This window comes from Grampus griseus (assembly GCF_964374135.1).
Source record: "Grampus griseus genome assembly, chromosome: 3".
Classification (NCBI taxonomy): domain Eukaryota; kingdom Metazoa; phylum Chordata; class Mammalia; order Artiodactyla; family Delphinidae; genus Grampus; species Grampus griseus.
This window is the reverse complement of record NC_139019.1, coordinates 92,280,403-92,424,581: the sequence shown is the minus strand read 5'-3', so window position 1 is coordinate 92,424,581 and position 144,179 is coordinate 92,280,403. Positions and strand designations below refer to the sequence as shown.

At 36.6% G+C, this 144,179-nt stretch overlaps 1 protein-coding gene across 3 annotated transcripts; it reads right to left on the bottom strand.

Moving 5' to 3' along the window:
- Nucleotides 1-51,384: 51,384 nt before the first annotated feature.
- Nucleotides 51,385-117,578, bottom strand: YTHDC2 (YTH N6-methyladenosine RNA binding protein C2). Of its 3 annotated transcripts, XM_082649861.1 has the most exons (30): nucleotides 117,226-117,578; nucleotides 115,599-115,689; nucleotides 108,767-108,963; nucleotides 107,232-107,431; nucleotides 101,986-102,152; nucleotides 101,115-101,217; nucleotides 99,731-99,887; nucleotides 96,658-96,765; nucleotides 95,387-95,535; nucleotides 93,496-93,631; nucleotides 89,581-89,707; nucleotides 89,303-89,368; nucleotides 84,125-84,303; nucleotides 83,774-83,870; nucleotides 83,608-83,695; nucleotides 83,441-83,521; nucleotides 81,664-81,746; nucleotides 76,091-76,196; nucleotides 74,510-74,629; nucleotides 73,929-74,201; nucleotides 71,317-71,443; nucleotides 70,065-70,270; nucleotides 69,515-69,710; nucleotides 67,373-67,482; nucleotides 65,711-66,003; nucleotides 61,437-61,611; nucleotides 55,504-55,707; nucleotides 54,568-54,750; nucleotides 53,256-53,343; nucleotides 51,385-53,127 (listed from the first exon to the last, which is right to left on the bottom strand). In XM_082649861.1, exons 1-29 carry the CDS (start codon nucleotides 117,410-117,412, stop codon nucleotides 53,263-53,265), a joined length of 4,290 nt encoding a protein of 1,429 aa, XP_082505987.1. In that variant the 5' UTR covers nucleotides 117,413-117,578; the 3' UTR covers nucleotides 51,385-53,127; nucleotides 53,256-53,262. The 3 variants fall into 3 exon arrangements, with proteins under 3 accessions (XP_082505987.1, XP_082505986.1, XP_082505988.1); XM_082649860.1 differs by having other exon boundaries at nucleotides 51,385-53,343; XM_082649862.1 differs by having other exon boundaries at nucleotides 51,385-53,343; nucleotides 67,373-67,479.
- Nucleotides 117,579-144,179: the final 26,601 nt, after the last annotated feature.

Here is a 144,179-nt window from a genome sequence, read left to right as displayed (position 1 = left end):
GCCTCTCAGCCTCAGCCAAACACGGGGGTCAAGACCATCAGATAATTTACTGCGATTCAGCCCGTGCCCAGCGGGCGGCCTCGAGCAGAACCCCAGTCCCTCCCCCACCCTGCCCTACAAACGGGGAGCTGGGCCCTGCTCGTCTCGGGCCCCAGGGCCACTCCGTTGGGAGGCCTGTCCTCAGCAGCTCCCCCACGGCCCACTGACACCTGCGGGGTGTTCTGGGGGCACAGGGGCTGCGGCTCCAGGGTCACTGCTCCGGCCTGGCTCAGGGCAGCTCTCTCAGGGGACCTCCACCTCCCCCAGGAGCTGTGTCGGCCCAGACCCAGGCCCTGGCCTCCCTCGCTGCCCTGCCATCCAGGGAGACTTACAGCACGAGGGGCTGCTAGGTCACGGGGGTCCCAGAGAGTCCCAGATAGTCCCAGAGCTGGAGCCAGAGCGTCTGCCCTGCATCGAGGGAGAGGGGGCAGTGAGCCCTCTGCTCACTCAGCATGGCCAGACCAGGCAGGGCACCCCCGCTGAGCGCCCTGGGCCAGCCTGCTCTCTGGGCCCAGATACCCAGGTAATAGGGGTGGCAGGCAGAATGGTGGCCCAGCCGCCCACCTGTGGCACCTCCAGCCCAGAGGTGGGAGGGGGGTCCTGCCTCCAGCTGCACTTAATGACTGCATGAGAGAAGCAGGGAGCCGGCCCCCCAAAGGCAGGGCTGACAGCTGAGAGCATCTCCCAAGCACGGACCTGAATTAGAAGCTGCTGGGTAGGCAAAAAGGCTGAACAGGAGGCACCGTGGGCTGAGGTTACTAGCACCCCCATGAGAAAAGGGGGTGCCACAGTGGCAGGCACAGCAGCGTGCTGGCACAGGCCAGTGGCAGCCAACAACCAGGTCCAGGCCCCCGCCCACTGGCCATGCTGGTGCACTTGACAAGTATTCACTGAGCACCTATTGCATGCCAGGTGCTACTCCAGGCACAGGGTGACAGGCAGACAGAAAGAACCCCTGCCCTGGCAGGCTCAGGCTATGCTTCAAGGAAAAAGTCCACATAAAGGGAAAATAAAGAGAAACCCACGGGGCCCCAATACCAGAAGAACTTTGGAGACCATAAGACAGGTGAGGAGGTGGGCAGGTAGGGGACCAAGGCTCCAGGAAGCAGAAGCTCATCACAGGAAAAGACCCAAAGGATGTGTGGGAACAAGGCGACAGGCGAGAAAGGAAAAGGGCCTCGGGCCAAGGACCCTAGTAGGGGTATCCCCAATTTGTGATGCTTAAAGAAGGCGTTCCCTTGCAGGGACAGTGGGCAGTGACTTCCTAAACCCCAGAGTCACCTGGTGTGTGTGATGGGGGTTCCTTGGAGCTCTGGAGGGTGGGACCCCGCCTAGCGCCATGGTCACGGGCGGGTCTCCGCTCCGGGGCACACAGCCTACTTGTGGGGCCCCGGAAGACAGGGCCCGGGAGACGGAGCCGAGGGGCTGACCTGGGCAAGGTAGAGCGGACCAGCCGCTGCCCGCGGTCCCCGCCGCCGCGCCCCGCCCACTGCTCTTGAGGACAAACTAGAGGCCAACTCCTGGACTGGCCTGGAAATCTGAAGGGATTCAAGCTAATTAAGAATAAATCTTAACAACTGGAAAATGTTCCTTTACAGCCAGGTGCCTTTTGGCTCTGAGAGACCAGCACAAGCACGCCCAGGCTCGAGGCTCTGTACTCCTCCATTTACTGAGCACTTCCAGAGGCGGCCCTGCAGGGTTGCAGGTGAGGTTGGGGAGGTGTGGTCCCTTCCCAGGCCAGCAGGCAGGGTGTGGATTCGGAGCCACGATCCTCCCCACTCAGCCCCACTGCATACCGCGAGGGCCTACTAGGTACCAGGTGCTTTCTGGTGCTTTCTGATTTTGCTAACAACCCTGAGCAGATGGTGCTCCTGTTTACAGAGAAGGAAACTGAGGTGTGGAGAAGGCACTTCACCTGTTCCAGGTCAGTCCCAAAGCTACTGAGTGTGAAAGCTGAGATTGAAACACTTCTTTATCATTAACTATAGTCACCATGCTGTACATTACATTCCCGTGACTGCTTTTATAACAGGAAGTTTGTACCTTTTGGCCCACTTCACCCATTTTTACCCAACCTCCAATGCCTGGCCCCTGGCAACCACTACTTTGTTCTCTATACCTATGAGCTAGACTTTTTTCCTTTATTTTTTAAGATTCCACATATAAATGAGATTGTATGCTATTTGTCTTTCTCTGACTTATTTCCTTAGCATAATACCCCCAAGGTCCACCCATGTTGTCACAAATGGCAAGATTTCCTTCTTTTTAAATGGCTGAATTATATTCCATTATATATATGAGTGTGTATATATATATATATATATATATGTATATATATGTATGTGTGTATATATGTATGTGTATATATATATGTATGTGTGTATATATATGTATGTGTAACATCTTCTTTATCCATTCTTCTATCAGTGAGCACTTAGTTTGCTTCCATATCTTGGCTCTTGTAAATAATGCTGCGATGAACATAAGGGTACATGTATCTTTTCAAATTAGTGTTTTCCTTTTCTTCATATAAATACCCAGAAGTGAACTGGTAGTAGTAATCCACCCAGTAGTTTTAATTAGACCTTTTTACCAAATTTTCAGTTTTTCAGACTTTGCTCCCTCACTTCCAACTTCCCTGAGATGGCCACTGTATAGATAAAAGGGACTTACTATGCCCTCCTGGCAGCAGCAAGGAGGGGTCCCCAGACCACCATGGCATCCTCTGAATCCAGTGATCCTTGCTGCTGAGTGGCTAGATTGCCTGACCCCAAAGGTGCAACTGTAACCATCACAGACCAGTTCAAACTGGCCCTATCATATCAATAACAGAATGTCAAAGTTATCTTGCAGGGGCACTGAGTCTAAACTGTGAGTCCTGTAACTGGAACATGTGCAGAAGAGGATATTTTGACCTGAAATAACACCTGGCACCAAAGTTTTTCCCCACCGTGCAATCAAAGGACTGGGACACGGCCAGAACTTGAAAGCCAGAACTTCTTCACCAGAAGGGTCCATTGTTCAGGAAGATCTGGTGTTAAAGCCCTTTTTCAGACCTTACCATAAATGGTCTTGTTTAAAGGCGTTGCGATCAAAATCTGTCCTGCCAGTGCTTCGTCATACCAACCCATCCTTCCCTAACTCATAAAAGTTTGACCAAACCCCAGATCATGGAGACGGATTTGCCCTTGCCTCCTGTCTCCTTGCTGGTGGACCTCACCATAAAGCTTTTTCTCTTCTCAAAGGCCAGTGCCATGGTATTGGCTTCTATGTGCATCAGAAAAGTCCTTGCTTCCTAACACAACTGGCCATGTCTGGCTGTTTGGAGGTGATGTGAGAACATCCATCTCTAGGCCTGCGGTCCCAACTGTTTGTCCCCAGTCTAGATGGCCCCACAGATGGTAACCTCGATGTTCTTACTCTGGGCCTCTACCAGGTCCCATCACAGATGGCACCTCCATATCTCCTCCTTGGGGCAAAAAGGAATTCCTGCATCCCTTGCTCATGACTCCAAGTCCATAGGAAACCAGAAGGGCTACTACAGGCCTGTTCATTTCCACCACTGCTTCTGGGACACCATCTGCACTTTCCATGTTAGTAGTGGCCAGCTGCAAGATTGCTTTTAAATCTTGCAGTGTCCCATAGCATAACTGAGAAGGTTTATTAGTAGAACTAGTATCTTGGGCTCCCACATACCTGTCTGGATAGTTCTGTAATCCTTGATGCCTGACCTCCTTGGTTTCCCTTCTCCCCTAAGCCTTATAGAGGGGACAGAGGGACCTCAGACTTTCTTCCTCTTTGTCAATACTTCTAGTCCTTTTTCACAACAAACATAAAAGTTCACAATATTTGTTCAGTAAACTGGAGGAGATTTGGGGACATCTATATGTGGTCTGCTGAAAAAAAAATCATTACATTGTAATTATGATAAATAAAAAGACAAAAATCAAGAAAGTTATTAAATCTTGAATTTGTATAAAATACACAAATATTTTCCAGTCTTTTAAGAGAAACCTGAACGTGACTCTAAATGCATAAATTTGATGTCAGCTTGTATCCCTAAAATAGGCACAAGTAATTTCTGAGCAAGTTTTTCATGATGAGCTCTTCAAATTCAGAAAGTCGACACTGATGAGAAAATTTAATCTCACAAAGGTGTGATAAATTTAAAACCAGTTTTTGCATCAAATATTTTGCAACCATTCAAAATTTGGGGATTGTATAAAAGTTCAAAAACTTACAATAGTAGAAATAATGACATTTAAAGAATCTACTAGGGCTTCCCTGGTGGCGCAGTGGTTGAGAGTCCGCCTGCCGATGCAGGGGACACGGGTTCGTGCCCCGGTCCGGGAAGATCCCACATGCCGCGGAGCGGCTGGGCCCGTGAGCCATGGCCGCTGAGCCTGTGCATCCGGAGCCTGTGCTCCGCAACAGGAGAGGCCACAACAGTGAGAGGCCCATGTACCGCAGGAAGAAAAAAAAAAAAAAGAATCTACTAGCTGTTTCTTTCCTTTCATGGATAAATGTAATATTGAAATCTTGGGTGATTATGGAAAAGCACCTCAAGTGCAATCCAACTTTTTCCCACGTCAAGTATTTAAACTAATGGTAAAGTTAATTTGCAGACGGCACATGCGTTGTTAGAGCAGTCACTCCACCTACAGCTTGGGCACCATAAAAGGGTACATCTGCTGTACCTGGCAAAAATATATCATATATGGAAAAACAGCCATAACTGGGTCTACCAGGAGCCTGCACCAGGCCTCCCAACCTCTGAACTCTGACCACAGGCCCTCAGGTGATACCCACGCTCCCCAGCACCTAGAAGATGAGGTCCCCCACACCCCTGCAATCCCCTGCAGCATCAGAGGCCATGTATCCACAATGGGCAGCAACGCATCTGCCTGATCCACTGGCTGAGGAAGTCCACGCTCAAGTGCAGGGCATCTCCTAAGCCAAGCATAGGGAGAGTGCCTGATTCCATTTTGCTCAAGCCACAGACAAAATTGTTCATGTCTAGAAGCCACGAGCCAGGAGCCACAGCTACTAGCCAAGGGGAATGGCTACCTCAGATCATGTCAAGCTTTCCTGAAAACTAAGAGTCAGGAGGCACCTCTAACCCACTGGCAGTACACAGGTTGGGAAGCCCAGTTCTGCCTTATTCTTGATTCCTACTTGGACATCAAGCCTCCAGGCCTAGACAACAAAAGGGACAGGGGAATCCTTTAAACACTTTAGCAGAATCCTATCATCTGAAGCCTCTGGGTTCTTTTCTCAGCCTGATAAAGGAATTCAAAAAGCAGTCCTACTTTTAAGAAAAAGCTTGGCTTCCAAGCTTATTGTCTTGCTGCTAAATCCTATTTTGAATTTCATAGGCTAAATAGTAACACTTGCTTTTCATCTGCATTTCAACTTTAAGAATTCTAGTGTCTTTGCTCCCAGGGAAGTTGTATGCTTTGGCTGATGATGGAGCAAATCAAGTACATAGAAATAAAAAAGGGAAAAGCTCGTTACTATTTTTCGATACACTGACCCTAATACATGGACATTCGATGCCTCCTAATAAGGAGCCTCAGCCTAACTCTCCAGCTTCACCTCTCCCTACTCTGCTCCACGCAGGAATGCTGCAATCTAGACAACACAGAATTTCTTGAACAGATACCATGCATTCCCCTTTGCTCATGCTATTCATTCTGCTTGGAAAGTCTTCCCTTCCTGTCTCCAGCATTTAAAAAATCTATTCTTTTCCTTCAAGATCCATCTTTTGCTGAGTCTCTCACCACATTTGCTCGTTGATAAACTTGATGCATCTTTCTCCTCTGAACCCCTACAGCATTCTGCAATCTTTTCTGCACCTCTCCTACTTTACCTTGTGCCAGAGTGAGTTGTACAGGTTTCTGCCCCTCATGCCAACTTATGAGCTCCCTGAGAATAGTGATGGTGTCCTGTTACTTTTGTGTCTACTCAACACTCACAGACTCAGGTTTGAAATGATTAGGGTAGCAGTATTGATTAGAAGTAGGTTTAGCTATGTATAAAGAAAAAATAATAGTAGCTTCAACACAGTGGGTGTGTTCTCTCACCTAAGAGCTTCCAGGTATAGGACTGTTTGACTGGGGTTAGGCAATCTAGGGCTGGGATCAGGCTCCTCTTAGTTTCCTGCTCTGCCATCCTCAGAATGTGACTTACATGCTCAAGGACACCTTGTGGCTCCTCCAGGTGTCATACACGAATTATAGGCAGCCAAAGGGAGAAAACAGAAAAAAGAACACAAAGGGTACACTGATGTCTCAAAAAATAAAATCTTTTTAAAAATAAGGAAAACAAGCCTCCCCACCACTACCACACACACCCACACCCCCCTACACACACACACACACACACACACACACACACACACACACACACACAGAATACCTGACAGAAAGAGAAGTCACAATTTGTGCCCAGTTTTTCAGGGGGTGAAGAGACACAAGAGGGACTGCCACAGGCAACCCAGGGGAACAAAGTATTCAAATCCTTTGGTACTTCTAAGTCAGGATAGGAAACACGTAGAAGACTATTTGCAGCACAATTTTCCACACACAGAGGAGGCTCCCTCGGCTGCCTGAGCAGTCAGAAGGGAGGCAAGAGAGTCAGAGACTAGTGAGCATGCCCAGTAACTGCCCCTGCCCTCTCTCAGTTGAAAGAACCCACCATAATTTGAGGGATGTGACAATAGATAAAATCTGAACCTTGCTTCCTAAATGAAGTCCTAGAAATTACCAACATGCTGCAGTGGTGGAGTAGAAATAGTGACCAGACAGAGGGTGCTTCAGACAACCCCACTGAGTTCTCATGGCCCAGTGTGGCTTGGAAGAGCATCAAAAATTTTCCTTCTACCAAACTCTACAGAGGTTCAGTGTAGCAGAGAAAGCCCAAGGACCTGAAGAAGCTTGGAACTGAGTCAGATTGAGGGAACACAGAATAGAATGAAAAGAAATGAGAACAGTCTAAGGGACCTATGCAACAACATCAAGCATACCAACATTCACATTATAGGGATTCCAGAAGGAGGAAAGAGAGAAAAAGTGGTGAAAATGTATTTGATGAAAGTATGGTTAAAAACTTCCCAAACCTGAAGAAGGAAACAGATATTCAGGTACAGAAAGTACAGAGGGTCTCAAACAAGATGAACCCAGAAAGACCCACGTCAAGATATATTATAATTAAAATGGCAAAATACAAAGATAAGAAGAGATTTCTAAAAGCAGCAAGAGTTTAAAAAAAAAAAAAAGACTCATATACAAGGGAACCCCCATAAGGCTATCAGCTGATTTTTCTACAAAAACTTTGCAGGGCAGAAAGGAGTAGCGTGATATGTTTACAGTGCGGAAAGGGAAAAGCCTGAAACCTAAGACACTCTACCCAGCAAGATTATCATTTAGAATTAAAGGAGAGATACAGAATTGCTCAGGCAAGCAAAATCTAAAAGAGTTCCTCAAAACTAAACTGACCCTAAAAGAAATGTTGAAAGGCCTTCTCTAAGTGGAAAAGAAAAGGCTGTAGGGCTTCCCTGGTGGCACAGTGGTTGAGAGTCCACCTGCCGATGCAGGGGACACGGGTTCGTGCCCCGGTCCAGGAAGATCCCACATGCCGCAGAGCAGCTGGGCCCGTGAGCCATGGCCGCTGAGCCTGCGTGTCCGGAGCCTGTGCTCCGCAACGGGAGAGGCCACAACAGTTAGAGGCCTGCGTACCACAAAAAAAAAAAAAAGAAAAAAAGAAAACAAAAAGGCTGTAACAAGAAGAACCTACAGGAAAGGAAAAATCCCACTAGTAAAGGCAAATATATAGTAAAGGCTGTGGATCAACCACTTAAATCAGTGAGTATGAAGATTAAAAGACAAAAAAGTATAAAATCAACTGTAACTACAATAAACAGTAAAAGGATAAATATGAAGATGTAAATTATGATATCAAAAACACAGAATGTCATAGAGGGGAATAAATCATGTAGATCTTTTAGAATGTGTTTGAACTTAAGTGACTATCAGTTTTTTAAAAAGTAGACATAGTTATAGGTCAATATATATGAACCCCAAGGTAACCACAAATCAAAAACCTACAACAGATACACAAAAACTAGAGAGAAAGTAACACAAGCACATCACTAAAGAAAATCATCAAACCACAAGGGAAGAAACTAAAAGAAGAAGGAAAGAACAGAGAAGAACTACAAAAACAACCAGAAAACAAGTAGTAAAATGGCAATAAGTACATACCTAGCAATAATTACTTTAAATGCCAATGGACTAAATGCTCCAATCAAAAGATATGGGGTGATTGATTGGATTTTTTAAAAAAAGACCTGTCTATATGCTGCTTACAAGAGACTAACTTCAAAGCTAAGGACACAAAAAGACTGAAAGTGAGGAGGTAGAAAAAGATATTTCATGCAAATGGAAATGACAAGAAAGCATGGGTAGTGACACTCATATCAGGCAAAGTAGATTTTAAAACAAAGTCTATAGCAAACAATAAAGAAGGACATTTTATAATGATAAGGGGATCAATATAACAGGAGGATATAACATACATTAACATATATACACCCAATATAGGAGCACCTAAATATATAAAGCAAGTATTTACAGACATAAAGGGAGAAATTGAGAATAACACAATAATAGTAGGAGATTTTAGCACCCCACTTACATCATTGGACCAATCACCCGGTAGAAAATCAATAAGGAAACAGTGGTCTTAAATGATACAATAGACCAGTTGGACTTAATTGATATTTAGAGGACATTCCATCCAACAGAATACACATTCTTTTCAAGTGCACGTGGAATGTTCTCCAGGATAGATCACTTGCTAGGCCACAAAACAAGTCTCAACAAATTTAAGAGACTAGAAATTATAGGGGGCTTCCCTGGTGGTTCAGTGGTTAAGAATCCACCTGCCAATGCAGGGGACATGGGTTTGAGCCCTGGTCCAGGAAGATCCCACATGCCACGGAGCAACTAAGCCCGTGCCCCACAACTACTGAAGTCCACACATCTAGAGCCCGGGCTCCACAACAAGAGAAGGCACCACAATGAGAAGCCTGTGCACTGTAACAAAGAGTAGCCCCCCCTCGCCGCAACTAGAGAAAGCCCGCATGTAGCAACAAAGACCCAATGCAGCCAAAATTAATTAATTAATTAATTAATAATAAATAAAATTATTTTAAAAAAAGAAATTATATCAAGCATTTTTTCTGACCATATCAGTATGAAACCAGAAATCAATTATAGGAAGAAAAATGGGAAAAACACGACACAAACACGTGGAGAGTAAACAACATGCTACTAAAAGACCCATGGGTCAAAAATAAATCAAAAAGGAAATCAGAAAATACTTCGAAACAGATAAAAATGGAAACACAACTTTCTAAAACCTATGCAGTGCAGCAAAACCAGATTTATGAGGGAACTTCATAGCCATATAGGCCTACCTGTACACTAGTACACAGCTGGAGGCAATGTAAATTGGTACAGCCACTATGGCAAATAGTATGGTGGTTCCTCAAAAAACTAAAAATAGAAATACCACATGATCCAGCAGCTCCACTACTGGGTATACATCTGAAGAAAACAAAAACACTAATGCAAAAAGATACATGCACCACAATGTTCATAGCAGCATTACTTACAACAGCCAAGATATGGAAGTAATCTAAGTGTCCATTAACAGATGAATGGATAAAGAAGAAGCGGTTTGTACACACACACACACACACACACACACACACACACACACACACACACACAATGGAATATTACTCAGCCATAAAAAATGAAATTCTGCCATTTGCAAACATGGAGGGGTTAGAGGATATTATGCTTTGCAAAATAAATCAGACAGAGAAAGACAAATACTCTATGTTTTCACTTATAGGAGGAATCTAAAAAATAAAACAAATGAATGAAAATAATAAAAATAGAAAGAGATTCACAGATATAGAAAACAAAAACAAACTAGTGGTTACCAGTGGGGATAGGGTAGAAGGAAGGGACAAGGTTAGGATAGGGAATTAAGAGATACAAACATCTACGTATGAAATAAACAAGCAACAAGGATATATTGTGCACCACAGGAAAATATAGTCATTCTGTAATAATTTTAAATGGAACATAATCTATAAAAATATTATATCACTATATTGTACACCTAAAACATTTATTATTATAAATTAGTTATACTTCAATCAATCAATCAATAAAAAATGATTTGTAAAAATATTTTAAAATGCTACTCTTCTCACTAAACTGTTTGCTTTGGAAAGTTTAGCTATTATTCATAAATATGTGTTGTTTATATTTAAATGCAATGAGTTTGTTATTGTTTTAAAAAATTTCTAACATGGTAAATATCAATTGATATAACCAACATAAACAAAAGCTCTTCGGAAGTTTCAATAATGTTTAAGGTCCTGTAGAGAGTTTTTGAAACCAAAGAGTTTGAGAATCAGTGCACTGGAGAATTGAACCTGAAAGACTCCAGATTTGGGGATATCTTGAACAGCAGAAGGCAAAGATAAGGCATGAAACAAGGAAAGGATTAAGAGTCTACGTACTGATCTATAAAACCTTTCTAACCCTTACTCCCATTGAGCACCCAGGAATCTAGGAACAAGGATTATACCACCTCACCCCAGGCAAAAGATAGGAGAATTCTATTCTGGAGAAACTAACCGACTAAGGGGAAAGTCTAATAAATGACTCCATACTCCCAGTATCATCCTACAGTGAAGTCACCAAACGACAGGCCCTGGCCATGCACACAGCCAAACCAGCTGGTTAATGTCTCATTTAAAGATGAATTTACAGCCCAGGATCACCAACCATTTGGGGGAAACTTCTAATGTGAAAGATAAGACCAAAACAAGCAAACAAGACAAGAGAAAGGCCATGAAGCAAAAGAAAACTTCAAAAGAAAATTATCATTGCCATCCTAAGTAATTGACATTACTTTAGGAAACAATGAAGGAGTACCTAAAGTAACAGAAGACTTGGAAATTAAAAACAAGATAGCCAAAATTAAAAAGATCAGTGGAGGTTTGGAAAACCTAGTTGAGGAAATGTCCTAGAAAACAGAGCAAAAATATAAAAAGACGGGAACTAGGAGAGAAAAGGCAATTAAAGGACTGGTGAAACCAAGTCCAGTCCATTAACTAATATTAACTTTTGATTTTAAAGCTTTTTTTTTTCCTCTTCATTTTCTTCTTACCCCTCTGACTTCTCTCACACTTGAGCAGTAATAATTAACCAGTACAGGATGCCTTAAGAATGTAACCTGTGATAATATCACTGACGCACAAATCTAAGTTGTTTTCCAGGGCAAGATGACCTTTGCAGATCATGTTAACTCAGACCACCAGGTCACGGCCCACCGGACCAGAGACACATAAACCACAGACATCCTGCCTCCTTGTAACTATGACTAAGAACTGTCACAAGATGATTAACCACAAGCTTCCGTTTCTTTCCCCTTTAAAAATCCCTAGCTTGAAGACCAAGCTGGAGTGGATCCCAGACTTGCCTCCCACTTCCTTGCTTGGTGCCCTGCAATAAAATCCTTACTTTGTTGCAAACTCTCACTGTCAGTTGGGCTTTCTGCGCTGCAGGCACATGAACCCTTTGCTTGGTTTCACTGGTTTAGAATGTGTAGCATCTGACTTAAAGTAGTTTCACTAAAAAAGGAGAAGAAAACTAAAACACAAGAGAGGAAATTATTAAAGAAATAATTCAAAAAATTTTCCCAGAGCTAAATGATATGAATTTCCATATAGAATGGGCTCACACAAGTATAAGCCTCCAGAGAGGAAAAATGTCATATTCAAATAATGGGGAATCAAATCTTTGTCATAACTTCACAGGAACACTGGAAGCTCGATGACAAATGACACTTCAAAATATTAAGGAGACTATTATTCAGCCATAAAAAAGAAGGAAATCCTGCCATTTTCAAGAACATGGGTGGACTCTGAGGGCATTATGCTAAGGGAAATAAGTCAGGCAGAGAAAGGCAAATCTCACTTGTATGTGGAATCTTTAAAATCAAACAAAAACAAACAAAACTCATGTCCAAAAACCAGTTTTTGAATACTATTTGATGAAGACCAGCAAGACTAAAATACAAGTATTCTACTTATAAGAATAAATTACAATGAATCAGAACCCCTAATCATTAACAGTTAGCTTTGAGATGGAATCATACATTCAGGAACATCAGCACATATCTATATACATGTATTCTTCACACTAGCCTAAGCCAATCAGGGATTAGCATCTCACCCGATAACTGCAATGAAGCACCAGGAGAGGTTTGCTAATACTTCTGAGACAGAGGCAGTTGCAGCTGTGAGGACATAAATCTTCAGCTACTCCTATCTGCCCCCAAAGGACTGAGTTTGTCTGAGAATGGAGCCCAAGTGGAAGGGACAGAGCTGGCGGATATAAAGAAATTCTGTCCCATTTTCATTATTTAATCCCCTAAGTAAACCACTGAGCATTCCACTGGCACCTCTCAGTCAATCATCTATTTACCAGTTTGGAGGAGGCCAGTTGGACTTTCTGTCCCAAATGAAAAATTCCTAAATGATAAAAATATAAAAGATATTTGAGGCAGAGGAGGTTTTTCTTTAGCTAACGATGGTCTGACAAGCTGTAACTCCAGCCCAGCTGCACACAATGGGGACATTTGAACCTGAATTACAAAGCTGCCCTGTGGCTATGATTCATGTGCAGCAACAAGCTAGCATTCATCAACTGCGTCCCTCATTTTAGCATCTGTTCTCCTACTACAGCACCATTAGGTAATGTATTTGTTTCCTAGAGCTGTCATAACAAATCACCGAAAACTTAGTGTCTTAAAACAATGTAAATTTATCCTCTCATAGTTCTGGACTCCAGAAATCCAAAATCAAAATGTTGGCAGCCCACACTCCATCCAGAGGCTCTAGGGGAACTTCCTTTCCTTGCCTCTCCCAGCTTCTGGTGACCACTGGCATTCCTGGGATTGTTGGCACATCATTGCAATCTCTGCCTCCATGGTCACATGGCCTTCTCCCCTTCTCTCTGTCTATTCTCCCTCTGTCTACCTCTCATAAGGTTACTTGTCATTGAATTTAGGGGCCACCCAGAAAATCCAAGACGATCTCCTCACTCAAGATCCTTAATTTAATTTCACTTGCAAAGACCCTTTTTTCCAAATAAGGTAACATAGGACATGAACATATGTTTTGGGGCACCATCACTGAGCACACTACAGGTCACTAATGTCTTTAAAACATGTCACAGATCATGAAGCATCTTCTTGAGGAAATACTCTTTGACATGGTGGTTCCCAGACTCTGCTTACACACTAGAATCACATGGGAAACTCCTAATGCCCTGCTGACACTCCATGCCAACTAAATTGCAATATTGAAGAACGAGAACCAGGCATCAGTAGTTTTTAAAGATGCCCCAGGTCATTCCAGTGAGCAACAAAATTTGGGAACCATTACTTTCATAGCAGTTCTTTGTTTCTATATATTTTCAGTAATCTTCAAGTTCAAAACTCTCCAGTTTACTTTTTCTGTTTGTTTATTAAAACTCTTAAACTTTTCCCTTGTGGTATCTGTTATTAAAATGAAGTCATTTTATAAAAATAAGACAAAAGAATATCTTACCAGATATATGGTTATGTTTTCCCATTGATTGTGCTCTGAGATCTTAGGACCTGCTCTCACCCCAGAGATCCACAAATTTGCCAGTCTTTGCCTCAGTATACATATCTCTGCCAAACGCAAAGGCAAATTGCTTTGGATGTAATTCCTTTGAGTAGATCTTGTACCCACTGGAATTACATATCATTTTCAAAGAACTGCTCTAAAATGAATGATTAAACATTTAGAGCTTTTAGGTCTATGAAGTATTAACATCAGAGAAGAAATGAAGAGATCGAGTTTTGAAGGAATCTTGATATGGGTATGGAAAAGAGATGCTCATACTTCTTATATTTCAAGAGAAATTGTTTGTAATATTTTCAAATGAGATCCATGATCTTAGAATCTTAGGGCATGGCATTAGTCCTGAGACATAGTGCTTTCAGGAAGATGCTAAGTTTATTTTTACAAAGAGAAGTTCAACTTGAGCCACATATGTAGTTAAAATAGCTCTTAGATATTGAAACCATGAGCCATCTTTCCATTTTTCTTATTAACTTTTTATCAAATTTGCCAACATTCCACTGAAATATTTTAGGTAAAAATATTTCCCAGTATATATCTCTCCTCACACTAAATCTTAAAGCTCTCCACAAGGATACAGCCAAAAGTTATTAAATAATCCAAAAGCCCAGAACAGATGAGAACATAGCTTATACTTACTAAAAGAAGTTTATACCTATTTAATATCCATTTCATATTACTGCGAGTGATTTTTTTCCCATAATATAAGTTTGACCTCTGGAATAAGCTATTTATCAACATGGCTAATTTTAATACGTATTTACTACATTAATAAGACGCTTTTTACTTTATACACTAATATTTGCTAAAGATTTTAGTAAATCCAAGATACTATACTCTCTGTCTTCCAAGATCTTTTAGCCAGAAGACACAGGAGGATGCAGATTAAAATCTTCCAAGATCTTATAGCCTGAAGACTCAGGAGGACACAGATCAAAATCATCAAGAGCAAATATTTATCAAATGCCTACTTTATGAAATGTGTTTTTCTAAGAATGAGATACCAAGAGGTTTGATGCCATTCCTGGGCTGGAGAGATTTGCTTGGCCTTAGTTGAAGACTAGGACTTGGACAAGGAGAGCTGCTAAGCAAGATAATCAGTTGGAGGAAAGGACCACTGATACGAAAGTACTTGTTGTGGTAGTAGGTATCTGGTCATTGTTTGCCCAGCATCCTTTTCTTCCTTTTCAGGTAATTGCACCCCAACTTTCTTTCGGACATCTATTCTTCTTTCATTCTCAGTCAGCCACAGTTTACAGATCCTGACAGAAGACACAAAACTCCTGGATCAGAGTCAAAACACATGGTTACTCACAGCAATAGCAGTTGCCAGAGTATTTGCATTTTCTTGTGTCAGTTACCTGAGCCCTGGTTCCCAGAAGGCAATGCAAAGAGAGTGGAGGGACATCTGTACACACAGAGGGGTGTGTTTCAAGAACCCAAGCTTTCACAAGGATGGTAAGCATGCCTCCCATTTGTTCCAGAGGGAAACACCATCTCTGTCTTCCAAGGCTGTTTGCTATATAAATGTGAACAAAGAAGAACAAAGAGTGTTGCTCACCACCTGGTTTTGCTAGGGTTAAGTCGTAACCCACTGCTGATCCACAGTGCACTCTAACAGGAAACTGAGACAATAACGGGATGAGGCCCTCTGCTTTGGACAAGCAGTCCCCTTAGACAGTTAGATGTATATCTCAGGCAGAATTTTAATGACCCCAGATTCTTGCATCTTCCCATACACAGAAAAGCACTAAAATCATTCACTTGAGATATCTGTTCTTTGTGATTAGCAGTAATCTTTTGCCAAGATGTATGCTTGACTGTATGTATTCCCTAGCCAAAAATCAGATATAAACTGGTTTCTCCCCTATTTTTTCAGAGCAGTTTCCTCAGAGCTGAGTGATTATCTGTTGGGCTATAGCCTTCAGCAAGACCCTGAATAAAACTTAAACTCGCAACTCTTAAACTGTGTGTTTTCCTTTAGGTTGACACAAACATCATTGAAAACAAAACAGTCACTCAGTGCCTCTGCTCACAAGACATGCAGAAACACATGAGACACAAGGAGAATTGTCTGCCAATGGGTACAGTTTTTGTTTTTCAGTCCATTCTTCCCAGGAAGTATACTGAGTATGCAACCACTCAATTAAAAACCGCTAGTCATCTGGCAGTTTGTTTCCTTAATTCCCCAGTGAAAAGTAAGGACGAGAATATCCACCTTGGATGCTGTACTTAACCATGCCTCAGAAATGCATAGAAGCCTTGCTGAGAAATTTTGTCCAATACAACAATCCCCAAACTTTAACTCTTGGGAGAGGGCTTTGGATGTCACAGTGATAGACAGTACACAACAATTTTAAGAAATCATCTGTTTTTTACTCGAGTGTAAAGAACAGTCTTCTGCATTTTGGTGAATAATCTAGTTCATTTGCCAGGTCACTTTCAAACTATCTCATTTTAAAGATTAGTATGCAACATGAAAGTAAAAATAGCATTTTCCTCATTCCTTTTTTTCTGAAAAACTAACAAAGAAAAACATTTGTGTCTGAGAATGGTGGTTTTATTACAAATAAAAGGAATTTCTGCACAGTGTGGGCAAAAACTGAAGGAACCCATCCTCTTTAAGAAATTATGCCAGTGAAATTTTTCAAAGATTTAGAAAAGTTCATGAGTAAGAAATGCAAAATAAGTTATAGGGATCACTTAAATATTAAAGGAAATAATACCTAACCATGAAGTGAGCTCTAATGTGACATTAAAAATATACATACTTAATAAGATAGATAACTAGTGAGAACAGACTGTATAAGCAAGGTGCTCACTCAGCGCTCTGTGGTGACCTAAATGGGAAGGAAATCCAAGGAAGAGGGGATATATGTCTATGTATAGCTGATTCACTTTGCTGTACAGCAGAAACTAACACAACATTGTAAATCAACTATACTCCAATAAAAATACATAAATAAATAAAATATACATACTAAGCTAATTCATAACTGGTATATTGTCTTATGATCTTATTCTGATCTCTGAAAGTGGCATTTAATATGATGAAACACAATGGAATTCCTGTTAATGAGCTATCCATATCATAGTCTTTCTCTGCTCTTTTCTAACCAGGTGAAATGATGATTCACCATTTCAACTAAAGAATCTGAAGATATAGTTTCTAGCCTTACAGTTAGGTCTTTAATCCATTTTGAGCTTATTTTTGTGTATGGTGTTAGGGAGTGATCTAATCTCATACTTTTACATGTACCTGTCCAGTTTTCCCAGCACCACTTATTGAAGAGGCTGTCCTTTCTCCACTGTACATTCCTGCCTCCTTTATCAAAGATAAGGTGACCATACGTGTGTCGGTTTATCTCCGGGCTTTCTATCCTGTTCCATTGATCTATCTTTCTGTTTTTGTGCCAGTACCATACTGTATTGATTACTGTAGCTTTGTAGTATAGTCTGAAGTCAGGGAGCCTGATACCTCCAGCTCCATTTTTCGTTCTCAAGATTGTTTTGGCTATTCGGGGTCTTTTGTTTTTCCATACAAATTGTGAAATTTTTTGTTCTAGTTCTATGAAAAATGCCAGTGATAGGGATTGCATTGAATCTGTAGATTGCTTTGGGTAGTAGAGTCATTTTCACAATGTTGATTCTTCGACTCCAAGAACATGGTATATCTCTCCATCTATTTGTATCATCTTTAATTTCTTTCATCAGTGTCTTATACTTTTCTGCATACAGGTCTTTTGTCTCCTTACGTAGGTTTATTCCTAGATATTTTATTCTTTTTGTTGCAATGGTAAATGGAAGTGTTTTCTTGATTTCACGTTCAGATTTTTCATCATTACTGTACAGGAATGCCAGAGATTTCTGTGCATTAATTTTGTATCCTGCTATTTTACCAAATTCATTGATTAGCTCTAGTAGTTTTCTGGTAGCATCTTTAGGATTCTCTATGTATAGTATCATGTCACCTGCAAACAGTGAAAGCTTTACTTCTTCTTTTCCGATTTGGATTCCTTTTATTTCCTTTTCTTCTCTGACTGCTGTGGCTAAAACGTCCAAAACTATGTTGAATAAGAGTGGTGAGAGTGGGCAACCTTGTCTTGTTCCTGATCTTAGTGGAAATGCTTTCAGTTTTTCACCACTGAGGACGATGTTGGCTGTGGGTTTGTCATATATGGCCTTCATTATGTTGAGGAAAGTTCCCTCTATGCCTACTTTCTGCAGGGTTTTTATCATAAATGGGTGTTGAATTTTGTCGAAAGCTTTCCTCTTAGAGGAAAACATAGGCACAACACTCTATGACATCAATCACATAAAGATCCTTTTTGACCCACCTCCTAGAGAAATGGAAATAAAAACAAAAATAAACAAATGGGACCTAATGAAACTTCAAAGCTTTTGCACAGCAAAGGAAACCATAAACAAGACAAAAAGAAAACCCTCAGAGTGGGAGAAAATATTTGCAAATGAAGCAACTGACAAAGAATTAATCTCCAAAATTTACAAGCAGCTAAATAACAACAAAAAAAAAAACAACCCAATCCAAAAATGGGCAGAAGACCTAAATAGACATTTCTCCAAAGAAGATAGACAGACTGCCAACAAACACATGAAAGAATGCTCAACATCATTAATCATTAGAGAAATGCAAATCAAAACTACAATGAGATATCATCTCACACCAGTCAGAATGGCCATCATCAAAAAATCTAGAAACAATAAATGCTGCAGAGGGTGTGGAGAAAAGGGAACACTCTTGCACTGCTGGTGGGAATGTGAATTGGTACAGCCACTATGGAGAACAGTATGGAGGTTCCTTAGGAAACTAAAAACAGAACTACCATATGACCCAACAATCCCACTACTGGGCATATACCCTGAGAAAACCAAAATTCGGAAAGAGTCATGTAACAAAACGTTCATTGCAGCTCTATTTACAATAGCCCGGAGATGGAAACAACCTAAGTGTCCATCATTGGATGAATGGATAAAGAAGATGTGGCACATATATGCAATGGAATATTACTGAGCCATAAAAAGAAACGAAATTGAGCTATTTGTAATGAGGTGGATAGACCTAGAGTCTATCATACAGAGTGAAGTAAGTCAGAAAGAGAAAGACAAATACCGTATGCTAACACATATATATGGAATGTAAGAAAAAAAGATGTCATCAAGGACCTAGGGGTAAGACAGGAATAAAGACACAGACCTGCTAGAGAATGGACTTGAGGATATGGGGAGGGGGAAGGGTAAGCTGTGACAAAGCGAGAGAGTGTCATGGACATATATACACTACCAAACGTAAAATAAATCACTAGTGGGAAGCAGCCGCATAGCACAGGGAGATCAGCTCGGTGCTTTGTGACCACCTAGAGGGGTGGGATAGGGAGGGTGGGAGGGAGGGAGACGCAAGAGGGAGGAGATATGGGAACATATGTATATGTATGACTGATTCACTTTGTTATAAAGCAGAAACTAACACACCATTGTAAAGCAATTATACTCCAATAAAGATGTAAAAAAAAAAAAAAGAATTTGTAGATTTAGAATAAAGCTGCTGCCAAATATATAGACTCAGGACACTCAAAATGCATCCCTAATAAGACCCCTTTGATTTATTTACTCTCAAGTTTGTTTTCACACAAGGCAATAGATAGTCCACATTTTTAATGAAAGTGAATGTTTATGAGCACTTATTAAATATTACACATATTAACCCATGTGTCTGAAAGCCACTCTCTGAAGACATTTGATTCTTCCCATATTCAGACAAGGCCACTGATGCAACTTGGCCAAGCTCCAGTGCAGGGAATGGTGGAGCCTGGATTCGAGCCCAGAGCTTGTGCTCTCACCTCTACACCCACTGGCCTTAGGAACAGTAGCTAGTTTTCCCTACTTACTGGATAGCAGTCAGAATCAACCCCCAAGGTATATAGCATTTCCTCACTGAATTTCTAGAATTTAAAATATCACAAGGGTTTTCTCATCTTAATTTGTTGTGGCTGTCATTTTTCATACTATGTAGTTTGTTTAAAGAGTTTTATTGATTTATTAGAACTGTAAATTTCTCACCCTTTGCTCAGATGGGCAGAGGAAATGTACATTTTTAAAATCTTGCCTATAACTCTTCTGATAAGTGCTCACAAGCACCCACCAGCTAGTAGCAGGAGGAAGACATTTACATTTCAGTCCAATCTAGTAATCTGTCTGTCTGAGAACATTCTTTGAAGTAACTCATTGATCCCTCCTGGGATCATACAGGAGATACAGCCAGACTTCCACTGGGGATGCCCAGGCTGGGACCAAGGCCAGGCTTTCAGAAATTCTCCCTTCTACCACCCCTGCCCTCAGATGGGGTGCATGCTCATGGCAGTGGACAAAGGGATCTAATGATCTGAGTGGTAACTTCTTGCTTCTCTGACCTCTGCATCAACCACCCTAGTCAGACTGGTCACTTATCCCTCTGACAGCATTTACAGCACAAATCCGTGCCTGGTGTAATTTGTGGTTTGGTCTCTTTGGCTTGTTCTGGGCCTAGCATTACTCATTGGCTTACTTGGCTTACTTGGAAGTATGTGTGTCTCTTGTATGATCCCAGCCACAGGCTCTGCCTTGCAGCCTTCAGCCAAATGGTAACTTCCCCCCACATTCCCCCACTCCAACCTAGAGCAAATTCCTCATCTAAACCCTTAGCAGGGACTTCCCTGGCTGTCAAGTGGTTAGGACCCTGCGCTTCCACTGCAGGGGGCGTGGGTTCGATCCCTGGTCAGGGTACTAAGATCCTGCATGCCGTGCAGCGTGGCCAAAAAATAAAAAATACTTTTTTAAACTAAAAACATTTTTTTAATTAAAAAAATCCTTAGGCAAATGTTGTGTCATTCCTAAAGAATATCAGAAGTTTCTGGACTTGTCTAGGCCATGAACCAAAGGTGAGTGGGAAAACTAAGCTTAGCCCCCTTTTACGCCTAAAACCACTGTCAACGAGTTTAATTTGATGTGGTTTCTCCCACAAATTAGGGTGTAACTTACAAAAATAACCCCCTACCCCCAACACCAAAATGCCAATCAAGGACACAGCTCCCTGACCTTGGCATTCCCTTCAGATTATTTAACATATTTTAGCCCAGAGAGGAGTGGTTGGGATGCCTCTCACCCCCTACCTACTCTGCCTCTCTCTTCCCTCTTTATCCCACAATCCCTCATGACAAGAGGATTTCATTTCATGCTTAGGGCAGTATGCCTCATGGAATAACTGTCATAGATAGATGGGAATTTACTTTTGTTTACCTTTATCAAAGAAACCCTGATACTCTGATTCAAGTTCTCCCTGTTTGGTTCTTGATGTGCTAAGTTTCAGAAACTTGCCTCTTCCTCATAAAGTTTATCATGCAAGCCTATTGCCTTAATGCAAAATCCTGTTTGATATGGCAGAAATTGAATGTTAATTCTTTCTTTCTCTTTATATTCCTACTGTAATAATCCTATAACCTCATCCCCACGCTCAGCCATATGAATCCCTCAGGCTGTGGAAGAAAAACACATGGAAGGAGACGAAAAAGAAAAACACAACATATTTTTAAGAATATTATCCTAGTTGCACTCATATTTAACATCTATAAGTATGTGCATATTTTCATGATTCTTGTATGGAAATATTGCTTCTACTTTTTTTTCTTTAAAATGTTTTCTGATTCAACCTTGGAGACGTCCTTTTATCACATATGCCACTTATGAGCTATTAATTTGATCTAATTTGAGCTAATTAATTTGATTAATAATAGGTATATATAAATCTTTACTACTGATATAAAATTACAAGAAATAATTACATTAATGCCAGAAAGTGCTCTTCATCTTATTTTCATCATTTAGCAACAGTTTGCATTAGGTATCATTTCATTTCTGAGGCATTTTTATAATGGTTACTGTCTATATTTTACAGTGTATTCAGTTGGTGTGCATATCCATGGATGAGAAGTTATCTCCACAGTTTCTCCCAGTATCAGCAACAACAACAGCAAGCCAGAAGTAAATGCCTAAGATCTTAACTCTTCTGAAGACAGAAAAATGAATACAAGGCACCAAAGAGAAGCAGCATGATCAACAGTCACTAACCATCAGGGAAATGCAAACCAAAACTACAATGGGATATCACCTCATGCTGTCAGAATGGCTAGTGTCAGAAAGACAACAAACAACAAATGTTGGCAAGGATGTGGAGAAAAGGGAGCCATAGTACACTGCTGTTGGGAATGCAATTGGTGCAACCATTATGGAAAACAGTATGGAGATTCCTCAAAAAATTAAAAACAGAACTATCTTATGATCCAGCAATTCCACTTCTGGGTATTTATCCAAAGAAAATGAAAACACTAATTCAAAAAGATACACACACCCCTATATTCATTGTGGCATTATTCACAAAAGCCAAGGTATGGAAGAAACCAAAGTGCCCATCAATAGATGAATGGATAAAGAAGATGTGCTCCTGCAACTATAGGTAGAAAATGTACAAAAATCCTTAAATTTATGTAAGTTCCCTGTCACATGTTAGCCCATAGCCCAAAGAAAATCTCTGTAGGGAAGTATTGATAGATGTAGCCTTTCCCCTTCCACTTTCCTGCTGGGCTCTTACTCAGAATTAGCACTTTCCTATGTTTCAGCTTCACTCTCCTAACCACACAGAGAAGTCGCCATAATTGTTCCCTTCCATCACTGCTGCCTCATTCTCTCAGCAAAGTGTGGGGGAGTAAAATAAACAGAGTTCTCAGGACTTCCCTGGTGGTGCAGTGGTTAAGAATCCACCTGCCAATGCAGGGGACACGGGTTTGATCCCTGGTCCGGGAAGATCCCACATGCCGTGGAGCAACTAAGCCTGTGTGCCACAACTACTGAGCCTGCGCTCTATAGCCCGCGAGCCACAACTACTGAAGCCCGCACGCCTAGAGCCCATGCTCCGCAACAAGAGAAGCCACCGCAATGAGAAGCCTGCGCACCACAATGAAGAGTAGTCCCCGCTCGCCGCAACTAGAGAAAGCTTGCGCACAGCAACGAAGACCCAACGCAGCCAAAAATAAATAAATTAAAAAAAAAAATAAGGCCACATCTCGATATAATTTAACAAGTGTTTTAAGAAAAAAAATACTGAAGTAAACGGAGTTCTCACTTCCTAACAAAGCCTGGAGGCAGGCCCACGTCAGGGACTGTTGGGCACTTGAACCTAAGCTACCTCCTGAAACACTGAAAACTAAGTCAAGAAGATGAGTTAGGAAAGTCAAACCAAGCAACTCTTTCAAAAGCTGATTGGAAAAACACTAATCTGAGAAAGATTTTGTCATCAGAAAAAAAATTTTAACTAGCATTAATTTACAGGTTCTGTGCTTCAGACTACCAGGTTGTGCCCAGTTTTTCTACTCAAACACTTAAGAATATCCTCCTTTCTCTCATGTTGGGACACTCTTCAAGGAAGGAAAGGTTAACCCAAATACGAATACACAATGCTCCAACCACAAATTGTAGATGTGTAGTTTTTCACGGTAAAAACATTAAGCTCCCAAACAGACATTTGTGCTCTCACATTCATAGCAGCATTATTCACAATAGCCAAAAGTTGGAAGGAAACCAAGCATCCACTGATGGATGGATTAACAAATTATGGTATGTATGTATGTATGTGTGTATATATATATAAAATGAAATATTATTCAACCTTAAAAATGAAGGAAATTGTGACATGCTACAACATGGATGCACCTTAAAGACATGAAATAGGCCATCCACAAAAAGGCAATTATTGGTATGATTCCACTTCTATGAAGTATCCAGAATAGTCAAATTCATAGAGACAGAAAGCAGAATGGTGGTTGCCAGGGACTGAGGAAAAGAAAGAATGGGGACTCATTATTTAATGGGTACAGAGTTTCAATTTGGGATGAGGAAAAGTTCTGGAGATGCATAGTGGTGATAGTTGCACAGTACTGTGAATGTACCTAGTGCCACTGAACTGTACACTGAAAAACTGTTAAAATGGAAAATTTCATGTGGGATATACATTTTACCACAACATAAACACACATGCGCGTGTGCATGCATGCGTACGCCCGTGCATGCGTGCACGCGCGCGCGCACACACGCACACACACAGCTGTGTCCTTGCTCTGAATATAAAAAGTTCCTCAGCCATACTCCTATACTTGCTGTGTACTACTTAGGAACTGATTTTCTTTTTAGAAAAATTGAGGCATACTTTCACCAGCTGCAAACCCCCTTCCTCTGTCTCGAGGTCATGCTTTATGACCATGCGCATTGGCAGCCTGATCTTCATCCTGGATTGGAGGAGGCAGAGGAGGACCCCAGGACCTCAGCTTGTCCAGCTAAAGCATCTCATTCCACTTGTGCTACCTCCCTGTTTTCCCCAGATGACGGATTCCATTCTTGGTGCCAGCTGAACTTGGTGAACTCCTTGCCTGCTCAGAAAACATCCTGACTGTGAGATGGTATCACGTGGACACGCATAAAAGATTCTGAACAAGTTGAAACTTTACAGTGTGAAGCAGGGAGGGAGGAGAGCCAAGATCTCCCAATGCTCATCCCAGCTCCTGACTGAGGAAGGGAAGTAAAGGGTCCTGATCATGAAGTTAGAGACTCCTCTAGGTCTCCCTTCAACACCTGTCCTTGCACCAGACCACATGAATGCCTTCAGGCTTGGACTCTGACCTGTCCTGGAAGTATTATATCACCTCTGGGCTCAAATGCCTTTCCACATGAGTTGGAGTAAGGGTTAAAAACTGAGCAGTAAGTCCTCTTACCTGCAGCCTTGAGAAAGGGCTTTCTATCTGGAATTAGAACAGAAATATATGTTGAGGTCCAGTCATCCAGAAAGCCCCACATACCTGATCTTCATTCTGGCCCCTCTGTCAACATATCATCTGAATGAAGGACTCAGAGTTAAGTTTCAGAGACGCACTTCTCCACTGTCATAAAATATTATTACATGCATCCTCATATCTGATTATTCTTTCTTAAGGGTTTTATGCACTCCTCCACTGTCATAAAATATTATTGCATGCATCCTCATATCTGGTTATTCTTTCTTAAGGGTTTTTATAAGCAGCTTGTAAATTTCAAAAGAAGTTATGGGATGCAAATTTCTTAGCTAAATCAATGTAACAAATGGACTTCTTGACAAGGGTAGGTCAGTCGTGGTGTCTTTGTAGAGTTTGTACGTTTCAAATATGTCTTCATTGTTCGAGTGCTCACAGTGACAAGGTCTCAGACCTGAGACCTGTTGTAGGAGATTCAAGGAAAGAGGTAAAAACAACACAATCTGAACTGGAATAGGAAAGCATATGAGATTGATTCAGCTCAGTCTTGAATTAAACCTCTGAATTAAAGCTCTGAATTTCCTCTAAGCATTTGGCAGCAATTTCACCCACAAATGGCTTGCAGTATCACTTAATTTCCTATTGGAACTTTGGGGGAAATAATGATGCTAACAATAAAGTGAAATAATACATGTGCAAGAACCTAACTCAGTGCCTAGTAACATGTCAGTGCTTGGATGAATTTGAAAAACAATAATAACTTCTTTTATTAAACCAGCTGTAAAACATTTTTCTATACTTTATAGCAGTGTTGAATGGGGATGATCATTTGTCTGTTGGTTGCTTCATCTGCTTCAAAGTGTTCAGCCTGTAAGAGTGGATCAGTCTCAAATAGATATGACTCCTGGATGTGGGAGGGAAGGCATGCGCAGGGCTCCTACACCCGACCAGCAGAAAGTAAACTTAGAGGATTCGATTCAACTCTCTTTCCTCAACTCCAAAAATGGTAATGCTTCAGAAATGGGACAAGTCTAAGTCTGGGCAACAGGATTAAAAAAATAATATGAATCCACTCTCCCTCCTCCCCAGTCCGATCCAAAATAGAATTAAAAATGCTAAAAAGTACTGTAGACCCCATGGAATCACAACCAACTTGTATTACTGACTTAGGGAGAGAGCTTCGGCCTCCTTTCACATCATTTGCACTCTGAGTGCCATCCCAAGTGAAAGAAAATTGACAGAGCAAGGCACCTTCGTTGATAAAGGCTTGTTTTTTCAAAAGATTAAACCTTAAATGACAGAGCTTGGTTTATGAGTCCTAAATGGAAAAAGATTCACAAACAGGTGCTGAATTCCTCCCTATTCACAACTTGCTCAGCTTTATGACATGCTTCTTGTGTTCCCTGAACTGCTTGAAAGTTTTTATTTTTAATTTAGTCTTTTTGCTTTGAAACAGGCTTCATTTACTGTGTGCTTTTGGCATTATTTATTTTTCTAAATTTTATTTTCTAAGACACTGTGGTCCTAAGATTCTACTCTACCCTGGAGCCTATTTTTATGTTTTAAAACTGATTAGGTGGTTTATTTCATTTGTTTGCTTCTGTTTCCTGATTTTATGTTTAGTAGAAATAAAGCATCATGTTAGGGTATGTCTGATGAGATAAGCTGGTGTCCTCTTATTATTCACATTCTTACTTCAGAAGCCTCTAGAACTACTCTAGAGAATGTGCAAGCAGAGAAGAGAGAAACTGCAATGAAGTCATCACTTGTGCAGGATCTGCAGAGGAGACAGAGATGTCTGAATATGTTCAGAACTTCTCTCCTGATCACGAGAAGCACACTTATTTTCTAGGGTAAGACATCTTTCTTTATCCCATAACTGTGTTCTCACCTTCTTGAGAAGGTAAGAAGTTTGCATCCCATAACATCTTTTGAAATTTACAAGCTGTTTATAAAGCCCTTAAGAAAGAACCATTTTAAGAAGAGATTGGAGCCTGGACTGGAGCCTGGACGAATGGCTCTGAGTTTGTGTGGGAGCATACCTTCAACACTCAAGAAGTTACAACTCTACCTTAGCCTTCACTTTCTGTTTGCACATGGCCTCAAAGGCAGCCAGAGGGGAGAAAATGAGGCCCTCTCAGGCCTTTCCTGGATATGCTCACAGTCCCACACATGCACATGGCATTCTAGATTACCAGAAATAAATTAGAGTTTTTCAAAACCCCCTATACATATTTTGTTTCCCAGATTTTCCTCTAAAGTTTCTGGCCAGGCTTGTTTGCCCCAACTGGCATTGTAGCTTCAGGCAGCTGAGATGTTAAAGACTTGCTGCTTATTGTTTTTGACAAATGCCTTGGGGACAGAGCATTTCCCAACAGATCAAGTTCCTGAGTCAGGTCAAGTCATAACAATGCCAGTCATCTCACTAATTGTATTTTGTTTGAAATATACATAAGTATGCTATTTATGTTAAAATGTAACTAGTAATTTTTCAATGAAGTAATACAATTATTTTTAAATCTTTTTTTCAGTTTTAATATCAATTGCATTAAATATTGATAGACATAATCCACAAAAACAGCATCTCTTTAGAGTCCTCAATGATTTTTAAGAATGCAAAGGAGTTCTGAGATCAAAAAGTTTTAGAACGAACAGTTTAGCTAAAAATAAAATTCTAAGTCTAAAGCATTTTTCCTTTAACATTTTGAAGACACTACTTCATTATGTTCTTGCATTCCATGTCATTGAAGAGAAGTTCAGCATTAAATTTACTCTCACCCTTGTACTGACTTATCTGTTCTTTCTTTCTAGAAGCTTTTAGAATTTTCTCTGGTTCTTATTTGTTCTTAAAGTTTATGATAGTATGTCTAGGTATAGGTATCTTCTTATCTATCCTTTTTTATACCCAGTGAATTCTTTCCACTTTCTCTCACTCTGGAAAATTCTCAGTCATTATTTCTTAAAATATTTACTTCTCTGCTTATTTTTTTCTCTCCTTTGGGGCCTCCTATTTTTATACAGATGTTAACACAGTTTCTTCTACTATTCATATCTCTCGGCTTTCTGTTTATATTTCTTACCTTTTTATCTTTTCCTAACCAGTGTGAGCTCCTCAAAGTAATCATATTGAGTTTTAATTCATTCTTTGTTATTTTTGAGTTCCCATTTTATTCAGTTATTTTATTTATTATGAAACATAGCAAACAGAAGAAAGTGCATAAAACATAAACACCTAGCTTAACAAATCATTATAGAGTGAATACTCATCCAATCACCACCAAGGCTGACTCATGTGCAATTACACAGAGACCCATACTAAGGTCCCCATGGTTGATCTAATGTCACTGTCTTGAGATTTTTAATAATCTTTAAAACAAGGGACTCCACGTTTTCATTTTGCAATGGCTCTGCAAATTATGTAGCCCATCCTGATCACCATCCATGTCAAGAAACAAAAAGATTGCCACACTTCAGAAGCCCCCAACTTGTCCCTTCCCAATTACAATCCCTTCCCTCCCCACAAAGATAATATCTATCCTGACTGTTATGGTAACCACTTCATTGCTTTTCTTATAGTTTCATCACCTACATATGATCCTGAATACTGTAGTTTAGTTTTCCCTGCCTTATGAATGTCTCACGTTGTTGCTCATCAATAAGATGGAGTACACAGAAGCTACTAAAATTTAATTATGAAAGTCACAGGGAATGGAAATAGGGAATTCCTTGTTCCTGACAAGATGGCTAATTATCATAGGCTCTTACTTCCTCCTCCAACTCAACTCTGAAGATAACACATAGAAAAGAGCAGTGAATGAAGCCAAGGCATTAATGTAAAAAGAAGGGGGGAAAAGGCTACAATGTCCCAGGTGGCATGCTGCAATAGTGCACCTAGTAGATAGGGTTCCTGCACAAACACTGAAAAAACAATCACACAAGGTATACGTCTGATAAATGTTCAAAGAAAAATACCTCGTGCAATAAAAGCACATAGTGGGGATTTGACCAAGCCTGAAAATCTGAGAAGGCTCCAGGAGTAACTTTTGCTCTGAAACCTGAAGATGTGGACTGCGGTGAGCCCTGCTGTGGGAAGGAGCACATCTCAGATGAAGGATTTTAAGACAGTGTGCAGCAAGTGAAGAGCAGGTGTCAGAAAAATCTGGACAGGCAAGCAGGGGCCAGATCAAACAGACTTTTATGCCAACAGCAAAGATTTGAAATAGGTCAGGGATGTAATCCAACTTGCTTTTAAAGGGTCACCTGAGTTGCAGAAAGTGGATTGGAATGGAAAAATGGAAATGAAGAGACCAATTAGATGGCTACTGAAGTACTCCAGGTAAAATGTGAGGATGGCTTTTCCAGGGCAGTGACAATGGAGATGGAGAGAAACAGATGGATTTGAAAGATATTAAGAAGTAAAATGGTCAGTTGTGGCTGTAGAAGGTGAGGCAGAGGGATGCATCCAGATTAAGAATAACCACTAGCTCCTGGCACATGCATCCGAATGAACTGGGGTGCCATTTGCTGAGTTAGTAAATCAAAAATGAGGAACACCTGGAGGGGGTTGTGGAGTGGGGGAAGGGGGCATCCAAATAGCGAACTTGGTAGCTTTAGACATGGTGGTTTGTTTCCTTGGAGACATCTAGTGAAAATAGTGAGTAGGAGGCAGTGTGGACCTTAAGCCTTTCATATGGCCTCTGATCACACTTGGAAGTTTACCAAAGAAAAAAAGAAAGAAAGAAAAAGGCACCCAAACAATATTCTTTTCATGTACCTATCTTACTCCTTTCTCCATTTTCCAAGGAAATTAATGAAGCCAGAGGTATGATTCTTACTAGGACAGCCTCATTCTAAAGCCATGACTCTATCTGAAGAGCACTACAACCTATAATCTCTGATAAACAAAGATTCCTGATCCCTGGACATTAAATAATAATAATTATTATAATAAAATATTTAATGCAAAACAACTTGAGGAAGCTCTTTAAAAAGCATTGTATACATTATGAACTCTTATTACTGGGTGCCTACAATTGTACTGAACATTGGGTAACTTATTGAGAATGATTCCTTACTAAAGGAGAGGGATTATGTAGAAGAATATGACTTTGTACAGCAACAATTTTTCAGAGACAATATAAGCATCACTTTTCCTTAAAAGGCTGCAGATGTATTCTGTATGAATTTAATACTTAAGCACTAATCATTAACAATAATTCAGGAGTTCCCATAATATCATTATTCTAATAAAGCAAGATAACTTCCAAGGCATCAGTGATCAGTGTTTAAATGAACAAGACTTATTTTATCATCACAAATGGTGGGAGGTAATCAATCTAATATGCCAGTATGTTAGCCAAGGTCCAATCACCCTTCAAACTTTTCTTTTGTTCTAATTGCATGTCCCTTATAGACGCATGTGTTTCTGACTTGATGCTTCTGATTTTCCTTTCATGATACATTAAACTTCCTTAGCACCAATTATTAATTTATTAATTATCATCAAGTAAAAATTTGTTAAAAATGCCCAGAGGATATGTACTGTAGGTTCACAGCTGTAGATCCAGCAGAGCTTATGAACTCATTTTCAGTGAATTAGGAGACTTCTATATGCTCAGAGGCCATTATTTGAACCAAAAATAAAATTTCTAATTATTTCCATCCATAAAATGTCCAGCAGAATGCTATGCTATGCTAATTTTAAGAATATAGAGTAATGTAACAGGTGTCATGAGTGGGCTACCACCTAGGAGAGACAAAATCCTTCAGTGAAGGAAGCTTTCTTTTTGGCATTATCATATTTCATTACTTATGAGCTCTTACCACTGAATTAGCAACAATAGTATATTACTAGGATGCCCTCTCTGTCCCAGACTCTGAACCAGTTGTTTTCCGTGAAATACTGTTTAATCCTTACAACAAGCTTATGAGGTATATATTATCTGCATTTTACAAAGGCAAAACCTGAACACATTGGGAAACTTGCCCCAAGTCACACAGATAAGTAAAGGCAGAGCCATAAATTAATACCTTGCCTTTGGACTACAGAATCTCTATAGGAAACGATGGTAAGGAACAACTGGTAACCTGTGTACACCAGAAATCCTAGAAGCAGAAAAAGAAAACACCCAATAACAAAGATTTTCAATATGATTTTCACCTCCAGTCAACTCTTGATCATCTCAGGATACAGAAAACAGAAATTACCTAAACGATGGGAGTTATAGGAAAAGCTTCAAATTTGCTTCACCAGTTCCTTTTCTTACTTAGTGTAAAAATGTGTTTAGGTTGCAGAGAACTAATGCCACAAAGATCTAATATTAATTATAGGGAAACAATAATCAAACAGAATTAAACTATGTGTGTTAGAAAATGACTTCAGAAATTTTTCATTTTTCCTCTTTCTCCATGTCCAAACCAGGAATCAGACATTTCCTCAAGATATAATAGCACTGACTAGTACCACATTTTCACCATTAATTTATTTCTTGATCATTTTATTGTCAAATCTACTTGCTTTAGAATATCTCTGCCACAACCTCCATTTTCCCTTTTTGGAATTTTGGGGTTTTATTTTTCTGCCTTTCCATAGAAACCTAGGCTTAATATAAAACTTAATATAAAACTCATTAACTCTCTATTGTATAAACATTGTTTCTGTAAGGTAATCTCTTAGGATCCTGGTCATTCTGAAAATTATCCTAGTCTGGGAGCAGATCTTAAACAATAAAGACTGTGTAGGTACATGGTCCCTTTTAACATCATCTCCCTTGTTTTTGGGAATAGAAACATGCTGCAGTCAAGGTCCTCCCTACTTCTCCTTGATCCACCCATAGGATTAATCCTTACTGCATCAAGTTAAAGGTTACTAGTGGGGCTCTTTTTAATCCACTAATTTACATTTTGAAATCTGCCAATTTCCCAATATCAGAGGATATAGGAGTCAGCTCTGAGCATCCTTTTTCAATTTAGTTCAAATGATGTTATATCTAGAAGATATTCCTTCATCTGCGATGTGGAATTTAGCTGTTTCCTAGTTTCCTCTATATTTGATTCTTTTTGTTCATTTTGTGTTTTCAGGGAGAGGAATAAGGCAAACCTACTTTTATTTTACTATCCTTCCAGAAACTTATCTAATTTGAATATTTAAATACCTTATCAAATATTCATCAAAATATTGATTAAATAATGCATATTTAAATTGTAGAGGTATATTCTATGGAATTAAAAAAAATTCAAACATCTAAAGCCTCTTCTGATATTCATTGTTAATAGTACTTACCCAAGCTTTGTTCAAAATGTGAACCTTTGACACAGATATGAGAAATCACATCACTCACTCCCTTACTAACCACTGGTTAATAGGAGTCTTGGTCTTCTCTACATTACACTAGGACCCTATAAGAACACGGAGATAACAGGGGGGTAACTACTTAACCTGTACATACTATACATATCGACTGGCATGGTGAGTAGGTAGGTAAATTTGTTTGAACTATGAGCAGGAACCACAAATGATGGTTTGCACATGATTTAGGAAGAAATAACTTAAAGAGCAGCAGCAATACTTTTTTTTTTTTTTTTTTTTGGTGGTACGCGGGCTTCTCACTGTTGTGGCCTCTCCCATTGCAGAGCACAGGCTCCGGATGCGCAGGCTCAGCGGCAATGGCTCATGGGCCCATCCACTCCGCGGCATGTGGGATCTTCCCGGACCGGGGCACGAACCCGTGTCCCCTGCATCGGCAGGTGGACTCTCAACCACCGCACCACCAGGGAAGCCCAACAATACTTTTTAAGAGTATGAATTCCATGGTTAGGCACTACTTATTAACATTGCCTGGACCACAATATGAATTAGCCCCAAGACCACTTGGTCTGGGTCACCAGACTACCCCATAACTCTTGTCACAATGGACTACTCATTCCTTTATATGTTGCACAAAAGTGCCTTTCCCCACAAAAGTCTACCTGAACATTTCTGATTCTGCCTGCCAGTTTTACCCATTGCAATGTCCAATGTAAATGCTTTCTCTTCCATGAAGCCTTTATCATTGTTTTCTCCAGTCAAAATTAACCTTTCCCTACTTTGCATTTCTATTTTTCCATCTGCCCTTTGTCCTCATTCATTAATTATTATTCAGCATCTATTATATGCCAAGCACTATTCTAAGGCTTACGGATACAGTACTTTAAAGGGTACAATTATTGCTCTATTAGCTCGTATTCAAGTGGATGATACAAAGTAACAAACAAAAATAATTGAATTTCAAGTACAGTTTGGTGCTATAAAGAAAAATTAAACTAGTTAAAGAGTTAGGTGAATAGAATGACCTTATGGAAAGGGTTGGGGAAGACCCCTCTGACTAAGTGACATTTGAGCAGAGACCCACGTAGCGAGGGAGTGATCATGGTAAAATGAGGGAAGAGCCTCCCAAGCAAAGAGAACAGGTGCAAAGGCCCCACGGCAGGAATTAAATGCTTAGCATACTTAAGGAACAGCAGGAAGGCTAGCGTGGCCTAGAATGTTGGGGAGGGGGACAGTGGAAGGAGATGAAGTTTAGAAAGATAGAGGCCAGGTCAAGTACAGCCTTGTCGGCAATAATAAGTACTTTAGTAACAAGGACTGCATCTCCAACTGCACCAGACATCTCATCATCCCTTTCTTTGGTGAACTCTCACCCTCCCCCATAGGGTTCTGTTAAATCTCCATCACAACACCTTGCCAGTTCCCCTGCTGCAAAGTACATGACCCAGGTCAGGTCCAGCACTATCCCCTCCCATCCAGTCCCCAGAGAGTAGATGGTCATGTGACTCAAGCAAGGTCAAAGTTTTAACAACTGCATTGCTACCTTGTGCCAGGGGCTATCTGCATTCCATTTACCACCAGTGATGAGAGTCCTTATTGTCAACCAAATGGTGCATAATCCAGATCCAACATCTTCTGCCAGCATCTACATTTTTGGATCACTCCTGGCACCAAATGTCACAGGTTGGACCCAACTCTGAGAAGGATTATGGCATGCAGCAGTGTTCTTGTGATAAATACCTGAAGAGGGGAAGCAAAGAAGCAGAGTTGGGCAGAGGGAGAAGATGAGCCACAATGCAATCTCAGTGGAGGTCTCAGCCCTCTCTACAGAAAGTCTTGAAGCTGGAATGACCCTTCAGAGTTGGGACAAGAGGCCTAAACATTTATACCCCAAACGTCAATCAGTCACTGGAGATGGGCCACCCTGGAAAGCAGGCATGGCTTGGGCAAGGCAGTTCTCTTCAACTGAGGCAGTACCCACAAGGGGCTGACATCTGAGGGCTTTCTGCCAGCAGCCCAGGCAGAAAGGGGACCTGTTTCCTTCCTCAACAGGTATCTGGGTAACGTACCAGAGTGCCTACATAGAAACTATGACTAGCAGTAAATAATGGATTTTTAAGATAGTGTTTTAAAACACACATACAAATACATACACAGTAAAAAATGTCAATGTTCAACTATTATGTTAATGCCTAAAAAGTTTCAGCTATAAAGCCCTCAGTTCAACCTAGAGGGTGGTGATGAGGATAATACATAATGAGAAATTGAAGTGCCTCATTTTGTCAGGGAGGGGAAACTTTACCCTTACCCCTCTTGTTTCTTTTGGCTGGTCTAATAATTAAACTGACACAAGGCAGATTAACAGGAGGAAAAAAAAAAAACAAATTTAATTTTATATTTAGGGTGGTCCCATGGATATAGGATCCATAAAAGTGACAAAAGCAGGCAGCTTTTACACCTTTTAGACAAAGAAACAGTAAATTCGTGAAGAAATGACAAGACAAAGGGGTTTGGGCTTGGAGTAGTAAATTAGTAAAGAAGTAACAAGGTTTGTTTATACAGCCTTCTTGGCCCTGAATTCCCTGTCTCTAGTGATCAGGATGTCTCTCTCCCTCCTGGTACAGTGATGGTACCTTTCACATGGGAGATTTATTTCCTGCTTTCAGGGGGACAAATGGAAATCAAAGTGTCCTTCTTGCACCAGCTGTGTCTTAAATAACTTTAATTCAAAATGATTAATATGCCAAAGGGCATATTTTGAGGCAGCATGGCCTAAGCCTCATCAATGCCATACCTGGCACTCAGTAAATGTTTTCAAACTAAATCTAATAAAACTTGACCATTAATGCTCCAATTTGAAAATTCACATATAAATCCATCATCACAGATGTTAATAAGGAATCTCATACTACAGAAATTCAATAAAGTTTCATTGAACAGGTCAGGGTTTTGACTGAAAACAGATGGAAAGATTGAAGAGATTTTTATGAAGTGCCTATTTACAAAGGACTCAAGGTTAAGGAAAAACAACAAGGGGGAATGAAGTACCCAATGACTGGCAAGAGCAGGAGGCTACTACCACCCCTAGACCAGATGGAGCAAAGGAAGGAACAAGAAGTCGCTGGAAACCAGAAAGTCCCAGCTGTAGGATAGAGCTATCTGACAGGAGCTGTGGCTTTTAGAAGATCAAGGACACAGAGAACCTGCCCAATGACCTAGCAGACGGATGTAGGGAAATAAATTCGCAGCTCTCTATCTTCTCACCTTCCCATTTCTCACTGTTGCCTTCCATTGGCCAAGCCCAACAAGAAGTCAGAGGACATAAAAGCCAGTATCCTGGGCACAAAGGAGAGTGATCTGTAGAGTCAAGGTCTAGCCATCATAGCAACCTTCACAATTGCTCACTATAATTTAAGACACAACATTGAGTTTTAGATATAGTTAGGTATGTTTATCAGTGCAAATGAAAAGAGTATTCTTTTAAAGGACACTTTATTGACTCAATATTATTAGCTTCAGTGGAAAGAGGTGTGAACAGTGAGCACTTTAGTTCCTGTCTTGGCTGGAGTGTGGCTGAGGATATTACCAAAGTCAGAAAGGACTGGAGAAAAAAGAGAACAAGGAAGTAGAGGGGAAAATAGCACATCTTTTGGAGATTTAGGCACTTCAAGAATTTGGGGGGGAAAAGGGGAATTCCCTGGCTGTCTAGTGGTTAGGACTTGGTGCTTTCACTGCCCTGAGCCCAGGTTCCATCCCTGGCCAGGGAATTATTTAGATCCTGCAAGCCACGCAGTCTTGGCAAAAAAAAGAATTTTGGGGAAAGAAATATGGAAGGGTTATACTCTAGAGAGGTGGGTCCTGAGCACACGCCACGGCTCTTCTTCATGCCTTTGTTTAGTGGTCTGTACACAAGGGATGCTGCAGAGAATCTGTATAGCCACTTTGCCCAAGTGGTCTCCCCATTTGACTTGGGTTTTGTCTCTCTTCGTGTCTGAGGACTCCAAACACCAGTATTTACAATATGTTCCTTATGTGTCATCAATCCTCCGTATCCACACATTTATAGTGTTACCTTTGGCTGTGGAGAGAACATAAAGTACATAACTATAAGGTACATGAAGGGGGTAGGGAAGGTTAGTTACAAGGAAGGCTCTGGGCAAGCTCTCTCCTTAACTAAAGCCTCTCAGCATTACTAGGACACCTTCTGCCTCAGGGGAGAAGGACCGGCTTTTAAGTCATGATTGTAACTGAAATACAGACATGTCTCAGAGCCAAAGAATCCAAGTCCACAACCAGTATCACCCTGGTCCCTCAGCAGCCAGAGGCATATCCTTAAAGTATGTTACGACTGAAGAAGAGCCCCAGTTCCAAGTGTTCCTCCCCATCAGGGCATCCTTTTGACTTTTCCAAAGTCCTGTTTTCCGTCAAAGCTCTCCCTTAACCTTTGGGCATTAGGTTCTTCATCTGTTAAAAAAAAAATCATGCACTTTGTGATTTCTTAAGTTCCTTCCAACCCTAAAATGTTCTTGAGAACGTGTCATTTAAATCACTGCACTTTTTCATTCACGTCTATAAAGCTTACGATTGAAGTATGAAAGCACCATGCAATACCACCATCTAGTGGAAAAAAGGAAATAATACTAGGGATAATTAATACAAACAAAATGAAATTTCACAAGGAGAAAGTAATTATGTAGAACATTCCAGGCAGTTTTTTTTTTTTAATTATTTATTTGTTTTTGGTTGAATTGGGTCTTCGTTGCTGTGCACGGGCTTTAGTTGCAGAGAGCGGGGGCTACTCTTCAATGCAGTTGGGCGGGCTTCTCATTGCCGTGGCTTCTCTTGTTGCGGAGCACAGGCTCTAGAGCGCAGGCTCAGTAGTTGTGGCACACGGGCTTAGTTGCTCTGCGGCATGTGGGATCTTCCTGGACCAAGGGCTCTAACCTGTGTCCCCTGCATGGGTAGGCGGATTCTTAACCACTGTGCTACCAGGGAAGCGCCTGTATTTCTTAACTTTTTATACATTGTGGGCCTCTTGGAGATTCCCCCAAAAATGATAAAGTCATATATACCTAAATTCTGCATACAATTTCAGGGAACATATGGCCCTGTCGAGGCCTCTCCAATCATGCATGGGCCACAGGTTAAGAACCTCCACTGTTTACATTATTTCAACCATTGGGAAAATTAAAAATGATACTATAATCATCAGGAATCAGTAGATGCTATAACAGATCTATGTCTCCCTTAAAAAAAAAAATCTAATCATAATTCAAACCTCCTTGTTCTTGGGAGGGATACTTCATTGTATTTGGGTGGTTGGGAGGCAGGGTCCCACTGTCCATGGCAGAAGAGGCCGGATGCTTCTGCTTCCTACTCTTTGACAGGAAGGTTACCCACTTGGCCAGTCATTTGCTCCCACCAATTTTGATTCTTGAGAGGGTGGGGAAAAGATACAGGGGAGACTGGGAAATTCATTGAAGAAAGAAGTGGGAATCTAGCATTGTCAGTGTCCAGTGGCAGCAAAGCCAGTGGTAAGATCCTGGACTGACTTTTCCTTGGCTCTAACTCCATCTACACACTCCCCTGCCCATTTCCATAAATTTAATCCTATCAGTTCTCTAAACTGTTTTGACATCCTTCAAATAAATTCCTTTACGGCTTAAGTCAGAATGTGTTGCTTTCAATTAAGTTACACCAAACGTTTTGATTGATACACACACCAAATTCTTAGGGGTGACCCAAAAGTTAACTTTCATTCAATATAACATATTTTATCATTTACTTACCAGCACTTCTACTTAAAACAAAAGACTGAAAACTAAAATTTCCAGAAGTCACATCTCTAAAGATGATCAAGTATTGACAGTGCATTACAGCAGTATAAGTCAGTCTTATATGCACACTTCTCTTAACTGATGACCCTATGTTTTGCTGTTTATACAATAAGTCGTTTCTTATTTTGTTATTTTCCCCTATGTTTCACACCAGAATTTGTTTAGTACAATCTCAAATACACTTTGGAACAAGATAAAGGATTCTATATATTTACATACTCACATAAGTGTTTCTGATGGTTAACTAGGATGAATTAAGGGTAGATGAAACATGTTCTGAGAAAAATTAATTGTAACTATAGAATCATTTTTTAAGAAACTGCCACACGAAAGGGAAAGAACCACCAACAGGTTTGTGTGTGTTTTTCAAACCCAAACAGAATAGGCCTAATTTTTAAAAAGATTATTTCCCTGATTTAAAAATAAAATTTTTTGTTCACTAAACTTATTGTGATAATCACTTCAAGATGTATGTAAGTCAAATCATTATGCTGTACGCCTTAAACTTATACAGTGCTATATGTCGATTACATCTCAATAAAACTAGAACAAAAAATAAAGAAATTTAAAAAAAATTATCCAGGTATAGCTAAGACCATTTCCATACCCAAATCATTCTGTTTAAGGAACTATATCCTCCATTTGTAGCTAAGTATACCTTGAAATACATAGTAGAATTGTTCATACCCTCTCATCTAGTAATACTACTCCTGGGTATCTGTCCTAATGAAATTATTTAAAATAAGAAAATATTTGCAATAATACTATTCATAATAGGGAAAAATAAATGAAATAATTTTATTCTAAAAAAATGAAATGTATTCAATATTATATAGCCATTACTATGAATGAATCAGAAGTCTGCAATACCATGGGGGAACATCATCATATAATTTTAAGTGAAAATAAATAAAATATTATACTGTACTATAAAAACGACTAGGTAAAATTCATATTCAATAATGACTTTTTCTCATTGCTATTTTCATTATTGCTCTTAGTAATTTCTTAGCAAATATTTATTAAATGCTTACTAAACACGGGGCAAGAAACTCAGCATATAAAATTGAAAGATTCCTCACCTCCAAGGAATGTCTGTGGACAGAGAAGAAGGCAGACATGAAAACAGTGAATCATAAAGCAATTAAAGTATCTGATAATAACTATAATTAAAATATGCAAAACAGTGAGGAAAAATTATGTCAATACCTAGGACTGGAATGTGGTAAGTGTATGTTTAAATTTTTAAGAAAATGCCAAACTGTTTTCTAAAGTGGTTGTATCATTTTACATTGGACTGAGAAATCCAATTTCTCCCTGTCCTTGCCAACATTTGCATGGCCAGTCTTTATCATTTTAGCTATTCTACTAGATACATAATCGTATCTCATTGCAGCTTTAACTTCCTAATGACTAATGGTATTGGGCATCTTTTTCATGTGCTTATTTGTCTTCTCTGTATCTTCTTTGGTGAACTACCTGTTGAAATGGCCCAATTTTTAAATTGGGTTGTTTTTCCTATTATAGATTTTGGAGAATTTAAGTGTTCTGGATACCAGTCCTTTATTAAATGTATGTCTTCCAAATGTTTTCTCACGGTCTACAGCTTGTGTTTTCATTCTCTTAATAGTGTCTTTTAAAGAAGAGAAGTTTTAAATTTTGATGAAGCCAAATTTATCCTTTTGTTCTTTTAGAGATAGTGGATCTAAAAATTCTGGAAAACGAAGGAAGATTTTCTCCTATTTTCTTCTACAAGTTCTACAGTTTTAGCTCTTATATTTTAATCTTATGTTACATTAGGAGTTAATTTTTATATATTATGTGAAGTATGGATCTAAGCTCATTATTTTGTATATGGATACCCAATTGTTCCATCACATTTATTGAAAGGGGTACACTTTCTCCACAATATTGCCTTTGTGCCCTTGATTTTATTTATTTATTTTAACATCTTTATTGGAGTATAATTGCTTCACAATGGTGTGTTAATTTCTGCTTTATTACAAAGTGATTCAACTATACATATACATACATCTCCATATCTCTTCCATCTTGTGCCCTATCCCACCTCTCTAGGTGGTCGCAAAGCACTGAGCTGATCTCTCTGTGCTATGAAGCTGCTTCCCACTACCTCTCTATTTTACATTTGGTAGTATATATAAGTCCATGCCACTCTCTCACTTCGTCCCAGCTTACCTTTCCCCCTCCTGGCATCCTCAAGTCCATTCTCTACATCTGTGTATTTATTCCTGTCCTGCCCCTAGGTTCTTCAGAAACTTATTATTTTTTTGTTTTACATTCCATATATATGTGTCAGCATACAGTATTTGTTTCTCTCTTTCTGACTTACTTCACTCTGTATGACGGACTCTAGGTCCATCCACCTCATTACAAATAACTCAATTTTGTTTCTTTTTATGGCGCAGTAATATTCCATGGTGTATATGTGCCACATCTTCTTTATCCATTCATCTGTCGATGGACACTTAGGTTGCTTCCATGTCCTGGCTATTGTAAATAGAGCTGCAATGAACATTGTGGTACATGACTCTTTCTGAATTATGGTTTTTTCAGGGTATATGCCCAGTAGTGGGATTGCTGGGTTGTATGGTAGTTCTATTTTTAATTTTTAAGGAACCTCCATTCTGTTCTCCATAGTGGTTGTATCAATTTACATTCCCACCAACAGTGCAAGAGAGTCCCCTTTTCTCCACACCCTCTCCAGCATTTATTGTTTGTAGATTTTTTGATGATGGCTATTCTGACTGGTGTGAGGTGGTATCTCATTGTAGTATGGATTTGCATTTCTCTAATGATTAGTGATGTTGAGCATCTTTCATCTGTTTGTGGGCAATCTGTATATCTTCTTTGGAGAAATGTCTGTTTAGATCATCTGCCCATTTTTGGATTGGGTTGTTTGGTTTTTCGATATTGAGCTGCCTGTAAATTTTGGAGATTAATCCTTTGTCAGTTGCTTCATTTGCAAAGATTTTCTCCCATTCTGAGGGTTGTCTCTTTGTCTTGTTTATGGTTTCCTTTGCTGTGCAAAAGCTCTTAACTTTCATTAGGTCCCATTTGTTTATTTTTTTAATTTCCATTTCTCTGGGAGGTGGGTCAGAAAGGATCTTGCTGTGATTTATGTCAGAGAATGTTCTGCCTATGTTTTCCTCTAAGAGTTTTATAGTGTCTGGCCTTACGTTTAGGCCTTTAATCCATTTTGAGTTTATTTTTCTGTATGGTGTTAGGGAATGTTCTAAGTCCATTCTTGACATGCAGCTGTCCAGTTTTCCCAGCACCACTTATTGAAGAGGCTGTCTTTTCTCCATTGTATAATCTTGCCTCCTTTATCAAAAATAAGGTGACCATATGTGCATGGGTTTAATTCTGGGCTTTGTATCCTGTTCCATTGATCTATATTTCTGTTTTTGTGCCAGTACCATACTGTCTTCATTACTGTAGCTTTGTAGTATAGTCTGAAATCAGGGAGCCTGATTCCTCCAGCTCTGTTTTTCTTTCTCAAGACTGCTTTGGCTATTCAGGGTCTTTTGTGTTTCCATACAAATTGTGAAATTTTTTGTTCTCGTTCTTTGAAAAATGCCATTGGTAGTTTGATAGGGATTGCATTGAATTTGTAGATTGCTTTGTGTAGTATAGTCATTTTCACAATGTTGATTCCTCCAGTCCAAGGACATGGTATATTGTCATCTGTTTGTATCATCTTTAATTTCTTTCATCAGTGTGTTATAGTTTTCTGCATACAGGTATTTTGTCTCCTTAGGTAGGTTTATTCCTAGGTATTTTATTCTTTTTGTTGCAATGGTAGATCAGAGTGTTTCCTTAATTTATGTTTCAGATTTTTCATCATTAGTGTATAGAAATACAACAGATTTCTGTGCATTAATTTTGTATCTTGCTACTATACCAAATTCATTGATTAGTTCTAGTAATTTTCTGGTAGAGTCTTTAGGATTCTCTATGTATAGTATCATGTCATCTGCAAACAGTGACAGCTTTACTTCTTCTTTTCTGATTTGATTTCCTTTTATTTCTTTTTCTTTTGTGATTGATGTGGCTAAAACTTCCAAAACTATGTTGAATAATAGTGGTAAGAGTGGACAACCTTGTTTTGTTCCTGATCTTAGAGGAAATGGTTTCAGTTTTTCACCCTTGAGAACGAGGTTAGCTGTAGGTTTGTCATATATGGCCTTTATTATATTGATGTAAGTTTCCTGTATGCCTACTTTCTGGATGGTTTTTATCATAAACAGGTGTTGAATTTTGTCGAAAGCTTTTCCTGCATCTATTGAGATGATCATATGGTTTTTCTCCTTTAATTTGTTAATATGGTGTATCACATTGATTGATTTGCATATATTGAGAAATCCTTCCATTCCTGGGATAAACCCCACTTGATCATGGCATGTGATCCTTTTAATGTGCTGTTGGATTCTGTTTGCTAGTATTTTGTTGAGGATTTTGCATCTATGTTCATCAGTGATATCGGCCTGTAGTTTTCTTTCTTTGTGACATCTTTGTCTGGTTTTGGTATCAGGGTGATGGTGGTCTCATAGAAGGAGTTTGGGAGTGTTCCTCCCTCTGCTATATTTTGGAAGAGTTTGAGAAGTATAGGTGTTAGCCCTTCTCTAAATGTTTGATAGAATTCACCTGTGATACCACCTGGTCCTGGGCTTTTGTTTTTGGGAAGATTTTAAATCACAGTCTCAATTTCAGTGCTTGTGATTGGTGTGTTTATATTTTCTATTTCTTCCTGGTTCAGCCTCAGAAGGTTGTGCTTTTCTAAGAATTTGTCTATTTCTTCCAAGTTGTCCATTTTTGGCATAGAGTTGCTTGTAGTAATCTCTCCTGATCCTTTGTATTTCTGCAGTATCCATTGTTACTTCTCTTTCATTTCTAATTCTATTGATTTGTCTTCTCCCTTTTATTCTTGATTAGTCTGGCTAATGGTTTATCAATTTTGTTTATCTTCTCAAAGAACCATCTTTTAGTTTTACTGATCTTTGCGATTGTTTCCTTCATTTCTTCTTCATTTATTTCTGATCTGATCTTTATGGTTTCTTCTGCTAACTTTGGGGATTTTTGTTCATCTTTCTCTAATTGCTTTAGGTGTAGGCTTAGGTTGTTTATTTGAGATGTTTCTTGTTTCTTGAGGTAGGATTGTATTGCTATAAACTTCCCTCTTAGAACTGCATTTGCTACATCCATAGGTTTTCGGGCGTCATATTTTTATTGTCATTTGTTTCTAGGTATTTTTTGATTTCCTCTTCGACATCTTCAGTGATCTCTTGGTTATTAAGTAGTGTATTGTTTAGCCTCCATGTGTTTGTATTTTTTCACAGATTTTTTCCTGTAATTGATATCTAGTCTCATAGCATTATGGTCAGAAAATATACTTGATATGATTTCAATTTTCTTAAATTTACCAGGCTTGATTTGTGACCCAAGATATGATCTATCCTGGAGAATGTTCCATGAGCACTTGAGAAGAAACTGTATTCTGTTGTTTTTGGATGGAATGTCCTGTAAATATCAATTAAGTCCATCTTGCTTAATGTATCATTTAAAGCTTGTGTTTCCTTATTTTCATTTTGGATGATCTGTCCATTGGTGAAAGTGGGGTGTTAAAGTCCCCTACTATGATGGTGTTACTGTTGATTTCCCCTTTTATGGCTGTTAGCATTTGCCTTATGTATTGAGGTGCTCCTATGCTGGGTGCATAAATATTTACAATTGTTATATCTTCTTAGATTGACCCCTTGATCATTATGTAGTGTCCTTTCTTGTCTCTTGTGATAGTCTTTATTTTAAAGTCTATTTTGTTTGATATGAGAATTACTACTCCAGCTTTCTTTTGACTTCCATTTGCATGGAATATCTTTTTCCACCCCCTCACTTTCAGTCTGTATGTGTTCCTAGGTCTGAAGTGGGTCTCTTGTAGACAGCAAATATATCTCTTGTTTTTGTATCCATTCAGCCAGTCTGTGTCTTTTGGTTGGAGCATTTAATCCATTTACTTTTAAGATAATTATCGATATGTATGTTCCTATTACCATTTTCTTAATTGTTTTCAGTTTGTTATTGTAGATCTTTTCCTTCTCTTGTGTTTCCCGCCTAGAGAAGTTCCTTTAGCATTTGTTGTAAAGCTGGTTTGGGGCTGATGAATTCTCTTAGGTTTTGCTTGTCTGTAAAGGTTTTAATTTCTCTGTCAAATCTGAATGATATCCTTGCTGGGTAGAGTAATCTTGGTTATAGGTTTTTCCCTTTCATCACTTTAAATATGTCTTGCCACTCCCTTCTGGCTTCCAGAGTTTCTGCTGAAAGATCAGCTGTTAACCTTATGGGGTTCCCTTGTATGTTATTTGGGTTTTTTCCCTTGCTGCTTTTAATATTTTTTGTGTTTAATTTTTGATAGTTTGATTAATATGTGTCTTGGCGTGTTTCTCCTTGGATTTATCCTGTATGGGACTCTCTGTGCTTCCTGGACTTGATTGATCATTTCCTTTCCCATATTAGGGAAGTTTCCAACTATAATCTCATCAAATATTTTCTCAGTCCCTTTCTTTTTCTCTTCTTTTCTGGGACCCCTATAATTCGAATGTTGGTGCCTTTAATGTTGTCCCAGAAGCCTCTGAGACTGTCCTCAGTTCCTTTCATTCTTTTTTCTTTATTCTGCCCTGCAGTAGTTATTTCCACTATTTTATCTTCTAGGTCACTTATCTGTTCTTCTGCCTCAGTTATTCTGCTATTGATTCCTTCTAGAGAATTTTTAATTTCATTTATTGTGTTGTTCATCACTGTTTGTTTGTTCTGTAGTTCTTCTAGGTCCTTGTTAAATGTTTCTTGTATTTTCTTCATTCTATTTCCAAGATTTTGGATCTTCTTTATTATCATTACTCTGAATTGTTTTTCAGGTAGACTGCATATTTCTTCTTCATTTCTTTGGTCTGGTGAGTTTTTGCCTTGCTCCTTCATCTGCTGTGTGTTTCTCTGTCTTGTCATTTTACCTAACTTACTGTATTTGGGGTCTCCTTTTCACAGGCTGCACATTCGTAGTTACTGTTGTTTTTGGTGTCTGCCCCAGTGGCTTAGGTTGATTCAGTGGGTTGCATAGGCTTCCTGGTGGAGGGGACTCTTGACTGTGTTCTGGTGGATGAAGCTGGATCTTGTCTTTCTGGTGGGCAGGACTGTGTCCAGTGGTGTGTTTTGGGGTGTCTGTGACCTTATGATTTTAGGCAGCCTCTCTGTTAATGGGTGGGGCTGTGTTCTCATCTTGCTAGTTGTTTGGCATAGGGTGTCCAGCACTGTAGCTTGCTGGTCATTGATTGGAGCTGGGTCTTAGCATTGAGGTGGAGATCTCTGGGAGAGCTTTTGCCATTTGGTATTACGTGGCGCCAGAAGGTCTTTGGTTGACCAATGTCCTGAACTCAGCTCTCCCACCTCAGAGGCACAAGCCTGACACCCAGCTGAAGCACCAAGACCCTGTCAGTCCCACGGCTTCATTTCTATAGATTAGGGCTTTCCAGATGGTAGAATTATAGATGTCCCTCAATATATTCGGTCTTCTTATCCTTTGGGAAGTCCAGGCAAGTAGCTTGATCCTGAGCTTCTCAAATTTGGGCCTGGTTTAAAGTCAGGCAGGCTGGAGATGTTGGGCTGCAATGTGTCTCCTCTGGATAGTGGTTCTCCAAGTGTGATCCCCAGACCCTCAGCCTCAGCCTCCCCTGCGCATTTCTGTGCCCTTGTTTTTTTTTAAAAAAATCAGTTATCCCTAGATGTTGGGTTTACCTCTGGACTCTCTATTATGTTCAATTGATCTACCTGTCTATCCGTATGCCAATATCAAGCTGTTTTATGTACTATAGTTTTTTTATGAATCTTGAAATCAGGTACTGTGAGTCCTCTGAAGTTGTTCCTTTTCAGAGTTGTTTTGGCTACTCTAGATCCTTTGCAATCCACATGAATTTTGTCAATATCTACAAAAAAGGCTTATGGAATTTTGATTGAGATTTTGTTAAATAAAGAGTTTGAAGAGATCTGACATCTTAACGATACTGAGTCTTCCAACCCATGAACAAGTTTAAGTCACAAGTTGCTTTTTAGGTCTTCTTTCTCTCAGCAATATTTTGTACTTTTCACAAGTACAAAAACTTTCACAAGTTTTTCCACATCTTTTGTCAGTTATTCCTAGGTATTTGATATTTTTAATGTTACTATAAATGTTATTTCTTTTAATCTACAATTGTATATAAATACACTTTTTAAAAACTGACCCTGTATCCTGCAACCTCGTTAAACACACTAATTAGTTCTAGTAGCTTTTGGTAGTGGATAGCTAATAATTTTGCCTTCCCCAGAATGCTTATTCTGGTAATATTACTTTGATATCCCTTTAGAGGATCATTTCTCTTCTATTCTTGTTCCATGTGTTTGGGGTAAATATTTGACACAGATTTGGCCAATTAGCATAGTGATTGGTATAGAGATAAGCACATGACCAATTGATCCAATGAGAGTCAATCCTGGAGCTTATGAGGAAACTAGCGAGAAAACGTTGCTTTTTCTAGCTGGTTTAAAGTAGGATGTTACTCATTTCTAATTTAAGTCCATTGTGGTTAGAGAACATACTTTGTATGACCGGAAACATTTTTAAATTTATTGAGATTTCTCAAAAATAGAATTATCATATGATCCAGCAATGCCACTTCTGGATATATTCAAGAGAACTGAAATCAGGATCTCAAAGAGACATGTGCACTCTGTGTTTACTGTATTATTATTCACAATAGCCAAGATACAGAAACAACCTAAATGTCTATCAAAAGATGAATGGATAAAGAAAATGTGGTACATACCTACAATGAAATATTATCCAGCCTTGAAAACGAAGGAAATCCTGCCAAACACAACACCATGAATGAACCTGGAGAACATTATGCTAACTAAAATAAACCAGTTACAGGAGGACAAATACTGCATCATTCACTTTATGAGGTATTTAAAGTAGTCAAAATCATAGAGACAGAGAATACAATAATGGTTGCCAGGGAACAGGGGGAGTGGGAAATGGAGATGAATAAGTTCTAGAAATCTGCTGTACAACACCATGCCTATAGTTAACATTATTGTATTGTACACTTAAAAATTTGGTGAGCGTAGACCTCATGTTAAATGCTCTTACCACAAGAAAAAATAAATTAATAAATAAATGTATTGAGATTTGTGTCATGGTCCACAAAGTGGTCTATCATGATATTCTGTGTGTACTTGAAAAGAGTGTATATCCTGCTGCTGTTGGTTGGTAAGTTCTATAAATGTTAATTAGGTCAATTTGGTTGATAGTGTTCTTCAAGTCTACAATATATTTGCTGATTTTTTGCTTACTTTTTCTATCAACTATTGAGAGAGAGGTATTGAAATCTGACAATATTGTGAACTTATCCTTTCAGTTCTATCAACTTTCACTTAAGTATTTTGAAGCTCTTTTAATTAGGTGCCTACATATTTAGGATTATGTCAATTGATCCTTGTATTATTACTAACTGCCTGTCTTCAACCCTGTCTTTATAGTCATTGCTCTGAATTCTACTGCCATTCTAGGTTTTTGTTTGTTTGTTTACTAATAGTAGCATGGTATAACTTCTCCCATTTTTTAAAACTTTTAACCTATTTGTTTTCATATTTAAAGTATATTTCTTGTAGGCATCATGTAATTGAGTCTTGATTTTTTTTTTATCCAGTCTGACAAGCTCTCCCTTTTAACTGGGATTTTTAGACGTTAATATGATTATTGCTTTTGTTATATTTGAGTCTATCATCTCATTATTTGTTTTCTATTTATTTTGTTTCCATTTGTTATTTCCATTTGTTCTTTCTTTTTTCCTCTTTTCTGCCTTTTTTTGAATTTTTACAAGTCTGGCTAGTGAGAAGAGTTACTATTACTAGCCTTTTATAAGCACCAGGCACTATTCCCTTTAATCCTTTCAGATGGTTCTTTTCCTGACCTCAGGCAGTTTCTGTGCATGCATGACCTGACCGGCACTCTGATGAGTATTCCACGGAGATCGACAGATCTCTGGGGTTCACCTGCTATGCAGTTCTACCCTCTCTGGTCTTCTCTTCTATGAACTCTAGCTGCTCTGGTTTCCCCACTCTAACCTCTGTCTCCTCAACTCAGAAACTTTCAAGTTCTGCTTCAGTTCCCCTCCCTATGCCACAGTCTGGAAACCCTCTGAGGCAGTAAGCTTGGGCAATTGTAGGACTCACCTTGTTTGTTTCGTATGTCTCAGGAATTACTGTCCTTCACCTGATGTCCAGTGTCTTGAAAACTGCAGCTTCATGTATTTTGTCTTATTTTTTTAATGTTGTTTAAGGAAAGAAAGTAAATATGGTCCATGTTACTCCCCATCTTGGTTAGAAGTGCAAGTCCTCACTGCCCAATTTTTAAAAATTACTCTAAAACACCAATAATCAAGACTTCAGTATTGGTGAAGGACAAATATATAAATCAATGGGACATAATAGAGAGTCCAGAAATAGAGCCAAAGAAATAGGCAAATTGATTTTTGTCAAAGGTGCAAAGACAATTCAATAAAGGTAAAGTTTTCAACAATGGTGTTGAAACCACTGGACATTCATATGCATTAAAAATAAACCTCAACCTAAATATCACAACCTGTACAAATATTAACCCAAAATGGATCATGAATCTAAATATAAGACATATAACTACAGAACTTTTAGAAGGAAACATAGGAGAAAATCTTCATGACTAAGGATTAGGCAAAAGACTTCTCAGATGACACCTAAATCATGATTCATAAAAGAAAAAAACTGATTTTTTAAAAAAAAATTAAAAATACAAAAAATACTGTTATGAGAATTAAAAGCTACAGAGAGAAAAATAAATTTTTAATCACATATCTGACAAAGAACTTGTATTCCAAAAATATAATGAAATCCCCAAACTCAACAGTAAGAAAACAAATGATTTAATTTTTAAATGGTCAAAACACTTAGACAGGCACTTCACCAAAGATGGAGGGTGATTGCTAGAGGCTGAATGTTTGTGTGCCCTCAAAATTCTTATGTTGAAATTCTAATGCCCAATGTGATGATATTAGGAATCTTTCAGGGACCTTTGGCAGGTGATTAGACGATGAGGGCTGAGCCCTTATGAATGAGATTAGTGCCTTTAAAATCCCCTTCTACCATGTGAAGACACAGTAAGAAGTCAGCAATCTGCAAGCAGGAAGAGGGCTTGCACCCAAACTCAACCATGTTGGCACCTTGATTTTGGCCTTCCAGGCTCCAGAACTATGAGAAATAAATTTTGGTTGTTTACAAGCCACACAATTTGTAGTATTTTGTTATAGCATCCTAAAGAGACTAAGAGAGCACATGAAAAGATGGTCAATATTAATAGCCATTAGAGACATACAACTTAAAACAATGATCAGATGCTATCACACACCTAATAGAATGATGAAAATAAAATATACTAGCAATAGTACGTACTGTCAAGTATGTGGAGCAACCAGGAACTCTAAGACATCGCTGGTAGGAATGAAAAATGGTATAGCCACTCTGGAAAACAGTTTGTCAGTTTCTTATAAAATAAAACATACACTTACCATATGATCCAGCAATCCCAGTCCTAGGTATTTACTCAAGAAATGGAAACATATTTCCACACAAAATACTGTACACAAATGTTTAGCTGTTTTACTTATAATCACACACACACACACAAAATGGAAAACAATCTAAATACCATTTGACAAGTAAATGGTTAAAAACAAAATGTGGCACATTCTATACAATGGAATACTACTCACGATAAAAAGAAATGAACTTCGATATACACAACTTGGATCACTCTTAAAGGCATTATGATGAGTGAAAGAAACCAGACCCAAAAGGTTACATACTGTATGATTTATTTAAATGATATTCTCAAAAGGAGAAAGCTAGAAATGTCAGAGAACAGACCAATGGCTGGCAGGTGTTAAGGGTATATAACTACAAAGGGGTAGCATGAGGGAGTTTTGGAGGTGATGGAACTGTATCTTGATTGTGGTGGAAGTTACATAAATCTGTACATGTGTTAAAATTCATAGAGCTATACGTCTAAGAAAAATTTGATTTTACTGTTTGTTAATTCTAGAAGTTAAATAAATTTTTAAAAAAATTTACAGTAAACCTAACACTGAATGATGACACAACTAATTGGCCAAACAGATATTCTGAGAAGAGTAGGCAGAGTGAATAGCTAAAACTAGTCTCTGATGCTGGAAGGTGCCTGGTATATTCAAGGAATAGTGAGGAGGTCAATGTGGCTAAAGTGGAATGAGCAGAGGAGGAGAGTAGAGTAGAGAAGTTCAGAGATGTAATGGGGGACCAGATCATAAAAGGTGCTTATACCATTATAAGGACTTTGGCTTTGAGCGAAATGGGGAGCCGCTGAAGGGTTTTGAGCAACAGAGTAATATGAACTGATTTAATGTTTTTAAAGGACTACTGATTTCTGTGTTGAAAACAGATTGGTGGCATGAGGAACAGGAGAAAAGGGAAGACATCTTAGGAATGATGGTGGCTCAGTCCAGAGTAGTTATGACACATGTGGTGAGAAACAGCTGGAGTCTAGATATATTTTGAAGGTGAAGCCAAGAAAATTTTCTGATGGATTAGTTTGAGAGAAATAAAGGAATCATGGATGACTCCAAGTTTTCTGGCCTGAACAACCAAAAGAATGAAACTGGCATCAATTGAAAATAGGACAGCTTTAAGTGGAATAGATTGTGGGGAAAGAACTGTAGTTCAATTTTGAATATACAGAATTTGACATTTTATTAGACAGCCAAGTAGAAATTCATTTTTGGCTAGAAAGACCATGATGCATCCAGTGGCCCTGGCTATACTGACTGCACTGTATGGTCCTCTGGGTAGAGAGGAATCATGGAGAATTCAGGAGCATAGTGAGGATCTGTGCTGCGGGAAGCTCATTCAGACTGAGAGGTGTGGCCACTTGTGAATTATGTGTCCAGTTTTTCACCCTGGTGTTGATTCAGGGGTTAAGTTCATTTGACTTATTCCTTAACACTTTCTCTGTCTCAGGATATAAGGTTTTAAATGGTGAAGAATGAGTCTCTGAGCATAAATTCTTAAATGAACATGCCTTTTCTTGAAGTACTCATTTGAGATTATTCTTTCCTTATTGTCTATCTTTGCTGTAATTGGTAGAGTGAAGCTGGGTTGTTCAGTGGATGCAATAATGCAGTACCATCATGCAGTGTCCTGAGAACAAAAGGTCCACGGCTACATATTCTATTAATAAGCAAAGGATTTTATATAAAAACACGTCTTGGGATTTCCCCCATTCCCCTATCGTAATAGGCAATTTTTTTTTGAGGGGGAGGTATTGATATGAGGCCATCACCTTCTATTGCAATTTAGTATTCTTCAAAGTGTATGAAATTCATTAATATCTCAAGGGGTATTGTTGATCATTGTTACCTTAGTCCTACTATATAGTGTCAGAAATAACAAAATTTTAATGATTTAACAGAACTTCATTTAATAAGTATGTTTAAAGTGCATCTCTTCCAAAAAACAGCATTTTAATTACATTCAAATTGTGTTCATCTTAAATATCAACAAACTCATCATTTACATACAGGGATATATATTAGAAAACAGATGGAAATTAAAACAACTTCTATTTTTTAGAAGTTCTTACTTCCAAATTAGGACACTGTGAACTGCTAAATATGTACCTAAACAAAATGTATCCATTATCAGAAAACCACAACTTGCTCTAATAGGAAAAGAAGTGTAATACGCATATAGTGGAACATAATTCACATAGGCTTAATTTACAGTTATGTTTCAAAGTATAAAACAAACAAAAATCCTGTACCTACAAATACAGGCAAAAGTCACAGCCGACATTTTAAACTAATGCACCAACATATAATGCTCTCCCAGAGAAAGTAGAAGAGTTCCCAAGATTTTATGTTGACCCATGATTTTTCACTTCTTTGTTGTCAAATACAGAAGCAGAGGACTTAGAGTTTTTTTTTTTTGTCTTTAAATCATATTCATGTTGGTTTTTTGTTACATGGCAATGACCCAACTGCATCATGAGAAGTGCTATCAAACCTGTTCTATTTAGAACTCAGTAACCAAGACATTTCTTTGATTTCTCCCTGTACCTCTATTTCCCTTCAGAAAGCGTCTAAGGAAACTTCATAGACAATTGTGGTAAAGAGAGCAAACCAAATAATTCTGAGATGGCAAAGAAATACATGAGAGTTGGCACTAACATGGGTTTACAAAAAGTTATCCACCATTTATTAAACCACAAATGCAAAAAAAGAGAAATCTTACCTGGAAACATAAGTAGAATAAAAAGTACTAGAAAACAAATAGAAGGCATTTAGAATTGTGGCGTTTGGAGGCTTCAGTTTGGAAGACATAGAGAAACCAAGCTACCAGTAACTGTTAAGAGCATTTCTTTTCAACTTGTATAATTTACTTAAATTTTTAACCTGTCTAAATCAACTTTCTCTAGCCAAAACAAAGAGATCATAATCACTGTTTTTATATCAGAGATGTGTGACGACTGTAATGTAGGAGAAAAGAATGTTTGGGACACATCAGGTTAAAAGAGGTAGCACCAGGAATAAAACTAAGCACTTAATCTGATCTGATCAAAGTCAGGGAGGAATTCTGCCTTTCTTCAATTTTTACTGCATTTCATAGTTGCAAAAAAAGAACATCCTTTCTTTTTTTTTCTTGCTTAATGTGCCTCAGGTTAAAAATGGCACAATGAATAGTCCCTAATCAGCACACATTATTTTTGAAAGGGACATTTTTAGATTTTGGTCATTTGCTTTTCTTTGCTTGTTTTTTAATGATAAATCTTTAGAGTTGACTCTTCTAAAATGTTGCTCAGATGGACAGATATAGTCAGACCTTTCTTAAAAGTAAACAATTTACTCTGCGTTAAAAAAAATCACCAATAAGAGTTCTAAGTCAGTGTTTCAAACAAATGAAATGTTTAACTTCAAATTAAGTATGTTTAACTGCTATTGTGTTAAATAATGAAACTAACTCTATTTCATTCAATTATAAACATATTAACAAACATATAATCATTCCCTATGATCACTATAAAAATTAAATTATCCTTTTCTCTTTTATATGAAGATGGTGGTTCTAAAGCAACACTTTCAACCAGAAAAGCCCATTCAGAATAACACACAACCCCATTTCAGTTTTTGGAAGTCAGTGCATTCAGTGGTTATGAGCAGGCATGATGTTCTTCTGAAGCTAAGAAGTCTGGAAGGGTTAAAAAAAAAGAAGAAGAAGAGGAAGAAAAAGAAGAAAAAAAGAAAAGATAAATAACCTGAAAGATATCCTTAATGATCACAAATACTGCCAGTACTCAAAGTCAAGTATGGTATAACCTGAATGTCAATCAGTTGTGGTTTTTTCTCCCAATGAAAGGCGTTCCCATAACTGGAGCAACTGTTCACCAACCTGAGGTTCTAGTTCCTAGATAAACCAAAAGTCAGAATGAACATAAAAAGGACTAGACTGAATTTTTTATCATCAAAACCTATACTGATAAAAATGTAAGAAAACCAAATCAAATTCCATGTTTCTACAAGAACATGCTAAACTCCTATGTTATGCATTGCTCTAATTCTTTTCGTTAAGATTCAGAATTGACTTCCAGATTTCCAAGATTGTAGTTAACCTGCAAATATTGCAACTCTCTGTGACAAAATGGTGAGAAATTTCCAGGGAGTTCTTCTGCAATTTTTTCTATCTGGAAATAATGAATTTTGTTTTCATGGAGATTTAGCAAAAGCACTCAGCTTAAACTTCCAAACGTTTATGGTGATACTTAGCACATTAGATGTTTGGGGTATTTTTCTCAAGAAACTATCTTGGATGACTATAAGGAATGTGACTTATTTCAAAATCATTATTATAGAATAAAAATGAAAATATTTTTATATATTTGAAAAGAGCATTTATAGTCTCCTTGTGACGTCATGTGCACTTAAAAGGAACCCTAACACTTTTCATATGGTGATTTGAACTGAGTCACACTTGTTCAAATAAAGTATTAGATGTGACCTTAGGCAAGACTAGATAGATTCTCTGAATCTATTTTCTCCTATAAAATATTTGGCTAATAACTCATTTTAGGCCTAAGAATTGAACTACCTCATATAAAGAAGCTAGCCCAGTAGTCAATATATCAATATATGTTAATTCCCATCACCTTAACTAGTTTAAAATACATAGCAGCATCATGAAGGCAAAGCAAAGCATAATAAAAATAAAACAAGCCACAAAAATATTAAAAGGTTATTATTTATGTTATATCGTTAGTTAAAGCCATAAAGAACTTAGATACTGTTGTTATCCTTAGACTTTAGTGAAATTACTTCAGAATTACACTAGGTTTTGATCATATCTTTAGTTAAACAGGAACCTCCAAGAATTGACTTATGAAAGATTTTATATATGCAATGACAGAGCAAAGTCAAATTTACAAAATGTTAAAAAAAACCAGTGAGCTCTGTCAGGCACATTTGAAAGTAGGCTTTTAACTAGCACTTTTACAAATCTGAACCATTATCTCCCCATGTGCACATAGAATATACAATTTGTATTCTTGCATTTGCTCCTCAAACAAATCACTGAATAACAGCCAAACAAAACAAAAAGAAGAGTGGAAGAAAAATATTAAATGCCATTGCATACCTGCCCATCTCTGCTTATCTGGACTTTCTTGTTGTCATTCCAAGGATTGAGTAAATGGTGTGCAAACTGAAAGGGAAGACTTTCTTTTCGTATCCACTCCACCTTAAACACTCCTCCTAGTCCAGCTGAACCCCAGTCCTGACTCTTCTCCCTTCCTATCTCAGAAGACATTCTAGAAAATCCCTGTGGGTAAAATGAGGGGAAATGGTGAAGGTGAGGATGACATTAAGACTCTGAATTCAATTTATCTGAGAAACTCTGAGTTGTTTTTTTTTTATTTTAAGGTAAAAATGTAATATAAAAATAATATATAACAAAAATCCAGAAAGCCACCCATTGTTTTTTATAAAAAGATGAATTAGCAAATTTTAGAGGAGAGACCAATTCCAGCCTTCTAATATAATTTCAAATACAAACAGATATTTTCTAAATAATATATCATAGTTCTAAACCCACATTTATCCATTACAAATGGATACAATCTAACTTCTGGGTTTTTAATTCCAAAAATGATAATAATATCAAATAATAATTCATTATTTTATAAATTCAGATATACATCAAATAAAGATGAGTTAAGAAACACACTCAGTTTCCTGACAGTCAAAACTAATCTCTTTGGCCTATTTAAAATAAACATTTTATCAAAAAGTCACGCTTCTCATTACTTTTAATCTACCTGAGAAATAGTAAATCTAAAGTTGTCTCAAAAGGAAAAATTGTTTATCTGGAAAAGCTCTGGTAAAACAAGGCAAAAGTAAAGGGATTCCTATACATCATTCCTTTGAAGAGGTGCAATATATTCCTCATCCAAGCACAATGCATTCTTGCATTCCAATGCAATAAAAAGCCAGCTTCTTTTTAACCTCTATGATTTAAATGATCTAATCTGCAAACAGAAGAACAATGCCCTTTTACTGCTTCAGGATGGCTCACCTGGAAATGTCCAGATCCTTGAACAGAAAATATCAAGTAAACCATGCTGCTTTCCCAAAAGGCTCGGTTTAGCTTCCTCTCATTACTAGAGGTTGTAGACCAGATACCCTTCTGTTGAGAAATTTCAAGGTTTCTCAGATTGCTACTCTTCATTATGAAGTATCGAATAGGCATGTTTGGTCTTGGTGAAGGAGATTTTGAGCCCTAAAAAAGGAAGTATAAATTCTTGAAAGGTAATTTGACCTTTCAAAATCAATAGGCTCCATTAAACATCTTCATAAATATATAAACCAAAATATTTTACCAAACAGTCAACAAATGCAAATAGCTCTATCATGCCTGAAAACCTACACAAGGCTCAATCAAAATGAGGTTAAAGAGCCAAAACCAAGCACTCATTTTCAGAGTATTCAAAATCCCTTATCAAGAAAGGATCCTGGGCTTCCCTGGTGGCGCAGTGGTTGAGAGTCCGCCTGCTGATGCAGGGGACACGGGTTTGTGCCCTGGTCCGAGAAGATCTCACATGCCACGGAGCGGCTGGGCCCGTGAGCCATGGCCGCTGAGCCTGCGCATCCAGAGCCTGTGCTCCACAACGGGAGAGGCCACAACAGTGAGAGGCCCACACACCACAAAAAAAGAAAGACAGAAAGAAAGAAAGGATCCTGGTTTGCCAACTTTGATTTACACTCCAAATGTACTTTCAGAAAATATTTTAATAAACTTGCGAAGTCTGAAAACAAAACAAAAATTGCTCCAGCTTACCGCCTCGATACAGTTTCCAGGCAATGTGGGAAGGGAAACACAAACAGAATCCAATGGTCTTACTGAATTGCAGACATAGACCTTAGAGTTTAAAGGCCAAGGTAACTAGATTTTCCATGGCAGTGTACTATATAGAAGGAAGCTTCATGGGAAGAGAACTCCCAGGGAACTGCAGAAGGGGTTCCCAGAAGTTTTTGGCTAAGTAGTGACCTGCACATAGGTAAGAAAAAATGACCTGAGGCCAGGAAAGATCCAAAGGAAAAGAGTTCTTAGAGCTCACACACGGTTGGGAATACTTCATCTTATTCCAGACAGAAGAGAAAGAACTTGTAATACATAGTGCATTAGCCCACAGAAGGAGCATACCTTAGTACTGGAACTAAATTAGTATCAGAATAAAAACTGCCCTGGATCCACCCTAACACTGCCTAAAAGCAAATCCCGGAAGGATTACACTGATTGCAACTAACTTAACTGTGTATCAGAAAAATGTCTAACACTATTTAAAGAAATACAACAAAAATATAGCAGCCAAACAAAATTTTAAGGAATGCAAACAACAGGAGAATACGACACACAACCAGAAAAAGATTAATCAACAGGAACAGAGTGAGATCTGACAGATGATGATATTAGGAGATAAGAATTTAAAGCAGCTATCCTAAATCTATGTGCTATGTTCAAGAAGGTGGAGGAAACATAAATGTGATGAGTGGGGAAATAGAAGGTATTTTTTTAAAGACCCAAAGGAAGTTCTGGAGATTAAAATATAATATATGAAGTAAAAATACACTAAAAAGAATGCACATCAGATTAAACATTACAAATAAAAATATCAGTGAATTTAAAGATGTAGCAATAGAAATGATCTCAAATGAAGGAAAGAGACAAAAACAACTGAAAAAAATGAAGAGAATATCAGTGACCCGTGGAACAATATCAAGTAGTCTTACATTTGTATACCTAGAGTTCCAGAGAAGAAGGGGGAGAGATGAGATATAAAAAAAATATGAAAAATAATGGTGTTAAATTTCCCAAAATTGATGGAAACTATAAATATACAGATTAAAGAGGAAATATAAAGAGAACCAGACCGAGTCATATCAAAATCAAATTGCTGAAAACCAGTGGAAAAAGAAAATCTTAAAAGCAGCTAAGGAAAAAAAGACAAATTATATATGGAGAAAGAAAGATAAGAATGATAGTAGACATCTCATGAGAAACTATGTAAACTACTAATATGATAGTATTATAATAATGAAAGAAAATCACTGTCAACCTAGAATTATATACACAGTAAAAATATCTTTCAAAAATAAAAGTGAAAAAGAATTTTCACACAAAAGCTAAAAGAATTCATTTCCTGCAGATCTGTACTTAAAGAAATGTTAAAAGAAGGTTTTCAGCCAGAAGAATATGATCCAAGACAGAAATTCGTGTCAATACAAAAGAATAAAAAGCACAGGAAACTGTAAATATTGAGTAAATATACAGGACATTTTCCTAACTTTTGATAAAAAGATAATTGACCATGTAAATAAAAAGCAATACATTGTGGCATTTATAACATGCTGAAAAAAAATGTATGAAACCAATAACATAATGGATTGAAGGGTAAAATAAAAGTACATTATTGCAAGGTTCTCAAACTGTAACTGAAAGGGCATAATACTGATTCAGGATACATTAGGGTAAAGTAAAAATGACTTAACTAGTGAATTCTATCAAACATTTAAGGAAGAAACAATACCAAATCTATACATCTCTTCCAAAAAATTGAAGTGGAAGGAACACTTCCCAACTAATCTTTAAGAGTACAGCATTATTCTGATACCAAAACCATCCAAAGATAACATAAGAAAAGATAACTAGAGAATAATATCTCTCATAAACAAAGATCCCTCATTTAACAAAATTTTTGATTGAACAAAATCAAATCTAGCAATATTTTAAAAGGATAATAGATTATGACCAAGAGAGGTATAAACATTAGAAAATCAATGAAATCCATTATATTAACAGACCAAAAAAAAAAAAAGAATTGTATTATCATTTCAATAGATGTAAAAAAAACAAAACACTGAGTATAATTCAATGCTTATTCCTAACAAACCTTCTTATCAAACTAGATCCAAAAGAAAACATCCCACTAAATGGTGGAAGACTTAAGATTTACCCTCTAAGGTCAAGACAAAGAGGAGGGCTCTCAGCATCTTTATTAAATATTTTATTGCAGGTTCTAGCCATAGATATAAGGCAAGAAAAGAAATAAACGGCGTTCACTTTGGAAAGGAAAGAAGTAAAACTACCTTTATTAACAGCATGATTGTCCATGTAGAAAATCCTGAGAAATCTACATAAAAAGCTAATAGAATTAATAAGTGAAGTAAGGTCATAGGATATAGGATAAATATACAAAAATCAAATGTATTTCTATATGATACCAATGAACTGAAACTTAAAATTTAAAAAGAACAACAGCATCAAAAATATAAACTATTTAGGAATAAATGTAACAAAAAAACTGTAATATTTGAACTCTGAAATTCACAAAACACTGTTGAGAGAAATTAAAGACTATCTAAATAAATGCAGCTATGCTTATGGATTGGAAGACTAAAAATTGTTAATTGTAGATTTTCAAGTTGATCTATAGATTTAGTGCAATTCCACTCAAAATACCAAAAAGTTTTTCTGTAGAAATTGACAAGCTTCTTCTAAGTTTATACAAAAGCACAAAGATTGCAGAAGAGCGAAAACAATTTTGCAAAAGAAGAACAAAGTTGGAGAAAAATCATTAACTGATTTCAAGACTTACTAGGAAGCTATTATATAATCAAGTCACTGTAGCACTGGCAAAGGAGAAGTATGCAGATCAATGAAATAGAGTCCAATAAGTAGAAAACATATTTATGGTCAATTGATTCTTGACAAAGGTGCCAAGGTAATTCAATGAAAAAAAGATCTTTTCAACAGATGGCTCTGGAACAACTGTATAGGCAAACACCAAAAAATTATCGTTCACCCACCCATACTATAAACAAAAATTAACTTGAAATTAATTAATTCAAGGTATATGAAATAGATCATATACCTATCAATACATGTAAAAGTTCCAACTGTAAAATCTCTAGAAGAAAGCACAGGAGAAAATCTTGGGTTAGGCAAGGACTTCTCAGGACACCAAAAATATGAACCCTAATACAAAAAACAGATGAAACCAAAATAGAAAAAAATAGATTAAATGGATTTCCATCAATATTTGTTCTTTAAAAGACAACTGAATTGCTTTGCTGTACACCTGAACCTAATACAATATTGTAAATCAACTATACTCCAACATATAATAAAAATTAAATTAAAAATATAAAAAAAAACAAAGTAAATAAGCAACAAGGATACATTGTACAGCACAGGGAAATACAGCCATTATTTTGTAACAACTTTAAGTGGAGTATGATCTATAAAAATATCGAATCACTATGTTGTACACATAAAACTAATATACTATTGTAAATCAAGCATACCTCAATAAAAAATTTTTAAAAACACTCATAAATAAATAAAGTGATGGGTTACATGAGAAAAAAAAAAAGACACCATTAAGAAAATGTAAATGCAAGCACAGACTACTAGAAAAAATGTTCAAAACATAAAATTAAGACTTGTATCCAGAATATACTAAGAAACGCTTACAACTAAATAAAAAAAGACAACCAATAAACAATGTAAAGAGGTTAACAAAAATTTGCACAGATATTTCACCAAAGAAGATTCAGAAATGGCAAAAAAGCACATGAAATGATGCTCAACATCTTTAGTCACTGGGGAAATGCAAAGTAAAACTACAGTGGAGTATCACTATATACCCATGAGAATGGCTAAAATTAAGAGACTAGTAATGTTAAGTATTGTTATGAATACTGAACAAATGGAATTCTCATAGATTATTGAAGGGAATAGAAAATAGTACAGCTATTTCAGAAAACAGTTGAGTAGTTTCTTGTAAAGTTACACTTACCATACAACCCAACAAACCTACTCCTGGGTATGTACCCAAGATTAGAAAACATATCTACACGTAAAGATTTGTACCTGAATATTATTCATAATAGTCAAAAAGTAGAAATGATCCAAATGTCCATCAATGGTAAATAGATAAACATACTGTGGCATATCCATACAATGGAATACTACTCAGCAATAAAAAGTAATAAACTAATAATACACTCAATAATACAGATGAATTTCAAAAGTGAAATAGCCAGTCATAAAAAGCTATATACATTCCACTTACAGGAAGTTCCAAAAAAAGCAAAATTCCCAGAACAAAGAGTAGGTTAGTGGTTGCCAGAATCTAGGGGTGATGGGCATGTTCTCTACATGACTATAGTACAGTTACATGATTGTATACATTCGTCAAAATTCACTCAATTGTACAGTTTAAATCCGTGAATTTTATTGTGTAAATTATGCCTTAATAAAGGCACTTTAAAATTAAAAACAAAAAAACAAAAAAATCTTAAAACCTAAGAATGCAAATCTGCAAAAACACTGCTTTTCCTCTTATTTAACAAGAGTAGTTCAGCAGACATCTTCACCAGAACCACATCATATAGCTAACGAACACTAATCGAATACTCAGGTACTAACAATGCAGGAAAGTAAATGTAAACATATTCTAGACATTTGAAGTCATTCGTATTACAAATTTTTTAAAAGATACATAGTTCTCAATTCTTTATCAACATTTCCTATCTTCCTAACCCCATCCAGTCTTGTGTTTTTTAATATAACCATTGAATTGGAGAAATCAATTAAGAATTGAAAGAAACTATTGTTTTCAATTCTGAAGGTATGAACCAAAATTAATTTAAGAAAATCTTCTTGTCATTTGTTTTGAACAAAAAAAGGTTCTAAAGATACAGAAAGGAAATCATGAACTGCCTAGCTACATGCCATCAGTGAATGACCTATTAGGTTTAAAACACCCCAAGATGATAATAACCTAAAATACCTGGCAAGCAGGAAAAAACTAAAATATTTACTCAGTTTGTCAGCTTCTATTTATATCTAGAACAGAGGCCATGATTAGTCACTTAAAAACAATTATTTTATAATTTTGTTTAAATATGTAACATCAGATTTGCTACAAATCCTTGATACTCTACCTTTCCTGAGGATGGAGGAGAAGGACTAGCACAAGGACTTTGATAATTATTGCTGTCTGTATTCACAGAAGACTGATCTGACCTGTCATCAGTGCTTCGTTTAGGATGTAAAATTCCTCTATCTTTGTACTTCTGAGGTGGGTGCAGTGCTGGAGATGGTGATTTCATCAATACTCTTGAGTGAAAATGAGAAAGCAAAGATCAGTTATACATAAGTTCATAATACAAAGCACAGTCCATTTCAAACCAAAGCTCCAATGACACTTTGATTTATGGAATAGTATTTAAAAAGGCAATTTCATTCTTCAATTACATTTAGATGAAAGAGTTGTATTATTACCGTATACTTACAAAAACAACATTTAAAATAATACAAAAATACATTTAAAACAACCTATAAAAATCTTTAACTTAATATTAAATACCCAAGTATTATTCCCTTACAAAACTCCTAATCTCTTTTAATGTCAGTCCAGGAGAAGTCCTTAACAATTATAATGTCTTATATTGATGTTTAATGTCTTTTAACATTATAAAATTAATTAAATATACCTGTGCTAATGGCCTTTACTAGAATATCACTGACTCCGCTTCCATTCCACTTTCATATAATATCGTAAAGCCAAATACAATAGATTTCAAAAGCATACTAAAAATTACAGTATGGTAAAGTGGAAATAAGACAGGACTAGAGTCAGGAGAGAAGGTTTTTGGGACAGTACTAAATTTACAACTAACGAGGCAGGTGATCCTGGACAAGTCTTAATTTATCTGAGTTTTAATTTCCTTACCTGTTAGATAAAGGGAGTAAATTAGATAAACGCTAAGATTCTTCTGTTTTAAAATTCTACCAATAAATGCAGCAAAAACGGCAGTCAGGAATTTTATAATTTTTTAAAAAGTATACATCTTAGTGGAACAACCAGACATTAAAAAAAAGACATTAAGTACTTCCTAAAGTAGTGCAATATAAAGTTCATAGCACTACCTATAAAATATTCTTGCCAAAACACTGGATCTAATCAAGCCCTGAGAGCTAATCACCATTTTCCATGAAATACATAGGGTATAGCAATAAAAAGAAACCAATACAGAATGTGGTACATCTAATACCACTGACCTCATTCCCTAAAAAAAGTCAGCAGAGGAACTAACTGCTCTAGATCACAAGAGATTCAAGAAACAAGACACCCTAATACAATGCATGAGTCCTCCCTAGATGTTGTTTCAAATAAATCTATAGTTTGAGAATTGGGGAAATGATTATTTTATTGGGACTGATAATTGGATTTTGATTATGTAGGAAAAATCCCTCTATTTTTAAGAGATGCATATTTAAATACAGAAGGGTAAAATGACATGATGTGTGAGACTGATTTTTGAAATATGTAAACAGAAAAAGAAAGGAAGCAAGAAAAACATAATTGGGGTAGATAAAGCAAATAGGTGAAAATCTTGGTAAACTACTGAAGCTGAAATATGGAATTCACCATGACATATCATTTACTTTGCTATGTTTAACAATATTTATAATAAACAAACAAAACAAAAAAGGCCAAGTCATCAATAGTACATAAACTTCCACTGAGTCTTGCAATTATAATTATTCTGCCTTCAAAACAAGTTAAAATAGCTTATCCCCACAATTTGCTTCTCTTTCAGTAAGTATCTTAGATCCAATACTATTTCGTTCAAAAATGAAATAAAATAGCTAAAACCTAAAAATATTAATGAAAATATATAATGAATAAACATCTGAATAATTAAACAACTTGATAAATGTAAAGAACCAACTTTTCAGGTTTTTTTCCCTGTCATGAATTGACGTTCAATGAATTATCAAGTTACACCTCTAAAATTCCATCATTCTTTCCCTGGCACTTTATTTACCTAAAAATTAGGTAACAGAACTTAACTGAGTGTAATACCTTATTAAAATAAAAATGATGTTTTCAATAGAACTAAATGTCTACTTTCGTGGTTTTCAATTTGATCTTTGACTCTGTGCTGTATTCTAAGCTTTTCTCTCATACTTGGCTTCCCCCCCAAAATTTCATGCACGTAGAAACAAAACATTCGTGTAAACCCTTCCAACCTAAATTTTTATTTAAGAGGAACAAAGAGTTCTGATAACTCATTTATATCTCATTTTTCTTATAGAAAAGATATGTTTATTCTCTGTAAATGAGCAAGTTATTATTTAGAAAATGACAATAAAAATTGGTTTAATTTTAAGGTGGGATGTGGGTAACTTCTATTTTTAAATAGTTTCTTAAACTTTTAAAAAATAGTTTCAATAAAATGCTTTTATTAAAAGAAATTATCTAATCTATATCTTGCCATGCTAGCATGAAAACTCTAACTATAACTCCCTTTTCTCCAAGAAGTAATCCTAGAAAGATTATAACTTCTCCACTCAAAAATAAATCTTCCTAAGAGTCCTCATTTTATTCCTCAACAAGCTACATCAATTCCAGGCCTTATCTATTAATGCTACCAAAAGTCTAAAAGTGGATGAAATTCTGTATCTCACTGTTCAACAGACAAGAGAATGAAGAATGCAAGGCTACAACTTGTAAGGAAAGGAAAATGGTAGACACTGGTATCACAGGTGGAGAAATGAATTTATAAGATAATCAGTTTCTAAAGCATAACTAATATTACACTTTATAATTCTGATTTTCTTCTTCTGTATTTCCAAATTTTATTAAATGAGTATGTCTTACTTTTATAAAGAAAAAAAAAATGAAGGGTTTTTTTCCCTAAAACTGTATGTGTGTAGTATGTGTGTATGTATATAGACACATATGTGTGTAAAAAGTCTCTGTGAATATAACAGGTTTTTTACACATTAGTCTATAAATAACTCTACCACATAATTTCTATGCAAATGTATTCTCACATTCTAAACAATCATTGTTCAAGTAAACTTTTAGAACACTCTTTTTAGAAAGTGAAGCGTGTCTAAGTAGAAAATGTGTTTTTTTACTATTTTCCTTTCACTTGGCAGTGTCTACATCAGAGAAAAAGGTTCAGGGATGCATATTACGAGAAGGTTCTCTAAGCAATTGGTTAAATTATTCCTAAAATGTAATATATGAAGAACTTGGAAACCACCATGTATTATTCCTTTTCAACTGAAGTCTTAACTGATAACATGCTTTTATGCTTCATTCAAATAAGTAAAATCTGATCAAAAGAAGGCAGGTACTATATACTCCATCTGATCCTTGAAAAACAATAAGCACTACAAATCTTTTATGTTTCCATTGTTCCTATTTTCAGGTTTTTAACAATGAAATCATATTCTTATCACAGAGACTATCTACCATACTGCCAAAATTAGCATTCCAAGCAAGAATTTTGTCTCTGTTATCAATTCTAACCTGGTTTAAAAAAAAAAAAATTAACTGATATAAAGAAATTTAAATTTGATTCTAACAAATATTTTTACAACCAGAAATATTTCTGCATCATGACCAACAATTCATTATAACCACTATTATACCACCAAATACATTTTTGGATAAATAATTCAATATAAGAGCTCTCATTATTATTACTAATCATATAATAAACAAAAAAATCACATCTAATTGCCGAATGCTAGAAAGGATAAAAGAAGTTAGCTAAACTAAAAAATTTTGCCAAGACAGTAAATTTATTTACTTTTTTAATATATGTATGCCTCCCCTCAATAAAATGTAAACTCTCTGAAGAAAGAGATTTTTATCTGTCTTACACATTGCCATATCCCTCACACTAAGAACAACAGGCATTCAATGTGTCCCTGTATGAATGAATGAATAAAGTATTTTTCTGTAGGAATACTAGTCAGTGTTATTAATATCTAGGTAAGGCTTGTGGGGAGGCTGTTCTTCTAAATGGCCACAGCCAACACTTCTCGTTGTGAAGTATCTAGGAAAGATATGGCTTGACATATATCAACTAAAATACATAATAAAAAATGTTGCTATCTTTTTCTCAGACCCTAAATTTGTAAATTCTGGAAATTAAACATTTTAAGCTTTTCCTGACAAAAAAATTTCCTTGTTAAATAACTCAAGACCCCAGGAGCTTGAAATCCTTAATATTATCTAACACTTGAAAGAGTTATCTTTTGAAAGTAACTCTTCCTATTTTATTGCGACCTTTTTGTGTATCTTAGATTATAAGAAAGTAATTTTAAAATATTATAAAAGCATGTGATTCTATGATAAATAACTATTTTCCTAGAGAAAATATCTCGTTTTGATAAAATGTTATGAATTTACCTTTCTGCAGTAGTAGACTCATCAGAAAATTCAATATCTGCTGAAATTTTCCTACTATTATTTGACCTCCAAGATGATGCCAAAGGAAGTTCTTCTGAAGACATAGGCCTTGGCCTTTGGCCAATCCCAGATGGTTGTTGTAAACCTGCAGACTGTTCTTCAGTGCTTAAAACAGCTATAATTGCTCTTATGGTAGCATCATCAACTTGGGACCAAGGTTTGGATGGAGCTCTCATTCGGCGTAAAAATAAGCTATGCCACTTCTGTCTAAGCTGCAGCAATAAACTGGCTGCCTATAATAAAATGGTTTCTTCAGTTCAAATAGATACAAGCAAAATATCTATCACACTTGCAAGACAACTATTTGTTTATTAGTTAAGGTCTAAAACTGTTTCCAAAGAACATGTTTTACATTTCATATCATTTACTATCAATTTCAGTCTTTCTGTTGCATGAAAGAAATAAAATTTATTTACCATTTTGAGGCACTAGAGACCCAAAATCAAATGAAACACTCCAATGAGAGAGAAAGTAAACAATGTGTGGTAGAGTGTGATTAATACTGGAAAAGTAACAGCAGGGTAAATAAAGAAAAATACATTTAGTTCCATTCATACTTTATTTTTACTGCCAAATGATGATGTCCATAAGGCAGCTGAATTCATAGGTCCAGAGAAAAGCTTAAGCTAGAGATACAGATAAGATGTACCTGGAAGTTATCAATGCATAAATGGTTACTAAATCTACACATAGAGGTAAGGTCCTTAGAGATTGTGCAGAGACAGAAGAACAGAGTAAAGAACAGACTACTAGAGAACATCTAACATTTAAGGCACAAACACATACAGAAGAGTTAGTGAAAGAACCTAAGACGGAATGACCTCTCTAGATAGAAGAATCAGGAAATAGTAATGTCATAGAAACTAGTGACAAAGAAGTTAGGACAGGGGTGAGGAAGAAAAATGGGGAAGGGCAGAATCAATAAAAACAAGGGTATGGACAATAGTTAAATATGAGAGAAAGGTCAAATTTATCAAGGACAGCAGGCTGGCTTTGATAACCTGGAGGAGACAATATTGACCTTGGCAAGCACAGTTTCAGTGAAGTGAAAGATCGATGGGAATGGAAATGAGACTGCAGTAGGTTGAAGTGATAAATGAATGTATGGCAAAAAAGTAAACCTAGCCAGTATTGACTTTTAACAGTTGATATTGTCCCAAAAAAGGATATAGAATGATCTTTAAAAGTAAAGATGGAATTAAGGGAAGGCTTTATCAAGAAAAATTTTAATTTGAAAAAAAACATTCATCTTTCCTACTCCAGAGAAATATGAAAAGAGAAAACAGGATGAACTCACACCTTTCCCTTATAAACAGAGTTACATAAAATGAAAGGATTTCTTGTGTACCCAATATTCAATATTTTCTTATATACACAAAAATATTCAAATATTACCATGCTCAAATACTGAGCCACACCTAGATTTTTCAAATCCTCTAGAGAATAAACCCCAATATGGCAGAGAATGTATGAAAACTGAAAAACAAGCTGTATTCTCTCATACTAAGGGCTCAATTTTAAAGATATAATTTTCATCACACTGTGTATCAATTCATACAACTGAATAAAAGAAATCTATCACACTACTAAAAAGCAACTTACCTCTGGCTCTAGTTTGAAATTGAGCCACTCATCAAGTTTTAAAGCTGCCAAATTAGCAGTAGTTCTGTCTTCCATTTCACTATCACTACTGTCATTAGGAATACCATCTGCTGTTCACACATATTGAAAGGAAAAAAAATTCACTTTTACTATCTTATATCACAGACAAAATAGTAAGTCAATATAGATACTCTACATTTACACAAATCCTCCTGATATACTAACAATTTGTGTGGGGAGTTCTCCAAACACAACAGGTCACAAATTAAAACTCAGTATCTGGCCATTGTTTATTTCTCTACTCAAATTCTAAATAAAAGAATTTTTCAAATTTTGTCAAGAACCCTCTTCTTTTTAATATCATTTACTAGCTGATGATTTCCAAATTTGTATTGCTAGTCCAAACTTTTTCCCTGAGCTCCAGATATGGATAATAAATCCACTGACTCAAAAAGAAAAAAATCTTACTTAGGATTCCTTAGCCATCTCAAATTTAACATGTCTAAGAGGACCCCTGACTTCCCTACACAACCTGCTCCTCCCAGTTTTCTGAATCTCAAATAAGTGGCACCAATTATTCAACTAGCTATCACAGCCAAAAACCCAAGAATTAATGATTCCTCCCTTTCACTCACCACCCACATTCGATCCAGCCATTACTAGTACATCCAAAATAATTTTAAATTTATTTTTTTTCATATCAGATGCCATCACTGTAGTTCTGAGCCATCATTATCTATCATAAGACCACTGCAAAAGCCTCCTACCTGCCTCTTCTCTTCCGTCCTTGCTCCTTCAAGCAATCCATTCTCACAGCCAAAATGATTTTTTTTAACATAAATCACACCATGTTACTCCCTTCTTAAAACCCTTCAACGGTTTCCCTTGCATTTTCCTTTACAAGTCCATGTCTTTCTTTCAACCTCAGATCATCCCACTCTCACCTTGATCACTATGGTCCCAATCACACAATCTTTCTGTCTGTTCCTATATCATTTCCTAGTGCAGAATCTTGGTCCTCGACATCTTCTCCTACCTAGAGCATATTTCTGCATCTTCACATGGCTGATTTCTTCTCATACTTTAGAGCTCAGCTTAAATCTCATCTCCTCAGAGAAACTTGTCTAAGGTCCCTTTCTAAAGTAGGTCACTCCTAAGGAGACCCTCTTCATTTTCTTCAAAGTACCATGCATGTTATTTACTTTTTTGCTATATGTCAACACCCACTAACAGGTGAACTCCTGAAGACAGAAATACTTTGTATATCTTGTTTTCTGTTATATCCTCAATGCCTAGCACAATAACTGACATGTAATAGTTGCCCAATAAATATTTGCTGAATCACCAAATAGCAAAAAATTGGAAACAATCTAGATGTCCGACTATAAAGGAACATTTCAAATGCATTATGTCACTATAATGTGATAGAATATTTTCCAGCCATTAATATGAAATATTAAAAATGTTTTTTATATTTTGTGAAATGAAAATAGCAGAATATAAACAGTATGGGTAAAATAACCTAAAATATGTAAACATACAGAAAAAAATGTATAATATTAAAAAGTGTTTGCGTAAGGGTAGTGGGATTATGGGTAACATTTCCTTTAAACAATTACTTTTTTGTTTTCTTTTTAACATCTTTATTGGAGTATAATTGCTTTACATTGTTGTGTTAGTTTCTGCTGTATAACAGAGTGAATCAGCTATACATATACATATATCCCCATATTCCCTCCCTCTTTCGGCTCCCTCCCACCTTTCCTATCCACCCCTTTAGGTGGTCATAAAGCAAGGAGCTGATCTCCCTGTGCTAAGGGGCTGCTTCCCACTAGCTATCTATTTTATATTTGGTAGTTAAACAATTACCTGTTTTTTATGTTAAACTATCATTTAAATTCAAGTGGAAGAAAAAAACAGACTATCAACAAGTTTAATCAAAAATGCACAAATGAATATCAAGTTACCTTAGAAATCAATTTCAAGAACAATGGTACACTTTAGTAATTTTTAATTAGTCTTAATACATCAAAAGGGAGCTAGTACCACATAAATTTTTATAATTTCAAAATTTGTTTGGTTTAGTAAGAAGAAAAAATTTTATTTCAAATAGATTTGTATTTCCTTCAATAATATATTTACCTCGAAAAGATGAAAGTTCCTGAAGAGCATTACTTGCCAACCTAGCTGGTCCACAAAATATCAATACAGTGACAGGTGTCACTGCTGAACAACATCTAATATTAGCTATTCTATGAGCTCTGGTCATTTCATCATAAATAAGCCAATCTGTGGGCAGTGCCTGAATTGCTGCAGCTTGACCATTAGCTGGAGGAATCTATTAGGAAAATAAATTTTAAAACTGTTAAGTAAATTTATCACTTAATTTACTGGTAATACTTTTAAAATGTACAAAGTCCCTCAGCGAAATAGATGTTGTATATTAGTACCCAAACAAAAATTAAAGCAAGTCATTGGTCATGTAGTTTGTACAAAAGTCCTCAATACTTAACACATTACCTCTTCCAACTTTAAGACTCAACCAAAATATTGTTCCAATGTTGAATTATACATACATAACTAATTAATTTCTTCAAGCAGGTTGGCATTGGGAGCATTTTTTTATTGATCTTCAACTATCTAAATTAGATTAGTTTTACCTCAAGGCCTAAGAGCATTCAAAAAGTTTTACCTTTTTATAGTGAGACTGACTGAGAACTGAAGTGGGATGAAACCGTACTTTTTTCTCCTTTGGCCCTGTCAATACTACATTCTCTCTGTCCACGTGGACTAAATGAGGATACATGCCTGCAACCAATGCAGCTTTAACGACAGCCCAGTTCTCAGAATTTGTGTTAACATCTCGAATGTCACCACCACCTCGTGCTCTCACAAAACCTAGAAAGAGGAAACAAACCACACCAACTTTTTCTATTGCACAAAATATACTTTTAAATTTGGGTTTTTAACAAAAAATTGTATAATCCATACAAGTTTAATGATTCAAATGCCACAATAATTCATAAAATCTCCTCTGAAAAGTTTATAATATAGTCAATGTTCGAAGAAAGTTTAAGTTTGCTTAGGCTAAAGTAAGCAGAAGATTCATTGAGGAGTTAGGGACTTCAGAAACAAATACATATTCTTGCAATAAAGTTCTTCATAAGCTGCTATCAGAAACATACTAAAATCATAGCTGAAAACCTAAACTATTCTGCTGAATGGTATTAATAAATCTTGGTTGTGACAGAAACTAATCCTGGAAGTGAAGTCAAGTAAATATAAAGTACTCTTGCTTGAATTTCAAAAGTCCTTCATATTTCCCCATATTTGAGACAACTCTGAATCCTCTGGTTCATTCCTTATATTACTTTGGCACTTCAGCTATTCCATAAATCCAGGCTCAGGTACTTTTCTTCTGTTTCCTCAATGTACTATGCCACTCAAAAAGAAATTCAAAGGAGCAGTTCTAAAATGAAATAGCAAAACTGACATTCTCTTTAAAAAAAAAAAATCAAGTGCCTTCAAGTGATTACTAGTTGTTTTATGTTCCAAAAATATAAAGGCCAGCTTTCATATCAATCTACTTAAATTTTTGTAATTTCTCTTTCATAGAGCTAAATATTTATTAATAATGATAAAATATAACAAGTACAATCTCTAAATTGATTTTTGCCAACAAATATATTATAAATGGCTCATTGCCAACAGTATCAAAAAGCATTCATATATTTCTCAACTATAGCTTCTACAATATCATTTTTTTAATCAACAAACAAAAGTTGAGGTCATGCAGAAGTCTACAAAGCAGTTCATGAACATAAGATATACAACATGATAATGTCATAAAAATAATATAAGATGGCATTAGTTAACACTAGAAATACTATAACGTATAGGCAACTCTCAGTAGTTTAAATAGGTTCTTTGGAAGAAAACTTTACCTGATGCTCTAAGTTGACCAAGCAACTGAGTTCTCATGCCTATGATTATTTCCAGAGTAGCTTGTGAAAGAAAATTCTTTTCACAAAAGGCTCGCTCCCACCCATCACTTCGAGCCTTCTGCCATGCCTATAAAAATATAATTACATAACAAGACACGTTTCTAATCACTTCTTAGGAACCAAAGTAACTGAAAATCACTACAATAACCACTCAAGGTCAATTCTCCTTTTTCTAATTACTTTATAAAATCTAAGACTATGAAAAACAAAAACAAACTCATAGATACAGAGAGCAGATTAATGGTTGCAAGAGGCGGGGGCTTAGAGGAGTGAGGAGGGTGGATGAAATAAGTGAAGGGGATCAGAAGGTACAAACTTTGAGCTATAAAAATAAATAAGTCCTGGAGACATAATATATAGCATAGTGACTATGGTTAATAACACTGTACTGTATACTGGAAAGTTGCTAAGAGAGTAATTTTTTTTCATTTTTCAACATCAACATTTATTTTTTTAATTAATTTTTATTGGAGTACAGTTGGTTTACAATGTTGTGTTAGTTACTGCTGCAGAGCAAAGTGAATCACTTATACATATACACATATCCACTTTTTTAGATTCTCTTCCCCTACAGGTCATTACAGAGTACTGAGTAGGGTTCCCTGTGCTATACAGTAGGTTCTTATTAGTTATCTATTTTATATATAGTAGTGAGTATATGTCAATCCCAATCTCCCAATTTATCCCTCCCCTCCCTCTTTCCCCCTTGGTAACCATAAGTTTGTTTTCTACATCTGTGACTCTATTTCTGTTTTGTAAAAAGTTCATTTGAGAGAAATATTTTTTTTTTTGCCTCCACTGAGCGGCATGTCGGATCTTAGTTCTCCAGTGAGGGATTGCACCTGCACCCCCTGCACTGGAAGCGTGAAGTCTTAACCACTGGATCGCCAGGGAAGTCCCTGAGAGTAATTTTTTTAATAAATAATTTTATTGAGACATAATTGACATATAACATTAGTTTTAGGTGCATAACATAATGATTTGTATTGTGAAATCATCACAACTCTAATTAACAGACTAGAGAGTAGACCTTAAAAGTTCTCATCACAAGAAAAAATTTTTTAACTATGTGTGGTGATGGATGTTAACTAGACTTATTGTGGTGATCATTTCACAATATATATAAATACTGTCATTAGGTTGTACACCTAAAACTAACATAATGTTATATGTCAATAACATCTAATTTTTTAGAATAATTTTAAAATAAAATCTAAGACTTTATGACCAAATAGAATTTATCATTTTCAATTTATACTCAAATGCTATGAAAGCCATTGAGTTTATAAAATCCCAATGAGAACAAAGTATCAGGCAACCTAAATACCTAGCTATGTAAAAATATTTACCTTTACAAATGTGCCTGCTAACTTTCCTCCACTGAAGTATGGGAGATTTTCAATTAAGCCATCATAATACCATTTATATCTAAGAAACCTGCCACTTCAGGCCTCTAAAAATAATCTTTATATCACCCTCCTAATCTGTCTGAGAATGGAAAGTAGGATTCCTAGAAATCACCTATATGTAGCATAATGGAGCTCTCTTTGAAAATGAGTTATCTTGCTTTGGAATATAACAGAAAGACAAAAGCAGTAATTTACCTTCTCTGTTTTTGAAGGAGCTGGGGAAAAAACAAAGAATAGATAGGAATTCTACTCCAAATCTCCCCCCAGTTATAATCACTCAACTGATCTACTATAATATATGGTATCTAATAGACCAAATAAATAGCAATGCATCAACCACTATTCAATAATGCCCACAAAAGACCTTATAATTACTTTTTTAATTGTATATATTGGAAAAATCCTGTATGCCTGGAAAAGAGTACTTTCTGCAAAAACACAATTTTTTAATGTATAGATACAGCCTACATTCAAGAGAATTTAAGGATAAATAACATGTCTCCCTTTTCAAGAAATAACATATTCTTCCCCCACATAGCTGAATTTCTAAATTATATATCATTTCCTTTACTCAGGTTCACTATACTTATCTTTTCTTTCCCATTTATCACTTTCCTCAGTTTCTCACTATTATTATCTTAAAATTTTTAAGTGATTTTGGGTTTTGCTTTATAAAATTAAATTCTTAACATAGTCTCTTGAGCACACAAGGAACCTACTGTAAAAAATCAATAAATGGATATTAAATTCAAGATAATTTTCTTCTAAGTTTTGTTCTATATACTTTGAATAATATACAATGTTTCTTAACTAAAATTTTAGAGCATTCCTAAACAAGATATGATTAAAGATAAGGAATTTGGGTTTATAAAAAAGAAATATATATATAAGTATAAATAAAAATAAATATATACATAGTTTTACAAGGAGAAAACTGAGAAAATGAAAGAAAAAAGTAGAGAAAAACATGATAATTTTAACATATTAACAGTTTAGGAAGGTATTTTTCTGAGCAATTAATAAAATGTGACTTTATAATGAAACAAAATTAACAGAATCATATCTATTTTTTAATTTGTTACACTTACCCTAGAAATGTGTTTAACCAGCAACATTTCAAAAATAAAATGACAATAATAGTACCTGGAATGCTCTGAGAAGTGCCATGTGGTCACTGAAAGTCCCTGCAGTGAAACGTTTCCTACAAAGCATAGCTGCACGTTTTTGAGAGGCCTGTGTTGGCAGGACAAACGGATCTCGATAGGCTAGTGTGCAGGCAATTGTAAGGATGGGATCCAGACACTTTAACACCACAGCACATAGGACCATTTTACCAAGATGTGGTTCTACTGGCAAGTCAGCCAAATGATATCCAAGTTCAGTGAGATCTTCCCATGCATCCATTGCATCTATTGTCTAAATAAAAGGATATAAAATAGAACTTGACATGACCAAAAACTGTTTAATCAAACCACATACTTAAAAATCCATAAGTAAGATACAAGAACATAAATTTTCTTTTGCTACTGTACCTCATAAAAAATATATTTTGCTTCAAATATATTACGTAAAAATGAACTATACCTACTGTGTTACTATAATTACCACGAGAGTATTATTCAAAATACATAATACGAAGATAATTTTTTTAGGTAAAAAATTAGTTAAGACATATTCTCAATTGGTTTAAATTTCAGGTAAAATGAAACTATTAAGACACCAACCTTAAGCATGTGCACAGCATTTCTTACAATTAAAGTTGGTGGAGGTTCAGGAGCTTTCATAAGGAAATCAGCAATAGGACAATTAACTGGGGCTAAGAGCTTGGTATGTAAACAAAGTTCCTGTAAATAAGAAGAGCAAATAATTTTGAAATACTGACACTTATAATTGATATTTATTTTTTTAAAAATCCTGGGAACTATAGTTTCCCAACACAGACTAGTAGAGTCTCTGATTAAAATGAACAGCAGAGCGAACAATGTCTTTCTATGAAAGATGGGCTCATACTTTAGTGCGAGAATCTTAATAACCATCCTCCATCAACAGCGGGCAATGTCTCCTCACACAGTTCTTATATATAACAATAACAGTCACTGTCCAAAAATCTTTTTTTTCCCTTTATATTACATTCTAGAATCTTTTATCCATTCAACAAATATTTAAGTTTTTGCTAGGTGCCAGGCACCATGTATCAAGTTGGAGAAAAAGAAGAGGATAGGCAGACACTGCCCCCATGGATTTTCACTGTGTGTGAAAAACAGAATAATTATATAATTAACTACTTAATTACAACTGGGATAAGTGCTATGAAGGATACAGGGAACTAAAGACGTAAACACAAGTTCAAGAAAGAGTAGGAGGAGGCAGCCATGGGAAGTGAAAGACAACTTCTCTGAGGATATGACACTTAAAGTAAGATGTACAGATTAATTAGGAATTAAACAGAAAAGGAATAAGGGGGTGGGGTTTCAATGGAGAGGGGATAGCACATATGAAGGCCCTAAGATAGAAGGAAACAAAATGTGCTTCAGAAACTGAAATTACTGGTATGAGCAGAGAGAAGAGGAAAGGCAAGAATTAAAAAATTAAAACTGGAGACACAAGCAGGAGAGATAATTTAGGCTTTTGTTAAGAACTTTGCATATCCTAAGAAGAACAGAAAATGGCACACAGGCATGGAGAAGTGGGAAGTCATCCAGGTACCTGGATGCCAAAAATATGACCCAGTGTCTCTTTAAGGTTTGGAAGCCAGCATCTAGCTCAGCACACCAGAGAATCAAATTAATGCACTTCTGATAGTTTTCCCTAGAAAGTACATAGTGTTTGGCTGTTCCATGAAGTCAGAAAACCAAAAGGAAAACAATTCATACAGGCCAGGAAATCTCAGTGAACTCAATTCCAAAACTACCAAGGTAAGATCAGCATCTTAAACTGAGATTTTGGTATAATATTTTGTACTTTAAATGATTTGTTTTCTACTTCTCATTGAGAATTTAAAAGGTGAACACTCAGGTGGTTGACAGACTCCTAGAATGTTACATTAAAAAAACAATGTATCTATAAACCATACTAAAATTCAAATGCACTCAAGTAATTCTTTTAAATTTTGGAGGTTTTTGAGTTAAATTTTCTTATACAGAAAAAAATATTAGTTATATATAACCACCCTCCATAATATATACTTTATAATTTTATTTTATAAATTGATTTTTTAAAAGCCCAATCAGTATAAGTTGAAATGGTCCCTCTCCTCCCTCACCCACAAAAAATAGCCTTTTAGATAGAGTTAAGTAAATTTCCACCTGTAATGGCATTCTCAAAAGTTCTGGAGTCTGAAATTCCAACATATTCTGGAATCGAAGTCTACTGAACAGCCGGAAACAAATTCCAGGTCTGCATCGCCCTGCCCTTAAAATTGAAACACAAAATTAAGGCTCAAACAAGGAATAAAGACTATAATAAGGAAACTGTAAAAGCAATATGATTTAGGAGACAGAACAATGAACCAGTATCAGGACATGTGAGTCTGAACCTCTACTCTGATACTGATCCCCTAACCTTTGAAAAGGTACTTCACATTTGTGGGACTCAATTATTTCATTTATAAAGTGAGATTCATGAATGACAAGTAATACTACCTGACAAGTAATACTTCTAAGACAATGGTAAAAATTTATATACTATATATATATATATATATACACACACACAAAAATAGAAGTGAGTAAAAAATAAGGCGTGAATAAATATATGGTAATTTAAATTTAATCAATTTTACAGAGCTGATACTAAGCACTGTGTTTAGGCCCACTAAACACAGAGTTGTGGAAGTTATGCATTACACAACTCTAAGGGAGTGTCATTTACCCCACGATCATAGAGACTTGCATAATTTTCTGGAAAGCACTAGAAATACATCTTGAGGAAAAGCAGTCACTTTTAATTTCATCCAAAGTCCCTGTATCAGCTAATAGCAAGGCTGAATATGCCAAGTGACAGAGATACAGAAATATCCCTATGTAGCCTCACAAAGCTCATAATCCAAAGAGACAAACCTAACCATAACACAGTGTGATACAAGTTAGAAAATCTGACATTGTTGGACCATTCCTTCCTTCATCAAATATTTCCCTCACTACATACCCATTAGCTTTCCCACCTATCCAGCCTCCTCTGAAAGATTTCTATCCTTCCCAGTTCTTAAATGTTGATGTTCCTCTGAGGTCAGACCTTAGCCCTTCGCTCTCCTTATTCTGCTCTCTCCCAAGTGATATTAATAATCCTCCTAATTTCAAGTTCCGTCCACCTAGGTCTCCTTATCCTAATTCTAGACCTATATTTCAGAAGGCTCTTAGCTCCATTTGGATTTTCCACAGTCAACTCAAACAACACAACCAAAAATTCATTCTCCCCACATAACCACGCTTCACATTTTCCCCGACAATAGCACCACCATCCACAAAATTTTCATAGAAACCTGTAAGACATCCTTCATTCCACTCTATTCCTTAACCCCCACCCCCTGGACATACAATCACCAATATTACTCTCCTGGATATCTCTTGAATTAGTTACTTACAGGCATACCTCAGAGATATTTCAGGTTCAGTTCCAGACCATGGCAATAAAGCAAACATTGCAATAAAGTGAATCACAAGAATGTTTTGGTTTCCTAATACACAGAAAAGTTATGTTTACACTATACTGTAGTACATTAAGCATGCAATAGCATTACGTCTAAATAAACAACGTGCATACCTTAATTTAAAAAATACTTTATTATTAAAAAACGCTAGCCATCATTTGAGACTTCAAAGTCATAGCCTCTTTGCTGGTGGAGAGTCATGCCTCAGTGTTGATGGCTGCTGACTGATCAGCTGAAGGCTGAAGGCTGTGGCAATTTGTTAAAATAAGACAATCATGAAGTTTGCCACATCAACGGCCTCTTCCTTTCATAAACTATTTCTCTGAAGCATTCCATGCTGTTGGATGGATAGCATTTTACCCACAGAACTTCTTTCAAAATCAGAGTCAATTCTCTCAAACCCTGCTGCTGCTTTATCAACTAAGTTTACGTAATATAATCCTTTGTTGTCATTTCAACAATCTTTACAGCAGCTCAACCAGGAGTAGATTCTATCTGAAGAAACCACTTTCTTTGCTCATCCATAAGAAGCAACTCCTCATCTGTTAAAGTTTCATCATGTGATTGCAGCAATTCAGTCACATCTTCAGGCTCTACTTCTAATTCTAGTTCTCCTGCTCTTTCCACCACATTTGCAGTTACTTCCTCCCTCAAAGTTATCCATGAGGGTTGGAGTCAACTTCTTCCAAACTCCTGTTTATGTTGATATTTTGACGTCTCCCCATGAATCACAAATGTTCCTAATGGCATCTAGAGTGGTGAATCCTTTCTAGAAGGTTTTCAATTTACTTTGCCCAGATCCATCAGAGGAATTACTATTTATGGCAATTATAACCTTACAAAATGTATTTCTTAACGAATAAGACTTGAAAGCTGAAGTTACTCTTTGATCTATGGGTTGAGGAATGAATGTTGTGTTAGCAGGCAAGAAAACAATATTAATCTCGTTGCACATCTCCATTAGAGTTCTTGGGTGACCAGGTGCGTTGTCAATGAGCAGTAGTATTTTGAAAGGAGTCACTTTTTCTGAGCAGCAGGTCTCAACGGTGGGCTTAAAATAGTCAGTAAACCATGTTGTAAACAAATGTGCTGTCATCCAGGCTTTGTTGTTCCATTTATAAAGCACAGGCAGAGTAAATATAACATAATTCTTAAGGACCTTAGGACTTTTAAAATGGTCAATGAGCATTGGCTTCAACTTCAAATCACCACTTGCATTAGCTCCTAACAAGAGAGTCAGCCTGTCCTAGTGGCATTTTCTTCCAAGAAATGGCTGCTTTCCAAGGAAAATCTGTTTAGTGTAGCCACCCTCATTATCTTAGCTAAATCTTCTGGATAACTTGCTGCAGCTTCTACATCAGCACTTGCTGCTTCACCTCCACTTTTATGTTATGAAGATGGCTTCTGTCCTTAAACCCCATGAAACAGCCTCTGCTAGCTTCAAACTTTTCTTCTGCAGCTTCCTCACCTCTCTCAGCCTTCACAGAATTGAACAGAGTTAGAACCTTGCTCTGGATTAGGCTTTGGCTTAAGGGAACGTTGTGGCTGATCTGATATTCTATCCAGACCACTAAAACTTTCTCCACATCAGCAATAAGGCTGTTTCGATTTCTTATCATTCATGTGTTCAATGGAGTAGCACTTTTTATTTCATTCAAGAACTTTTCCTCCACATTCACAACCTGGCTAACTGGTGCTAAGAGGCCTAGCTTTCGGCCTGTCTTACCTTTTGACATCCCCTCCTCACTAAGCTTATTCACTTCTAGCTTTTGATTTAAAGTGAGAGAAGTGCGACTCTTCCTTTTACTTGAACGCTTAGGTGCCACTGTAGGGTTATTAATTGGCCTAATTTCAGTATTGTGTCTCAGGGAATAGGGAAGCCCAAGAACAAGGAGAGAGATGGGAAATGGCTGATCGGTGGAGCAGTCAGAACACACACAATATTTATGGATTAAGTTTGCCTTCTTATACGAGCACAGTTCGTGGTATCCCAAAACAATTACAATAATAACATCAAAGACACTGATCAGAGATCACCATAACAAATATAGTAATAATGAAAAAGTTTGAAATATTTCAAGAATTACCAAAATGTGACACAGAGACAAGAATTGAGCAATGCCGTTGGAAAAATAGTGCTGATAGACTTGTTCAACACGGGGTGCACAAGATTGCCATAAACCTTCAATTTGTAAAAAATTCAGTATCTGAGAAGTGCAGTAAGGGGAGGTATGCCTATATTCCTCTTTATTTCAACCACCACTATAATAATTCAGGCTACTCTCATCTCTCCCTTATTGTAAATGACAGGATTAATGAAAAGAGTCTCCTACTGGGGTCCTCCTACCATCATTTTTGTCTCTACCTATTCATTCCTCAAAAAGATGAAAGAATACTATAACCATGTTATTAAAAAGAAAAAGGAGAGAGAGAAAATACAAAATGGTCCTAAAGGACCAGTCTGCAACTTACCTCTTTCCACTCATTTTTCATTATTCTCCTCTAAACTAAACTCCATCCAAACAACTTTCTTTGTCACTCTTGCCTTTAGGCCTCTGTGAATGTTTTCCCTCTGCAATGCCTTCCCCAAATAACTATTTAATCATATTTGTCTCAGATTCTATCTTAACTCCTCTAGAAGCATTATCTAGTTACAGTGCAGATCACATAATATTAAAATTGCTTAATTTATTGGATTCCAAGATGGACTGCAACATTTCCCCATCTCAAACTTTACCCATCAGACCATAGTTTATTCATCATTGCACCCCTAACACTTGCACAGTGAAGGCTGCCAAAAAACATCTGTTGAAAAAGATGACAAAGAAAATTTCTATAATTTCTGATTTTTATCCCTGATAATATACTATTAACACGGTATAAGTCCAGCTCAATGTGCCAAACCACACTTGTCATAAGAAGACAACTGACACAATAACAACAACAAATAACAACAAAGAGCATTCTATGAAGTTATAAAGTACAGAAATCAATGTATCCACCGTCTGCAGTAGGCAGCACTCTTGAAGTCAGTATCTGATGTTTTCTTGTTAGTTAAAATGCAAGAAAAATTAGTCAAATAATTACTGAAAAATATGACTCTTTTTAATCTTGCCTTTTTAAAAATGAAAAAGTAATGCAAGTATGTGCTAAATAACTGAAATACAAAAAATACAAAAATAAAAATTGTCTCCTTCCTCCAAGAGCCCCACAAATCCTCCTTCTCAGAGTCAACAATCATTGTTTTGTAATGTTTATCTCAGCCTCAACAACATATGTGTCTAAATATACATGCAAACATACACATGCATAGATATTTTTTAGAACAAGAAAATACTAGATACATGTTTTATACCTTACTTTTTTCAATTAATATGAGTTTCTGAAAACTCATTCCATATAAAACACATACATCTACATATTTCCTTTTAACAGTTACTTAGTATGACATTGTGTGACAATAATATAATTTGCTTAATCACTTCACTAGTTATGGATACTACAGTGTTCCTAGACTTTTCACTACTACAAATAATACTGCAAAAAACATTCTTAAACATACATCTTGGCACACATACTATGAGTGCCACATACTTGGCACACATTTATCCTGAGTACAAGTATGCTCAGGATAAATTATGAGAAGTAGAATCCACTGCTAAAGGGGAGATCTGGATAAACAGTTTCAAATCATCCTCTGAAGAAGTCACATCAATATAAACTCCCATCAGCAAACTGTGAAAGCCTATTGGCCCATGCTTTTGTCAACTCTTGTTGTGTGTGCTGTTAAAAATTTTCATTGATGCCAATCTGATAAGTAAAAAATAGTACCTCATTAATTCGCATTTCTTTAGGTATATATGAGATATATGTGGTATATGTGAGGTTAATGTAGTGGTCTTTATTTAATTGATTTTCATGGAGCTTTTTATGTATTGTACAGAAATTAGTCCTACATCTTACACTGCTTTTATTTTTGTTTTTTAAGTTTCTTATGTCTTCTGAGTGTAGATCATACTAGACAAAATTTTTTATTTTTAACATAACCTAAATTCAACTTTTAAAATAAGTATTAAAATGGTATGCTTTGCAAAAATAATATAAAAATTAAGACTAACACGAAAGTTTTAACATTTTAGAGAAAGTAGAATATACATTAAATATGTAATACATATGAAAATGTTTCCATTTTATAGGCAATTGAATCAATGTCCATTAAATATACATTACCTGCCTTTTCGCTGTATGGCACTAGCTTTGGAAATCCACACCATTTTTAACATTGTAACAAAATTCAGTGCATCGAAGGATTTCTGTAATATTTAAATCACCTTCATGTTAATACATAAATGGTATTTAAGAAGAAATAGCAGAAAACATTATGAACATATTTTAGCACATCGAGTTTAATTCAAAGTCCCCTTTGATTAATTAAAACAGGATACTGATTTAAAAAAAAAAAATCCAGATTTCTGGTCACAAACATTCTAAGGAAAAAGAATGAAAACTAAACTTAGAAGAGCTGTAAAACTTCCTCATTCTGTGCCTTGCTAAGCTATCTGTTTTTCTCTGCTACACTTGGATAATGGCAGTCAGTTCTCATAAGGCATCAAGATTGGAGAGAACTGATCTATTCCTTGAGGTCATTTTCTATCAGATTTACATCACTGTGGGTAATAGGAGTGACCAGGGAAAGACGTTTTCTGAAATACTTTCCAGGAAGTTGATTGGAAGAATAACAATAATCACTAAAGTAATCCTATTCCCAACTGAATAATTTTTAACCCCTTCCATTTTACCTCCTGTTGAACTACTAATGCAGTTAGCCTATCCAGAATGTTACAAAAGAGAAGGTAAAAAAGAACCTTTACTATCCCCATACTTTCACTTCTAAAGTGGAAACTTACGTAGAAAAATATTTTAAAAGAATTCATTGCTAGAATATATACATCAATCATTCAGTGACTTTACACTTTCCTTTTCATAAAATTACTACATAGAGCAAATACAAATGTGTTCTCATAATTGTTTAATTATGGGATTTTTAGAAAAGATGCTGCTTATTTTGTTTTTAATAAAATGTTACATTTAACAATTTTGTACATAAAATAACTTTGGCACTACCATCACAGTTTACTTGATAAATAACACCTAAAGGCAATTAATTTTTTCACATTAAAAATGATCATTCATATCCACTAGAACAGATATAATTTGCTTTCCCAACATGGATAGCATTGCTCTCCTTGAAAAATCAATTACCTCTATCACTTTCAATTATTTCAGTGAAAGGATCGACCAAAATTAAGGATGCTGAGAATTGCTGGGCATTCCAACACTAAAAGGAAATAAATGCTGCCTTTTATTTATATCAGGAATTGGCAGTAAATATTTTAGCCTTTGCAGAGGGGGTCTGTTGCAACTACTCAAATCTGCCACTGGAGTGTGAAAGCAGCCACAGACGATGGGTAAAAAGTAGACATGGCAGTATTCCAACAAAATTTATTTTTACAAAAGCAGGTGATGGGCCCAATTTTACTGCTAGCCATCATTTGCTGAAGCCTGGTTTTATGTTTGTTTGTTTCCTATCAGCATGGTTCTCTAAGTATCTTTTGAATACCTACTATACGTGGAGCACTGGAGATATAACAATGAACAAGAGGGACACGGCCCATGCCCATGAGTAGAAAGAAAACATACAAAATATGTAATCAAATTCCCACATTGACAAAATTTTCACTGTAACTAGCCAAATCCTTTATTTTATTCCTAATATTTAGTGAGCAGAGGCTAAATTTTTTGTATAATTTGTTAAAATAAGACAGATCCTACAAACTGAATTGTTTAAGGCAGAATATTTACTTTAGTGAAACCAACATTTACTACGTTAAATTCATCTTAGAACCAGAAATTTTCCCATTAAAATGAATTCTGCTTATAAAAGCATTTATTGTTATGGAACTTAACCTTTGTCATTTAGGTAAAAATACAACTTATCCATACATACCTCTTTCACTTTACCAGAATCAATAACAAAGACAACGTCATTGACTGTGATGCTGGTTTCAGCAATATTGGTGGAAAGGATCTGCAATTGGATATTATGTTATCGTTAATATGAAAGCAAAACCAATGACTAATAAAATGGAAAAAAGAAGATTTTATGAAGCTTACTATTTTTCGAACACCTGCAGGTGGGTTTTTTAATATCTTCTTTTGATCGGATGTTTGCATATTTGAATGAAGCATAAAGACTTGGTACCTGTCGACAATTAAGAGAAATTATACTGTGGTACCTAACTGTTATTTAATGCAATAAATATAAAGCTTTAGCTTTTACCTATGAGTATTGTCAGCGAACCGCTTGTCATCAAACAGGATGCGATCCCTCAGACCAACAATTTCATCATATCCAGGCAGGAAAATCAATATTGCACCTTGAAGAAGAATGACTTTTTTTTAAACATTAAATCTCTTTGTAAAACCAAAATCAATCAAAACAACTAGCTATAATGAACTACATCATGTGTTTTCAAGTACTGATAAATTCTAATACTTATAAAATGACATAAGAGATTATTTGTGCATTATTATCAACAAAATTGTATAAAAATTTGTACACACACAAAATACTAAATTTAAGTCAAAGAATATATTTTTGCTTCAGTTCTTTTAGACAATACGTATTTACCAGAATCACAACTATGGCAGATATTGTATAGAAGATGCATGATCAAATCCAAGTCTACTTTTTCATCATCAAAACTATGATGATAAGCTTTCAGGAGCTCTCTGTCTTCTGCACTGAGATCACTCCCATTTGTTTGAACCAAAGAACTTTCATCTAAATTTCCAAATTCCAATGAAGCACTAGAAAAGAAAAACACAGACCAAGTCAAATTTCATTAAAAAGAGTAACGCTTAAAGGCCAATGATTCCCATTATGTCCATGTTCAAATTTTCAATATACTCTAAAGAGGGTAAGTGACAATTAATACTCTATAATGTAATTCATATTTTGGTCTCAAGTATATTACTCAAAGTAAAATTTGGCAATATGTGTTTTTAAAAAAACTCTATCTGAAGACATTTCTCCAAAGGAAATATACAAATAGCCAATAAGCACATGAAAATACATTCAACATCACTAGTCATGAGAGAAATGAAATTCAAACCACAATGAGATACCACTTCACACCCACTAGGATGACTATAATAAAAAAGACAGATAATAATAAGTGTGAGAGAGGGTGTGAAGAAATTGGAACCCTAATACACTGCTAGTGGGAATGTAAAATGGTGCAACCACTTTGGAAAACAATCTGGCAGATCTTCAAAACTGTTAAACATAGTGTTACCATATGGCCCAGCAGTTAGACTCCTAGGTATATAGACAAGAAGAAATGAAAATATATGTCCACATAAAAATCTGTATACAAATGTTTATACCAGTACTATTCATAACATCCCAAAAGTGTAAACAACCAAAATGTTCATCAATTGATGAACAGATAGACAAACTGTGGTCTATCCATAGAATGGAATATTACTCAGTCATTAGAAAGATGCTACAACATGTACAAACCTTGAAAACACTATGCTAAGTGAAAGAACCAATCACAGAAGATCACATATTATATGATTCCATTTATAGGAAATGTCCAGAACAGATAAATCTATAGAAATGGGAAGTAGATGAGTGGTTGCCTAGGGCTGCTAAAGTTGGGGAAAATTAGAAGTGACCTCTAATGAGCACAGATTTCTTTCTGGGGTGATGAAAATGTTCTCAGAATTGGCTGTGGTGATGACTGCATAACTCTTTGAACATACGTACTAAAAACCACTGGATTATACACTTAAGTAGGTGAATTATATGGTATGTGAATTTTATCCCAATAAAACTTAAAAAAACACAAACTTTTGCTCGTCATTTACCTTTTCTTAATAGGTTGTTTCTAATTGTTCATTATTATAAACAATATTCTGGAGAATAGTTCATACATAAAAAAAAAAAAAACAGTCTACAGGTATCAGCTTAAAATGACTAATTCAGTTATCCTATACTAAAAGCAGGTTGATTATGCTATTTCCCGAAAGCCAAAATCAGTAGAAATTACTGAAATAACCCCCTTGCTTCTTCATCCTGTAAGTGAAAATATAAAACTGCCATCACTAGTAATTATCAATATGATTTCTAGAAAGTTCAGTTCAGCCCAATCTTTCTTAAAGAGCTTAGCAGAAAAATAACATAAGACTGCTTTCAGGGACTTCCCTGGTGGCACAGTGGTTAAGAATCCGCCTGCCAATGCAGGGGACACGGGTTCAAGCCCTGATCCAGGAAGATCCCACATGCCACAGAGCAACTAAGCCTGTGTGCCACAACTACTGAGCCTGCGCTCTAGACCCCATGAGCCACAACTACTGAGCACACGAGCCACAACTACTGAAGCCCACAGGCCTATAGCCCGTGCTCCGCAATAAAAATAAGCCACAGCGATGAGAAGCCCGTGCACCGCAACAAAGAACAGCCCCCGCTCGCCACAACTAGAGAAAGCCCATGTGCAGCAACAAAGACCCAACACAGCCAAAAATAAATATTTTTTTTAAAAAAAAGACTGCTTTCAATAGGAAAAATATGAAACTTCTGCAACATTATAATTGTAGTATTTAAAATTTTTAAATGCAATTTAAAACATTCCAAGTTTTTTGTTTTCTTATTTTTACCAGGTAAATTAAGGAGGTATTATGTTCTTTGTTTAATGCTATAAACTTTAGATATCAAGTATCAATAATCCAGCAAACATAATAAATTTAATTTAAATATTTGAAATTTATAGTTGATAACATCATGATCTGTGGAATAAAAAGAAAGCTGACTTAGCTGGGATAATTAAAATATTATCCAGATAACTGTTTTACATGGTAATCTGTAGTACATATTGAGCTACACCCAACACCGTAACAATATCTGGAACATTCGAAGTGTTAGCATTAAAAGGAAGTTCTGGTGCAAGTTCTGGTGCTATTAATGAAATGATAATAAAACCCACCACACCAGAATTAGCATTTGGATCTGCCAAGACTTTCAGACTCTACATTATCATTTAATGAAATTAAAATGATAAAACTAATTTCATATTTCAAATGTTTACTTCATCTAATACCCGAGACTTCATCTACAGACTTAAATACAAAAACCCAAGTCAAATAAAACATTTTATATGTTCTTGAATAATAGATGTTTTAATATATTTTAACTTCATACTCTATTATTTTTTTGACAGTCTTATCGGTTGAAAATAGATAAAAGCTATCAGTGTACTATAAAATACATTTCCTTTAAATTTCTTTTAAATATATTTTTTCTTTAAATGTCTAATCTAAACTCTGTATAAACATCAAAATTTATCTAAAATAATTATCTAAAAGAAGAATTATAACAGTTTCATAGGATTTTGGAAGTATTGCCCTTTTTTTTTGAAATCAAAGTAATACATGTACATAGTGTTAATAAACAAGGGTTTTATAGAAGTTATAACAAAAACCCCTCTCCACTCCTAGTCACACTGCCTAGGACCTTTTTCAATTCTTTTAGCCATTACTTTTGGTATTTACTGCCGTATTTCTAAGCAACATGCATCTTCTGCTATTTATTGATTTAACAATTTAGTAATTATCTGTGAATCTCCAATTAATGAAAAATGAGGTCACCACTCCCACCCTCATATAGTTTCCACACACATAAACCCATACAATTTTCGTTAAATCTGCATTCAGCTTTACTTTGCTACGTAAACATTATTTACCCCTGAGCTAAATAGTAAACTATGATTACACTCCCTTTCTTCTGTAACTTTTTGGTTTTCCTTGAGTAATTACTGTCTAATTTTATTTGCTTAGTTTTCTGTGTACTTAGCACTAATTCTTCCCAAAGTGTCCAACAAATTCATAAAATCTTTTTAATATGATCAAAACCATCAGGTAATCCTTTTTACCCCAGAGGGACTTTCCTCCTGGAGCTCTCTATCTTCTGTTTCTATGAGGCAAGGCCTACTGGGCAGCTGTCATAGGAATAGCCCTGTGCACCAACATACTAAGCATTTCTTTCACCTATCTCCTATGCTGGATCTACTGTGTTCTTCTCTGTTTTACTTCACCTCCTCATTTTTGTAGGACACATTCTCTAACAGCTTCCTCATAAAAAAATACATAGGAAATAAATTTTCCTATCCTTTTTCTACTATTTTCTGTTTTTTTGTCTTTTTTTCCTACTCTGTCAGCAATTTTTTTCAACTTTATCTTGCAACCCTTCTGAATTATTTTTCTGCTATCATATTTTAATTTTCAAGGGCTCTTTCTTGTTTATTCATTCTTTCAAAAATAATCACTGAACATCTATATCCAGACACTGTCCCTGAACAAAGGAGACAAGAAGCTTACTAAATTCCACTGGAGAGAAGAGACAGACAATAAACCAATAAATACAGTAAATAAGTAAATTATATAGTTTATTAGAGGATGGTAGGTCCTATGGACAAAAGAAAAAGTAGAACAGGTTAAAGAGGATCAACTGTGGGGGAGGCAGATTGCAATAGATAGGTAAATTTGGGTAGCCCTCATGAAGATGAAATTTGAACAAAGATTTGTGGTCTGTTCCTTTTTTTCTTTTTTTTAAGCACACTGTTTTCTGGTTCATGAATGTTATTTTCGATTACTATTTTTGAAGTTTTCTTCTGGTCACTGATGCTCAGTTTTATTCAACTTTTTGGGGTACTGTTTATTTGATGTTTGAGTGCTTTTTCCACTCAAATGTCTGGTGATCAATCCTTGGCAGTTTGTTTATTTTTAAAGAGTAAAGTACAAAAACCTCCATGTGTACAAGTGGGGAAAATTGAGTTATCTGGTTTAAAGATGGTCATTTCATTGAAGGAATACCAAACCTCTTAAAGTTCTAAATCTTTTCTCTAGGCTTGGTCTGTTTTTCCAGGAAGGAATTCTCAAGTTTTCTGCCAAAGAACATAAGCTTCAAACAGGAAAAGGAGATAGGGACATCAGGGGAACTGAGTGGATGGTATCTCAACTTTTAGTCTTTAAGTAGACTTTCACTTAAACCCCTTTTCTGTTTGATACCTTACTCCCACTCTCCCACTGTACCTGGTCACCCCAAGTCCAAACTCTAAATGGTTTAATTTTTCAATAAACTTCCTACATCCTGCTAAAGTGGGAAAGAGATATCACCTGAGGGCAGGGGAGAAGGGAATCTGAAATTCCAAATATTCCTCATAGAGAATTTCAACTAACTCTGTTATTTTTTTAGCCCTTTCTTTCATTGCTTCATTCAGAAGTAGTTGAATGAGCCTCTAAGAAGTTCAAAGCTAAAATGAGGTTGTTTCTCATTGGCACTTCCCTCTTTAGGCACTCAGGCTTCAGCTTTCTTAGCTTTGCTAAGTCAAACATCAGTAATCCATTAGCCATATATCATCCAAAAATTTACTAACATCTTTCATCAGTTGCATATCCTCTTCCATTCTCTTTGACTTTGTTAGTTTACACATTTTATATTCCTTCCTTACCATTTTAGTGAGGTTTTGGGGAAATGCAGAGAGACAAATACCAAGTTTAACTGGAGATTCCCCTTCTTCTTTTTTAAGATAAAATAAAAAATAAGGTAAATACTATAATACAGTGGATCTTACTAACAACCTACAAAATAACTGAAAGCTGTTATTAGAAAAACTCCTTAGAAACACACACAAAAAAATCTGGATAAGAGACTATAAATAGCCTTCATTTGTCACATTCTATGATTTATATGGCTAAGTTTTTTAAAAAGGAGTCAGGATTAATTAAAAATAGTATAAAGTGTTACCTGTAAGATTCTAGAAGATCCACAATTTCAGTCTGTCCAAAGTGTTTAGCCCAATCTAAAGCCATCCTGCCAAAATTCAAAGATATCGAATTAAGAAAGAGAAATAATATTCTCAAAATTATAAAACCAGTCACTCAAATTTATTCATTCACCCATTAAAGTAGAGATGTATGAGCAATTATTACAAATAGCTTTTAATATAAAGACATATAAGAAATCAAAATAGATATGTGTAGTTATACAAAGATATACAAAGAATGAATGCAATTTAAAATTACCAGCCATTTGATGCTTTAATATGAACATTGGCTCCCATACTAATTAACTGTTCTACTTGACTTGAAAAACCTCGTCCTGCAGCAACCATCAAAGCTGTTGCACTGGTTTCACTATGTCTGTAATCCACTAAAAGAAGGAAAAGATACATAAATGTTACATTTCCAAATTACTTTGGAAAATCATTTTAATTTTCTTGAATGTTAGCAGAATTAACCTGGGACTTGCTCCTTTACCTAAGTATATAACAGCATTGTATAACCTTTAACTCAGTTGATCCAAGAAGATCTGATACTGATGTATCCTTAGTATAAGCAGGATGAAATAGGTACTATCAGTTGGAAGGCAGGAGAAGGAAAGATAGTTGTTAATTAAAATAGAAAAGGAAAGCTACTAACTTTGTAGAATCCTTAAGTAATCTTCCTAGATATGCCTTGACCAAATGACAAGATATAATTAAAGAAGAATTAAAAAGTTAATTTTCATCAGTATCTGGTAATGAATGCTTAAAAGGGCAAATGAAAAGTTCAAAATGATTTTTTGAGGTCCTTTTGTTTTGCTTTTATTACCCCATCATGCCAGGTTCTTATTATCTTAGATGCTTAATGAGAATAACACTGGCAGGAAGTTTACTTCCCATAAAACCCTTCCATGAGAAAAAAATTAAACTTTTATTGAATTTAAATTCATTCTTAGAATATATTTCAAGCAATGCAACATACTATAATTACTGAGAACTAATTTTCATAAATCACAAAATTAAAAAATGTCAGAAAGAAATCACCACTGAAAAAAAACCTCTGTAGTAAAATTTAAGATAATTACAAAAGGAAAAATTTAATTTTCCATATATACCCAATTATCCTCATAATTTAACAACCCTCTAAAACATGGTATCCGTTATTAATATAAGCCAACGGTTCTTAAGGTGGGGAGAGGAACCTATGGAGAGAATTACTTCAGGCTTTTTATTTCTGAAAACACAGAGAGCTATGCCTTACTCCTAGATTAAGATTCAGTAGGTCTGGGATGGCCAGGAACATGCATTATTACAGAGATCTGCAAAGATTATGATTTGTACTCAATATATGGGAATTACTGTTCAATGGAATATTCAATTAGGGGTATGGATAAGTGTGGGAGTTTGAAAACATCCAAAAATTCTTTAATACTCTTCCCTTCAAGGGGTGGAGCCTAATTCCCTTCTCCTTGAGTGTGAGCTGGACTAAGTGACTCATTCTAGCAAATAGAATAAAGTGGAAAAGATGGTGTGCAACTTTGGAGACTAGGTCATGAAAGGTACCTATAGCTTCCTGCTTGCCTTTTCTTCTTCTCTTCTGAATCACACACTCTGGGAGAAGCCAGCTGCCACATTCTGGGAAGAATAAGGCAATCCTATGGAGAGGTCCAGATGGCAAAGAACTGAGGCCTTCAGCCAACAGCCAGAGACAAACTGAGGCCTCTAGCCAACAGCCATATGAGTGAGCCTTCTTGGAAGCAGATCCTCCAGCCGCAGTAAACCTTAAGATGACTGAACCCCTGCCAACAGCTTAACTACTACTCCATGAGTGACTAGGAACCAGAACCACTCAGTTAAGCCACTCCCAGATTCTTGACTCTCAGAAACTATGTGAAATAATAGATGTTTCAGGTTGCTAAGTTTGGGAATCATTTGTTATGCAGCAATAGATGATTAGCATCCAGCGTTCCACAGAATGCCTAGTCTTACAAAACCAGCTAATTACTACCTGGTTATACAAGATCACAGAGGGAAATTGATATGATTAAAAAAAAATCTACCAAGCCCAAGGCTTCCTGGATCACATGAAGTATTCTCAACTCTGGTGCCAATTAAGAGTTGAGATTTTAGAAGAGAAATAAAAACATGGGAAGTAAATTACTGTTCATAGAGATACCATAACATTTTAGTTTACTACATACACATGGCCTAAGACATTAGAATACTGGGCTGCGGAAAATGTCCAATAAAACTATAAAGGAGAGGGACCTGGATGGTCATAATGGATGACCATTATCAAAGTAACAGTCTAGTACTCTCTAAAGAAATATCGAGGAAGAGGGTCAAAGATAATACAAAAATACTTTAAAATGTTTTATAAATATTTTAAAGCAACATGTCTCAGAGTTCAAATTTCCTAACTTATGGATAGAAACCTAAATGAAGTAGGCATTGGGCCATATGAGTATCTGTGGGGACCACGTTCCAAGCACAGAAAACAACAAAAGCAAAGGCCCAAAGGCGGGAATGGGCCATATGAAGAGCATATATGAAGAGCAAGAAGACAAGAGTGGCTAAAGCACAGTGAACAAGGAAAAGAGTAGTAGAAAATGAGATAAAAAAGACTGTCAGAGACTAAATCAGGGAAAGAACTTTGATTTTTATTCAAAGTGTAATTGAAAGCCATGGGACAGCTAAGAGAAGAGAAGTGGCATGATCCAATTTCCTTGTCAAAAGGATCAATCTGATTGTTCTCTGGAGAACAGACTAGTAACATAAGAATAGAAGCAGTTAATTGTCCACTGTAATAGTCCAGGAAAAAATGCTGGCTTTGACTAGGATGGCAGCAGTAGAGGAAGTAAAACATGTGAGATTCGGGATTTATTTAGAAGGTAAAACTAACAAGATTTGCTAATGGATTATATGTGGGGTATGAGAGCAAAGTCAAAGATGATTTTATATTTTGTTGCCTTAGCAACTAGGTGAATGGTAGTACCCTAGAGTTAGATTCAGTGTGCCTGGGATGGCCAGGCACATGCATTTTTAAAGAGGTCTACAACTGATAATGATCACTAAGGGAACACTAAGGAAAAAGCAGGTTGAGAGAGAGGTAGAGAAACAGAGAATCAAGTTGTTTGGGGAATATCTAGTTTTATTCCCCTAACAGACTCCCAACCGGAGATGTCAAGTGGTGAGGTGTATTGAAGTGAGGGGGGAGTTCAGGATTGGAGACGTAAAATTAGGACTCATTTTAAATAAATATTTAAAGCTTCGACTAGATGAGATCCATCTAAGGAGTAAGTGTAAATAGAAGGAAGGTCTGAGGATTGAGGCCTGGGACATTCCATATTCAGAGGTCAAGAAAAAGAAAAAAATCCTGCCAAGGAAACCAAGACATACCAGCCAGGGTGATGAGAAGAAAATAAATCAAGTATGGAGTATCAGAAGTTAACTGAAGAACATGTTTCAAGAAAGGAGTGATCAAGTATAGTAATAATAATGCTGAGAAGTTCAAGTGAGGGGATAAACTACTTGACATCTAAATCCCTTCCAGTAATGACCTTTTATTATCATCATTCTACCTTTTGCCTAAAAGCCTTCAGGGTCCTAAAACTCACCCCTGATTGCCAATATCCATTATAACCAACTAACGAAATCAGAATAAATCATTAGTGAAAATATGTCATGTGACATAACGCAGGTACATGTGAATCAGAACTTGAACCTATATAACTAAAGGTATACTAAAATTTTCCATTTATTCAATGAACAATCTAGAGTTAAAGTTATTAACATTTTTCCCCTGTTTTGAAATAACAAATCTCTTTGAAAACCCAAGATACTCCAGGGGTAAAGGTGATGCATAGGGGGGAGTATATTTATGTCACAAATTTTATACACATAAAAATACTTTTGCATATAACTGTCATATATTCACAGACCCCATGAAACTATTCTGGAGACATTAGGTTAAGAGTCCCTGATTTAATACAATACTTATCTATTCTACTATGCTAATAAGAAGATCCTGATTTGTACATTTGAAATAGTACTCCAAAAGAACAAAATATTGGTTGTGAACAAAAAGTGAATTTTGAATTTTATGAATTAAGCTACACTTCTATCATAATAAATAACTTCAAGAGTAATACAAAAAACTTAAATAAATTATACTTACCACTAACATTTTCAGTTAAAATAAGGTGAAAGACCTGAGCAAAGGCATCAACATCTTTACGCAGCCATATGTCAGAAAGACAAGCATCCATTTCCTTTATTAACCATGGTTCAAGGCAATTCACATCTTTTTCTGTCTTTAAAAAGAAGCAAAGATTATAAATTACTAACAGCTTAACCTTTGCTTGCAAAGAACATGAGATGGCCATAAACAGCCACAAGAACTACTAACCATTCGGTATTACAGCAAAGGCTTTGCATAAAAGTTTCTCATCTCATCACAAACATAATCACTCACAATATTGTACCTTGTTTTCACATTCATCTTTTATCTGAGAATGAGCCTGTCAACAAAGGAGTATGATACAGTCACAATATTAACTGTGCTTCTGACAGAATATTGCTAAATGTACCTGTCTATCAGTGGTCTTGTGTCCCAACTGCACAACAGAGGAAACATCACCTGGAGCTTTTCAACACTGAAGCCACGTCCCACCCCAGAGCAAGTACTTCAGAATCTCTGGAATGGAGGCCAGATTCCATAGGACTTTAAAAGTTCTTTAGGGGATGTTACTGTGCAGCCAGGCTTAAGAATCACTAATTTAGGGACTTCCCTGGTGGCACAGTGGTTAAGAATCAGCCTGCCAACGCAGGGGACACAGGTTCGAGCCCTGGTCTGGGAAGATCCCACATGCCACGGAGCAACTAAGCCCGTGCACCACAACTACTGAGCCAGTGTTCTGGAGCCCGCGAGCCACAACAACTGAGCCCGTGTGCCACAACCACTGAAGCCCGCATGCCTAGAGCCTGTGCTCCACAACAAAGAGAAGCCACCACAATGAGAAGCCCGCGCACCACAAAACAAAGAGTAGCCCCCACTCGTTGCAACTAGAGAAAGCCCACACTCAGCAATGAAGACCCAATGCAGCCAAAAATAAACAAATAATTAAAAAAAAAAAGAATCACTAATTTAAATGGTCAAAATGCTGTTCACTGAACCAAATGGATGTTCCCTGCACTAAATAACAATTTTTAAATATTCTTTAAAAGTACACATTCTTTAAAACTATAGTTCATTTGGATGCATCAGAACTTTAAACACTGGGAGAAAACTGCAAGCATATCTGCATTATGTAGCTTCTCATGCTCAAAAGAGTTAAATTCTTTTTCTAAAAAGTGCATAGTCCCAGCCATCTCACTAATCACCAATGCCTTTTTAAGAATTCTAAACCAGAATCAAAGACCAGAAGGGACCTAGGAAATCCGCTGGTTCCAGTTTTCAAACAGACTCCAAGGAATCCAAAGTAGCAGAAGCCCTGCTTAGGGGTGGGGATGGAGAGTGATGGATGAGCAGGCAGGATTTCTACAAAATATTTCATTTGTAAAAGATATTGTGGCAAAATAGAAGGGAGAAAAGCAGAGAGAAAAAGAAACTGAGGTCTATAGTGGGTAATTGATTTTACAGATTCACACGGCTTTGTGGTATAAACATCAGTCTTGATTACTTGCCCTAATACCAAGAGGCTTTTCTCAGTTTTTTCCTAACTTAGCTTATCTTGCATTGCTTAGCTCATAGGTTCTTAAACTTCTGAGATGATAAAATATCTAGCAATAATAATGTATGTATATATACATAATATCTACAACTATTTTCTTCACAAAATTTATAGAAAATATTGAAATAGTTTTAACTCAGAATGAAACAATAAAAGATGTTGCATTATTTGAAAAAAAAAGTGTGTAGAAAATTATTCTGAAAAATGTGTTGTAGTCTAAGATAAACTAAGGGAATTATGCCTTAAGAATGTAATAAAAAATATAATCTCATGAAATGTTCTTTAAATTACACAATTTTCACTCAAAATAGCAGTGTGAAACCACTGAGGTCTTACCAACTGACTGAAGACGGCATCACCACCATCATCCAATAAATCATTTTCTTCAGTTACATTTGGGACAGCTCTCTGTCTCTGAGATTCAGGCTTGAAAGTATTCTCTTGAGCTGAGTACCATTCTGTAAGTGTGGTTTGTTGTCTTTCTTCTAAATTAATTACCAAAGAAAATAAGTAGATAAATTCTTTGCTTTTTGAAATATATTTCTTTGTTTAAAAAAATTAAGTGAATCTGAAAATACCTAAAAGTTGGCCTTATTTTAAAGTTACTTTTTAAAAATATATTAATTAGGAACATTCAATAAAATGTGTTATGCTGAACCAAAAGGAGACATGAAACTGCTTTATAAAACCTCATCTATTCATCTACTAGTAAGAAGTTTACTTCTGAATCAGGACATAATTTAATGAACAGTATTTTAGCCATATAACAAATAATGTTTAAATCAATGACTAATATTCATATAGCACTTTGTAGAAAATCATTTATTGAATTTCTACCACCATTCTGTTTGAGACACAAGTTATATTCAATTTTCATCTTCAAAAGTTTTGAGAACCAGAAGTTTTATAATTTACATATTAGTGATTCAGCATTGCACTGTGACACAGGCATTGCTAATTGCTTTTTTCAAGTGAAGAATCCAAAGAAGTTAAGATTATTTGTCCAAGGTTATACTAACTAAACAAAGGAATCAAAGCTTGAAGCCAAGTCTTCCATCATGAATAATGTAATTAAAAGTAAGCAAAAGGAACTTAACCTTAATTCAAAAGCTGAGATATAGTATAAATCATAAGAGATGTATTAATAGGCAAGTAATGTTAAATTCAAAGTACTGATGCAATTCATAACAATATCAAGATTTGAAAAACTCAACAATTATACCAAAGATGAGCCTGTTATTACTCATATGCTACTCTTTTCACTTCCTCACCCACTCCCCACTCCCACTCTATAACATATGCTGGGGACAGCCAGCACAAATCTTCTGCCTCCTTAAAATAGTGGTTGAATATTTGGATACAGACACACTCAGCCTCCTCAACTCTGGCATCCCCTTTCAATTCCTCTCTATAGATTATAACTTCTAGACATAAACCAGAATGTAGAACTTCCATATGGGACAGTATTCTAATATAATATTCTACAACTATACACAGAGAGAAATACTTTCAAGTGTCCTTGTATCTGCATAGTATAAGACTGGAGTACTCCAAAAAGTCAATATCAATAGTAATTTTCTTTTATATTTGTTTGATAAAAAGCTTACCTCGTTGTTTTTCCTTTTTGTATTTTAACATTTCTTTATTTGTGTATCCAGTAGTTCTTAAAATGTCTTCCAGAAACATTTCTTTTACTTCAAATGGTCTTCCCTGTACTAAATAGGATTTTTTTTAAACAGTCAATTTGCATCTTAGAGATAATTCACATAAAAACATGAGATTCTCAAATTAATAAATCTGAATATTAATCCAAAGGCAATTCCATAGGTCAAGTGATCCTCATATTGTCCTTTAAATATAACTCTGATCTATATTTTAGACAACTGTTCATTTGCATGTTTTTTTCCAGTGTTTACTATTTACTTGATTGTTTGGCATCATGATAGGCACTAGGAATATAAATGGTAAGCAGAAACAGAGTTCCTCCTGCTCTCTTGAAGCTTGAAGCTTGTGATCTAGCAGGGGAATCTGACATTAATCCAATAATCCAAAACATCAATGTAAAAATAAAGTTGTAAAAAGTCCTGTGAGAGAGAAGTACAAGATACCATGACAGTACATAATAGGGGAATTTGAAGGAATCAAGAAAAGCATCTTCACTGAGAAAAATGAGAACCAAGAGAAGGGAGTAAACAAAATAACTAAGCTACACAGAGAGGAAAGAGTATACTATGAAGAAAAAAACAGTATGTACAAAGCCCCTATGGTGGGAAAGAGTATGATGTTCTCAAGGAACTAAAAGGCCAAGCTAGTTGGAACATGATGTGAAGAGGGGTGTGAAGAAGGGATTGTAGTTCAAGATGAGGCAGAAGAAATAGATAAGTCTTATTAAGGGTTTAGGTCTTTATTCTGAGGTAAAGGTTGTTCAAAGTTTCAAGCTCATGAGAGTATTTAACATCATCAAAATTCCACTTCAGAAATCTGGCTGAAAATTCCACGTTGGCTGCAACATGGGGAATGGATTTAAAAGAAACCAGAGTGGATGAAACAGACCAGGTAGGAGCAATTACAATAGTTCACGATGAAGAGGACACTAACCTGAACAAGATTGGTGATAGTAAAAATGGAAGGAGACAGACAGACTAGATAGATGGGAAGTAAAATCCACAGAACTCAGCATTAGATTGGATATGGAAGAATGATAAGGAAGTGTCAACCACAGTTCTTGAAAGTCTGGCTTACAAAACTCAATGGATGATGTTGTCATTTTCTGAGGCTGACAAGGAAAGCTAAAAGAAAAACAGGTTGGCTTGTGGGAGCCGGGGTTTGGTCAAATGTTAGGTGCCAAAATGACCTTCAATTAGTAGATGCATAAATTTTATGTGCCTTACCACCCAGTAATATTATGAGCAAAACGTCTTACAGGTTTATGACTTAGGTGATTAGGTCAATGGTATGATTAACCAAAACAGGCAACACAAGAGAAGCAGATTTTTTAGAAAGGATTAAGTATTCAGTTTGGGCATATTAGAGGGGAACTGCTTATAAGCAACCAAGTCCAAAGCTCTGGAGAACAGTTTGAACTGGGAAATAAAGATTCAGGACTCATCAGTGCAAGAGAAAGTAGAAAGCAAGGTCAAGAATGAGATCTTCCAGGAAAACTAACTGTGCACCCCCAGTACCTAGTAGAGAACAGCATAGAGCAGGAAAGAGAGAAAAAGCAAAGAAATCAAAGAAGGAAGGGAAGGGAAAGGGGATGGGGAAGGGTGAGGAAGGGCAGGGAAGGGCAGGGAAGGGCAGGGAAGGGAAGGGAGGGGAAGGAGGAAAGGGAGGGGAGGGAAGGGAGGAAGAGGAAAAAAATGGGTCATGGGAAAAATCCTCAAAAATATCAATATTTAAGCACGATGCAAAAGAAGAGAAGCCCACAGAGGAGACCAAGAAAGTACAGGCTGTAATACAGAATGAGACTTAGGATGTAGTTCTGGCAAATAAATTATGGGATACGAGCATTTCACAAAAAAAGGGTAACGATTATGAGAAATACTACGGAAAATATAAGTAAGATTTTTATGTAAAATTAAATCAATTTCAAAACAATACTGGTAAGAATGCACAAATGAATAGCCCCATAAACTGCGGAAATGTGAATCATTTCAGCCTTTTGAAAAAGTAAAATGACAAAACCATCTTACTGTTAAAATTAAAAATAGATACATTCTTTTACTCAACAATTTCACTTTCAGGAATCTATCCTTAGAAATAAGAGCACCAATATATAAGAATATATGTAGAAGGATGCTCATAACAACGATGTTTATAGTAGGGGAAAGGGAGAATCCAGGACCAATCTAATGTCCAAATATTAAGAAATGGTTAAATAAATCATGGTACATTCATACTAGGAAATATAAAAGCAGTTCTTCAATATAATGAACTACATCTAGAGCTTCTAAACTGGAGAACTGTTCATGATATACTGTCATATGAATAAAGCAAATTGCAAAACATTGTATATGGCATGTGCCCATTTATGTAAAAACCATTTTCTATAAACCCAATATATATGTATATATTTACATATGTTGTATGAGCATGGACAAGGTGAGACAGGATATACACTAGGCTTCAACATCAAGTAATCTCAGGGAAGAAAAGATATGAAATGAAAAGAAGACAGGTGATTGTGAACTTTTTCCCTGAATGTCTGTACTATTTCACTGAGGTAAACACATACAACTTTTTCAATTTTTGAGGAGGAAATCAATAATTTTTTTAGAGATTGGTGGAAAAACCAGATTTGATTAAAGGATAAGGACAAAATTTAAGTGGCAACATATTTAGAAGTACATGGGAGGTAAACACGGGCATTAAGACTACTCTTTGAAAGAGTCTAGCAATAAAGGCAAAGCTATAGGACAGAATTTAAAGGGGAATACAAAATAAAGCATATCTCCTTTTAAGACTAGAGAACAGGCTCACTACACAATACCAAAGAGTTGTAGATGGAAAAGGAGAGGACGAAAATATATAGATATGACTGATTAAGCATATTTCAGAGAAAACATAAACAGATGCTCTATACATCAGAACATTCCCCAATTTCTATTATAATAAATAAAATCAAGCCAAAAAAGTATTCTTTCATACAAATCCTAGAAGAAATCTGACAGTTTAACTTACTGTATGTCACTGGACAACTCCCGAAATATCTCATAAAAAGATTTACATCTAAGGCAGCACTAGAAAGAACTAGTTTCAAAGTTGGGTACTTCTGCAACAAATCTCTTAACTTTGTAAGTAAAAAATCACTAAATCGATCCCTTTCATGTACTTCATCCTGCAATAAACAAAAACAAAACCATGGAACAGTTAAAATACAAAAATAAAGTCTTTAAAATTATGGAGCTGCTGGGTTTCACACTAATTCAAGTTAAATGTGGACACAGCCAATTAGTGAAAATGTTGTATTATGGACAATTTAGAAATAATCAGACATTAACGACCTACTGTGGGTAACAAAACACTGCCCTTTTTCCCACAAAAACTACAACAAATGCTGAATTAGTGGAGTCTAATTTAATGTAATTTTAATAAATACAAAATCTATTTTAATATGCTTCTATTAGCATCAGGACCAGGTGCATCCTGTGGTTTGAATGCACAGAACTAATAAGTTTCCAAAAGCTGCTCTATCACAAGCTTATAAAACTTAATCTAAGTTTTCTGACACAAACTGGATAAAAGCTTAGAATTCTTTAACAAGGTGGTAATTCATCTACTTATTTCATCAGGAGCTAGTTAATTTAGCAGCTTAACCATGAAGTTAAATGACTTTAAAGTATGCCTCTAAGATTTGGAAGAGAAATCAGATGACTAAGCACAGAGAAAAAAGAAAACTTTCACCATTCTGGAGAACTCTTAAAATACATGTGCCATTTTCATATATAAAAAGCACTTTTTAAAAAACTATCTACTTATTTTATTCTCACTCATAAAACCTGATGGTAAGAATATCTTTATTTAATATAAAATATTTATTTCTAACAATTATGGACAATAAAAAGTAACTTGAGGGACTTCCCTGGTGGTCCAGTGGTAAAGAATCCACCTTACAATGCAAGGGACACGAGTTCGTTCCCTGGTCAGGGAACTAAGATCCCACATGCCGCAGGGCAACTAAGCCCGCACGCCACAACTACTGAGCTCCTGAGCCTCAACTAGAGCCCACATGCTCTGGAACCCGCACGCCACAACTACAGAGCCCACATGCCCTGGAGCCTGCACACCACAACTAGAGAAGAGAAAACCTGCAGGCCACAACTAGAGAGAAGCCTGCTCCACAACAAAAGATCCTGCATGTCTCAACGAAGATCCCGCATACAGCAACTAAGACCCTAAGATCCGACACAGCCAAAAATAAATTAAATAAATAAATCTTTAAAAATAAAAAATAAAAGTTTAAAAAAAAGTAACTTGATTAGAATAGCCTGTTTTAAAAAAATTGGTTCTCATTTATATCCTATTCTAAAAATTTAATTAGATATTTAAATTTAAATATTCTTACCACAATAACATGTGTCACAGTTGACAATGAACTATCTCCTGCCATCAGAGTACGAAGCAGTACCCCATTGGTGCAAAATGTCAGAAGTGTCTTTGGAGAAACCCTTTTTAAAAAATCAAAAAAGTTCACAATTACAAATCTTTTATGTAATTAAAACAAGGTCATATATTAAATGCTAGTGTCCTTTGTACTTAATAAGTGTTACTAATATAACAGTGTACTAGTATATATGTTTTATTAGCAAAGTTATGTGAAATATGTATTTTATGCCTGACAATCTCACAAATTTATTATTACTAACAGCCTTTTATTAATTTAGTAATTATTTTGTTAAAGAACTTAAAAAGATTTTTTTTAAAGATCTTAAACATTTTTTACTTGGGGGAAAAAAGTGTATCATAAATGAGATTAGCTTTTTGAATCACTATATCCAAATAACTATGAGCAAAGAAATGGTACTACTTCTCAAGAAGGTACTACTAGCATTACTACTACTAATAATAATAATCAATTCAGTCACTAACATTTACTGAGTGCTTACTATAAACTTCACATCAAACCTGTGCTCTAGATGCTTTCATTAGCCCCATTTTATACATGAGGAAACTAAGACTCAAAGAGGTGAAATAACTTGCACTTTATCATGAAACTATGAAACAGGATTTCTATCTACGGCCCAAACTCTTTTTCAAGCTATTTATTTATTCAAAACCTCAATAAGTTTAGACATGAGCTCAATGGCCTATTATAAACTTACTTGGAGCAAAATGATCATCTAACTTTTCAACTAACACATGCTCTATATTTAGTGAAATATAAATATTTAGTCTTTTCTGAGAATGATAAAAAGCTACAGGTGAATTGTCTTTACCTGCTTTCTAAACGGATCTGATACCCAATTGTCTGACCAATCCTTTCTCTTCTCTCTGCAGCAACTCTTTCAGCCACAGCAATAGCTGCTAATCGTCTTGGTTGAGTACAAAATATACGGCAGGGGATACCATTTTTAAAGCAATCATCTAAAAGGAACTGAGGAATCTGAAACAAATTTTAAAGTACTATAAGACAACATAATTGTATATCCAGAAAATCCATGTCAATCAACTGAAAAACCATCAGAACTAAAAAAGTTATGTAACATGTCCAAACATAAAATAATCATAAAACCAACAACTTTCATGTAACTGCTAATAATCAGCTAAAAAATGTAATTTAAAAAGATCTTGTTCACAATAGAAACTAAAACTAAAACACTTAAAAACAGAATTATAAAGAAATAGTTAAGGTTTACATGAAAAAGATTATAAAACACTACTGAAAAACCAAGATTATAAAACACTACTGAGAAACATAAAAGACGGGAATATACTAGAAAAATACAACATATTACTGGATAGGAATAATCAATATTGCAAAAATGTCAATTCTCCCCAAGTTATCCTATAAAGTCAATGAAACAACAATCAAAATTCCATTGGAATTTTTTAAATAGTGAAAAATATAAAGAAACCAGAAATAGCCTAATACCAGGATTGCAGACACTTTTCTATAATTAAATTTAAACAGGTCAGAAAGATTTAAAATAAAAAGTAAAAGTCTTCCCCACCCATACTACTACCAATAGTCCTCTCCATGGAAGTAACTACTGTTAATTTTCTTATAAACTCTTTTGGGGAAAAAAAAAGTTTATACAACTTAAATTATTTGTGTATATAAACAGGTTTTTATTCACACAAAGTCATTATTATACTTAATGTTTGTAATTTGCAGATGTCACTTAATAACACATCAGATCTACCTAATCCATTTTAATAGCTGCACATTCCATCTTATGGATGTGCTATAACTTAACAAATATGACTATACATTAAGTAATTTCCAGTTTGTTTAGGCTTGTTATTTTTGATGCTGTTGCTTACTATTAAAAAGAATGCTGCAGTGAACATCTATCTTCACATACTTACGCAAAGACAAATATATGTGGAGTCAAAGAGTATATAAATTTAAATTTTCATAGAAAAATTATCAATCTGCTCTTCAAAACAATTTATACTTTTACCAACAGAGCAGAAGATGCTGTTTTCCCAACACCTATGCAAATGCTGGATTTCATCAATTTTTAAATTTCAGCCAATCTAATAGTTGAAAAATATAATTATTGTTTTGATTTCATTTCTTTAACTATGAGTGAAAAGGACATCTTTTCATGCACGTCCTACCCTCCAGGATTTTTTAAAATTTGACCAGTTCATTCGGAAGCATAAATGCAAACAAACTGCTAAGAAATATCTAAAAAGAGAAGCTAATAATAAAGAGGAATATTATGCTACATACTGTAAAACTACAAAATTCAAAAAGTGAGATCTTGGTGTAGGAACAGATAATTAAAAATACATAACAAAAATTCCAGAAATATACCCAGGTACTACAGAAATTTAGTATTTGATCAAAAGTAGTATGCACCCCAATGTTCACAGCAGCACTATTTACAATAGCCAAGACATAAAAGCAACCTAAGTGACCATCAACAGATGAATGGATAAAGATGTGGTGGGTATATATATATATATATATATATATATATATATATATATATACACACACATATATGTATATACACACACATACATATACACACACACACACATATGTACACAATGGAATATTACTCAGCCATAAAAAAGACTGAAATGTTGCCATTTGCAGCAATATGGATGGACCTAGAGAATATCATACTAAGTAAGTCTGACAGAGAAAGACAAATATTATATGATATCACTCACATGTGGAATCTAAAATATAATACAAATGAGTCTATTTAAAAAACAGAAACAGACTCAAAGACATAGAAAACAAGCATATGGTTACCAAAGGGAAAAGGGAAGAAGGGATAAGTTAGGAGTATGGGATCAATAGATACACACTACATAAAATAGATAAGCAACAAAGATTTACTATATAACACAGGGAACAATATTCAATATCTTGTAATAACCTATTATGAAAAATAATCTGAAAATAATTATATATATATATATATATATAACTGAATCACTTTGCTGTACACCTGAAACTAACACAATATTGTAAATCAACTATACTTCAATTTTTAAAAAGTAGTATCTTAAAATCGGGGGAAGGGATTATTAAATGAAAATTATATTGGAACACTAGATACTAACATATTGGAACACTAGATACTAACATAAGGAAAAAAGTTAGATTCCTACCTGATATGACACAATAAAATAAACTCCAGATGGATTTTTAAAACTACAAATATAAAAGTATTAGAATAAAATATTTGTAGGAAAATGTTTTTTAATCTTGGGGTAGAAAGTGATTTTCTGAGCATGGCATGAAGCCCTAAAAAAAGGCTGACAGATTTGACTAAATAAAAATGTAAAACTACTAATCAAGATACCATAAGCAAAGCTAAAAAAGCAACCAAAAAATTGTGAGAAATTGTTTTTAAGATATATAACACATAACAGCCATGTATCCATAATGTACAAAGCATTATTAAAAATAAATCCAAAATGATTAAACCTAAAGAAAAATAAGATATAAATAAGTAACTCACAGAACATAAATAGATAATAAGCAAACGAAAAGATACTCAACTAAGAATCAGAGAAATGCAAACTAAACATTATTTTTTGCTTATCAGATTGATAAAGGTAAAAAATAAATTATATCCATTGTTACCTAAGTTTTAGAGAAATGGGAACTTTCAATACATTCAGTACTATTTTAATACGATAAGTCTTTTTTGAATTAACAGACAGTAACTAGTTAATCTAGCTACTAAAATTTTAAATGCAATATTTTTGATCCAGCATTTCCACTTCTAGGAATTTATCCTATTAAAACATTCCCACAAATTAGAAAAGAAATATTAGGATGCAATATAATAAAGTAAGTACAGAGTAAGATTCCTGCTCTGCCACTTCCTAGTTATGTGAATTTGGGTAGATTAACATCTGTAAGTTTTAGTTTTTATTCCACATCTGTAAAAAGAGATAATAACAAGCCTACATATCTTGGGTTAATAAGAGGTTTAATTAAGATAACTGTTGTAAAACTTCAGCACGCAGTAAACAGTCATTTATTTTATCACTGTTATTACAAAAATGCTCAGGAATGCTACTCAATTGTTTAAAAAATGAGGTCTATCGCTAGGTACTAACACAGAAAAATATCCAATATCTATTAAGTGAAAAAAGCAAGATGCAAAGCGTATACATATTATCCCATGTTTGTTTTAAAAATAATATATATCAATACTGTAAAGAGAACAAAAACAAAACAAACAATCCCCCGAAAAACCCAGAAACATATACTCCAAGTTTCTGACAATAAACCAGGGAGAAATATAAAAACATTATATTTTCTATAATGTTTGAATTTTATATAATGAACATTCAAAAGGCAAATAGGGGTTTCCCTGGTGGCGCAGTGGTTGAGAGTCCGCCTGCCGATGCAGAGGACACGGGTTCGTGCCCCGGTCCAGGAAGATCCCACATGCCGTGGAGCGGCTGGGCCCGTGAGCCATGGCCGCTGGGCCTGCGCGTCCGGAGCCTGTGCTCCGCAACGGTAGACGCCCACATAACGAAAAAAAAAAAAGGCAAATAACTTCCTAACGCTCCCAAAGGAAAGATGAAAATGGCTAATGATATTAACTTCAAACTGTCATATTTGTATTTCATAGGACAGGAACATTAGTAATTTTACTTGAACTCCTTGAACAAGATACAATTATTTCTTAGGTTTAAACCCATTTAGATTAATAGTTTCTTTTGAAAAGCAAAGAGAATAATATTTAATTCCTAACTAAATTCTCCAGATCTTTTCATACCTAGTAAAATGATACACATAATTGTGAAAATAGACATCCATAATTCCAGTATACAAATATCCTTAGGAAGAACACTCAAATAATTTAAATAAAACCATATTTGTTATATTTTATCAAAACTTTCATTATCTCTATTTGATATAATTAAAATGGCTACAATTAACATCAACTGGCAAAACTTTCTAATACTAAAACAATTATAACAATCTAAGACATCTGAACAGATTCTTTGGCATGACTCCATGGAATTTCACTTAATCATAATGATGTTGAAGAAAAATCTTATACATTGTCTTCATATAAAAATTTCATCACGTTTGTAATTAGTTTTATAGGCTCAAGTTTTAGGTATAACGAGTTGCACTTCTGTGAAAATGATTAAGTCCCACAAGTAAATAACTGATAAAGTTTATAGTCAACCTCTCCTACCACCTTGCCTTATTTATCTAACTTTATGAAACCAACCAATATAAGCATAGGAAATCTTAAGCAACTGTCAAAAGCAAACTTATTTGTCCATAGAAGAGAAGAAGAAAATGTAAAATTATACTGACTATTCTATCTGCACCTCAATCAAAAGCAAAGTAATTTTACTGTTTCAACGTGCTAACATGTTAAAGAATATAAACAAGAAAAGGTCATATCATTGTACCATGCTTACTTCCAACCTTGTCAGCCTATGAGTGAAACTTCATAAACAATGAAGTACTATGATTCTAAACATCCAAGTCAAACATGTCATACTAATCCCACTTTATGTTAACTTTATATTAACACTTCTTGTTGTTATCAATATTACTTTTAATTTAGCTATGTAAAAACACTATGCTAGGCACTTCACAGACATTACCTCTAAACCCCACCTCGAATGGTAGCAATTGTTAGTACCATTTTATAAATGAGGACTCTGGCTTCAAGAGTTACAAGTCTAGCCTAAAATTTCACATTCAATAAATGTGGAAGCTGGAATCTGAACTGAAGGTCAAAGTCCATTTTCCTTTCATGATACCAAATCACAACCTCACCTCTGTTTAAATAAAGCCCTTATGTACTAATTTAAAAATAAATATTTTAAAATATTACCTTTCTACAAATTCTCAAAATGTACTTCCAGTAATAATTTATTTCTGAAATAACCATTAAAATAAACAAAAGTTCCTTTTTTGTTTTTGTTAAAATACATGTAGTGTAAATTTGATATAAAACTATCACGAGATAAAATAATTTTTTCTTCTATAAACAACAAAGAAGAAACAAACCTGTGTAGTCTTTCCAGATCCAGTTTCTCCTACAATCAAAACTACTTTATTTTCCTTAATTATTTTAACAATTTCTTCTTGTTTCTCAAACACTGGCAGAGACTGCCTGAAAGAATCAAATTCAGATTCTCCTCTTTTCACTGGAATCTGAGATATGCCACTGTTGAGTCGCCCACTTGTCTTGCTCATTTCCCGGTTTTCTTTGAAAATGAATAAGAGAACAAAAAAATTTGTGATCAACAATAAAAAGAGTTAAAAAACAAAAATAAGTAATTTCTAATGTAATTCCTTTCAAGTGCTTCTTCTCTACTCAGTCTAAAGTTAAAAAGCAATGCCTCAGCTGTTGTACTGCCACACAATATTCTTAGAGAATGTTACACATTTTTATATCAATCAGAAGGCAAATTTCCCAAAAGTATTTCTGGTGCACAATGTTTAAAAATGAACAAAAATCAATCATTCAAAAATCATTAAAAATAAAACCCAATTTTGATATCCTAAAATAATTTTCAGCCTTGTTTCTATCAATTATAACACAGAAAATTATAATTTTAGAGTAGGAAACAATGTATATTATACTTATAAATTCTGTTACATACAGTATGAAAACACATATGAAAAATAAAAAACCCTCTATGTTTAAAGTTAGCATGTAAGATCATGTGATCAAACAGAATGATATGTGTAAATATAAGGTCCTAATGCTTAACAAATCTCCTAATTGTGCATTTTAGCCAACATCTACATTTAAGCAGATAGGAATACAAAAGGCATGATGTGTTTTATACTCTTCACATAACTCAAAATATTTTTATGTGCATGTATTTTTAAAACTCCTTGATAGGTAGCACCATCCATTTCTACATTCTGCAAACATACTCCACCAATAGAAATTATGCAGATTCTTTCACTGGAGATAATAAAAGAAATAACTTTCTCATTAGAAAAGTTATTTTTCCAAATAGTAAAATTACTTCATTTTATAACCTAAATATATTTATTTATCTACCTTTGAGCAAGTTAATGTACTGAAGACTCTGTCCTGTCTCTTCCCAGAAGCTAAAGTCCCAATTCAAAATCCCACTCATTAGTATGTCACGGCAGCATAATATAGGAAAGTTCAGACTTTGGAGTCACATCCCAGCTTTGTGGTTTACTGGCTGGTTGAGTGGCCTTGAACAAATTTAACTGCTCTGAGCCCCAGTTTCTTCACCTGTGAAATAGGGGAAATTCTTACCTTGCAAGGGTTGCTATGAGGCTCTATGTAGAGTTTAGTATACTGTCTAGCACACAATAAGTGCTCAATAAATGTTTGGCTATTACTGTAACACTTTACAAAAAACCCTGTCTAACTTAATGACATGCCTTAACACTGCAATTCATTCCAAAATCTTCACAACTCTTAATCATTTCTAACCAACTATTCAAATTGAGAAATCATATTTCATGTTAGTTTTTAAAAATAAATTTTAAGTGGAAAAAGAACAGTCAAGAAATAATAGGATAAACAAGGAAGCTCCCCAGAAAATACATACCAGCTTCAACTGCAAACACATTTCCTCTTTCTGTTTTAGGCAGAAGTTCAGTACGCTCTTTACTGGTGACAGGAAATCTTTGAATTAGGCTCCTAACAGCATGTTTTGTATTATGAGTCAAATTACAGGTCATCATTGCATGAGCTGTTTCTGATCCATCTTTCTTCTTCACAGTTAGGTATCTACTTGCTCCCTTTCTGAATATTAATAAAAATCATTTATTTACTATATATAGTCAATTTGTTCACATATGATGTATGGCTACTTAGAAAACATGTCTCAAGCAAAACACTGAAAAAGATCAAAATGCTCTGGGATAAGATGCTGGAAATCCCAGAAAATTCAGTAAAGAGGAATTTAATGCTAAACTGTCCACAAGACCATTTTCAATTAAAATTTCAAAATGCTGCAAATCCAATTTTAAATCAGCAAAAAAAAAAAGGCTTACTTACCCTTAAGTGTTAAAGTTTGTCTTAGCAGGCTTCATGGTAGATGAAACATCACCAGTTAATACATGCTGGGAAACATATAGAGGGAGAAAATCAATTTGAACAACAGAATCTAAAATTGATAATGAAAACATTATGGTGGTCCAATTATAACAGTGGTCCAGACTAATATATCCCACTGAATGTTTCTCCAGTATGCTGGTAATGTCACACTCCCATGAAAACCTGTTAAGAAAGCCAAGTTTAGTGGTTGGACCAAAAAAACATAAATCAGCACTACTGATAAGTATTTTCAGATGTATACTGGGGAAAAAAAAAAGTTTTTCAAAGCTTCTGACTCTAGCCTTCAATTATAAGGTAATGATGATTTATAACTGTTCTCAAGTTACCTGATGTAGGTATATTTACTTCTTTAAATGGTCCTAATTATGTCTTTGATGACTTCTGTAGCTTTAGGAGTACTAAGTACAATGTTATACACACAGGAAGTCCTCATATGTATTTTGAATGATTTAATAATACATGTCTATAATCTAGTACAATGTAGTACTGTAAAAAGCTTGGGTTATGAAAGCAAACAGACTTGGATTTGAATCCTATCTCTACCACCTACTAGCTGTGGGACCACAAGCAAATTATTTAATAGCTCTGAGCCTAAGATGATGATAATAATAATAATAATAATAATAATACCTGCCTCAAAAGACTCTTCATATGATTAAATAAGATAATGCATGTAAAGGGCAGTATCTGCTACAAAGTACACATTAAATAAATGAAAGCTATTATTATAATTATAATTATAGCCAGGAAAAAATATCGTTTCTTGTACCAAAAAGAGTTACACAAAACATTTCATAAAATGTTTTGCCATTTGTTAATGCCACTATCATATTATAGAAATGAGCAACAAAGCCACAAATACAATGAAAATTATATATATAATTTTACTAATTCTAAATTAAATTTTAGAATTTTCCTAATTCCTAAATCTAATTTAAATATTTTCAACAATATCTTCACTATAGAGTGACATGAAACTGAAGATTAACCTATACAGCCTTAGCTATCTAAGTCTTCTAAGTGAGGCTTTCAATTTACCAAGATTTTTAATTTCTGGAAACTCCTCAATGAATTATACCCTTTCTATGCCATCATCTACTCCTGGACAAGTGCTTAGTGATGCTTAAATGATGGCATAAAGATGAGCTTATTAAAATCTAACTGATCTAGAAATTTTAGTCATTTCCATGGTAAATCAAAATTATTGGATTCTAGAGATGTTCTCTGTAGTAGGTTCTTTTCCCATGGACTTTTCTGAAACCTCAGTACAGTCATGATAGACTCAATCATTCATTCCCCTTCTGTTCCATGTACTTCATAAAATTTTAACTATAGAAGGCCAGAAGTGTGCTGAAATGAGCACTAGAGCAACAGTCAGGAGGCTTGTGTTCAGCTAGTAATAATCTTTCAATTAACTAGCTATGTGATCAAAAATAAATCATTTTACTTCTCTGACACAGAATTTTAAAACCTCTAGTATTTCTATCAGCTCCAAGATGCTTTAATTTTCTCAAAAATCATCTCAGGAAAGTTTTGCTATATTTCACTTTTAATTTTATTTTATTCATTCATTCAATCATAATCATTCATCATATATTGATTACATACTGTATGCCAGGCACCATGCTAGAAGCTACGATTACAAAGTTGAGGAAAATATACTCCTTCCTCAATAAGCTCACAACTAAAATAACAGGTCAGATTGAAACTTTCCTAACATAGGTTGCCTAATAATAATTCAGCATTAATCTATAACAATAACTCATACTAAGCAAGTGTGAATACTTAGTCATTACCATTTACAATTTACTAAATTCAGTTTAAACCCAGATGGTGGGACAGAAAGAGAATATCAACTTGATAGTTTTTATGTTTTAGTAAAAAAATTCTACTATTAGTGCTATTAGGGCTCACTCCTACCCCATTCAGCACCACAGTGACACTGATATATAATTAAAAAATTAGTGAAATTTTGGCAAAATATTCACCTCATTATTGTGTGGATGAAAACATTCAATATAGTAGAGTTGTCCTACTATGTAAACTAACACACTGAAATCTCATCATCATGCTTTCATTCCAAGGTAACCAACACTATAATTTGATGAATATCTAGTAGTTCCCTTTACACAGCAAAATTGACTAGAAACTACCTGCACAACATGGAAAAGATGCTAGATAAATGAACTTCACAAGAATTTTTTTAAATAATAACATGTAAGCCCTATATGCCATATTTAAGTATAAAAGTAAATGGCCTACAAATACAGATAAGAACATCATAACTTCTAACTTTCAAAGGGAAAAGTAATCATGCATGTTATAATGAAGTTATGACATTTCAATAGCTTCTTCTTTTTAAAGAAAAATGATGATATAACTAATCAAATTTGATGCAATTTTAATATTAATAAATGTTTCATTTACACAGCATGTTACTGAGTAATCTACCTCAAATACAACCATACATCTTGCTATTCCCCACTTTACAAACCTGAGAACAGTTTAAAAATCTGCTAAAGAGCCAAAATCTGAAATCACTGCTTAAAAAGCTCACAGCCACCAAGGAGCTAATGCCTCTAAAAAAATACACATTTGTTTGATGTCTAGTATATACTTAATTTCATATCCCTTTAATTTATACTTCCACTAAGCAGACAGATGCAAAGATCTAACTCCAAACCATTTTCTCCTCAATACTGTAATACAAAATTACAAATTTATTAAAGTTTGAATCATACAAATTTGTGCTTTATTACGATTACCTAGAAAATAATAAACCAAACGAGTTATTTTTGTCACTAAACACAATTATTTTCATGTGATGCTATGTTTGTGGTAAATTTTTTTCTTTTTGTGACTTAATGGACAATAAGCAACTTAGAGATGAGCTTTATCCAATATCTCTGTCTTAACTCCTCGCAGTTCCTAAAACACTGTTATGAACTCACTGTGAAAAACAAAAATTAATTAGCTAAACATTAACTAGGTCTGATTGCTGGCTCTGCCACCTGCTAGCTGTGTGATCTTGGGAAAACTATTTAATTCTCTAAGCTCGAATTGCCTCATCTGTTATACAGGCACCAGGTATTGAAAAAATAGAACCTACCATACAAGACTGTTGTGAGGATCAAATAATCTACTTAAAGCACCTAGCACAATGCCTGTTGCACAAGAGCACTTAATAAATGTTAGCTACTGTTACTATTATTACTGCGCACTGTAGGGGTTTATTTAATGGATATCCAAAACTTCACTAACAGGGTTCATCACTTTTAACCCATTTTCTGTTTTAGCTAGGGGAAGAGAGGTGGAGTGCGGTATGCAATCTTCCATGGCAGGAGGTAAGGGAAGCAGTAACTCAGATCTGAAAGGGGGTCTTGTTGTACGGTAGAGCCTCCTGGTCAGGGTGAGTAGAATAACTGGATACCTATTAAGCAGCACCTTCAGCAATCACAGGATAAAAAACCTGTACTTGGAAAAACCTACTTTCATACACTTTATATTTTCTCTTTCCACAAGTTTTTAACAAAGTTCATCTTGTAAATTTCTTTTTGTCTAACTTGGACTAAGAAGAATAGGAAAGAATTTTGTTTTATTCATGAACAAATTAAAGACTCAAAAAAGTGTGCTCTTAGAACCAAAACACAGTGACATAGGTTGAGGAAAAACAGAACAAATTACAAGGAGGTGAAATTTGGGGTATGGGAAAACTTGACTGGAATGTCTAAGAAAACGTTAGGATATAGTGAAGAACACAAAATGGGGGTGTTACTCCAACAAGAGTATTTTTACCAAAAGATGAGCAATTATAAAGAAAATAATCAATTCAAAGTAAACCCAACTCTCTAAGAGGAGATGAAAAACAAAATCCAACACATGTGGCCTTCATTTTGAAAGAAAGGAGATTTAAAAAAATTAAAAAGTGATCAGAAAAAAAAAACCTGTAAATTATCACACAGTAAGTCTGGAATCTGTTTTTTGAAAACCTTGTAAGAAACTCAAAATAAACTACGGGATCACAGAATCTTAACCAACACATAGAGATTAACTCCTTCATTTTTTACATTTAAGAAAACAGGCCTTTAAAGTTAAGGGACATGACCAAAGCTAAAGAACAAAGCAGTGACAGACTGGGATTAGAATCCAGGTTTCTTGTCCTTTCCTCCACACCTCTCAAATAGGTATTATGGAATCATAATACCAGGCACAAAAAAAAAAAAACAAACATACAACAGAAAGACTAACTTAACAATTATTAACTAACTTAACTATCCTAAATTAACAAAGTTAATTCTAGGAGGTTAAAAATAAAAGATCTTTACTCAAGAGTGAACAGAAAAACCCATACAAGTCAGGTACAAATTCTCATATAAATGAAAAGAAAGGATTTAAGAAATATATTCAAAGTGATTTAGTTCTTTATATATGTAAAAAGAAGGAAAGGCATTTGAAAATGACAAGGACCACTAGAAAAACATTGTACTAAGTTTGCTCAAAGATAAAAAGGGATTGGGAAAGAGCTAGGACATTCACTAAGAAGAGGATTTATGGAACACTAGATATAGGGAGTAGGGATGAGATAATAGGTGGGGTTGCCTTGATTCCCTTAGCATCTCTTTCCTGTTTCCTCTTTCTGTCTCTTCAATGTTTCTTCATCCCCCTTTTTTTGTCCTGATAACTTGCTCTCCCCTTCCCCCCCAAACTTTTTTTCGTCTCTGGACCATCCTTTAAAGGATCATGCTACTGAACAAAAGTAGAGGTAGTCTAGTCCAATGGACTGCTTTTCTAAGAGTAATTTCTAAAGGTCATTTCCAAGTTCACTGTTTAGAATTAAAAACCCATGTAACCACAGAAATGATGTAGCTGCAGAACAGTGTGTTTATAACAGATATTTTCTAGTGCAGGCCCACAATCTCTTATCTACTACCCTTAAATCCAAACAGCTCTGAAAAGTGGCAGACTTCTGAAAGTCTGCAGCAACTTCATTTGGCAGCAAAGCCTGGTTAAATTAACATGAAGCTATTTATGATCTTTATTTACCTTAGTGTCAATAATCATACATTTTTCAGCAAGAAATATAACATACTGCTAATATACCCTATTGCCTTTCTGAAATCTGAAAATCTGCATCTCAAAACATATTTGGCCCAGGCCCTTTTGGACAAAGGATTGTGGCCCTGCGCCTTCTTTTTATTTTCAAGTGCAATATTTTACCTATCCAGATGACTATAATATGGGTGGAACCTTCCCAGGACGCCAACACTGCTTTTAGTGATGTTCAAAGTGCACATGCACCTAAGCTACATCCCTTGTCTCAGTCAGTAACTGTATCATCACTATGGTGGACATTCATATGAAAGACATTGCAACCTCAGCTACTTTCACCTTAGGACCTTCTATTTAGTTATTAATATATTTACTTAATTAAGGCTTTGTTTTCCCTCTTCTTAACCTAAAAGCTGGAAGCTGAAATTTCATCTTTTTTTCCCCCAATCTCAGTGGTTCTCAACCAGGAGCAATATTGCTCCCAGGGAAGATTTTGGAAATGTCTAAAGACATTTTTGGTTGTCACAACTGGGGGTGGAAGTGTTACTGGCATGTAGTGGGTGAAGGCTAGGTATGCTACTAAACATCCTACAATGCACAAAATAGCCCTCCACAATAAAGAATTATACAGTCCAAAACGTCAATAGCACCAATACTAAGAACTCTATATCAATCCCATCATTCTTATTCCCAAAATAAAATAACTCCACAGAATTTTAGAGTTCTTCAATATGGATGGCTCAAATGACTTTTCCCCACTATGGATAAGTGATCTTCAAAAAATATTTAAGTTTCCTCTTGTTCAGTCTTATTTAATCAGTTCTAATCATCAGATTCGTGACTTGGTATGAAAAAAAACAACAAGCATGTGTTCTAAAACCATACCATTATAGTACAGTAGCATTAAAAGAGAAAAGTTCTGTAAATAATTGTACTTATTATTTTTAGTCCATCCATTCTTCAAGAAAAAAGTTTTGGTTTCCATACAAGAAGAGAATAGCTTTCTCAATGCAATCAACTTCAACTTTTAAACCATTCTCTTTACATCTTAAAATTTACCTTCTTCTCCCACTCTCCCCCAATCAGGGAAAACAAAAAGGGGGACAGTAAGAAAAGCAAAGAGCTGAGTTTGGTACAGACATGAATCAGATCATCTACACACAATATAATTAAGGATGTGAATCTAACTAAAGCAGTAATAACTATTTAGTCAAAAACATTTCTCTTTTTCGGTAAGTAATTTTTTCAATTAAGAAAACTTGTCAGCTTACCCTTTACTTTTAGAAACCAAACCAAGAGACTGACTCAATCGATGAATAAAGGCTCTTTCCGTACTGGTCAAAGAAGAAGGAAATTCCATTTCTACATGGAAAAAAACACAAAGCATCATTTGTGGATTGGCAATTTTCCTTCAAGGTACTTCAATACACATATATGTTTATAAAATATGAAAAATCATATAAACATATAATCAAATTATCATATTTTATGTGAAAAATAGATATAAGCATTCCTAGGAGATACTGTGGGTTTGATTCCAGACCCTTGTAATAAAGTGAATATCATAATAAAGCAAGTCATACAAATTTTTTTGGTTTCCAGGGCCTATGTTGGTTTGTTGGTTTCCAGGGCCTATGTTATGTTTACACTACACTGTAGCCTATTAAGTGTGCAACAGCATTATGTCTTAAACAACAACATACACAATTAATTTAAAAATCCTTTATTGATAAAAAATGCTAACCATCATCTGACAACATGGAGTTGCCACAAACCTTCAATTTGTAAAAAAACACAGTATTTGCAAAGCACAATAAAGTGAAGTGCAATAATGAGATATGCCTGTACTAATTAACCACTGAATGTCTACCAGAATTCTGATATTAATAACATTTAAACCTAAATGTGATAAAGGACCCTGATGTTCACCAAAGATTAGTCCTCTTGTGCTGAAATCTTGAGCTCCTGATGAACATATTTTACTATCTTAACTTACTTGCTTAACCAACAAAATGTTTATTTCCTTCAAGGATGAGGTATGCTCAAGTATTATGAATGCTCAGTATCAGATTCCAGTGTCTTTGCCTTCAAAAACTGCATAGAATCCCTATTTCACTGTCTCAGACTGGATATGATGCTGTATATTTCTGGGGCTTCACCTCTGTTCAATGAAAGTTCAGAATCACTCTGTCCAGGTCCTTTTTTGGGGGGAGAGGGAAAGACTCTAAGCTTCCAGAATAAGGGGTTCTCTACTTAGAGCAGCAAATCGGAATGAGCTCTCAATATACTGTACTGATCACAGGTCAGCTGCTGGTTCTGCACTGTGTGACCCAAGACAAGTAGCTTTCCAACCTTAAGAGGTATGGAAGACGTTTCGTCTAACAGAACGAGTTTCTTTTTTTTTTTTTAAGTGTTTAGAGTGATACTTCCAGGATGTAAACAAAGCACTACATATTGCCACTGCATTTATTCGTCGAATTTTCTTCTGTTCCTCTACTTCCGAAACTCAAACTAAACGTACCTCGATTAAGGCTACCACCACCTCCTTTAAAAAAAAAAAAAAAAAAGTAGACGCTTAACAATACCTAAAAGTTGTGGCAAAGCTACCGAAAGGCCTCTCCCTGGGGAAAGAAATGCCTCCTGCAGTTGAGCAACCTGATTTTCGTGCCTTCGGACGCCAGACAAGTGCCCCGTAACCCGGCTGAGCCGCAGGACGCCACGGGGCTCTTCACATCCCCGGGCAAGGCTCACAACTCTGGCCCCAGCCCCGCGCCCGCTTCGCCCGGGCCCGGTGGACCGCCCCCGTCTCCCCTCCCTCCGGTGAGGCAGCCCCTTCCCACGAGGGACCGGGCTTCCGGGAGGTGGGGCAGCCGGCGGGGTCCCTGTCGGGAACCTCACCTCTCTGGTCCCCGTATCGGAAACGCTCCAGAGCGATATTGACCGCGATCTTCACCTCCTCGTCTATACGAATGTCCTTCAGCCCCTTGGCCCGGCCGCCTCCCGCAGGGCCACACAGCGCCGGGCCGCTGCCGCCGCCCCCTCCAGGAGCCGACGGCCGGTGGGAGACGCTACTCGGCCTGGACATGGCCCTGAGGAGGTGTTCTCCTCGCGGTACAGCGGCCAGGCCTGCTGACTGACGGCCAACGACAGGGAAAGTGGGCCTCGGGGGCCTTGGCGGGTTCAAACGGCTCCACAGGCTACCTGCGCTGGATCGGGCTCACCGGAAAGCTCCCGGTGTCCACAACAGCCGATGAGGCGCCGGCGACGCTAGAGCGCCAGCCGGGCAGAGAGCGCGGGCGTGATGACGTCACCGGGGCCGGCGCCGGTGACCTCAGCACGCCGACTGTCCCTGGCGTCCTGCGCGCTGCGTCCAAATCTCCAGCTCCCTGTCGAGCTGGTTCTCCCTGTCGTCTCCTGTACCCACGCACCGCCCCCCCGCCCCGTCCCGAGGGCCTCTCGTTCAACCACTTATTCAGTCGCTCGCTATTTGGTTAAATCATTAATTCATTCAGTAAGCATGTGTGGGCTTCTACTATGTGCCCTAGATATACATTGGGGAACCAGACAGAAAGGGCTCCTGCCTTCGTGGATTTTACATTCTAGTGGGGGTAGAGTTGCCAGATTTAGTAAACAAAAATACAGGATGCCCAGTTTATTGGAATTTCAGATAAGGAACACAATTTCAGTATAGGTATTTCCCATGCAATATTTGGGAGCACACAGAGTAAAGAATTATTCGGTACCTGAAATGCAAATTCAACTGAGTGGCCTTATTTTATCTGGCAACCCTATATGGGAATAACAGACAGTAGACAAAAAAATGATTAAAGGTAGTTGTAAGTGCTATGTGAGATAATGGAATAGGAAGATGCAACCCTTTAGTTTGGGATGTCAAGGAAGATTATGAGAATGTCCATTTGCTTGTATACAATTCCACTAACATAAACCTCAACCCAGTCACTCTAATTGCTTCCACTCTAGTCTTCCTATTATCCATTCTCCAGAAAGCAACTAGAGTGATCTTTTTAAAAACACAGTTGGCTTTCAGTATCTTTGGGTTCCTTATCACTGCTTCAACCAACCACTAAACCAAAAAAAAAAAATTTTTTAATTCCAGAAAGTTCCAAAAAGCAAAACTTGAATTTACTGCAACTATTTACATAGTATTTACATTGCATTAGGTATTATAAGTAATTTAGAGATTATTTTAAGTACATAAGAGGATGTATATAGGTTATATACAAATATTACTGCCATTTTATACAAGGGACTTGAACATCCTTGCATTTTGGTATCCTCAAGGAGTCCTGGAACCAATCCCCACAGATAGAGAGACAACTGTACAAGCCAAGTAGGTTAACACCCCTACACAAGGCACTCCAATTGCTCCCCATTGCAACTATAAAACACCCTCAATTCCTTACCATGACCCTGAAGACCCTGCCTAATCTGGCCTCTGTCTACCTCCCACCATTCTCATCTCAGTGCTCAAATGCACTAATTTCTTTCTGTCCCTTGAACACAACAAGCTTATTACAGCAGGGGAACTTTCCACTTGCACAGTTTTCTCCTGCACATGACAATCTTCCTCCCAGTACTTCACATAGATGCCTCTTTCTCCTCATATAAGCCAGGATTCCATCCGTTACCTAGATAGGCTCTCCCACATCAACCCATTATCATTTACCACTGTTTGAAATTATTTTGTTTATTTATATATTTATTATTTGCTCTTTTCACTATAATATAAGCTTTTTAGGAGCAGGGACCTTATCTTGCTTGTCACTGTTTCAACAGTAGCTAGAACTGTATGGTCATACAATAAAAATTTATTGGTTTTCCATATTGTAGAATCTGGAATTAAGATTTGTTATCTCTATCCTCTGAAAACTTTCTTCATAATCCTTGGGATCCTAATCAATTTGATTTGCTACTAGAAAGAGTTCTGGATAAGCAGAAATAAGTCCTGTGTCCTGGTCCTGTCATGGTTACCAGTGAACTGTGTGAATATTTTCTACTATGTTGATCCTAATTTCCTTAGCTGTTCGTAATAATGCCTGCCATTTATTAAGTGCCCAGGGGCACTGTCTTTATTTTTCCAATCCTCACAAAACCATATGAAGTAGTTATATTACCTCATGATACAAATGAGTAAACAGGCTGGATGAGGTTAGAAACTGGTCCAAGGCCATGCTAGTGATAATTAATGAGGTAATAGAAAAAAAGCCCAGCTGATCATGAGGCCTAGCTTCATTCCAGGACAAATCATAAATAGAAGATAATACCTGGATGCATCAAATATATTGTGATAAAACTGAAAACATTTTATGTGGGGTAAGACACATATTGCTTTCAATTTCACTCGATAACCTCTTTGTTCCACACTTTATTGGCTCCATCATTTATTAGCTTTGTGACTTGACTACTTACTTTGCCTTCTGAGCTTCTGGTTTCCCATCTGTAAAATGGATATATTTAATATTCATTTTATAGTATTGTAAATTTGACATAATATGTAAGTATTAGGCATTGATCTAATGTGTGCTTCTTCTTTCCTATATTTTGGAATAAATGCCAAAATATTTGTATTCCTAGTACCTAGTAAACATATGGAATATGTTCATTGAAATAAAAGAGAATATTTACTTAAGTTACATAGCAGTAAATTATAAAGTCAATCAGATTCTACATTATCTAATGTTTTTGCATACTCCTAGAAATTTCTGGTGCTTAGGGTGAACACTGCAATTCTACTTTTTACATGTGCTTCAGAAAAAAATTAAAAATAAGGAAGATATGGAATATTTACAAATGATTTCAAGTTGAACTTACTGTCAGATAGACCTAAAGTTTTTTGTTTTTTGTTTTCTGTTTTTTGCTGTACGCGGGCCTCTCACTGTTGTGGCCTCTCCCGTTGCCGAGCATAGGCTCCGGACGCGCAGGTTCAGCGGCCATGGCTCATGGGCCCAGCTGCTCCGCGGCATGTGGTATCTTCCCGGACCGGGGCACGAACCCGTGTCCCCTGCATCGGCAGGCGGACTCTCAACCACTGCGCCACTAGGGAAGTCCCAGACCTAAAGTTTTAATCTTTGTTTTTGCCACTTTATAGTTATGGCCTTGTGCAAGGACTTAATCTCCCTATGCTTTAATTTACCCATCCATAAAATGTGTGTGATAAAAACACCTATATCACAGCATTATTATGGGAATTAAGTTAGACTGTATTACCTTTATGCAGATGAAGTACTTAGTACAATTCCTGGCTCATCCTTAGCATTCAGTACTAACTAGATGCTTTTGACTTCAAGTAACAGGAAACCAAAGATTAAAAAAAGGCCCAAAATAAGGACATTTATCATCTTACATAGCAAGAAGTCTTAGGATAGGGTGGTTCCAGGAGTGATTAGTTCAACATTGTACATCAATGCCCTCAGTCATGCAGAATCTGTTCAGCTTAGCACTCTGCCTCCTAAGAGTGTTTGACACTCCCCTCTTGGTTGCAGATCCAAGTAAGCACATCATCACACAGAACCAGATAAAGGCAAGATAAGTGCCCCCATCTGATGTTTCTTTTTAAGGTAAAGAAAAACTTTCCTAGAAGTCCCAGACATAGACATCCTTATGTCTCCTAGCCAGAACATGGCTAACCCAATAACCAGCAAAGAAAAATGGGATTACCATGAAAGGTCTGGTCTTTTTTGAACGAGGTGGTCACCTAGAAGAGAATGGAGAAAATTGGGGTTCTCATAGCAAGTAAAAAGGGATGGAGAATGACTACTGGGTAGGCAACCAAAGATATTATGGTAGTCAGCAGTGATGTTTGTCAAATATTTCTGGTTTTCTTCCTTCCCAGGGATGTCCCAGAACTATACTTCCTGGCCGTGTTTCAGTTAGGTGGGAACATATGATTAGTTCTGGGCAAGGAGGAGTGAGTTGAAGTGCTATGTTTCACTTTCATGTTGACCTCACTTTTCGCTGCAGTTAGCTGCAAACAACTAACAAAACATGTCTAAGAAAGAAAAGTGAATTTATCTTATTACAAATTATTTAAAAACTACAAAAGAACATTGCTGAGAAAAACTTAAAGACAAACAAATTAAAACATATACTGTGTTCAGGGATCAGAAGACTCAGTAGTGTTAAGATATCAACTCTTCTCTCATTAGTCTATGAATTCAACATAATCCCAATCAAAATCCCAGCACATTTTTTTTCTAAAAAAGTAACAAGCTGATGCTTCATATGGAAATGCACTAAAATAGCCCAAACAACTTTGAAGCAGAAAAAAAGTTTGAGGGCTAACACAACCTGATTTAAAGACTTAGTATAAAGCTGCATTCAACAAGATAGTGTGGTACAGACATAAAGGTGAACAAATAGATCATTGGTACAGAATAGAGTGTCCAAAAATAGACCCACATATATTTGGACAACTGACTTTTGACAAAGGTATAAAGATAATTCACTGGAGAAAGGCTGGCCTTTTCAACAAGTTGTGCTGGAACTGAATGGCCAAATGCAAATAAGATTTTAAAAATAATCCCAAACCTTCCCTCACGCCATACAAAAAAGTTAACTCAAAATGGATTATAGGCATTACCTAAATATAAGAGGTAAAACTACAGAACTTCTCGAAGAAAACATAAGAGAAAATCTTTGTGACCTTAGGTTAGACAAAGATCTTTTTAGATATAACACCAAAAATACAAACCATTAAAGGAAAGAATTGATAAATTGGATTTCATCAAAGTTAAGAATTTTGCTCTTTGGGGGCTTCCCTGGTGGCGCAGTGGTTAAGAGTCCGCCTGCCAATGCAGGGGACACGGGTTAGATCCCTGGCCCAGGAAGATCCCATATGCTGTGCAACAACTAAGCCTGTGTGCCACAACTACTGAGCCTGTGCTCTAGAGCCCACAAGCCACAACTACTGAGCCCATGTGCCACAACTACTGAAGCCCACACACCTAGAGCCCATGTTCTGCAACAAGAGAACCCATGACAATGGGAAGCCTGTGCACTGCAACGAAGAGTAGCCCCTGCTCGCCGTAGCTAGAGAAAGACTGCACATAGCCACGAAGACCCAACACGGCCAAAAGAATTTTGCTCTTTGAAAGACATTGTTAAAAGAATGAAAAGATAAAACACAGACTGGGGGGAAAAATTTGCAAATCATATATCTGATAAAAGCCATGTCCAGAATATATAAATAACTCTCAAATACCATAATAAGAAAACAAACAACCCAATGTTTTAAACTGGGCAAAGTTTGAACAGGCACTTCACCAAAGAAGATATATGGGTGGCAAATAAACACATTAAAAATGCTAAATATTATTCATCATTAGAAAAATGTAACTTAAATCCACAAAGGGATGCCACTACATACCTATCAGAATGTCTAAAATTAACTGATTTTACAAAGTATTAGAGAGCTAGTTGAGGAACTGGAATTCTCATACACTAGTGATGGGAAAGAAACCACTTTGGAAACAGTATGGCAGCTTCTTTAAAAAGTAAAACACACAGTTACCATAAAATCCAGCCATTCCATTCCTAGGTATTTATCCAAGAGAAATGGAAGCATATATCTGTACATACACAAGAACACAAATGTTCATAGTAGCTTTGTTTGTAATAGCCCAAACACAGGAAAGAATCCAAATATTCATCAGCAGGTGAATGGATAAACAAATGGTGATACATGCATACAATGCAATACTGCTCAACTATAAAAAGAATGAACTATATATTGTTACACACAGTAACATGGATGAAGCTCAAAATAAGTATGCCAAATGAGGGAAGTCAGACAAAAAGAGTACATCTATATAATTTCATTCATGTCACACTTAGAATGTGCAAACTAATCTATAGTGACAGCAGATCAGTGGTTGCCTAGGGATAACAATGGAGAGGAAGGAATTTCAAAGGGACATGAGGAAACTCTTTGGGGTGATGGATATATTCATTACCTTGATTTGGGTGATGGTTTTACTTATGTATACATATATCAAAGCTTTTAAAATTATACACTGTGAATATGTGCTATTGTATGTCAATTATACCTTAATAAATTTGTTTTTTAAAAAAATAACCTACAAGACTCTGAGTCTAGTACTATTTTTTCCTACACAATATCAGAAGGCATATTCCCTCCTTTATAAAAGTCATTCTTGGACCTCCAGATAAAGAGTTGTTGTGTGATCTTTTATGTTTTAAACTGACATATAATTTCAATCCAAATTGAATGATCAAATATTCTGTATTAATTAATATTCCCTTATACAAGGTACGAAATTGTAGGTCTGTTTAGCTCAGATAATTAATTTATCTAAAGTAAACATGTCTAATTATCCACAGAAAGATATCTCGGATATGGTTTTGCTAAAAGGGGAAGAACGGCTATCTTGGAAGGCAGAATATTTTAATTCCCAGAAGATACATTAAGACTTTATAAAAAATTAGAAAGTAAGCCACAGAGAACAGCCATCTCCTTCACTAAAGTAGAAAAGACCACACAACTGCTAATAGATCCATATAGAATTTGAATTAGCAACTCAGTATCAGTCAAAGAATAATTATTGTCCCACCATGTTAGTCATTTTCCTACAGTACCTCACAGGATGTCACAGAGTTACAAATAATGATAATTTAGAAACTAAAACCAAAAACCTAACCCAACAAAGAGACTTACATACATAAACACTCAGATTTTTATTTGTCTTAGAGATTAAGGTGAAGAAAATGTGTCCTGAATTGAAACCTTGAGTCTCCTTATTACACCCAAGTTTTGGTGTTTTCTCACTGACTTCATTATTTACATATCAAAAATATTCCCAAAAAATAATAAAATTGTTGTGCTCAGCCCTAGTTAGATAATATGATTTAATTGGAAGAAATCTAGCTGCTCCTTAATTTTGACAAGTTATTGAGTCTCTCTAGTACTTCTCAAATTTTTCACTTCATGGCACACATAGAAAATTACAATATTTTCATGGCACTGTAGCTATGGCAAAGATGCTAGTGCTCATAAATTTTCATGTTTTCCTCTTCTTTCTAAGCACACTAGACCACATTTCTTCCATATTCTCCCATGTTTCTGTCCCTATTTTTGCCGTGAAATTGTGACACTAAATAGCTAAGTGCCGGCCAGTGGAATGTGGACAGAAGTGATTTATCCTACCCCTCTTGTGATCCTCCCTCTTCTCTAGTCTGCAGCCAGATTTTGGAAGAAGGAATTACAAACAAGGAAAGGGGGAAAGCCAGAATGAGGTCTGTGGTGTTGGACTGGAATTAGCAGTATCAGTATGAAATTATGGCTTTTAATATATATACACAAAGGGATAGGTAAAGAAATAAAAATAACTATGTAAGAATGTATGTGTGAGTGTAAACACTGAGATGGCCTAGAAGCAGACATCCCAATATTATTGTGTACATCTAGCACTCAGATCCTAGTTTCCAAATTCCATTCTCCAATCAAAAGAACCAAGGTTCCCTAAAGAAATGGTTGACTCCAGGGCTGGAACAGGACAGAAACAAGATGAACCTGAAACATTTTTATGTGTCAGAAGGTAAGGAATTGCTCAAAACAGGATACAGGCTTATCAAAAGAACACAGGAGCCAACCTCAAGGAGCTCTTTCCTAGGGGCTAATGCTGGCACAATCTGACTAATAAAATAGAGATAGTATTGGAATATAACCCATAAAATAAAATAAACATCCATGAGCCCACGGTAATATTAATACATAACTGGATGTATAAGTGAAGGAGAGATAGGGCAGCTCTTCCTTACAGAAGGATTCTAATTATAAATGGTGATGGGAAAACTGGACATACACAAACAGAAGAATGAAACTGAACCCCTATCTTACACCATGCACAAAAATTAACTAAAGATGGACTAAAGATTCGCACATAAGACTTGAAACCATAAAACTCCTAGAATAAAATATAGGGAGTAAGCTTTTTGACATTGGCCTTGGCAATGACTTTTTTGGATTAGGCAACAAAAGCTCAAATAAACAAGTGGAACTACATCAATCGAAAAACTTCTATTCTGCAAAGGAAACTATCAACAAAATGAAAAGGCAACCTATGAAATGGGAGAAAATATTTGCAAACCACATATCCCATAAGGGGTTCATAATCAAAATATATAAGGAACTCACACAATAGCAAAACGACAAATAACTCAAGTAAAAATGGGCAAAAGACCTGAATAAGTATTTCTTCATTTGTATGAAAACATACAAATGGCCAACAGGTACACGAATGGTGGAAATGTAAACTGGTACAGCCACTGTGGAAAAGAGAATTGTTACTTCTCAAGAAATTAAAAGTAGAACTACCATATGATCCAGCAATCCTCCTTCTGGGTAGAAATCCAAAGGAAACAAAACCACTATCTGGAAGAGATATGTTTATTCCCACGTTCATTGTAACATCCTTCACGATAGGAAACAAAGTGTTTGTCAATGGATGAAAGGATTAAGAAAATATGGCATATACACACACACACACAATAAAATATTATTCACACTTTTTTAAAAAATAAGGAAATTCTATCATTTGCAGCAACATGGATGAACCTGGAGGACATGATGCTAAGTGAAATAAGCCAGACAGAGAAAGACAAACACTGCATGTGGAATTATAAGCACTTATATGTGGATTTGTTTTTTTTAAGAAAGAAAAAAATGTCAAACTCATCAAAACAGAGAATAGAAAGGTGCTTGTCAGGGGCTGGGAGGTGGAAGAAATGGGGAGACTCGGGGGGAGGAAGAAGTCATGTACTAACATGCTTGTGAGTCACTAAAAAGGATCCTGAGGGAGTTCCCTGGCGGTCCAGTGGTTAGGACTCCAAGCTTCCAGTACAGGGGACACAGATTCAATCCCTCGTTGGGGAACTAAGATCCCGCATGCTGCGCAGCATGGCCAAAAAATTTTTTTTTAATTTTAATTAATTAATTTTTAAGAAGGATCTTGAGCCCTGCCCTCCTAGAGGAGAACAAAACAGAAACTCCAGATGGTCTGGGAGATCCTCTAAGAGCCTGACCTGTGCAGCTTTCCCAGGTGGATCCCCAAGGAGGCAGCCTGGGAAAGTGGTGGTGTGGCCTGTCTAGGCAGGTGGGGCTCAGTGTGGTGTAGAACAGCAGGGGATTCCTGGTGCCCAAAAGGGGCCCAGAATTGGCAGAGACATACACCAGACCTGAAGGTTTTGTGCAGCTGGGAACAAGGAATGAAAGACTTAGAAGTGACCAATGTTGTTTGACAACAAAAGAGAGAAACCCTTCCCACATTTCCTGATGCCTTGATACCCCTTAAGTCCTCCAGAGTTTAGAAGCAAGCCTAGGGGTGTATTAGGGGCCACTGAACTGACTGAGATTAAGTTAATTACAGAGAAATGAAGTCCTACATATCAGAATCTGTGCAGTGAAATTTGTCCCCACTACCTGAGTTAATTGTGAAATTTCTTCCAGCTCAATCATTTATTACATGTATAATTACACAGATATCAAAAATATATATTTTGCTAACACTCTGTATATCTATCTACATAAAGGTATATTAATAGGTTGGCCACAAGGTACTAGAAAATGATCTTTTGCTCTAGGCCCTCCTTGACCATCACTGGTTTTAATATACAACTGTGAACAACTATAATCGCAGTAATCAGAGTAGAGGTTGAGATGGCAGAGACTGGGTTCATGTGAGGCAGTGTGCATATTTAAAAACCATAAAAATAAACCCTTTCTATGATAGTTTCTATTAACTATTTTGTATTCTTCCTCTTTTTCTTATCCACTATCAATGTCATCATAGACTATCCCAATTGTTACCTGAAACATCGAACACTATATATTCAGCACTCAGGGAAAAATTTAAATACACATGGTGTTTTAGATCCCAGAGTGTAAATTTTAAATGAATATTTTTACAGGATGTGCCTCAAACATATCTGGGACACCCTTAAACCTCTCCAAAATACTAAAGCTCAGCGCCAAAATGAGAACACAATAGACCAGCAAATGCACTGTGTAACTAAAACAGCACCTGCTATCTCATGCTGAGGATAACCAAGGAGAGGAGGAAGGTCACCTCTTCCAGGTGCAGTCTTGCTAGGTTTTTTTTTTAAATAGATGTAATTTTAAAGAGATGCACAGTAAAAAAAAAAAGAGAGAAGAGGTATGGAAAAGCTCACAGTTAAGAACTTTCTAAGCAAAGGGGTGGTGTCGAAGACAAAGTACCATGTCACAACCCTGAAGACTACCCACTGGGAACAAGGCGAGGCAGGTTGAAGGAAGCAAAGAAGAAAGCAGTGACCTGAGGGGAGACGTGTAAGTCTAGTCTATGGTCTGGCAGAAGAGGAAATTGATTTTACAGGGAAGCAGAACCACTATGTGGCTTGAAGACAGGAGTGATAAAAATATGCCCACTGGCATACATCCCTGTAGAACTGTAAGGAAATGAAGCTGTTAGGAGGCCAGTCAAGAGCAGGCTGTAAAAATCAAGGATTTCGCTGTGATTGTAAGAAGAATCAGATAAGAATCTATGAGAGGAGATGCAGTAGGGTGAGGAGAATGAATGTCCCTAAGTTTCTCCCTCAGGAGAATGTTCGAAAGAACTCAGATATGAAGAGGGAGAACCTGTCTATTTGTGGAGCCCTCTCCTGGAAACCACTTTCTGGGACATTCTGAAGAGAAGAAAACATCAAAAAAAAACTACTGACAGAAAAAAAATTTATCACTAAATATTTACTGTTTCCATTTTATTAAAGAATCTAGTTTTTAAAGCTTAGGCCAAATTTACCTTTACATGTAGTCAAAGAAGAATTAGACACATTTTTCTCTACCTTAACAGTATATTTACACTCCACAAAATAATGACTTTATTTTCCCCATGGCACACTTAGTACTTTGTAAATATAATACTTTGTCTCTCACTGATATTTTTCTTTAAAATCTTCACCAGCAAATCCCGGTAATCACTGAATCTGGGTAATGAGTATAAGAGTTCTCTTTGTACCATTCTCTTTACTTTGGAACATGTTTGAAAATGCTGCTAATTTTTAAAAAAGTCTTTCCAGCTCCAACAGGTATCAAGTTAATAAACCTACATCACATGTAGGACAGGTTAAGAGAGTAAAAATTGCTTTAAGAAATGCAATCACTTTGTTTGAATAGATCATCTGAAAGTAGTCAACTTCATCCAAAAGTAGTCAACTTCAGCAACAGCTCCAGAAGAAAGACCAACCTGGTAACCTCTGGTTGAGGAATAATGTTTAAGAATAATGCTTTCAAATGTTTTGAGGATTTTTCTGTCATGCTTACTTTGGCAAACTGGCTCATGGCTAACACTGGAAGGGAAGGGGGCTACATGAGTAAAAGGAGATTGTATTAGTCAGCTCAGGCTGCTGAGACAAAATACCACAGGCTGAGGCTCAAACTAGAAATTAATTTTCTCATAGTGCTGGAGGCCGGAAAACCTAGAATCAACATCCAGCAGGATCCCGTTCTGGTGAGAGCTCTCTTCCTAGCTTACAGACAGCCACCTTCTCACCACATGCTTACATGGCTTTTCCTTGTTATGTGTGTGTGGAGACAGAGCAAATTATTTCAAGTCTCCTCTTATGCAGGCACTAATTCCATCGTGAGGGCCCCACCCTACATAGCCTCATTGAACCCTAATTACCTCGCAAATGCTCCATCCTCAGATACCACAGCATTAGGGATTAGAGCTTCAACATGTGAATTTGAGGGGATGCAAACGTTCAGTCCATAACAGAGATGGAAGGAATTTCAGAGTCATGGCCTAAAATTCATGTTGACTCCAACTGATTCAACCCTCCCCAAACTATTGTCTATCCTTAGTCTCTCTATATTACCTTTCCCATAACAACTAATCCATCACTCAGGGTAGTGGAGCCCAAGAAGTGCACTAGATTCACATTGGTGTTTGGACTCTTCTTCAGCCCCTTCCTCTCCTCCTGCCCACAAGATCTACCTAATGGACTACTTCCATAAAGTTTTAAATCAGTGCTAAGGACTGAATATTCTTCCAGGGACACTTCCATTTTAATAAGGGAGTCTTAAATAGAAATCTCCAAAGTGCAAAGACATAAATCTCTTTTGTGTAATTCAGGAAATGCTATAGCTAGTGAAGAGTTTGCAAATTTGGGATTCCATCTTATTATGCCCTAAATAATCACATAGAAGTAATTATTACTCTCCTTGTGAGACTGACTCTTATCTGAAATTAATACAGTATTGTAAATCAACTATACTTCAATTCAAAAAAAAAGAATTAGGGTAATGCATGAGCAGAGAACAATTCTGTCTCATTGATAATTTGCCAATATAATGGGTATGGGTGAGTGAAACTTTAACTATGGCAAATGAATCATGGAATTTTAGAAATAAAAGGGACCTTTAGAATTCAACCGAATCATTTTACATATGAGGAAAGGAAAGTATAGCTTAGCTGGGTGGATTGTCCAATATGTATGGTTACTTGAAGACTCAAGACTAGAATGCCTTTCTACTACATCATTTCACACCAGTGCTCCAGTTCTGCCTCATATCATTAGACATCAAGATCAGCCTCTGGCAGCACAGAGGACCTGTTAATGAGGAGGTAGTTGAGGGGGAGCATTTCCTCACCAGCAAGGTTTTATATTCCTAGCCCTGAGCAAGCAATTCTGCAGGTTTCATGCAGTGTTGGGCCTCAAAGATTAGTTTGTGATTTCCTGTTAGAGCAAACCACATGTGTTGAATTGCCAGCTGTTGCCACCCACCTTCTCTAGTCATAATTCACAACATCGGGTACTTTCTAGGTAGTCATAGGTCTTATTGCCTCCTTAATTATCAATGCACAACTGAAATAACAAGCACAAGTCTCTTCTTACCTACATAGACTGCTGGACAGGTATAACATTAAAGAGATTTGTGGAGCCCATGGAGAAATGCTGGATTTACTAAATATTTCAGACACAAATCTACTGTCTCTCTTAGATCTCTTCTCATTACCCAATGTGACTATGGTTGATATGCCTCTCCTAGAGAGCTTGATCTCTCTTCACTTCAGGACTTGGCTATTGGGAGCAGTTAAGAATGTAGAAAAAGTGTAACCCATTCATTGCTTCCATGTTCGTTTGAGGTTATGGAGAAAAAGGTAATATCAGCCCTTGGATGGATTAATTACAAGGAAGACTATTAAAGGTATTTGAGGTATTATGGAAACTTTCAAACACAAAGTAAACAGAATAGTATAATGAATCCCCAAATCAGCCATTCTTGACCCATTTGTTCCTCCATACATTTCCCGCTCTTATTCAATTTTATATCTATATATAACAACAGAAATTTATTTCTCACGGTTCTGGAGGCTGGAAGTTCAAGATCAAGGCACCATCATGGTCTCCTTCTCTGGTGAGGACCTCCTCCCCAGTTTTTATAGCTGGAGCAGTCTCACTGTATCCTCCCATTGTGGGAGGGGCTTATTGTTTTTTAAAGTAAAATGTATACATACTGAAATGCACAATTAGCTATATAATTTGGAAATGCCCATATAACACACGCCCCTATTATCTCCTTCTGGTCTCATTTAAAATATGTAAATGTATAGATAAGGAAACAACTTACAGCTTTTTAGCTTTTCTCATTTTCAGATCATGAAGCATTGCTGTGGATGTTCCTCATTTTGGGAATTCTTCCCTTTAGCCTCCCCTCCTCCTATTTCAACATTGCAAGATCAACCCTTCCAACTCCACTTTTGTTTCAAACACTGTTTGCCTCTGCACGTTGGCTCCAGATTTCTGTCTAGCAGCCTAGGTTTGAGGACCTAAATGAGATTTTCTGTAATTCCTTCATTGGCGTCACCTATCTCAGATAAGACAGCTGCTCCAACCCGCTCCCAGAACCCAGCAACCTAGCTCACTCTTGACTGCTTTGCCCCAGGGGAGAGAGAAATGGAGCAGTCCGGCCTTCTAGACCCACCTGGAAACCACCTGGAACTGAGAAGGGGCATAGGAGGAACAGAAATAAAAAGCATTCTTCCTTGATTAACCCAAGTGTGATGAACAGAAGGTGAATGAAATGGACAGGATTAAGAGAAATGTCTCAAGCCTTTCCTCATCAAAAGAAAGGAAAGAAAAGTAAGGCTTCCTGGCTCAGAGTGTCAGGGTAATTGTTCTTGCTACAAGTATCTTCTCCCTAAGGTTATTTATTTTGGCCAGATATACAACCAGATACACACTCTTTTTACATTGTATCCCCAAAAAAGCAATATATGCACAAAAGAAAAGGTTTTCTGAAACAATATATAAGACTACTAGGTTAAATACATTCAGATGTTTTCTATTTCTTTAGCTCATTTAAAAAAAAAAAAAAAGCTGATCACCATCCACTAAAATGATTTGGCATTTTATGGGTTGCAATCTAAAGTTTGAAAACCATCGCCCTAGGGGCTTTGCCTACGATGTTGGGTTGGGATGCTTCTCTCTGGGGCTCTTGGTCTCACTGTTTCCTTCACGGGGGGCCAGTTTGAGCCCTCACAAAGTATGGTGGCTCAGCTTAAATCCAGGATACCTAGGCTCCTTACAAGAGATGATATTTAGCTAGGAATTATTTAAAACTAACCAACATTGAGTAACTGCCAGATAGAAGGCTCCCCGTCACAGCCTGCCAGACTCGTCATAGCTGGGGTGGAGGTGGCTGGAGAGCCAGTCATCATCTGAGGTCAGGAGAGAGTGATGATGATGCACAGCCATCCACACACTCAGCCATGCTCCAAGATTCCATGTTGTGTTTGCCATACCCTTTAGCTGCAAGAAGAAATGCAAGCCTCTTACATACAAGAGGTGCTTTGTGTGCAAAGAAAATACCAGACTGCTTCTCCAGAGATTTGAATCTAAATACTGTATAGCTAACTTCCTGTACCTGAACACAGACAAAAAAAAATAGAAAACATTTTAAAGGAGAAGGTCTGATGATAGCTATCCAACAATAAAGGTCCTGGTAATACTATGATGCATAGCCTGATCCAGTTTTCTAATAAAAAATAATCATAGTTAAGTTTCACTGGGCTCTTCCTAGTGATCCATATGACATGCTTTACATGAATTACGTCCTGGAATTTCACAATATCCCTAGGAAATAAATAACACTACGACCCCCATTTTACAGATGAGGAAACCGAAAGGCAAAACAGTTAAGTGATTTGTCCAAGATCACCCAGGAAGTAATCAGCACAGACAGGACTTGAACTCAGGCTATCCGATTCTGTGTGGACACAGAGATATGCCACCTAATCCCCCTTCAAGAGAAGACTTGTTGTCCAGCTGCTGAGAGTGTCATCAGTGGCAGCCTGCAGCTGTCAAACTGTTCAGGAGTTGACTCAGCCTCAAAGAAACTCCTTGACCAGAGTCACGACTTTCTCAGAGCAGCCGAAACCCAGTGACTGATTGAGGTGGAGATATGAAGGCCCAGCCATGACAGACCAACATAGGACAATTCTAAAAGATCACTTTAACTCCAGAGCTTCCTATCAGATTGACATTAGGCCCACACCAAGCTATACTTCTCCTTTTACCTAATCTTGCTTCCTTTCTCTTTTTCCCACAGTCCTTTCAAGGACAGTCCTTAATAGATATCTTGCACACCATATTCTACCTCCAGGTATCTTCCCTGAGAACCAAAACTGTAGCAAGGAAAAAAACCTTCCCAATGGGCAGAGCTTCAAGTGTTCATCTACTTTGTATAGAGAGAAATGGCCCAAGTTAGAATATATACAACTCATAGGTAGTGGCAAATGGTCTAGCCAACTGGTCAGGAGCATGAAAGCAGGAAAATTGGAAAAACAGGGAGACAAGAAGGACTAGATAGAGACATATGAAAGGACACATGGGAGTGGGCAAAAGATGTGAAAACCTTTCTATCATATTTTATAGTCCACCAAAGAGGATCAACCACAGAAGAGGCACTAAGCAACAAAGTAGACAAAATAACTCAGCCAGATGACACCAGCCAGGCCCTGTCATCAGCCACCCCAGTGCCAGCACAATGGGCATATGAATGAAGCAGCCATGGAGACAGAAATGGAGGGTATGCCTGGGCCCAGCAATATAGGCACCCACTTAACAAAGGCTGATGTTGCTGCTACTGCTGCCAGATGTCTAGCCTGGCATTAACAGAGACTAATACTAGAGTTCCAATATGGCACCATTCCTTGAGGAGATGAACTGACCATCAGTTCACCTGTTGGTCAAGTTGACTACATTGGGCCACTATTAGTTTGAAAAGGCCTGAGATTCATGCTTACACTAGACACATATTCTTGGTATGGGTACGCCTTTCCTACCTGCAGGGCTTCAGCCAGCATTACTATCCAAGGGCTTACAGAGTGTTTGCTCTACGGGCATGAGATCCCACATAACGCTATGTCAAATCACTTAACTCACATTACTTGAAGCACAGGAGGGGGCTCATGATCTTGGGATCCACTGGTCATATCACATACTGCACCACCAAGAAGCTTCTGGAAAGAGAAGTAGAACAGCTTCCTGGAAGTACAGCTAAAACACCCGCTTGAGGGTGATACTTTATGAGGATGGTGAACCCCCCTCCAGGACTCAGGATATACCTTGAATCAAAGGCTTCATATAGTGCTGCATCCCCATTAGGAAGACTACATGGGTCTAGAAGCCAAGGGGTGGAAGCAGAAGTGACCACACTTACCTTGACTCCCCATGACCCCTTTGTGAAATGTGTGCCTCCTGTCCACAAAGCTCTTGCCTTTGCAGGGTTAGAAATCTTGGTCTTCAATGGAAGAACTCTTCTACCAAAGGATACAGATATCAGCAGGTAAGAAGAAAAGTCAACATCTTTGCTGAGGTCATTGACCCCAGTCATTAAGAAGAGGCAGGGCTATAGTTATACAATAGGGGCAAAGAGGAATATGTTGTGTGATTCATTTGGGCACCACTTTCATACTCCCTTGTTCAGTTATAATTAAATGAACAAGTGTCACAATCAGAGATGAGGATCTGGGTTGTGCCATGAGGTAAGCCACTGAGGCCAGCTCTCTGAGGGTAAGGGGAATCTAGACTTGCTAGTGGGGGAGGGGGACAATGAGTACCACTTGGGACCCCAAGACCTGCAGCAGTGGTCAGAATTGTACTTTTTCCCATCACTTCCTCTAAGACTCCCCCAGATTAAGAGACACACCAGAATCCAAGAGGAGCTGTTCCCCAAATAGCTATGAAGAAGTGGATCCAGATGGCTCAAAGAGTTAACTGTGATGAACATGGAGATGCACCACACAATTCTTCCTTCAAGAAAGGAGCTTACTGTCCCAGCTTCTAAGAGCGCTGTCAGTAGACAACATTCAGCTGTCAGCCCATCAGGAACCAACTCTGCTGCAGAGACCTCACCAAGGTCACGACCTTCCTGGGGTTTAGATCCAGTGGGATGGGCTCTCCATCCAATAACTAATTGAGGCAGAGGTAGAAAGGTGCAGCCATTTCATTTTAGTATAGGACAATCTGATGGACCATGTGGTAAGCAGAATGATGCCCCTCAAGATATCTACATCCTAATCCCTAGAACCTATGAATATGTTATGTGCATGGCAAGGGGGATCATAGAAGGTGGGAAGTGAGGGGCAGAGGGAAGCAAGGACTCTGGGGTTTCTGGCTTGGAAGACTGAGTGGATGATGGACATAATAAGAGGAAGCAGCTGTGGAGAAAGCAAATAAGTTTAGTTTGATGTGTGCAATATTCAAGTAAAGATGTGAACCTACCCAGTGGGAACCTAGATATATAGATCTAGAACTCAACTGAAAGTTATGAGCTGCTGATATATATTTGGGGATTATTAATATATGAAGATACCCAGGGATAACGGGTAAAGGCATCAGAAAAAGTAGAAAAGAGGATCCTGGGAAGTGCCAACATTAAAGAGAAAGGCAAAGCAAGAAGGAGAGCTGGAAACCAGGAGAGAAATGTTCTCATGCCGTGGGATGAAATGATTTTAAGAAAGAAGGTGTGGCTGTCCATGTTGGAAGGAATGGTTCTCATTTTGGTGAGAAACTTAAACAGCTGTGGAAAATTACCACAGATCATAGAGTAGAATACTGTGGAAGCCCATCTGTTTGATGTTTTATTCAACTCAGTACACATGTATTAGACCACTCCCCTATGCCTAACGGTGTCTTGGAGAAAAGTATAATCTAGATACAGTTTGTGCTCGAGAAGCTTAAGGTCTAAGAGCAGACCCTGAAGTCAAATATAAAAATGACTGCGTGTAAGAAAAACCAGATCTATTGGACTGAATTCTTCAATTTTCATTTGAGTATTTATTTTTTAGATAAAGGCTTTGCCTCTGTTATGTCAAAAATATGACCAACGAATGGAAAGATTAATTTAAAAATTAGACTCTGCAATATCAATTTTCTTTAAAAAAGCAGTTAGTTTGGAGCCATATAGATACAGTCATGATATATTCCTATTTGGGATTATACCACAGTTTGATTGGTCATTTCATTATATAGTAGCAGATCTTGCCAACATTTAAATGCTTCCAAATTACGTTTATTAAAAAGTCATATGTCAGGGCTTCCCTGGTGGCGCAGTGGTTGAGAATCTGCCTGCCAATGCAGGGGACACGGGTTTGAGCCCTGGTCTGGGAAGATCCCACATGCCACGGAGCAACTAGGCCCGTGAGCCACAACTACTGAGCCTGCGCGTCTGGAGCTTGTGCTCCGGAACAAAAGAGGCCGCGACAGTGAGAGGCCCGCGCACCGCGATGAAGAGTGGCGCGCGCTCGCCGCAACTAGAGAAAGCCCTCGCACAGTAACGAAGACCCAACACACCCATAAATAAATAAATAAATAATTTTTTTTTAAAAAAGTCATATGTCGTTATTACAATTTTGTTAGGGACTTTGAAAAAATTTTATAAATCAAACAGTCTGTTTCTGTAGGGCCTATTTCTCCAGTACTTAGATTTATCACATTCCTACATTTTACACTGAAGAGCATTCAAACAGAAATCAAAGAGCCCCATTATTGACTCAATTACCTCTGAAGAAACTGCTGAGAACATTTATCAATATTATGTAAAGGGGAAGGAATGTGGAATCAGGAATTGGGAAACTGGGTTTTCAGTCTCAACTCAATCACTTACTATTTGGGTAACTTTGGGCAAGACACCCAACTGCACTGAATCCGAGAGTTTTTAATCTATAAAATGGTAGTCACAGTAGAATTGCATTGAGGCTATAACAAGGTGTAAAATTCATTATAGTAAATAAATGTGTAGAACTGCTCTACAAACTATAAATTCCTATACAAATATTTATCATATTATCATTACCATTTCCTTGAGAGAAAGGTTAATGTGAAAAAAAATGTTCAAATATGAACCCCCATTTGAGGCTTATAGATGCATACTACATAAGTTTAAATGGTGTATAGAATCATTGCCAAGCTGTAGAGAGAATCACCAAATAACCAATCCCTTTTGGTAGTAAGTGGAATAGAAATAGCCACTTGGGGCATTTTGCTGATCTTAATGACCAGATATCACTCTTTGGCACTTGACATTCATGACAGATATAAGAAATTAATTGATACCTAAATAAATCAATTACGTAGCTGAGATCTTAGGATTTTTAAAATCATCTCATATGTAGAATTACATGAATATATGTGATCTATATATGAATGTTTATCCTAGTTGGAAATAGATGATAGATATAAGATAGATATTATATTCATATAGCATAACTCCCTCAATTTTCATCAACATTTTTACCAAATCTTTTAAGAGATTGAAGGAAAAAATAAAGATGTGAACAAGAGAATAGCATTTTGAATAATTTTGAATATGAGGCAACATTTTTACCACAGAATCTTTGAATCTTAGAGTTGGAAGGAATCCTAGATTTTGTATATACACACCATCCACTAAATCCCTTATCAGTGGTTTTCTGGCCTCTGCTTGCACAGAGAATAAAAGAGTAAATATTCTACAAGGTATCCCATTCTTTTTTTTTTTTAACAGTTTTTCTCTTCCATTTTTAAACAAAATTAAGAAAATTCTTCTTTATATTGAACTGAGATATCATCTTAATACTTTTAAAGCTTTCTGACGACATTTTACGGGGCAAGAAAATCATTCATTCATTCATTCATTGAACATTAATTGCCCGTTACCAGCTGGCATTCATACAAGTAGACCCACTCACAAGCCAAGGTGCAGTCAAGTTGGAGATAGGTGTAACTCAATTGTAATTGATTTTGTCCAACACCAAACCCCAGCCTTATCGGAAAATCTCTTTCCCTACAACAAATCTAATTGCCTCTCCTAAAATACTTCCCTCAGTTGATTTTGCAATTTAGCCATTATCACATTTTCCTGTTACTTCCCCAAACCAAATATTGAGGTAAAATAGGGATATCCAGAGTGTAGCAGGCAAACAAAACAATTTCTATCCTTTTCCCTTCTAGATTTTCTCTAGCTCTATGTAAAATAAAGAGTAAAATGGATAAACCTGTGATCATTTTACTTGCCCCTCAGGACACAGTGCTCTGAAACTTCAGCAAGCATATCTTCTGTTTGTTCTCAGGCCATGTTATCAGAAGGCTATCTGACCAATCGGAAGTTCACACAACCAGTCAGGAAAAATTCTACACTTTTAGGGGCCAAGGGAGGAGAACTTCTCAAGAGCAGAGGGAAGAGGAAGGAGGCAGGACTCACAGCAGACGTCAGTTCTGCACAAACTAGCTGTGGGATTCTTCCTGCCTCAATCTCCTCATCTGTAAGGGTGGTAATAAGGAATCTTTAAAGCACCTTACAGTTTAAAAAATCTACAATTTCAATTTTTATTTGAATAAAATCAAATAAATTTGGAAAAAATGCGTTTTCAACATTCTGACGTATGGCAAGCTTATTAAGGACTTTTCAGCTTGTTAATATCTTAGAACAGATTTCTTGACACACATTCAAACTAGATATTATTGGAGGAGGTCATCGAGTGGATGTGACTGCCTGGTGACCTGTAAGCTGAACCCAGGCAATTGGAGGCTCCCCACGCTCTTCCCTTCCTTGGAATATACATTCCGCCCACAGTTCCCACAGCTGGAGCCATTTTCAGGGATGCAGCCTTGAGACAGTAATGTGTTGTTGAGACCATGTGGATGGTATACGTGACTGAACCCAGTTAAGACCCCATATAAGCTCATATTCTGGCTATCAGGTTCAGAGATCTACTGGTCTTGCAGCCACCCAAGACAAGCCTCCTACGTAAGTTTTCTTGCTTATGAAAACTGCCGCCTGCCAATCCGGAGTGGTCTTCCTCTTTCTTCAGTTTCTCCTTGTCCTCCATGCATGGGGGCCAGTTTACAAACCAACAGATATATAACATTGTTCTTAATAAGATTTCATGCATGTGATTTTTATCATGCATATGATCCATTATTACAACATACAAGAACACATTTACAAATTTATTTCTCAACTGATTTAGTTGGAATTGTGATTGTTTTATTTATTAGCAGATCTATGCTGTCTTATTACCCTGAGGTTTTCAGTGACTTTTAGCTTGTAAGAAAAGCTAGAGAAAATAAGGGAAGATGAGACAAACATTTGTGAATATACATGATAGTTGAATTAAAACTTTCCATCATATTATATAGCATCCTAAAAAAACAGATAGGAAAATACATGAATCATTCCCTTCAATCATTCCCTTGTTTATTTGTTTTTGCGGTATGCGGGCCTCTCACTGTTGTAGCCTCTCCCGTTGCGGGGCACAGGCTCCAGACGCGCAGGCTCAGCGGCCATGGCTCCCGGGCCCCGCCGCTCCGCGGCATGTGGGATCTTCCCGGACCGGGGCACGAACCTGTGTCCCCTGCATCGGCAGGCGGACTCCCAACCACTGCGCCACCAGGGAATCCCTCCCTTCAGTTTTGAATGGAACATTTAACAATCATGAAATAGAATATCAATGAGTAAAAAAATATTTCCCTTAAGAATATCCATATTTAAATGTATAGATTTTCATGTAACCAATAAATAACTCACTGATAGGAAAGACTGAATTGTTCCTGTTTTTTTTAAATTTATTTTATTTATTTATTTTTGGTTGTGTTGTATCTTAGTTGCTGCACACGGGCTTTCTCTAGTTGCAGTGAGTGGGGCTACTTTTCGTTGTGGTACACAGGCTTCTCATTGCAGTGGCTCCTCTTGTTGCAGAGCATGGGCTCTAGGCGCATGGGCTTCAGTAGTTGTGGCACACGGGCTCACTAGTTGTGGCTCACGGGCTTAGTTACTCCACGGCATGTGGGATCTTCCCAGACCAGGGCTCGAACCCGTGTCCCCCAGATTCTTAACAACTGCGCCACCAGGGAAACCCCTGATTTGTTCCTGTTATCATCATTTTGATGAATGATTATATAGTTCTCTGCAGTTTTCAGGTCTTACTCTTGTGTTACAGTTTGTTAGTTGTAACAGATTTTCCCTCTGTAACTGGGAGCTTTCACCAGCCAACCAAGAACCAGCTTTCTGAACTTCTTTTCCTTCTGACACAGCGCTGGGACCTGAAATCCTGTAGTTACACCCATTTGCTTACTGGTCAGGAGAACATATGGTCACAAACCGATTAAAACGAGATTTTCTACAGAATGGGGCTGATTTTCCAAAGTGCAGTGATGCAATTCCCCTCTGCTCCCTATCTGCACCATACCCTCTCTGGACTGGATTTGTGAGAAGAAAATTATTCCATAACGGTACAGCACATCTTTCATTTGAAGAGACTTGAGCAGTTAAGGAAACAGCACCAAAGCAGGTGGGTGTAGATTTTCCTTCCTGTCCCAGGCTTGCCACTGACCTTGGGAAAGTCTCATCTCATCTAAGTTTCCACAGTCAGAGCTGAATAGTTAATGAAGCTCCTCGTAGCTCTTTCATCCTGTGACTGACTGTTTATCCCATTTATTCAACTTCTGGTGATTTTCCCTAAAAACTAACTCTATTTTAAAATTTAAGTTAATTTCCCCAAATGATCATGCAGTAAATTTGACTTTTTTTGTTTTGGAGTAGAATTCTATGAGATTTAACACATGGATAGATTCTTGTACCACCACAATCAGGAAACTGTACTGTCCCATCACCCAGAAAACTCCCTTTATAGTCACACCCTCATCCCCTAGCCCCTGACAACCACTAATCTGGTTTCTATCTTTGTCTTTTTGAGAATGTCAAATAAGTAAAATCATACAACAATATGTAACTTTTAGAGACCAGCTTCTCTTAATCAGCATAATGCTTTCAAAATTTTTCCAAGTTGTTTAGTACATCAATAGTTTGTTCCTTTTAACTACTTAGTCGTGTTCCATTGTATGGATATACCAGTTTGTTTATGCCTTCACTCATTGAAGGACATGGGGTATTTCCAGCTATTAGCTATTACAAACAAATCTATCAATATTATGAATATCTGTGTGCAGGCTTTTGTGAGAACATAAGTTTTCACTTCTCTATGGTAAATACCCAGGGGTGGGGTTGCGGGGTCAGTGGTTAGAGTCTGTTTAACTTCATACAAAACCACAAAACTGTTTTCCAGAGTGGCTGTACTATTTTGCATTCCTACCAGCAATGTATGAGAGTTCCAGTTCCTTGTCAGCACTTGGTATTGTCAGCATTTTTTCTTTTAGCCATTCTGATAGGGGTGTAGTGATATCTAATTGTGGTTTTGTATTTGCATTTATCTAACGGCTAATGGTGTTGAGCATTTTTCATGTGTTTATGTTCACTATCCTTATATCCTCTTTGGTAAAGATTCTGTTCAAGTCCTTTGCCCATTTTTTAATTGGGTTGTTTGCTATCTTATCGTTGAGTTTTGACCTTTTAAAAATACATTCTGAATACATGGCCTTTGTCAGAAAGGTGATTTGCAAATATTTTCTCCCCATCTATAACTTGTCTCTTTATTCTCTTGGTGATATCCTAAGCAGAGCAAAAGTTTTTAAATTGCTGAGGTTCAAATTATTAATTGTTTTCTTTACAGATCCTATTTTGGTGTCATTCTTAAGAACTCTTTGCTTAACCCTAGGTCATAAAAGATTTCCCTAAGAAAATAATTTTAAAGAAAGAAAATGTTATATGCCTAAGGACATTCTTTATGGCACTATTAGTGAACAGTGAAAAAGTGGAAATAATATCATGTTGCCACCATAGAGCAATGGGTACATAAACTATTCCCCTATCATCATAGGGCCATGAAAAATATTTACGGAGAGTATATAATAACATCACAGAGAAACAATTATGGCTTAAGTTAAAGTAAGATACAAACGCTTTGTGCCATATGCCACAATTACAGAAAATACAAAATACTGCTTAGAAAAAGAGATAAGAAAAAGAGATAAGAGATAATACTGCTCAAAATATTATCAAAGGCTACAGTGATTCCAGGTCTTTTCTATATTTACTTATTTTTTTAAAAATATGTTTATGAAATAAATCAAATTATATTTTATGTTTAAAAATCCATTTTTGACATTTTGTCTCTGCTGTGAGACCAAGCACTGTCCTATATTGAATCTGACTGCTCTGTCCTTGAGGGTTGACCAGCTGGCCAAGGGATAGATGTTTGAAAAGAAAGATCTTCCTGCCCTGGCTAGAGGAGAGTTTCCCCAGAGTTGGGGCAGGGAACGTGGGGGGTTGGGCAAGAGAAGGAGTACACCTGATAACACATGGAGACAGAGGTTGTAGCCTCCACACTAGCAAACTCCATTCTCTTTTCTCTCTCCAGTCTACTGTCTCAATTTACTACATTCCAAGGGCTCTGGAAAGAGTCTCCATTTTTGTGTGGATCATAGCGATTCAGCCACTATCGAGGTCCCTCTGTGTGTCAGAACCTGTGTCCTGGAACACCAAGAGGACGGAGGCACAGCCTCCACCCTGTAGGACCTCAGCATCCAGTGATTCCAACTGCCATGCTACACAGGCAAGCTCCTTGTCACTGCTGCAGCTAAATAAGCTCTCCTCTGCTGGACATGGGCTGCAGTTTTCAAAATTACCTTTCACTTAACATCTCTTCAAGTAGCCACACAATTCGCCCTTCATGGTCTCCTGCCCTGAGCTGTAAAATTGTGCTGTGCTTTCTTAAACATAGTTGCCCCATTTCACACCAGGGCATTGATGGCTCCAGAGGAGATAGGTGATCACCATACTCTTCTCCAGGAGGAAATCCCCAATCCTCGTGGATCAGGAGTAGAACTGACAGGCTTTCTGGGCCTATTTATCCCAATTCCCCCCTTTCCACATGGCAATCTAAGCAAACTGAAAAGCCTCCATCCACCAGGCCTGACAAAGGTAATTTGTTCTGAGTTCCTCTTAAAATCCTTAGGACCCACTTGAATATTTCAGATAGGAACTGCTAGAGCCACCCGCTGTGTCAGAGAGAGGAAACAAAGCATGATGGCACAGAGTCACCATTCTGAGCCAATGGGCAAACTAGGCTGTCGCAATAGATTACAAAGTAACAGACCTCCCACCAGGGGGAGGCGCTTGCGGACATGACCTGTGGCTACCTACATCTTGGTCCCTTTGACCTCAGAGCAGGGCTGTGCTAATAAAAAAGGGAGAGGCTCATTAGCTTTCTTTTCCATTCATGCTTGTTTTGAAAACATTACATGCCTTGCAGATTACATGATAATTATACTTAAGGGCTGCCAAGGAACTTCAGGAATAATTATCATATGATTTGCAGGTTTTAGAGCTCATGGTAACACTTTGGTGCTGGGAGGCCTTCTTTAGTGACTCACAGCAATTACCCTACTCTCACAATCTTAGATTGTTCCTTGAGCCCTATGGGAAGACAAGGAGGCTAAATATTCAAAGAAGGCAGGGAGATATGGGGGATGTGAAGCTCCACGGTGGTGGTCCTGACTAGAGGGCCGGCCAAATCAGATCATTCTACTGGAGCCACATGAAGGCCAAGAATTAATCAAAACTAAAACCTGCTCAGGGATCTTTCTTGCAATAGACACAAAAGCGCCTACTCCTTCCTTCTTCTTCCTAGAAGCCTCCAAATGTGATTAAAAGTAACAAGCCAGTCATTTTCACCACTCAACTGAAATTGCTCGTGATAATGTTTCTAACAGTGACCACCTAAGTGGTAAAGCCTTTGAGAATTTTGCCTTCACAGCAGGTGAAGTTTCAGCGGATCATACCTCTCCTGCGTGATCCCCTTTCCCCCTGTGGCGCTGTAGCCCCAGCTGTATTCTACTTCTCTTTCATTTCTCTGTTGATTCCTTTTACACTGCATCAGTTTCTGTGTTTGACACATAGTAGGTGCTGGGTAGTTGTTTACTAAACTGGTGGTGATCAAATACTGCCCAGGAGTTGTATTGAATGTGTGTGCATTAGCGTTTAAGGAGTGTGTGCAGTGTTAGAGAATGATGTCTTGTTGTGTGCCACTCATTTATTCATCACCCAACACCTATTTAACACCTATTAAGTGACAGACAACAGGCTGGGCACTGGTGTCACCACCAGGAACAAAATAGGTAGAAACAGAATTTTTGCCTTTGGGGAGCCTGGTCTAGTGGGAGATGCTGATAAATAAAAAGGTAATGAAAACAGAACCCAATAAGAGCTATGTCTGGGAAGCAAAGAGCACTGTGGGTGCTTGTAGGACATGCCCGAACTCCAGGCTTGGAGGAGGAGAACAGGTCTCCCCAGATTTTTAGGCTGAGACCTGAAGGATCACTAAGATTTGGAGAAGGTTAAGAGGAAGCATGTTTCAGATAAGGAAAATAGCCTGTGAGGGAGCCTGGAGGCAAAA

What these genes read in the sequence shown, in the direction of transcription:
- YTHDC2 (XM_082649860.1), bottom strand. Translation starts at nt 117,412, where the DNA reads ATGTCCAGGCCGAGTAGCGTCTCCCACCGGCCGTCGGCTCCTGGAGGG. An exon ending in CAAAAAGGAAAAACAACGAG is followed by an intron (nt 95,536 to 96,657) that starts GTAAGCTTTTTA and finishes TAATTAATTTAG; the next exon opens with AAGAAAGACAACAAACCACA. An exon ending in TTCGCTGACAATACTCATAG is followed by an intron (nt 83,696 to 83,773) that starts GTAAAAGCTAAA and finishes AATTGTCGACAG; the next exon opens with GTACCAAGTCTTTATGCTTC.